General features: G+C 48.3%; 3 protein-coding genes and 1 long non-coding RNA gene across 4 annotated transcripts; 3 read left to right on the forward strand and 1 right to left on the reverse strand.

The window, feature by feature from the left end:
- The first annotated feature begins 4,300 nt into the window (after nucleotides 1-4,300).
- LOC137849946 (collagen alpha-1(VII) chain-like) lies at nucleotides 4,301-106,288 on the forward strand. Its single transcript, XM_068670132.1, has 92 exons — nucleotides 4,301-4,602; nucleotides 5,117-5,182; nucleotides 5,973-6,197; nucleotides 18,439-18,578; nucleotides 21,643-21,823; nucleotides 22,310-22,469; nucleotides 23,055-23,148; nucleotides 24,097-24,270; nucleotides 25,189-25,349; nucleotides 26,488-26,617; nucleotides 27,943-28,059; nucleotides 28,367-28,522; nucleotides 29,021-29,137; nucleotides 30,947-31,093; nucleotides 31,288-31,407; nucleotides 32,490-32,648; nucleotides 33,384-33,512; nucleotides 33,782-33,931; nucleotides 34,616-34,753; nucleotides 35,191-35,337; nucleotides 35,812-35,931; nucleotides 39,078-39,224; nucleotides 39,372-39,572; nucleotides 39,905-40,044; nucleotides 40,560-40,683; nucleotides 42,014-42,157; nucleotides 42,445-42,635; nucleotides 42,846-42,977; nucleotides 43,363-43,437; nucleotides 43,724-43,804; nucleotides 43,895-43,921; nucleotides 44,652-44,696; nucleotides 45,469-45,537; nucleotides 45,656-45,751; nucleotides 46,436-46,462; nucleotides 46,730-46,783; nucleotides 48,140-48,211; nucleotides 48,795-48,854; nucleotides 49,066-49,101; nucleotides 51,194-51,229; nucleotides 52,038-52,073; nucleotides 52,349-52,384; nucleotides 53,406-53,438; nucleotides 54,688-54,759; nucleotides 55,439-55,498; nucleotides 56,201-56,236; nucleotides 56,616-56,696; nucleotides 57,619-57,654; nucleotides 58,316-58,360; nucleotides 58,622-58,693; nucleotides 59,379-59,414; nucleotides 59,541-59,576; nucleotides 59,954-59,995; nucleotides 61,354-61,407; nucleotides 62,739-62,777; nucleotides 63,077-63,112; nucleotides 64,016-64,150; nucleotides 64,731-64,850; nucleotides 66,580-66,684; nucleotides 66,947-67,075; nucleotides 71,239-71,481; nucleotides 72,113-72,148; nucleotides 72,250-72,294; nucleotides 72,883-72,927; nucleotides 73,269-73,304; nucleotides 73,667-73,702; nucleotides 74,429-74,488; nucleotides 75,046-75,171; nucleotides 75,854-75,925; nucleotides 76,101-76,136; nucleotides 76,435-76,494; nucleotides 77,573-77,617; nucleotides 78,855-78,890; nucleotides 79,694-79,729; nucleotides 82,685-82,741; nucleotides 82,917-82,988; nucleotides 84,039-84,110; nucleotides 84,626-84,661; nucleotides 90,865-90,945; nucleotides 91,348-91,401; nucleotides 91,769-91,822; nucleotides 92,602-92,664; nucleotides 93,104-93,166; nucleotides 94,157-94,273; nucleotides 96,793-96,870; nucleotides 98,007-98,060; nucleotides 98,748-98,796; nucleotides 99,649-99,687; nucleotides 101,735-101,899; nucleotides 103,849-103,920; nucleotides 104,456-104,626; nucleotides 105,960-106,288. Exons 4-92 carry the CDS (start codon nucleotides 18,509-18,511, stop codon nucleotides 105,971-105,973), a joined length of 7,689 nt encoding a protein of 2,562 aa, XP_068526233.1. The 5' UTR covers nucleotides 4,301-4,602; nucleotides 5,117-5,182; nucleotides 5,973-6,197; nucleotides 18,439-18,508; the 3' UTR covers nucleotides 105,974-106,288.
- Nucleotides 106,289-114,368: 8,080 nt separating this feature from the next.
- On the forward strand, nucleotides 114,369-119,410 carry UCN3 (urocortin 3). Its single transcript, XM_068670133.1, has 2 exons — nucleotides 114,369-115,427; nucleotides 117,929-119,410. The coding sequence occupies exon 2, from the start codon at nucleotides 117,938-117,940 to the stop codon at nucleotides 118,415-118,417; it is 480 nt and encodes a 159-aa protein (XP_068526234.1). The 5' UTR covers nucleotides 114,369-115,427; nucleotides 117,929-117,937; the 3' UTR covers nucleotides 118,418-119,410.
- Nucleotides 119,411-127,324: 7,914 nt separating this feature from the next.
- TUBAL3 (tubulin alpha like 3) lies at nucleotides 127,325-133,601 on the reverse strand. Its single transcript, XM_068670134.1, has 4 exons — nucleotides 133,480-133,601; nucleotides 130,801-131,044; nucleotides 129,520-129,668; nucleotides 127,325-128,767 (listed from the first exon to the last, which is right to left on the reverse strand). The coding sequence occupies exons 1-4, from the start codon at nucleotides 133,480-133,482 to the stop codon at nucleotides 127,784-127,786; spliced, it is 1,380 nt and encodes a 459-aa protein (XP_068526235.1). The 5' UTR covers nucleotides 133,483-133,601; the 3' UTR covers nucleotides 127,325-127,783.
- LOC137849949 (uncharacterized) lies at nucleotides 133,313-136,574 on the forward strand. Its single transcript, XR_011092194.1, has 2 exons — nucleotides 133,313-133,721; nucleotides 135,196-136,574. It is a non-coding gene; the product is annotated as an uncharacterized lncRNA (long non-coding RNA).
- Nucleotides 136,575-140,727: the final 4,153 nt, after the last annotated feature.

The following is a 140,727-nucleotide window of genomic DNA, read 5'->3' on the forward strand; positions in this document are numbered from 1 at the left end:
ACCACAGTACCTCGCTCCTGGGTCTAAGCCCTTAATCTCCCTGGGTTTTATGAAATAGTACAACACCCAACTCCTTGATGTTATTTTGGTTCAAAAACGTAACATTTCCGTGCATTTAAAGTACGTAATATCGCAGTGCTTGCGTAGATGTGGGCAGCGTCAAGGGTAAGATTTTGGCTGGGTCTCTGCACTTTGCTGTCTGGCCAGTACTTATGGGCTTAACCACAGCTGGGTTCTTTGAAGGCTCTTCTTGGGTTTATTTCCTTTTATTTAGTAAATGGTGAAAAGGGAAAAGGCAAAATTTGAACACGTTTCTGACTAACAGCAAACGACTTGAAATAAATGGCCACACGTGACTTTCTTCTATCACAAAAGCAGGACGGGCGAAATTGCTGCTGAATTGTAAGCAAGGGGTCACCCTGCTCTGCAATTACCGTGGTCCCTAATGCACTGAATTGCAAATAATATCCGCTCCTGGAGCGTAATACTATCTGGCTCTGCGTGCCAGATGAAAATGAGCTCATAGACCAAAGCAGCCTGAGAAAACAGCTTTCAGAAGGGATGGGAAAACGGTCTTAATCTCCAGCCTGAGTGGGAAAGTAATCAGCCTCGGTTCCTTAACTCTGCGAGGAAAACCTTTGTACAACAGCAAGGGGCAAAGGTACCACTCGCAAATGGTGTTGTGTTAATGGCCTCGCTGCTGGGTGTCGCTGGGCTGCAGGAGGAGGTTTTCAGGGACTGCTTTCCCATAGGTTTCGGGATGGAGCAGCTTGCTGGGAACATGTGAAATGATAAATTTCTCTGTCCTGGACTCAAAAATGTGTTTTGAAACGGTGAATGGAAATGTATCACGTGGATAAAACTTTAGATATTTGAGTCTTCTGATTTTTAAAGGTTATTATTTTTTAACAGCAAGAGTTTTGCCCTGATTTGTCCTTCCCCTGTGACGGAGTTACCCAACCTTACCAACTGTCCTGGCAGTGACTGAGCTCCTGAAGTGCACTCCTCCTTGAAATGGGGTGAGTCTAAACCTCACTGCCAGAGTCTTGCAACATTGGTGGTTTCTGTATAACTGTCTCAAGAGCACAGATTTTCTTGAACTTCTCTTTTTTGGCACTTAATTTCCCATAGGGAACATCTTTTCTAGGAGGACTCCATTGGGTGTGTGCACCAGGTCTGAGGCCAGGACCTTTTTGTCTACAAAATGGTGCATAGAGAGCATCACTGCTGGGTTGGAAATTCAGAGCCCAACCTATTTCTGTGCTCAACTAACAGAACAAGTTCACTTTTTCATCCCTGGCAGTATTTCCTCATGGTGCCTGGTTGGACTATATCTAAATTGCTGTGCAGCTCTGCACCAGTATCCCCAGTTAGTTCTGGGACTGGTAGGAATGGAGCTTGGTGGGCAGTGATGCAGATGTGCTGCTGCAGTTCCTGGAGCCTGCAATATGAGGAGTCTGCGGGCCCAGGAAATTTGCCCTCCCATTCTGTGTGGTGTGGTGTATTTGGTATATTTTGGTATATTTATGGTTTCTTTTATTTTCCTGGACGTGCGAGTTTAGAGGATTACAGAGAGATACTGGAACAGCCCTTTGTGGTGCTTACACCGCAAAATCCCTTTTGGGTTCTAGCGGTCAAAAGAAGATCATTTGCATGATTTTTCTTTTTTTACTTTTTATTTTTAAGCTGATGGATATTACAGAAAGGGAACACTTAAAGTTGCTCGCAATACGTTCTGCATAGGGCACAGAACACGGTCACGATTTGGCAAGTAGTGGTGTCACACACCAAACGTGTCCCCTTTAACCTGTCCATCCTGGCTGCTGGCATTTTTCATCACAAAATGAGCAAATCTTAGCTTGGCAATAAATAAATGAAAGGGTAGGAAGTATCTGCAGGCAGGACCCATTGAAACCGCAGTGGTCAGAAGGATCCACTTCTTGTAATGCCATTTATACGTCTGTCCGTGTTTGTTTTGCTCTCTCTGAGCAATGCTTCATGTTTCACCCCGGTGTTTTTCATTAAGAGGCCTTGGTGTGTGTTCAAAGGAAGTTAAATATCCTCATCTTCATTCCACCCCTGGGGAAATCAAGGTGCAGCGAAACGAGACGGTCTGTGGCCGTTGCGGTCCTGCGAGAGATGGGCATGGAGAGGGACTGGCACTTTCCACCCTCTTCACACGAAAAGCCTGTCTAACCCTTCCCGATTCCCCTAGCATCTCTTGGCCCCTGCCCGTGGCTGTCAGAATCTGCGAGGGGTTGGGGGACAGGGGACAAGTGGTGCCATAATTTGACCAAGATCCGTGGAGCTGCCTCATCTGCACTACCCACATCTGCTCAGCTTAAATAATATACACATTTTTTTTCTGACCAGAATGATTTTGATTAAAAAAACATTAATTTTTACTCTCGTGAGTAGCTCCTTTGGCAGCAGGGACAAACAGGACTGGGACAAAGCAGCTGGGAGCAGTTTGAGGTAACAGCTCTCCCAGGTGCTGGTGGAAGAGGATGGGAGCTGAGATGCAGCTGGCATGGGCACTATAAAAGGGCTTTAACTCTTTTTACCAGATTTGTTAAGGGTTTTGAGTGTTTGTAGGGTAGATGTCTTCATTGCAGATGTCCTGTGCCACCCTATATCTCAGTGCAACCTCATGGTTTGGAGGTGATCCTATGAGGCTGCATCCAGAAGGGAGTAGGCTTGCTCTGTATAAGGTCAGCTTTTCTCAATTTCTATGCCCCTCTTCTTTGTTGGCTTTTCTCCTTGGAAAAAAAAAAAAAAAAGAGCTGAGGATGAGACAAGAAATAGGTTTATTTTCATCTGGATCCTTCTTAAAAAGTCTGGCTGTTCAGGAGTGCAAAGAACCATGAAAGGAGGCATCAAGTTGATGTCCCATATGTCACTGGATGCCTTCCTGTGTTCATTTCAATCAAGCCTAGCGTGCTTGACTGTCCTGGTTTTGGCTAGGGTAGAGTTAATTTTCCTCCTAGTAGCTAATACAGTGCTGTTTTGGGGATTTAGGGTGAGAATAATGTTGATAATACACCGATGGCTTAATTGTTGCAGAGCAGTCCTTACACCAAGCCAAGGAATTGGAGGTTCTTGCTCTGTCCTGCCAGCAGGCTGGTTGGGGTTGCAGCAGGAGCTGGGAGGGGACAGACCCCGGACAGCTGACCCCAAATGTCCAAAGGGGTATCCCATCCCATATGGGGTCATGCTGAGCAATTAATATGGGATGGGTACAGCTGATCTGGGTGAGACCTCATGGAGCATCTTTATTTAAACTCTTGTTTGCCTTCAGAGACCCTGTCCTCAGCTCCGTGGGTCTCCCTGCTGGGTCTTTATGGCCCCGTCACTGCTTTCCAGGCCATGGGCTAGTGAAGGAGAAGGGCATGAGAAACATGGGCTGTTTTTTTTTTTTTTTTCTGGATTTTTCTTGTGGCAGGGAGTGGCTGGGGATCAGAAAGCGCCGCTGGAGCCCTCCTGGCTTTTCTCTGATGAATTATGTGTGGGTGCCAAGATGTCTTGCTAAATATTAAGCCTGAACTTTAGAAAATGGAAAGTCTTTCCTCCCCGGAAAGGTTGGCATTAAGGCAAGTGACAACTGCACATGAATGATCCTCTTTGTTTGCTTTGCCTTTACTTTCACTCGATTGCTTTAAAATCTTGCTGACGGCTTGAGTAGCTGAGAAGCCTCTCTTGGGAACCTGCCAAATATGCTTCAGTGCAGTTTATTTTATTTTAATTTTTTTTTTTACAATTTGTGTTTGGCATGGGCTTGGTGTATTTTTCTCCCCCACTTTTTTTTTTTTTAATATATCAGATAACCAACTTCACCCTACACCCTTGCCCTTTGTTTCCTTGGGTGAAGGCTGCCAGTGATGTAAATGGGTTAATGGCCAAATGGGCCTCTTCTCAGCAGCCTGGTGTGGAGCTGGAGGTGCTGGACACCTTTGATTTCTTCTCATTGCTCGGGTTGGACCTCTCTGTGCGTTACGACATGGACATGGTGTAAATGCCTACAGAAATTCCTGAGCTTGTGCTCAGCAAATTAGGCTTTCGAATGGGAAAACTGGGCTGTCTTGGGATTATTAACACAGATAGCACTATATGTAGCACGTAGATAAATCAGGTGATGTGAGTTTGGGAGCTCCTTCATTAGCCTTGCCATGCTTGAACACAAAAGCATTTTGCAGGCTCAATTCCCAAAATGCGAGTTGAAGCTGGGGTAAGGCATGTTGTGGCTTTTCTCCTGTGTTACCTGCAGACTTGGATATCCAAAGCATTTCATTCAGTCTCTTTTCAGGTGTCATTAAATCTCTTTTTTTCAGAAATTTCATATTTTCTGGAATTTGAAAGGATAAATGAGCTGGGTTTGAGGAGGAAAATCCTGCAGCCAGGGGAGAGCTCAGTGCTTTGCATGTTGGAAGGAAGCTGCTGTGGATGCTGCGATAAGACATCGAGTGCTCTGTCACTGAGATCCCTTTAGGTCGATCCTTGTGTTTTTATTGAGCAGCAAGAAGCCAAATACGCCAGGAGAAGGTCTGATGGACCTGGTGGTCCCACAGCTTGGTGGTCTGCCATCATCCTGGGCACCTCCAAATGGTAATCAGAGTCCTGCTGGTGCCCAAACTGCCTTTGAGCTGCGTGGCACAAGCATCTCCTGATTGCCCCACTCCGGGGATGTGAATAGATTTAATTGCTGAATGTAGCTACAATTGCAATTAAGTCTATTCAGCCCGATAACGAGGCATTCAGGGATTTAGGAGCTTTATATGCTTCAATTAGATTCAGTTGTTAAGCCCAAACTTAAGCCCAGGGTGCTCCTCTGAAGTCTGCAGTCTTCAGGCAGTCCTACAGTGTTGTAATCCTGGAGAATTTGGGGTGATGCTTTGTGGCAGGAATGGGGGGAGGAAAGAAATCTGTGTAAATATGCACACGAAGCAGTTAATTCCTGGGATGTTTTGCTGGAACAGGGAAGTGTCAGCCAAAATATCACCCTGCAGGCTCAAGCTTGTGCAGGATGGGGAGAGCTGCACCGTAGCTGTCCTTACTTCTTTATCCTTACTGTACCTAAACACCTGAAAGCAGGATTTCTTTTATTCTTTCTCTCTTTGAGCTTTTTGGCCTGGTTATCTCTTGGCTGGGAGGTTTCAAGCTGCAGGAATGGATAGCACCTACCACGGTGAGACCTGTTCTCCACTGGGTCAGGAGTTTTTGGGATGCCAGGCACTGGGAAATAGCCATCGGTGTAGGGAGGAGACATGGGGATCACCTGCTTCAAGCAGCTAAATGTGGTGTGGGGTATGAGAGCCCTGCTTCTTCCTCTGAGTGTCTTCTCAGCCAAAATTTCCTATATTTGTGTGCTGTGAGCTCTGGGGATGGCTGGGAGGGGGGGGGTTCACCCTCCTGCTGGATTGCTCTGTGGTGCAGCCCCTTTGGCTTTGATGGGTGCAGGACATGGTTGAAGTCCCTCTTGGGGTAATTTCCTAGATATTCAAATCCAGGTGCTAAACACTGAAAAACCCCATTCCCTTTCCCACCCCGTGCCTCAGTTTCCCTCAGTTTTGCCTGTTAGTAGCAATGCCAACATCCTCCAGAAGAACACATCTAAGGCTGTCTTTTAGAAAACTGTGGTGTTGTGTGATGAGACCAAGTGCAATCACAGTTTTGTTTGAGCTGTCTTTTCCCACACCCCTCTGTGCTATCCCAGCACCCCTCCAGCAATGCCAGACCCCTGCACTTGAACCACAAATTAGCTTTTCACCCTGCCCTTTGCGTTTCCATCCCCTCCAGGGCTGGAAAACCCTTTGGCCGCCTACAAACAGAGACTCTCCCCCCCCTTCCCCAAGCCGGCCCCTTCCTTTTCAAACATCCCACTTATTTTATTATTATTCTGTGCCCACGAGGTAAAGATTTTTTTTTTCCCCTCCCTTTCTCCCCCTTCCTTCTCTCGCACATTCCTGCCCCGATAGCGTGCGGGGCGGCATCCCCTGCCCGGTGCTCGTCCGTCCCAGCTGCTGGCCCGGTGGAGAAGGAGCTGGAGCTGGAGGGGGGGATGCCCGCAGCAGCCCCTCCTCCTGCCTCATAACTTCTTCCAAGCGTGCGAGGAGTTTCACAGCAGCCCAGCCGACACGGTCGCCCACTTTTGGGGGCCTCTTGCCCATGGGGAGCAGCCAACGCACAGTGGCTTTGCCCAGGTAAGCGGTGCTGGCCGCCTGCAGCTGTCTGTCTGTCCTGCTGTCTCTCTGTCCTGTCTGTCTGCCCAGGTGTTGGGTTTTTGTAGGCTCAGCACGCACTCGGTTGTGTTTTTCCCACTCTTTCTGTGCTCGGGTTGCAGCTGAATGAGATGCATCGTGACAACAGGATGGGGTCAATGGGGAGGACGAGGGGGCTGCACGTTTTTCCCCCAAACTTCCTAGCATTGCATGAGCAACCCAAAGGATTGGGGTGCCTGAGATGGCCAAAACCTGTCTGTGGAGTGAATTCTGGGGTGATTTCAGGCTCCCTGTGATGGGAAGAGGCTCGGTGGCATCAGCCAGTCTCAGACACAGGGAGAGGTGGGGAAAAAGCGCTGTCATGTGCAGCACATGGTGGCTTGTTTTTTTGTTTGCTTGTTTATTTTTCTATTTTTTTGAGGCTTTCTGGGAGGAATTGGGTTCTTTTTACCTCCTTTGATATGCTCAGGGGGTCCAAGCATTGCAGTGGGCAGAATACAGCCCCTGTAAACTTCCCACCTGCGGAATAAGGAGCTATATTTTTTTCTTTTAATCTTGTTCGATTGGATTGTGTGAGGTGGATGCTGGTAAAACAGCCAGTGCTGAGAGCGAGTCCTGGATCAAAGCTGCAGCAACAACAGAGCAGACCCCTCTGGGACTAGTTATAACTCCAGACAAAATGAATATTTCAGCGGGTTATGGGAGAAACAGCAGAAAGGGTTGGTCTGAGGCCGTTCCTGGCTAGGGAAGCCAGATCCTTTCAAGGGAGACATTGCATGCTTCTGGGCTGGGTTCTGCTTTCCTACAGCTGGACCAGAGTGGGTCTGTGGAGATTTAGTGGTTGTAGGGTCCAAAAACTTGCAATGAATGCAGCAACCGCTTGGATGCAAACTGTGTGTATGCAGCTCTGTGCTGTGGGTCTGCTCCTTTCCTGACCCCGCAACAGGTCCCAATCCAGGCTTTCTAGCACCAGTGACCCAGATCCTTCAGCACCAGTCCACCGCTTCCCCCTGTAGCTGCTGAAACGATGCCTCGTGTGGAATGGCAGTGATTAACAATTTCATTTGGCTGCTATCCACTGCAGGCCCAAAATAATGTAATCTCTGCTTGCAATCAGGAATTACAAGGAAGTGATTTTTTTTTATTTTTTTTTCCCAGGGAGAGGAGAAAATTAGCCACCAGGCAGATGATTCATGGGGTGTCTGAGAAGTCTGTGTGGCTCTAACAAGGAGGTTGGGTTGTAGGATGGAGCCTGCAGAAACTGCTCTGTGTGTGCCATCCTTGGAAGGAGCGGTCCTGCCCAGGGAGGGGATGGGTGATGCTGTCTGGGCTCCCAAATCCTGCAAAGTGTCCCCTCTGTAGACCTCTTGCTCCTCTTCTCCACTACCCCAAGCAGCATCAGGTCAGGCTGTGCGTGGGGAGATGCACTGGGCTGGGAGGTGCGTGGGGTTGTTTGAAGAGCTGGCGTGTGAATATGGGGACGCATCCTCACCTGCTGGTCCTGGCTCAATCCTACAGGCATTATGAGTGTAAAATGTTTATACAGTGCAGGACTGGGGATGGTTGGGGTGATATTTCCTCTTTAGAGGCTGTTTGAATAGTGACCATGCAGGGGTTTCTTGCTGGAGCATCTCCGTCAGCTCTCCCTGGTATTAAATATTGGTGTGCTGGGGCTCTTGGCTGGAAGAGGGCTTATGCACATAAAAGCTTGTCTGCTTTTTCTAGCTATTTTCCCAAGCATGGTTTCTCATGTTTCAGCTGTTCTCAGGTCTGGGTTTGTTCCTCTGACCCTGCTTATTCTAGATAAGGGACAAAAGAAAGAGGATGAGTGCAGGAGGACATTTCCAGCTCCTTATCAGGCCATGGGGACCCTGCCACAGGCTGTGGTGTCGGCACCGTGTCCCCTTGCATAATTGCAGTGTGTGACGGTTTGCTGGGCTGAGTGATGCTTTCCTGGGGTCTTGAGGGAGCACAGACCCAGCAGTAACTCCTGTGAGAGTTGGGGGTAGCAATGAGAAACATCCAAAATGGGTTTAGCTGCATCTGCAGGAGCTTTGGTGGGAGCTTTGTGTAGCGCTCCACAGGAGTGAGTAGAGAAGGTAGGCCCAAGTCACCAGGACACCCTGGTGGCAAGGCCTAGCTCATGTCCTTGTGCCAAGGAGAAGTGCTTTTGGGAAGGTTTACATGATTCACCCATTGGCATAACCCTCAGTCACCATCACCTCGCTGACTGATTTGGTTTGCAGTCAGTCCATAAATACCAAACCTGACTAGATGGACACAGGGAGCCGGTTCTCCCTGAACCATTGACACCAGGTTATGGTGGATGTAAAATATGATTGCACCAGAGGGCAAAATTTAGAGATTAAAAAAAAAAAGGGAAGAAAATGATGAATTATGCCAGGACTGCTTGTTCAGGGAGATACTTGACTGCCACAACGCCCTTGCTTCAGTGCCTCGGTAATCCTGACAGTGTTGTGCATGAGACCTAGAAGACAAAAGTAGTTCAAATCAACATGGCCTTGCAGTCTCACCATCTCAGCAGCATGGAGATGTCATGGGAATGACATCTCCACATCACTTAATGGAAACTGAAGCTGAGACTTGTGGAGGCTCCATCCTTTTCAGAAGGGCCTGTCAGTGCAAGATGGTGGCTGGTATCTGAACCACAGTCACGCCAAGAGACCCAGGAAGGATTTAGGGCACATCCTTGTTGTGGGGGATCTTCTTTTATAGTGTGTGGGGACACCTGGTTTCATAGCACCCACTGAGGTTGGCTCCTGAATAGGGTGGTGTGGGGTTAGGCTGTAGGTCTTGGGGGTCTATATGGGGCTGCATGGGGTGAGAGTGCTTGGAAGAGGAGATTGGCAAGGCTAGGGGTCCTGAGAAGGAGATGGGCGTGTGTAATGCAGGGTGGGGGACAGGGACCTGCATGTCCCATGCACAATTCCCCCTTACACTGTTCCATTACACTCATCTGAGATCTTAATTTTGCCAAGAGCAACGCAAATCTGTTGGGGGCAATGAAACAGCCCTGGCCCCATGACAACAAGAATCAACCTGGAGAATTTATCCTACCACAAACCAAGAGACTTCCCCTTACAGAGAATGCGGGACCTGGGCTAGGATCTTTTTTTTGTGTGTGTCCCCTCTGCACTCAGTCATGCGGAGGGGCACTTCCCAGTGCCGACGGCCTCCTGGAAAGCAGCCAGGCTGAGCAACCTGAGCAATGCAGGCCTGGCTGCCGGCCAAGCAGTCAGTCAGTTGAACAATTGACTTCCTACCCTCTCCCTTTTATTTTTTAACCCTCCCTACCTGCTGATCTTGTCTGTAGCATCCGTGTGCCCGAGCTGAGGGCTAGAACAGATGGAGGTGGCAGGAAGAAGGTGAAGTCGTTTTGGTTCCATGTTTCTGGTGACACACGCAATGACTGTTTGACCATTGCTATGTGTCTGTCTTAGCTTTTTCAGTTGGATTTTTTCATTTTTTTTTTTTTTTCCCCCATTTTAAAGTAGGATTCACAGTGTGATGCTTCTCTGCTGGTGCCCACCTAGGTGCTGCTGGCAGAGGCTGGAGGAGGATCAGCAGCCCCATTGGGAGGCCACTGATTTGCTTCATGTGGTCTCCAAGCAAACCTGTCCTGTAGGGTTACCCACCCCAGATTTTTACTTCTCTCTTTGCCTGTTTTGAGGGCAAGGAGTGGCTGGAGGCAGGCAGAAAATCCTCCTTCACTGCTTGTGATGTTTACACAGGCAAAATCATCACTGCCTTCCAGACAGGGTTTCTTGGAGAGGAGGAAGGAGCATGGCTGGAGGCAATATTCACAGCCACCGTATGACAGCAGCTTTCTGCTTGGAAGGTTTTCTAGGTGTAGCTAAGATATTTTTACTGTCGTTAATGTGAAAACCTTATGTGGAGGAAAGCAGAGGGAGGGCCTAGCTTTCATTTCCTGGCTTATAAGGCATCTTTGCTTTTTTCCTTGGTGCTTCTAAGCTAAAATGCTCCGTCTGGTGGTCCGAGGTCCTGCTTGAGTAGTTTCTGCAGATGGGGGAAATGGCAAAACCAGCCCCAATGGCATGCAACTCTCCAAGTTGCCCTGTACTGGGGAAAAGATGTGACCAGCCAGTGACTTCCAGCTGCTTGTCACCTTTCCATCAACCTTGCTGCCCTGTCCCCAGTGGGCAATGGCCCAAATGGTCACTGAGGCCAATGGTCCTCAAGGAAGAGGGTGGTGAGCAATTGCATTGTGCATCACTTGTCTATACACTTTATTATTATTATTTTCTTTCCTTTCTTTCCTGTCCTAGTAAACTATCTTTATCTCAGTCTACAGGTTTTCATTTCTTTCTAATTATCTCCCCCTACATCCCAGAGAGGGAGAGGAGAGGGTGAGCGCATGGCTGTGTGGTGAGGAGCTGCCAGCTGGGTTAAACCATAACAGAGCCACACTACAACCTGGTGGATAGGGAGAGGATGGGGCAAAAAAACCTCCCCACACCCCATCTGCCACCCAGGGGAGAGCTGAAATCAGCCTTGGCCATGCTCTGACTCACCGAGATGTTAATGTCTGCTTTTATACCTGGCTGTCCCCACCGCGGTGACATTTCTTGGGGAAAACATCAGCTCTGGGGGCTGAACCTCAAGCTGGTGGGGCTGGGTGGTTGGCAGCCCTCGTGGGTCACTGCCTGGAACAAACCAGGCACGTTCAGTTGGGTGCTGAGGCAGAAAATAGGCTTCCTCCAGCTCTTTCTTCATCTTTTTATTGAGCAGTCTCATAGGATCCCCTCCCTCCTCTCCCCATCGTATGTTAAACACCGCTAGGCAGCGCAGCCCCTTTAAATCTGGAAATCAATGGTAGTTATTAAAAAAAAAAAAAATAACACCAACAAAACACTTTCTCAAAGCTCTTGCTGAGGGAGGGGAGCTGTTTACCCGTTCTGCAAGGAGCAGCAGTTTCTCGTGGTTGCTGACGCTGCTGTTTGAACAGGCTCCGTGCTGCAGCGTGGGGGTGAAAACGCTCTTTTTGATGCTTTAAAATGTTCCCATTTTGTGGCAGAATCACCTGGAGCAGGCAGGGCAGGTCCTTCAGGAGGGGAGGACAAATTGATGCATCCTGGGGAGCTGCAGCTCTGAGGACATGGTGGTTGCTGGACCTCCGAGGAGGTCTCTCAGCCAACACACAGTGTCACCGTGCCACCACTGATAGCTTCTGCCATGTGGGATGTCCCAACCTGTGCTCCTCTACCTGCTTCGTGGCTCTTCTGGCTTCCTCTGGGATGTTCATTTGGGGCATCCCCTGCCCCAGGATGGTGCTGGACCAGAATTAAAGCTTTGCTGTAATGCCTTGCGTGGTTGAATGTGGCCACCTGGGGTGTCAGGGCAGGGTTGTGATGTGGGCAAAACCTCAGCCCCTAATGGAGCTCTTAGGGGAGCCCAGCTCCCTTCCCTTCCTCTGTCCAAATTACCAGCCTTGGGCAATCTGGTGCCCATGCCCTGGGGAAGGACAGGACAGGGCTGCCCAAATGGTACAGCAATAGGGGATGCAAGAAGGGAAGCCATGGGGGCTGTGCAAAATGCTCTCCTTGGATGCACCGAGGATGCCTATTGTCCTCCTCTTGGGCCCAAACTCCATCACCACGAGGGCTGGTGAAGGTGTGAGTACAAAGACATCCTAGATATGGAGCTGAAGTTACACAAAGTGTTGTCTGAGAAGCCACATGGAAGCTCTGGGCCTGTAGGGGGGTCTGGAGACCCCATCTGCTTTGGTTTGCCCACTCAGCATCCAGCTACATTGCTGTGCCCATGGGGTTAGCTCTGTCATGGGGCAACGAGGGGTCTCCTGGCTTTAACCCACACTTGGTAGGAGACCTTTGTAGGAGAGATACATGGGATGGAGGAGAAATGTGAGATGGGGAAGTAGCTGAAATGTAGAAATGTAGCTGGGGAAGTCTTGTGCTAATTGATGAGCCATGTGCCCACTCATTTTCCAGCTACTCCATTCGTATGAGCTTGCTTTTCCCTGTGTTTCTTGTAGGGCTGCTTGTGGCTGCTGAGCTGAATCAACTGGTTTTCTAGTGGTGATTTAGCTTCCAAAGCATCACAGGTGGACAAGAATGAAAAAAATAAGACTTTCATGCACCACCTAGGAATTTCTACTGGGTACAGGACTGTTGGTTGGAGTGTTTAGCACCATGGTCTGACTTGGATGCACTACGGATGGCCCTGTTGGGATGTGCTGTCTTGTTGCTTTGATACCTATCATTGGTGCTTTCAAGAATTTAGGAAATCCCAGTTTTCCTTCCTCGTGTTACGGCCAAAACTTTATGGGAAAATGGTCCCAAAGGGGTGTGAACACCCACACAGGAGGAACGGTCTGAAATGGGTGCACTGGTCCATTCCCAGCTCATCTCAGAGAGAGGCTCTGAGCATCTTCAGCTGGAGTTAGCTCTCCTGAACCACTCAGTTAATCCTGCATGGTTTGGACTGCATAAGCGCAACCCCAGCTAAGCCTGGAGAAGGTGTCCAAGGGGTCTTCAAAACGACTGGGCTGATCCCAGCCCCAGCTTTGGGTCTTGGTGCTGTTTCGCACCACTTCTTGCAGTGGGAGCATCTCCTCCCCTCGGATCAGTCCCCAGGGAGTCCCAAAAGTTTCAGGAGGCTGCCTCCAGACACCAACAAGTCGGTGTGTTCATATTTCCTAATGGAACAGCTTGAATTTCCTATTCAAGGGGTTTAGAGAGAAATCAATTACCATAAAAATATATTAATTGCATTTAAAAAAAATAATAATAATAAGGCTGCAAACTTTTGACCCCCTGAGGCTTATTTCTCCCATGCAAGAAACAACCCATATTTAACCCGATCTCTCCTCCCCTCCAGAGCTACCTTTTTCCTGGCCAATGTCTCTGACTCCCTGCAGCAAATGGTGCCTGATCAGCGGAGAGTGGCTGCGGAAATGCCCCTGACCAGGCTTTTTCCATGTGGACATTTCAAAGCTGAAGGCAACAGCTGGCATTTCCTCTGCAGAAAATTACGAACACGTTTGCTTCCAAAGCTGACGGGCCCTCTAATTGACACCAGCTATTGCATCTTCACCCTGCCTCCTGATTTTTTTCTTGCGTTGGTTGTTTTGGATGTGTTTTTCTTGCCTTTTAGGGGCTGGCAGTAGTTCTCTCCTCTTCTGTGAGCCATTAGGATTTGCTCCCTCCTCTGTCTCCTTGCTGTTGTGTTAAGCCTCGAGCCCTTGCATTTATTTTATTTTTTTATCTTGACCCCAAAATTCAGTGGTTTGAGTCTGGCCTTTGCTTTTGGCTGGGTGCTGTCTGTCCCTTTGTCTTCCCCATCCAAATCTCCTGCAAAATTATACGTAGATGTGTGAGGATCTCAGTAACCTGTTAACTCTGATCCCATCAAAACCTGGACCTTCTTCATGCCTTTTTCCTGCTTCCACATCCCAAAATTCCTATTAATTCTCCATTCAGGCCACTCTCAATATTTGTTATGTGATTTCTTGAGAGGCTCCTGGGATCTTTCTCCTTAGGATTTTGTGATGTCCCTGATGATGCTCCAAGAGCACTCATAAGTAAATGCCCCTGCAGATTCTCTGCTGGCTAATATAGAGTTGTGCTTAGCCTTCAGAGGGAGCTGCAAAGAGGATATCCTTCCTTTACCCAGCTGGCTGTTTTCAGTATTAAAATATTTCTTGTTATCCTCTATCAGAATGGGCTGAAATTGTCAAGATTTTGCTGCATTGTGGGATCTGTTTGGTTGCGTGATGCTTGATGCAGCAGTGGGTGTAGGGACGTGATCATCTGGGAAGGCTGTGCGTGCCCAGATGCAGAGCTGTCATGTAGGTTTGTCGTCTGTATGGGACAGGGATAGCTGTTTGGGGATGGAGTTAGCCTCTGGCACCGGGGATCTGTGGATGGGAGAAGCATGGGGACCAGCTGGAGGTACAGGCAGGCACCAGCCAGATGAGACTGCAAACCCGCTGGGTCCCATCCCTTTTAGACAGACCTTGCTGAGTGGGGTTATTTATTTATCCCCAAATGCGCTCTCAAAAAATGGAAAAAGAGTTTATTACAAGCATATACACAGGAAGAATAAACGGAGAGGAACAGCCCAGCCGTTGGCACTGCTGCAAGTTTGCAAGACCTCCTTTTTTTTATCGCCCTCTTGCATCTTGCCAGGCTTCCCACAGCTCTGTCATCTGGTCCAGGTGTGGGAAAGGGAGAACCTGCTCCATCAACTTTACAGAGTTTGGAGGCAATTTGTTCAAGGAACTGTAAAACCTGGAGAAGTTGCCCCTATAAATTATTTACCAGAGGCAGTAAAAGATCAAGGAAATTGCTGGGATTCCTCGCAAAACCCTGAGGTTTATGGGGTCATTTGCCTGCCCCTACCAGGTTTCTCTAAAGTGCTCTGTAGTGGTTTAGGAGGTCTTTGACAAGGCAGATGGCAGCCAGTGTCTGCAAAGATGAGCTGAGACCTGCCAGATTGAAGTTTGCTAATATTTAATGTATAAAACAAGCGGTGAAGTGTCACCGAAGTGAACTGGTGGCTCTGAGTGACCTGAGCTGCCCTGGTGTGCTGGTTTCACCCTGAGGGGCAGCTGAGCTCCACCACAACTCCTTTTAATTCCCCTTCCTTGAAGGGGAAATATGATGGGGGAAAAAGCTCATGGGGTGAAATAAGGATAATTTAATGAATAGGAAAAGAAAAGAGGAGGGGGGGGGGGAACACAAGCAAAGGATACATGGAAGGAAAGAGATTATACTTCCCATAAATGAGCGATGTTTGGCCACACCTTGGGAAACAAGGCCTCGATATGTGTAGGGTTTTTTTGGGAGAATAGAGGTTTTCACGCCATTGGTGTGATATTGATGCTGTCCCAGCTACGAGCACAGAGCACCGAGCTACAGGGGCTGCTGTGGGGAAAGGGACTCCATCCCAGGCAGACCTGGGTTGCAAATGGCAGTCCTCCATTGGTCTCGGCCAACCCCAAATATCCCATCCCAAAAGATGGAGTGGCCTTGGCCAATGCCAAATATCCCATCCCAAAAGGTGGGGTGGCCTTGGCCAACTCCAAATATCCCATCCCAAAAGATGGAGTGGCCTTGGCCAACCCCAAATATCCCATCCCAAAAGATGGGGTGGCCTTGGCCAACGCCAAATATCACATCCCAAAAGATGAAATGGCCTCGGCCAACCCCAAATATCCCATCCCAAATGATGGAGTGCATGGTCAGAGGAAACCCAGGTGTGATCTTGGCTTGCTGGTGGGCTGTGGATGGAGGGAGCTGCAATGGAAGCTGCAGAGCATCCCTTTATGTTCATATAAATGGCCCTGTCTTGCCTACAACCTGTATTTTATTTAGGATCACAGCAAGATTTTGGAAAAAAAAAAAAAAAAAGGAAAAAAAAAAAACACAGGAAGGGGAAAAGCAAGATAGAAAACTACTAATTTTCCTTTCAACATCGGAGAATAACGCCCTTGAGTTGGGGATCATCTGTAACCTGGAGGTGCTGCAGTCATCCATCAAGGGCCCACGCTGGCGGCACAGCAGCAGGGGTTGGGTGGGTTTTCACAGCTGCAGCTCACTGCTGGAAGGCAGAGCACAGCTTTAGCTGAAATGTCAAAAGCCCGTGCAATAAAAATTTAAAAAGCTCAACGCAGTCAAAGATTTGCCACGTAGAAGTTCAACATGTATGCACAAACGCGTGTATGAATTCATGTCTGCATGTGAAATCTGTGGGATCTGGGTTGTGAAACCTTTTGCATCCTTTTCCTCACCTCTGCAATGTGATTTGAAGGCACAGCTATTCTGAACCAAAGCCTTTCTGCACCTACAGGGTGTTCGCATCTGCAGACATCAGCATTTGCTCTCTGAAGGCCCGGGGCTCGCTGTGTTTTTTCTTTGTTTCTACAAAGCCTCCTAGGATTTATTCCTTATATGATTGTTTTCCCATGGCTGGGTAAGACTATGTTAATATGCATTTCTTACTGTATTTGTTCAGTGCTGAAACATTAAACAGTATCAGGAAAAACAGCGAAGAATTGCATATCAGATGTTTGCCTGCAAAAATGTGCTTTGCCTTAGCCACCCATAGCGGCTACAGAAACTCAGAATTATTTTTTGTTGCTTTTTTTTTTTTTTTAATTATTTCCTGCATACATGTGAACTTGGACAGTTCACATGTTGAAGATTCTTCATGTTGAAGATTCAAATGTGCTTTTAGTTCATGTCTTTGCCCCTTGCTGGCTCCCCATCACTCTCAGGGCATCGTCACTGCACTACGTACCCCAGTCCCAGCTCCGTGCTGTGGCCAACGGTGCAGATCCTCTGGGTGAACCTGCTGTAGGATGATGTTGTCAGGTGCATTGTCATAACACAGGCATATTAGAGGAGTTTCCTTATTCTCCTTTAAGAATAGACCAATATTTTCTTGGAATTACAAAGTACTGGGGAGACTGGTCAGCATTTAAGCTTTTCTGATTTTTTTTTTCATGTTTTGGGCTCAGTCTATCCCAAGGACTCGAGCAGCAGGGATGTTTCCTGTACATGAATGTGAAATATTTATGAAAAACAATGGCTTTAAACTAAAAGAGGGAAGATTTAGATTAGAGGTTAGGAGGAAATTCTTCACTCAGAGGGTGGTGAGGCCCTGGCACAGGTTGCTCAGAGAATCTGTGGATGCCCCATCCCTGGAGGTGTTCAAAACGAGGTTGGACAAGACCTTGGGCAACCTGACCTAGTGGGTGCCATCCCTGCCCATGGCAGGGGGCTGGAACTGGGTGGGCTTTGAGGTCCCTTTCAACCCAAACCATCCCATGATTCTAACGGGGGAGCCTTCCCCATATAGACCAGTAAGACCATTAGGGCAGGCTTCGGTCTCAGCCATTGTGATGGACATCTGCTCTTGAAGGACCTACATTAGCTATCTCAGTGCATACTACGTGGTATTTCTGACATTATTTTAGGCACAGATATTCCCAGAATAGATTGTTGAATTTACAAACTAATATTCTTCACTTGGATTATATTTTGGGCAGAACTGTAGGGATTTGAAGGACAGGAGGAAGTGAAGAAGGGAGGAGGGAAGAAATGAAAGAAGAACTTTTGGAAGAACGTAAAAATAAAGGTCTCTGCAGGAACATTTCTGGAGGGATGTACATCTGTAATAGTATTAACACAGAGCTCAGAAATGCATTTGGAGTGCATGGGTTTGCTCATGTTCCTGGACACCCTATGGAGCAGAGGATTAAATGGGAAGGGAAAAGGGGATCCTTTGGCATTGCAAGAAGGATGCTGGAGCTGAGGGGTGATGGGGTGACCTCACCAAAGCTGATGACATGACTCTTGCAGAAGAGCTGAGGGTAAAACACAGTTTTCTTAGGTCTTAGCTCTGCACTTGTGCTGCGATACAGGAAGGAAAGGAAAAATGTGACCCTGGAAAAGAGCTAGGCTGGATGAAGTCATTGAGCTCTGAATTTCCACCCTGGAAGTGGTCCATGTCTCCCTGTGAAATCTGCTCAGTCCCAGCCAAGCAGGTGAGGCTCAGACCAGGAGAAGGAGTTTTTATTGTCCGTTTCAAGAGAATAAAACCCCTTCTGGCAACATCACTTCTGCTTCATGGAGAGAAGTCCCTGCCTTGCTGGGGGAGACTTCTGTAGCCTAATGAGCTGTCAGCAGTCATCCAGGGAGCCACTAAACCATCCGTGAGCAGTAACCAGAGCTTTCAGCCCCCTTTGGATCCATGATGATGGGCTGGATTTCCAAGAAGACCACGTGCAAGGCAGTTAATCCTAGATTTAGGGACCTGAAGGTTGGTCACAAAGCAGACTAATAAAGACTTGAGTGCGGGTGGCTGCTGTCTGCAGCAATCTCCTAGCGATGCTCGTGGGCTGATCCCGCACGATGGAGGCAGCAGATGTTTCCTTCTTCCATTGCAGCAGTAATGTTCACATTTAGGCTTAATTGAATATGGTCATTATTGCCTGAAGAAGGGTACTTTTAGGGAAAGGTGCTGGAAAACGAAGCTGAGCTCTCCCTGCAGCCAGCCTCAGCAAAGAGATGGAGGAGTGAGAGGGTTTATGGAATTTAATGCTGATTCCCCACACCAAGATGAGATTTGGGAGCTAGAGGAAAGCTTCCCTTGCCACGGCAGGCAGGTAGAGCATCCCATTCGGATGGCATACCTTAAAGCATCTTTTCTCCTGCAGATGAATGACTGCCCAGGCTGTGTGCTGACTCCAGGAACCGAGGAGCGGGTTCTTATCAAGGGAAAAGAAAATGCTGTGTGCCCAACTCCTTGCCCTAGCAGCGGCTGTGTCACATTACAGAGCCATGGCCATTCATGAAGGTATGTGGCAAGTGGGCTACCATGAGTGCAGCAGCTGGGGAGGATGCTGAGACACACTGGGGAGGGAAAGAAAAGAGGAAAAAAAAAATAAAAGCATTTTCTAAGCAGTTATTTCTCTAATGTCACATCAAGGTGAGCTGTAGTGCTGATACCTTTGACTTTTGCATTAGGTCCTTTTTTTTTGTTGTTACTTTTGAATCCTCCTGCTGCTATTTAGAGAGGCAAGGCAGTGTGAGGGCTCACCTCTTCCCTGGTTCCCCATTGCCTATGCAAGCCCACAGAGTTTTTGGGAATGAGGGGCTGGAACCAAAAAGACCCTGGAGAAAAGCCTTGTCCAGTTAAAGCATGATCCATCCCATGTCTGCGGAGCTTTGGGGTCCTGCAGGAGGGGGAGGCTCCTTGCAAGCTCCCAGGAATGCTGTGGGGCTGGCTGCGAGCCAAAGGGTCCAAATCCTTCCTCTTCGAATCCCTCTGCAGCAATAACCCCCCCAGGCTTTGGGGCTGTGAATTCACCTGGCGTAAATTCAGCAAATTCAACAAGGAGTTAATGGAGGCTTTGGCACCAGCTCCAGAATTAACTTGATTAAGTTCCTGTCCATCAATTAAGCCAATATAGTCAACTATAATGCTATTTAATTTGAAGCTGGGAACAGTGCAATAAATCAACGTTTACAGATGTCTCTGGCAAACCTGTGATTGATGAAACGTGGTAATTTTGGAGGTGCATGGAAAATTTCAAATAAAATCATATCCCCCTGTGATTAATATAGCTGTCTGTGTTGGTATTTTCTCCAGAAGGTACCCATCCAAATATGCTTAACATCACATGTTCCTAATGACAGCTTCAGGTACCTGATCCAAGCAGCGGATGCATGTGGGTTTCATTGCCCAGCCGGGCCCCTCTGGAAAAGGTGCTGAGCACCTGGCTCAGCATCTCACAGGATGGGCTCTGGTTGCCCCTTTATAGAGAAAAGGGCACCAGCCTTCCCATTTTGATCCCGTGGAGCTCCTGCAGCTCACTGTTGTCTTTTTCCTTGCTATCCCTGGGTGCAAACAAGGGCAGGAGCATTGTGCAGGGTGAGCGAGGCTCCCATGGACTAGGCACGGATGGAGGAGGCTCCTGGGGCTATGGGATGTGGAGGGGTAACAAATGGACCTTTGATACCGACAGTATTTTCAGCAGGTTTTCCAGATCAGGTCCAAAAATGCAAGTTTTCCAGGAAAAGCTGTGTGCACTGCCTTGAGCAGCTCCAAGAGGTGGGTGATTTGGGGAGAGCTGTTGGAAAGTGTTCTCCATCTCATCCAGCACTTGTTAGGATTTTCTGGTGATAATACAAGGACTGGCATTGCCTTCCCTTAAAATCCTTCTGGGGTAGCAGGGACATCAAGGTCCAAGCTAAGGCAAAGGGGTAGATCCAAGAGCAGGAGCAGCTGGGAACAGAGCTTATGGTGACCTGCTGCTAGCAGCGGAGCTGCCTCCAAGCCAGCCCTGACATCCCAGCTGAAAAGCACTTACAGAGGGTTGAGAAGGAAAGGGAGATCTCAAAAGAGCGCTCTAGAAAGGGAAATTGAAATAATTATCTCCCATTTTTGTCAGGGGAAAGTGCTTTGTGTTCACAGCTGGGTGAGTTAAACCAGAAAGAGCCAGTCATTACTTTTCCTGCAGTAAAGAATTGTTAAGTTGTAAAGAGCTCAGGATCAGGAGGCACAAAAGGAAAATGAAGAAACCAAAAACCTTGGGCAGCAAAGACCTTTGGGGAGCCATCTGTTTGCTGACAGTAAATGATCCTCTTTCCTGCTGCTTGGCCAAAGGGGATCAATCAGGGATAGGTAGCAATGAAGGAGATCACAAAACCTGCATCTTTCCAAGCCCTTTGGGGAACCTGCTCATAGGACTGGGGTAAAAGGCAGGCAAATTGAAGAGGGTGAGCTAAAGCAGCCTTTCCATCACAGCAAAAACACAAGAAACCCAGCCATCCCTGCAGCAAACCCTGAAATCTCTGCAGCAAACTGGAGCAAATGCTCCAGCCTGGTTGGGTGTGTGTTGGGTCTCCAAACCTGCACTGGAAGTCCAGAGAAACAGTGACACAAAATGAGAAAAAATGTGAAGAAGTCGAGCCCAGTCCTGGTGAACAAGCCTGAATACAAAAGTCTACCTCCAGCAGTCAGCGCAGTCAACTTTTTCGCAGCTTTACAATAATAAATCAGTATCTATCTGCAGTGGAGAGAAAAGCCAAAGAAAATACAAATTTTGAACTTCCCCTTAAGAGACTTCATTATTTTAACCAACCCTAAAAGCCATCAGATTTCTGCCCTTGAAATATATTTATCGGATTCCTAAAGAAAGTGAAATTAAATTAAAAGAGGCTGAACAGCGTAAAGGGAAATATGCCTTGATGTTCATTAAACAAATTTCCCCATACACCTGCCCCTTCGGTGCCAGCTGCCATGGATAGCTCTGGCTTGCACCGAAAGCCCTCTCCCATTGCTCCTTCTCTGCACGTGACATTTTTTCCATGCTCAGGGCTGCTGACAGCTTGGGAAGAGGAGGGTGTTGCAGATCTGAGTGCGTGGGGTGTCCATGCAAGACTGGAGGACCTGGTTCTTTTAGGACTGGAAAAGTGTGCGTGGCCCCATGTCTGAGTTGTGTGCTTCATGATGGCTCTGAGACCTTAATGAGAAGAATCCCGGGGTGGTTAATAGGGTGACAGAGCTGCCACATTGCCAATTTTCAGTTGTGCATGTTGTGGGTGTCAGCTTCTGGGCATACGAAAACCCTAGAGGTCCCCATGCTGCCAGTGTGGTCTACCACCTTGATGGACCTGGGTCCTGGTGTTTGTGCTTCAAATGGGGAACTTCACAGGGTGGAAACAGCAAAATGGGGATTTAGGGAGAAATTAGAGAATCAAGCAGCCTGTTGCTCTGAGAGACCCATGCTTACCTACTTCATTGGGCTGAAACATGGTCTCTCTCCCTTAGCTGTAGTATCTCAAGGGTTCACATGGCTCAGAGGGGTTTATCTCCTGGCTGGCTCCACGATGTGAGCTGAGCTCTCCTCCTTCAGTGTGCAGGACAGCAGAGGTGGCTGACGTTTTGTTCCTGGTGGGGCAGTCCCAGGGTGCGGAGACGGAGAGCACGCGGCTGCTCAAGGACTTTGTCAGCAGCATGGCTCGCTCCTTTGAGAACGTGGTGATGGGCAAAGGAGGCGTCCGGCTGGCAGTGGCACTCTATGGAGAGAAACCAAGGTGGGTCAATCCATCCTCTACCACCAATACATGAGTTTCAGGAGCCCTACGCCTCTAAATGGGGACCATTTTTGCTAAGCAACCATCTCCCTTCCCATCCTTCCATCTCCTCCCTTGGTCTTGCTGCTTGGTTGAACTCTTGGAAGAGCAAAGCAAGAGTTCAGCAAGAGTTCAACCTCAGCAGTGTCACCAGAGTCTAGAGGGGCTTGGCCATGGAGGACTCTTCCAGGGCAGGGAAGGTAGCATTTACTGCAGCCACAAAAAAAACTCCCTCCTGTCCAATTTTAGATACTATTTTTAAAGTAATAAAGCTCTGGGGTTCCCCTGACCACCATGATTAGGAATTCTTGACTACCTGTGAGCCTAGTGTGACCACCTAAGTGTCATCACCGTTGTTGGTCATTACCATTAAAGATGCAAACTTGCTGTGATGACAGCATTTTCTTGCCCTTTATCCCCCCATATTCCCCCATCTCTCACCCCCAGGATGAGTATTGAACTGACGGATTATGTGACCATCGAGGAAATACTGGTGGCAATTCAGGAGCTCTCCTTCAAAAGAAGCAACCTAAAAACGGGGGCTGCCCTGGCGTTTGCAGCTCATGCCATGTCTCGCCCAGCCACACTGCGAGAGGATGCAGCAAAGGTAAGCAACCTTCTGTGACAACATCCCTGGTGTAATCCTCAGCAGGGATCAGACCTCTGACTTCTCCACCTGCTGGCACGAATGGGCCAGTTGGGTTGTGGTCATCCCTTCTGCTTTTTGATGTGGAGTTGGGGAACCTCATTTAGGAGCCCATTCAGCTTCAGGTCTGTGATGGAGAGGGACAGGCACACGCAGATTTTCAAAGGGCTGGCTCAAATTATGGAGATGCTCATGTTTCTCCATGGCCTGCAGAGTGCTCTGGTCCCAGATGTCTCCAGCTAAGTACCCAAATTATTTTACCCAATTCACTTACTGCTTGAGCTACCTGAGCATGCTTAGGATGTGATTTAGACAAGGAGACAAGTCATGGCAGCATCAGTTCCTCCTACGTGCTGTTGTTAACAGTCTGCATGCACCTGATCCACTTGGGGACAGTGGCAGTGCAACCAGCATCTTATTCAAAAAGCAGGCACGTGGCAGTGTCCCTGCCTTTTGGGCATGAGTTTTGGGCCATCCTGCAGCTTCCTCTTCAAGCCCCTCATGTTGTGCTCGTTCATTCTCTGGCTCTGACTCCAACTCTTGTAGGTAGTCGTTTTGATCACGGATGGGAAATCCAGCGACTCGGTTGAAGACAAAGCCCACGTCCTGCAGGATCGGGGAGTGACGGTGTTTGCTGTAGGTATGTATGGACACAAAAAGCTACGTGGAGCATGGCACCAACTACTGTGTGTGAACCACCACACAGTTTACACACCAGGGAAGGTTCCAGATGCACAACAACACCCGCCTCTAAACACTGCGCCCATCCCTAGGCTCAGCCACCAGCAACTACTGCACGAAGGAGAAAAAAACATCTGTGCTGTGCTTGGATATTTGTTGTTGTTGTCAATCGCTGATTTATGCAGCGGAAATCTGCGGTTTTGCATCTGTCAAAACTACTTGTGAATTCAGGAGCAGCTCAATAAATAGTTCCGTAAAAGTCAAAATGTTTTGATGTGGCATTTTCAAAAATGAAATGGTTTTACTTTTGAAGGTTTCTCTTAATCGGGTTTAGAGGCTGACTTCAAGTGTCCATCAGAACAATTCCATGGGAAAGGAAAAATATCAGCCCCTTCTGCCCCCAAGTTAAATACAGCCATTTATTACAAGCCAAACCCTTCATTTCACCAAGTATTTTGGGGAGAAAAAGGAGGTGGTGGTGGTGATCCATTAGGGAGAGCAAGCAGGTGAATTTGGACCAATGCAAACTGAAAATTAAGAGTTATTTCTTTTTTCCTTTTCTGATTCAGCCACTGGAAGATGCAGCAATTTTCACACAGCCTCCCAAAGTCCCTTTGACTAATCCCAAAGCATCCCACTAGTGCCGAGTCCCCAGGGGCAATCTCTAACACGCCTCTGGAGGAAAAATTGGCTTCTTTTCCCTAATGGAAGAGGCTTCATCAGCTCCACCAATGGATTCTCCATTCCTTGTTTCAGCCTTCACTGTGGGCAACCAGACCATAAAGCCAGCATAAAGTACAAAGGGCAGCACATTGCTCCCTCTTGCTCTTCCAAGACCTTTGCCAATGCCTGACCCACCCCACTGATGTCTCTGGTGTTCTCCTTTCCCCTTCTTTTCTTTGCCTAGGAATTAAGGATGCTGACAAGCAGGAACTGAACACAATAGCTTCTGAGCCCACAGCAGAGCACATGGTTTACGTTGACGATTTCCACCTGCTCCATGGCGTGGCCCCCAAGCTCTCCCGAAGGCTCTGCTTCACTGCCTCAGAGCCACCACGGCCCATCAAGCAGACCGTGCAAGGTGCGTTGGGGTTCTCCCTTTATCCTATTTTCCATCTGCTCAAACCAGCCACTTCCAAGCCCCTGGATGTGCCAGCTATGCCATGGAGATGGACCTCCCACATCCCTTCTGGTCCCATCACAAGGGAGTTTTATGGGTTGGATGTCCCTAGAGGAGCAGCCAGCTCCTTGGAGCACCTGTTGCTTAGGGGCAGTGGTCCTGTGTATTTTGCTTGTGTCTGCATTGCCATGGTTTATCTGGTGATATGGGATCCCGATGCTCTCGCTGCCTATTTGGGCCTTGGGGCAGCAGTTCTGCCCCTCTGGATTTTCATGATGGGTCTCCCGTGGTGAATTCTGGCAGCACAGCTCAGTGTCAGAAGGAATTTCATCCTCAAAACAGATGAAAAAAGCAACCAAAGAGATGTCCAAAGAGATCTGGATCTCCCCAAAGAGATACAGGTGTTGCAGCAAACACAGAAGTGGTGGTAATGAATTTCTCCCTCTTCCATGGCACACAAACTTAAAAAGTTTAAATCGCAAGACAGAGCTTGGGAGAAGTTTATCCAAGTCCTTAGAAGGTCTTTTTTGTTTGTTTGGTTGGTTGGTTTCTCTGTGGTTCTGCATCTCTTCAGGGCTTCCTGTGATGCTTCATGGAGAGTTTGAGCTTTCTGGCAGAACCATCTCTGCTGGCAGGAAGGAGAACAGCAGAAAGGAGCTGATGCTCTCTGCGTTAAGCAGGTGTTCACAGGGCAAGTGGAGCCAGAAACAGTTTTGTTTTCCCTTTTTGTGCTGTCAAGCGATTTGTCAAAAGAAAAACTGCTTACATGGTTCTGGACTGGAAACAGAGGCTTTCTCTGCATTGGATATGGTGACTCCATCGATGAAAGGCTTGCACATCGTGGTCCAAACCAAAGACCTTTCTTTTCTCTTTTAGCAGCTGAGAAGATCGTTGGCCCTCGGGATCTGCATGTCAGTGAGCACAGCCACAGCTCGCTGCGGCTCACGTGGATGCCAGCTACAGGGAGGGTGATGGGGTACCAGGTCCACTCGCATCCCTTGTTACCTTCAGGGCAGCCAATTTTGGAGGACCAGCGGCAGGTAGAGTCACATTCCTGTCTTGCAGAGCCCCAGTTGTGGGTCTCAGTGTTCGAGATTAATCCTCTTTTGGGGTTGTTGATGGCACAGCCTGGTTTGGAGATGGCACCGTGTCCCTCAGCCACCCCAGTCACAGCCCAGAGCATTGCCATAAACTGCTGGAGCTGCTTGTTTGAAGGGAAGCTCTGTAGGGAGACCATCAGGTCTGCTGGTGTGTCAAATGGAAAGGAGGAGTGGAAGGAGAATATGACACAAACTGTTACAAGCTCCTTTAGGATCAATAAGAACAGTTTAATAGGAACTGCTCCTTTCTTTCCTTATCTCCGTTATACCACCTCTCAAATAAGTCCAGCCAGCTTCCATAATAGCAGCTCCTGTTACCCTTGCTGCCAAGTCTGTTCACCTTAGCAAGGCTTCTGCATGTTTTGGTTTGGGATTTGCCATGTCCTTGTGAGAGGGGTGATGCCACCTGTGCAACCTAAATCCAGGTCGGCTGGGTCACTGCATGGAGTGTGAAATCAGGATTGAAGGATGGAAGACATATGCCTAAGAGCTCTGATTTCTAATAAGAGAACAAACCTATGAAAGCGTAAAGTATTATTGTTAAGATTATTGGTTTTATTAATTTTTAAGATTGCATTTAACAAGAATGATCTTGACTGCTTCAGAATCTCATAAGAACACAGCAAGAACACAAAATTTAGGTCTACTTCTCTTGCCCTCAGGCTACATTGAAATCTCCCTATATGAGCTTTTCCAACCTAAGTGATTCTGTGAAAATGGTTCTAAAAGAAACTCTCTTTGTCAAAAAGTAGTTGCTTTTCTTCCATTGTCTTTGAAGTGAGTATTGGGAAACAGTTTCACCATTGTGCACGCTCTTGTTTTCATGGAGTTTCTTCTGAGCTATCCCATGAAACCCACCCTTGGCACTGTCCCGTGTCAGTGGCATGTCCCATGTGAACCCAGATATCATCTGAGGATTGCAATGTACATAAAATCCATTAGTGCATTTGAAGAGGCTCCTGCTGATGGAAGCACCTTGCTCTAGAGGAGAAGCCTTGTATTCCTAACCTGCTGTGAACACGGGGGGGTTCGACCATCACAGAGGTGTAACGATGTCCTTTGTCCCCCTGTGTGACAGATCATGGTGGATGGTGACAAACACACCGTGCTGGTTCCTGATCTGAAACCCAACACCAAATACGTCTTCACGGTGAGAGCTGTCTACACAGATGCCCTTGGGGAATCAGCAGCTGTCAAGGGGAAGACAAGTGAGTATCTCTTCTGCAGGCACCCCCACATGTCACTTGTCCATGTGGGCACAGGAAGAGAACCACCCAAAAACTGTATGTGTAAGGAGGGAGGGATGAAAGGCTAGGAGGAACATCACCTATACAATGGTATATTTGGTCCTTGGGACAATGTGCAGCATCTTGAGCGGGTGCAGAGTAACCCACACAGCTCCTGAAAGCACAGGGTGGAGCTCACACCATCTCGTTTAATAACCAGTGGGATTTGACGAATCCAGGCTGGGATTCAGTTAACGTACCTCCCATGTACCTGGGATGCAGGAAACCTTTGGAGACCATGGGTTTGGAAACACAAACACTGGGGTTCTCAAGAGAGATATATTCTAAACACCTTGTTTTGGAAGTGGGACTGTCCAAAAGGTTTGGGTTGGCACTACGTATGTGTACACACTTAGAGTTTCACTACCCACAAGGAGAACACCAAGGTGGTACGATCGTGGCTTTTAGGAAATGCGCCAAGTGGTGATCTCTGATCCCATGAAATGATCTGGACTTCCTCCAGATTGTGATTTTGGCCCAGCACTATTTTCCGGGGCTTTAAGGGATAAAGGGGCACAGTAATTCCACTTTTCTTCCTGTTTTGTGTGAAGCACCAAGTCTGCTTTGCCCAAGGCATTTTGAAAAGAATTATTCCTTTTTCCTTTCCTTTTGTTTCTTCTCCCCATCCCCACAATGTCTAAATTGCTTGTTTTCTTGAGGGAAGATCTCCGACAGGATGAATAAATAAAGAGCCTCAATGAAGTTGATTCATATGTACTTGCCATGAAGAAGATGGAATGGCTTTGTGGGTAGAAATAAAGTCATTTGATCTCTCCTGCTATTATCCCCAACATGAAGGCAGAGGTAGAAGCCATAAATCTGTCTGCCATGGCTGACTGGATCAAAATGGGCTCCTCTTTGTAAGAGCCACATCCTTGGGCTCAAGTAATGTTTGATTCCTGTGTTCTTGCTCAACCTGCCTGAAACCACTGCAGTTTTATCTGCTCACGAGGCAATGCCCTCGTGATAGATGTATGGTTTGATATTTCAAAGCTTACGAGACTATTCAAAGAGGAAGCCCCAAGGCACGTTGACAGGAGGGGTTTCAGCTCACTTTTCAAGTGGACAGGGGTGTGATAGAGGGGGAAGTTTACTTTTGAGGATATTTTTGCTACAATAGGGTGAATTGGCACTGCTTACTGTTGTGTCTCTGTCTTTGAAGACAAAAATATTTCCAAGCGTCTTTGATGTGGGGCTTTATTAAAGCCCTGTCTTATCCATGTCTGCACTATTTTTGTACCCCAAAGCACCTGTGCCTCCAGTCACTAATTTCCGGGTGATAGAAGAAGGACTTTTTAGCTTGAAGGTTGCTTGGACACCTCCCCTGGGCAAGCTGGAAGGCTACAAGATCTACATCCCCAGAGGTGAGTTCAGTTTTCTTGGCGTTTGCTTTAAAAGGAGCAGTGAGCCGAGAGCAGGAAAAGTGCCTTTTTATCCAAGGAATACTGCACCACAATGCTCCTGGCATTACTCTGGAAGGAAGCCAGGTTAGCTTCTTCCAGACATTGTGGTTCCTCTGGGATGGAAGAAGAGAGTTCTTTGAAGGACCTTCTTTGGCAGGACAAGGTGGGGATGATGCTGTGGATGCCCTGTACCCAGTTGCACGATCATATCCAGATCTTCCCTGGATGTTTTTCATACTCAGGTATCCCTTTTCTCTTTGTTTTGCAGCCAACAGACCAGGAATGACCTACGAGCAAGTTCTGCGGGGCGATGTCTCCTCCCATGTGCTGGATAACCTGCAGGAGGACAGAGAGTACAGCGTCAGCATCTACGCCGTGTACCCCCAGGGGCCAAGCCAGCCCGTGGCTGCCGTGGGGAGAACATGTAAGAGGTTTGACTCCTTGGCTGCCCCCTTCTTGCCCTGAGCATTGCTTTCAAACCCTTTGCTGTTGATAAGCACCTTATAGTTGGTGGGGACAGCAGCTACACATGCATCAAAAGAGCAGTGCTCAACACATCCTTCCTAAATCTGTTTTTGAGCCGTGCTCTTCCCCCAACACTTGCATTGATCCTTGAATACCACCATGCTGTTGGGGTGGAAAGGTGGGAGGTCTGCCAGAGGCTCACTCACCCCACACTGCAGAAAACAAGCGAGGTTGATGCCTAAGAGGTACTTGCCCTATAAAGCAGTGGCCACAGATTTGAGTGTTTTCGCCACTGCTTTTATAAGAAACCTTCAAGCTTTTAGGCAAAGCAGGAACCCTTAGAAATCCTTCTCCTGTTGACAGACAGGTTGGAGGGACAGTGATAGAAGGAAGGCAGCCACCCAAATCCTCTGCTGATCAGTAGGTGCTTTGAAAGATTTGTTCCCTGTCCTTCCAGTGAAGCTCCTGCCCGTGAAAAGCATCTTGCTGCAGAACGAGACCACTGACACGCTGCAGGCGAGGTGGAGCCCCGTCCGGGGAGCAACAGGCTACAGGCTCACCTGGACATCAGCAGGTAGAAACAAGGGAGTGGGGTGCAGGCGTTGGTGGTCAGGGAGATGGGGAGGCTGGAGCTGGATGCACTTTGTGCCAGCTAGGCAACAAGAGTCTGGAGGGACCCAGGTTCTTTGGGTCTGTTGCATCAAGACCTGAATTTGGCCTCCAGCATCCCATATCCCCCTGAGAATGCGTCCTCATTCTCAGATTTTAACGTTTGAAAACAGATCTGCACTAGCAGCTGGAGCCTCTCCCCTGCCCTGAACCCAAACATATTTTCATTGCTGGTGTGGGGGAGTAGAAGTTAAAAAATCAGGCCTGATGGCGTATTTTGGTCTTGGGAGATGGATGTCTCTGTGGTTCAAAGAGGAGATGGGCGTCGAGACACCTGGGCTCCATCACAGGCTTTGAAAAAAATAGCACTCTCTCCTCTGGCTCAGCTCCCCTGCTAATGAAATAAGGAGATATCTCCCACGGGGGGTTAGCTGGAGAACAGCTCCAAAGGTCATCAGAAGGGAAAAATCTTTATGGGAAGGATGTAACACTGCTTTTATTGCTTTGTAGTGAATGGTTCTCTGGAAAAAAAAATAATAATAATAATAAAAATTCAAGGCACATCCCAAAACTCAGCTGTTTAGCCAGTCTTTGCTTAATGTCCCAGATAGAAATGGAGTACATGTGCCTCTCCTGCCACATCTTGAGGGGAAAATGAGGGATGTCCTCAGCTGAAGGAGCAAAAGCACATCAACTCTGCTCCGGGGTTGTGGTAGCTGAGCAGCTCTTTTACTGAATACTGATTCACCCCAAATCTAGAGGTGACAAAAATCCCAAGGGACAGCCCACCCTCATGACTGTGGGGTCCTTCTCCCACGCTCCATCCCATCCCATCCCATCCCATCCCATCCCATCCCATCCCATCCCATCCCATCCCATCCCATCCCATCCGCCTGTGTGCAGGGGCACTGGGATTGCACACCTGCTGTCCGTCCCCATGCAGCCATCCCAGGTGCTGGAGGATGTGGATTTTTCTTCTCTGACAGAGAATAGATAAAAATAAATGAACGCCTGATACGGAGAGAAGGTCCATGGAATGGGGGGGAGGTGGGAAAGGGGGATGGGGCGCAGGGTGCTGGTGGAAGCAGAAGATGGGGACATGGCACCCTCCAGTGACCAAACTGTAAATGGCAGCCCCCCCCCCCCCCAAATCCCAACCTGCTGCTGCCTGCACCTCTCTGCCTCTCTAAAAAGGGGGGTCCGATCCCCAAGGGTTAGGTTTTAACTCTTTTCTGTCCGTTCCCCCCTCTGGAGTGATGCTGAGAGGTTCTGCTGAGCGTTTTCTAGTCCATGATACAAAAAATAGGATTAACATGGAGAAAATCTTTTGTGGCATCCCTTGTCTCCTGTGTCCAGCAGGGAAGGCAGGATGGCTCCAGCAGCATGTCACCCAGAGCTGGGCAGCGTGCGGACCCTCTTAAAGGACTGCTCCCAGCCCCACGTACCTCCATTTCTGTGTTTCTACCTCATTTATTTTCTTTGGCCTGCAAAGCCCTAAGCCACCTTGATCGGTTGGTGATCACTGAGGTCTGCCCAAAATGGTTGTGGGTTATTTCTGCCTGTTTATACATTATCTCCTCAACCAAGATGTGAGCTAAGCACCATCCCTACTGCCTTTGGCTTGAGGACCTCATGGACACACGTGCAGACCAGGAGGACAAAATCTTTAATCTCAGGCAACCGAGATAGTCCTTGAGTGTCTGTGTGATTGCCCACCACCCTTCCAAATTGGGGGTCCTCCTTGAGGGACCTCACCCATCGTTTCCCTTTGCAGAGGGCAGCATCCAGGATGTGAACCTCAGCAACACCTACACCTACTACATGATCCAGGGGCTGCAGCCCGGCACAGAATACACCATCACCATCAACCCCATCTTCGGAGATGTCGAGGGCCCAGTAGTAAATGCAAAAGCGACCACAGGTGGGTGCCCTGCAGCAAGGTGTGAGCAAGAGAAACAGTCCAAGAGGACATGGATGGGGTGAGGATGTGCTGGGAGCACGGAGTTGGTGCCATTTGTGGTCACCACCCTGCCTGTTTGGTGCAGAGAGCTGTCTGGGGGTCACTTAGAAGCTGTGGGGACCTTGATGCAGCTGGGCATCTCTGCTCTCTTGCAGTGGCTTCAAGCACCGTGCAGATGCTGAAAGTGAGTGAAATATCCATCAGTGGTGCTCTGGTCTCCTGGGACTCGGTTGCTGGGGCCACTGGGTACCGAGTGGCTTGGGGTCCTACACCGGGTAAGATCCTGCTCTCCTCCAGCCTGTATCACCCACACCAGCTCCTGACTAGAACTGTGAGAAACTAAAGGCAAACTAAAAACACCTTCCCCACAGACACCCTCTTCTGTGTCCTCCCCAACAAGTTGCACAGGGGAATGAGGGCTGTGGTCAGTCCCTGATGCTTCGTCCCCACCACTCCCTCATGGTCCCTCTCTGCCCCTGCTCCATGTGGGGTCCCTCCTGAACTGATGCTTCAGGGTCTTCAAGAGCTGCTCCCACACAGCTCCATCCCACGGGGTCCATCCCTCAGGAGCAAACTGCTCCAGCACGGGGCCCCCACGGGCTGCAGCTCCGTCCCGGGGCCTACTCCTGTGGGGGCTCTCCATGGGCCGCAGCCTCCTCCAGGCCACATCCACCTGCTCCACCGGGGGCTCCTCCACCCATGGGGGGGCTGCAGCGTGGAGATCTGCTCCGTGTGGGAGCCATGGGTGCAGGGGGACAGCCTGTTCCACCAGGGGCCTCTCCACAGGCCGCAGGGGAACTGCTGCTGCCTGCCTGGAGCACCTCCTGCCCTCCTCACCTTGGGGCTGCAAGGCTGGTGCTCATCCCTCTCTCCCAGCTGCTGTAATGCAGCAGGGTTTTCCCCTTCATTTTTCCCTTTCCTTTCCTCCCAAAGGCCCAACCAATGCCACTCAACTCAGCTCTGGCCAGCACCAGGTCCCTTTGGAGCTGGCTGGAGCTGGCTCTGATCTGCCATGGGGCAGCTGCTGGACTCTGCTCACAGAGAATACCCCTTCTGCCCCCCCCCAACCAAAACCTTGCCACATAAACCCAATACATCTGGTTTGATCCTTTTGGTTCCTCTTGGCTAGTTCAGTTCCTTACTAGTCATTCAAGCCCAAATTCAAATACACAACTACACAGAAGTGTGAGGAGAAATCCAAGTTCAAATACACAACCACACTCTCGTGCCCCAGCACATGCAGATGTCCTCCAGCAGCACTTCAGCTGAGACAGAGATGGACTGCTGGGGAAAACACAGCGTTCTCCAGACTCTCTAGTTTTATCCTATTCCGTTTTATTTTCCCTCTCTTGCAAAGAATTCTTTGGCAAAGACCGGCCTCGGCAGCTGTCTCTCAACAAGTCGACCACAGCCTACAGGCTCCGCAACCTGGCCCATGACACCGAGTATGTGATTTCCCTCTATGTGCTCTTTGGCTCAGTGGAAGGACCAGGCATCACAACCTCAGCCAGGACATGTGAGTATGGGCAAAGCACTCAAATAACCACTGCAGCACACAACCCTTGTGTGGCTGGTTCAACCTGGTGTATCCCTGCAAAGCTTTACACCGTGCCTCAAGCACCTCACTGCCGTCACCTATCAGGGGCACCTTGGTGGTGGTCCTTTGCCCTGCTGACCTGATGGGTGAGAGCAGGAATCCCAAAGGCTCTGGGGTTTCTGCTTGGGAGTCTTCAGATGCAAACTGGAGTCAGCATGCTCTTCAGTAGATATGTTCATGTGCCTTGGGCTTGGACAAAGCTTCAAATATGAACCACCAAATCTGCGTTCACCGAACTTTCAGGCATCCCAAAATCCATACCAATAGCCAAAGTATTCCACACTGTCAAATAGTTCATCTGGAAGAGAAGAGACCTCGATAAGCTCTGCTATAGGGAGATGCAGGGAGAGGAACATCCCAACACGGTCCTTGATGCATGGTGGACTGTGTTGGGATGCCTGCTACAGGCAGCTGCCTCCTGCCTCAAAGAACGAGAACCCCAAATGGCTGTGCTGGGAGCCCAGGTTGCTTGGACAAGAGGCAGCAGATGCAAATTCTTCACCTAAAATAGGGAAAGACGGTGATCCAGTTGGTAGCCAGAGATTGCCCCTCAATGGTGAACCATTGTATGTCCACCTCTGTTGCTGCAGCTTGAGGGGGGCAATGTGGTAATGCTGAGCACGGTGAGCACCATCTGATGTCTTCATCTTGCAGCTCCTCTTGGCTATGTCTCCAATTTCAAGGTGACATCCTACACCAACACAAGCCTGTCTTTGGCGTGGAGTGCCACAGCAGCTGCCACCAAATTCAAAGTCACGTGGAGCCCCGTGGGAGCAGGCAATGGTGAGTAGAGGCAGGGTGCACATGCATGTTCCTGGCAGAGACCCACGTTGGTGGCCATGGTGATGGAAGACCCCTTTCCAAACTTCTTATCTAGTGCCTGGGGTAGGAAAAAGATCTCATTACTACGAAACACAGCCTTGAGCCTGCACCTATGGGTGATAAATCTTTTCCTTTTTGTATTCATGCTCTCCTATTTATGAAACCAATCCCCAAAGCTGTGAAACCACAGTACAGCAAGTAATCGCTATTTCCTTTCCCTTCTTTCACAGAAAACCAGGTTGCCAAGACTCAGTACCTGGGCAGTAGGGTGTTAGCTCACCGTATCGACCACTTGCTGCCTGACACCCAGTATAAAGTCAGCATTCGGGCTGTCTTCAGCAAGACCGAGGGGCCAGAGGTGACTCTGACTCACCGCACGGGTATGTCCTGGTGGAACAGACATCCTTGTGTTGGGACATCAGGGCTGGATTCATGGTCCTGGCCCTTCACTCTTGGGCTGTTCCTTCTGACATCTGCCCTGCTTTTGGCTGGGATAGAGTTAATTTTCCTCCTAGTAGCTGGTAGGGTGCTGTGTTTGGGATTTAGGATGAGAATAATGCTGATAATATGATGGTTTAGGTGTTGCAGAGCAGTGCTTACCAAGCCAAGGACTTTCAGCTTCTCATACTGCCCTGGCAGCAAGGAGGCTGAGGGTGTAGCAGGAGCTGGGAGGGGACAGACCCAGGACAGCTGACCCTAACTGGCCAAAGAGATATCCCACAACATATGGCATTACGCTGAACAATTAATATGGGGTGGCTGGCTGGGGTGGGGGGTGTCTGTTGCTCGGGGACAAGCTGGGAATCATTTGGTGAGTGGGGAGCAATTGTGTTGTGCGTTGCTTGCCTTGTTTATTCTTTTTCTTGATTTTCTTTCTTTCCTTTCCTTTTCCTTTTTTTCTTTTTTATTAAACTGTCCTTACCTCAACTCAGAAGTTCTTGCACTTTTCAATTTTCTCTCCACCCCACTGCGGGGTGGGGGGGGACTGAGCAAACAGCTGTGTGATATTTAACTGTCTACCAGTTTAAACCCCAACAACACCTCATCCTGGTTCATTTCGGCAGCATCTCTCGCAGACTCCAACCCCATCCAGACCATCCAGGATCTGAAGATTACTGACACTGGTGTAAATAGTTTGAAGCTGTCTTGGAAGAGGCTTCCAGGGGTAACTCACTATAAGATATCCTGGGTGCCATCCAGCGGTAAGCATCCTCCTCTCTTGGATGCAGTATGAGGACAGAGCACAAAGGTCCTCAGAAAACAGGAGCTTAGCTCAGCTCAGTTCTTTTCCCACAGATGATCAGGGTGGATGGGGACTATAATGTCTGGGGACAGGCTGAAGCCCTGAAACTTGGCCATGTTTTAGTTTGCAAAGTAGATATTGGTCAGATTTAGGCATCGCTGGATTTGGAGAATCAGGGAAGCTGTGTATGTGATGCCTTTGTGACCAGATCCCTCAGCTGCCCACACCTTGGTTCCCCTGTATGCAAAATGAGCTTATAACATCCTCCCTGGTCATTTTCCATAAGATCTCTGTGCAGAAACTGCTGTAACAATAACTGTCAACAGCAAACGCCCTGCCATTTCTATGTAGTATTGTGTGGTGGTTTTTTTTTGGTGTGGCTGCAATTTTTGTTAGGTGGCTTGGAAACCTCACAGCTGGTTGAAGCAGAGACCACCTCGTTCACAATCCCCAGACTGAAGGAGGGCACCACCTACACCGTCTGCGTGTCTGCAGAGATTGGGGGCCAGGAGGGAAGCCCCACACTCCTTACAGCCAAAACCTGTGAGTATAGGGACCACCGAGGGGGTACAAGGGCAGTGCCAAGATTTCCAATGGTTATTTGCTAAAATGCCACCAATTCCCACTAGCAAAGGATCAGATCTGCCTCAGCTTTCTGGAAAACCCTTAAAGTGCTGCAGAGACTCCTTCATCTCATCAGAAACACAATAGCTAAGAGGTAAAAAGGCTCTGAAAACTGATCACAGGCTAAGGGATATTTCTAATAAGGAATATTTAAGGGATATTTACCCTGGGGCAGATATCATCAGATATTCACCAGCAGCTGGAGCTGTGGACAAGTGGAGCAGAGATGTGCTTCATGCTCATCGTTTCTATTTGGACTTTTTGCCTTTCATTTCAGTGGGGCCTGGATCAGAGTCTCCCAAAAGAGATGCATCTCTTTCATTTCAGCACAGTCAAGCTCTTGGTAGGAGCTTCTACCCTCCTTAAGTTTGAATTATTTTTCTTTTCCAACAGTGGATTTACCCAAAGTGACCGAATTCACGGTGCAGGAAGCTGCAGAAACCAGTGTTTTGCTGACTTGGGCGGCTGTTCCTGATGCATCCACATACCTATTAACGTGGCGCTTGTCCTCAGGTAACCATTTTTGGTGGGGAAAGGAAGATGGTTTGTAATTTGGAACCCTCCATCTTGAGCTGCCCCATCACCCAAGAGGATCTGAGGATGGACCATGGCCAAGTCTGGCTTACCTTGTGGTGTGTTCAGTTCAGTACTTGGTCTTAGAGCCAGCTGATGCAGCAGAAGATGCAAGGGGTGGGTAATAAAGGGGAAATTTCTTTCCAACACCAGCCTTAAATGGCTGTAGATTCCTTCTAGCATCATGACTATTATTTCCAAATGCTTCCCAGTTTGGCCAGGGTTAAATGATGCTGTTGTTTATGGCATCACTGCTGACCCCATCTGGACATGAAAAGAGAGGGTTGACTCTGCAGGTATTCCATGAACCATATCCATTAATCTCATTTTCATTTGGGTGAAAAATAGAGGGAAAAAAGAAAACTGTGTCATTGAGGAGGTTCACAAGATGATCGATGTGCCCATTGTAAAATCCTCAGAGGAAGAAAAAGGAGAAGTAAAAATTGCTTAGGGAAAAAAAAAAAAAAAAAGCCTGATTGGTATTATCATTTTCTCTTCCTCCAGAGGCCCTGCTACTCCAGCAGGAAGAGTTGCAGTGAATCAAAAAAAGGCTGCTTTTGTCATCCATAAAGCCTTAATTCTTATCATTTTAAGACCTTTACTCTATAGTAAAGAACTTTTAAATCTTTCCTAATCATTGCTCACAGTTTTTAGTGTATGGCTTGTTTTCTTTTTTCGTTGATCTGGCCTTACTGAATTTTACTGTTTTAAGGTACCAGCTATATATATTTTTTTTTTCTGTAGTGGGCTTAAACCTCTTTGGATATAGCAAGTTTCCTGTCATTGTTGCTTCAGCCACTAACTTTTTTGTTAGAGATCAGTTCATCTTCACAAGTCAATAAGGAAAACGTGTGATGCAATTCCCCTGTGCTCCCTGCAGTGCTTTTTGAGTTACCAGGTCATCAGCTTTAATTTTTCTAATTCCAAGGACGTTTTGGTATTGGCAGCTTAAGACTTGCAGCATATGTCACTCAGGATGAAGTCTCCTGTGATAACATCATTTTTTTGCTCTACATATTATAGGTAAGTGATTAGGGAACTGAACATTCAGCTCTCTAGGGTGACTTAAGTGATCTAATGCAGCTGTTCCTCTCCTGTGCCATGCTGTTAAAATATCGATCTGTAAGTATTCAAAAATCATTGGTTTCAGAGTTGTCAGGGGCTCAGAAATGGATAATACCACATCTGACAGTCCCACTGTGCCCTCACTCAATCGATCCTTCTGAAATAGGTTTATAACTATTGATTTTACATTACAATCAGATGAATCTTGCCACCGAGTTTCAATAGTACCAACAAGATCAAATTTATGCTCATAAGTAATTCCAATTTCTCTTGTTTAATTATCCAGGCTGCCAGCATGAGTGTATAAAGGCAATTAAGAATTTTGTCTTTTTTTTTTTCTTTTTCTTTTTTTTTTTTTCTCTGCCTGCCTTGATTAATTTTCTTCTCAGCAACTTGCTTTTTTGCTAAATGAATTCTCATTCATTGCCCATTTCCCTTGCTCCCTTTTCAAGCTCACTTAATGCCCTCCTCCCTACCTGCCTACCCTCACCAGCCTGCCCTGTAAAAGACTGGGTCCTCTTCTACTCAGCTGGAGGTCATCCCAGCTGTAGATCTCCTTCTCATTTTACATAAAACCAACCCCATACAGTTCAGCAGGGCTCCATCCAGAGCCAGTCTTCATGCCCCATGTGACATAAGGGACCTTGGAGAAGTTCACCTAGATCTTGCCCTCCTCTCTCTTCTTTCTAGCTTCTCTTGACTGTTCTTAGACCACCAAAGCCACTTTTTTTGCATCCACTCAATCAACATCCAGAAGCTCGTTTAATCGTCCAGTTGCTCCTTGATCCTCATATCTCTTGTCCCTTGCAAAGCATCGGTTCCACTCTTCTTAGAAAACTGTCTCCAGCAAAGACTATCTTCCTTCTCCTACGGTTGCAGACGTCTTCCTGCATGTGCTTGGCAGCCTTGTGCTGTGCATCCCATCCTGGGTACGATCCAGGTGTCTCCTGCCTCTGTCCACCAACAAAGTCTTCTGCTTGTCCAGAGCATGAACACGGTAACCAAACACTTTCTGATTGTGGAAAACATCATGTGAAACAGAGGGTTTTAGTGCTACACAGTGGCACAGAGAAAAATGAAAAGTACCTAAATTTACCTTTTTGGGGTTATTAAGCAGGGGTGAGGAGTGGGCTGCTTTAGATCCGTGTCTCAGCAGAGCTGTCAGCTTATGTTTCTCTTCAGGCAAATCTCTTCAGGCAGAATAACAAGTCATCTATGATAATTATTATCTTGAGTTGCCTACCCAAATGGAGAAGAATAGAAGATTTTCAAATTGCAAGAGGGAAAAAAATATATATATAAATATATATATATTTAAAGGAAGAAAACATCCCTTTCAAAATTTATTCTGGGGTAATGAAGAACATTCAATACAGTTGAAACAAGTTATTTACAACAATTTAATTTATTTCCCTAGAAACCAACGTTCTTTTCTTTTAAGAGAAAATGCTATTTCAGAATGAAAAGGTACAAGTTTCACTTTGAGCAATGTCAAAACTCATCATTCAGTATTTCCAAAATAACACACTTTTAAAATGTCAAAACATTGTTATGACATTTTCACAGATTTTTCCTATCACTTTGAAGCAAAACTATCTATTGTATGCAGTCAGTTTTCTCAAGTTACATTTATTTCTATTTTACAGCAAGCTTTCTATTCATAAACAAAAAGAATCCTGTTTCTATACATGCCAGCCTTTGCAAACCATAATTAATGTTCCTTCATTGGACGGTCACAGAGCTCAGTGCCTGGACCAAATGCCCTCTCTAAACATTTGCACAAACATCAGGCTTTATTCCATCCCTCTCAACTTCAGAGAGATGCAAACTACCTTATTTCAGCTGGTTTAGGGCCTGACTATTGCAGCTTGCAAATCCATTTTACCATGCCCAAAACTCATCTGCTTCTCAAGCTCCTGTTTGCCAAAGGTGATGTCAGTAGCAGATGGGATGCTCCTGACATTGGATTTTCTTGAGCTTCTCTGCCTCTCAGTTAATGCATGTTTCTTTCTTTTTTCCAGATTCTGACCTTTCCCTGGAACTGTTATCAGCAGCTTCAAGATCATACAGAGTGACGGGACTGAGCTCCAAGGAGACGTATTTGTTTTCCATAAGGCCAGTCTTTGGAAATACAGAGGGACCAGAGACAACACTCACTGCACAAACAGGTATGAAGGCAGGAAGGTTATGTAGTAGCTTTTCCTAGGTAGCTGCTATTGAGGCTAATTTCTTGTCTTCTCTACCCTTGTGGTGTTTTACACCATAACTAAGAGGGGGTTAACAAATATCTTTTCCTCTTTTGCCTCTTGCTGCAGGACCTCACACAGATTCACCTGCACTGGTCTCTCCCATGACTTCTGCAAAATTGGTTGCAATGAGATCCCCCACCTCAGCTCCTAGCAATGTGAGGACCACTCCTCTCCCACTAGCCACGGCTACAACATTAGCACCAACCCCAGACACCCTGCCAGCAACCACCACAGTGTCTGCACCGCTGACAACTCTCTCTGGGCCAAGTGAGTGTGCATCTGTGTGTGATTTGATGATGATGATGAAGGGGGTCAAACCACCAGGAATCATGGTCTTCTCTGGTGCCAGGAGCTAAAATTAGTCTTTATTTGCTAAGAAGTGAGAATGGCCAGCATTGGGGAAATGCATAAAGCATATATCATGCAATTAAGCTCCCAGCTCTATCCTTGGGGGGTGAAGGTGCTGCTTACTCTCTCAATGACACTTGGCATCACAGAAAATGCCCATACCTGGATTTGTTTTATTGTTCTCAGCACAAAGAAACATGCTGCTCTTTTAGGACCACACAGCTCACAGTGATTCTCTCTTCCTTCTGCAGTCTGTGGCAAGTTCAAAGCAGATGTTGGGTTCCTGGTGGATGAGTCCTCAAGTATTGGCCAGAGCAATTTCAACAAAGTGAAGGATTTCCTCTTCCGAATCGTTTCCTATTTCCCTAAGATTGGGCCAGAAGGGACACAGGCAAGAATCTGTTCTTCTGTTTCCTGAACGTGTTTTCCTTCCAAGTGTTTGCCTGTTGCTCACCTCTGCAATGACAGCAGTCTGCTCACTCACGTTGAGGTTCAGAGAGGATAAGAACTTTGCCTAAAGGTAATTTAGTTCAGGAGGGATGCATGCTGCCATGGGAGATGCTGCACCAGGAGATGCTCCCACCCAGCTGTGAGCTGCCAGAAGTGTATTTCCCTCTGGTTCTGTGCTCTACCTACCAGCCTGTGCAGAAATTTCTGATCCCCTAGAGAGCAGAAAATAGCACTTTGCCCATGCTTAAGCACCTGAATTGTGCCCTATGTGTCATCTGCCAGCCTGACAGATGTTTTTGTGCCTGTTTTTAGTCTGTAAGAAACTCAGCCTCATTCCACTTCTGTTGCAATGCAACTCTTTGTGTTATCAAGGAGATTTCTTGAGTGATGGCACCTTTGCTTTGTGCCTGATCCCTCCACATTTCTTCTCTCCCCTATCTCCCTTTTCTTTGCCAGGTTGCTGTCGCACAGTACAGCGAGGAGCCCAGGGCAGCCTTCCACTTCAACCAGCACCAGGATCGCAACAGCGCCTTGAAAGCCATCAAGGAGCTGCACTACACTGGAGGCAACACAAAAACAGGTTTGCAAGAGAAGCCCACATTTGGGGTAGAAAGTTATGGTCCAAAGTTCTGTAAAATCTGACAACAGACAGTTGAATTTGGTTTTATTCCCAGGGATGGCCTGTCCAACCAGCCTGGTGTCCTTTATCCATGTCCTAGTTTTGCTACTGGGTTTCTCTTCGTTTTTTTATGACCTTGCCTACACTTAAGGGAGGTTTTTATACCTGGCTTGGAGATCAAGCCCATAAACATTAGATAAGGATAGTTGATGCTGAAGCATCCTTATTACCCACTCAATGCACATTCTAATCAGTAAATGCCAATGGTTATTGCCTTGTTACCCTAACAACAAAACAATGTACCTGGTCCTATTTTTATGGAGTGTCATCACGTAAATGTCCTTTTGTTTCCCTCTGTTGTACAAATAACACGGCTCTTCATCAGCTCAGCATCTCAGAAATGCAGACAGTTGTCTTACAGAGTTAAAAACCCAAAGAGCACTTTCCACCTACTCATTCCCAGAAGGATGGTGGGGTATTCCTCCTTCCCCCAAAGTACATGAGCAGTAATCTTAAACTGAAGATAGTTTTAACTTTATCATTTTTAAGTGGCCCACCTAAATAAAGTCAACGTAAGGGGAAGCATTGAGGAACCCATATATGTTAAATGAAGGCTTGTATACCTCATCCTGGCTTAGTGGTATTGGTTAGCAACACATAAAAATTGGGCTGGTCAGAATACAAGAATTTCGACAGGACTGGTTAGAGTAAATGGGCGTGAAACAGGTCAGATTACAAATTCTTAGGTAAACTTTCTTCTGGTCCCTTGTTTGTTTTGTGGAGTTTGTGTCAATGAAGGCATTTTACTGCTCATAGGAGACTTTCTGTGCTTTTTGGAGTTTCTTAACCATTTTAGCTTGGGGGAGAGTTCTTTAGGAAACTCTCCTGGTCTTTCTAAAGAAATTTGGAAATGGGAGTTCTGTGTTTGTTGTTGTTGTTGTTGTTTGTTTTGTTTTGTTTTGTTAGTTTGTTTGTTGTTGTTTTTTTTTTTTTTCCCCTAAAATGTAGGGGAAAAAACGTTTCAAATTTCCTAAACATCTTTTTTCCTTTTTCAAAACAGAAACTGCTGAAATCAGCCTGAACCATTTCAGACAATCTGATTTACTGCTGTCTTCCCTCAAAAAGCATTAGGCCATGCTAGGGTCTACAATCTATTTATGGGACCACACAGCATAAATTTTTTCCCCCATGCATGGAAGAGACCCCACAGGTCCCCCCTGTAGACCGTGTTAGGAAACCTACAGAAGTGTTATTCTGTAGGTTTACATCTTGCCTTTCTATGTTTGCCCAGGTCGTGGTATAACCTACATGCTAAAGGAAATATTTCAGTCCTCCAGAGGGATGAGACCTGAGTTCCCTCACATGCTGGTGCTTGTGACTGATGGGCGATCCCAGGACGATGTGTTGCCACCAGCCAGAGTAGCTCATGCTTTGGGTAAGAATTGCCCTATTGTGTTTCCCTAGGGCCTTGGTTCTCCTTCATGTACAGAGGAGGCTGAATTTCCAGAGGGTTGAAGGTTACACCACTCGTGCATTTTGAGTGCATCGTTTGCTTTCTTCACTTCTTCATCCTTTCTTCTTCCTGTTCCTAGTTCGAGTGTCTTGGTTTTGCTATAACTCACACACACTGCTGTCAGTGAGTTCTCTCAGGACAAGTTAAGTGAGGGTTTGGACACTGATCTCAGACATTTCTGCTTCCACTGAGAGAGCGATGTGTTTCAGGAATCCGCATCATTGCTGTGGGTGTCTCAGGAGCCGACCCTGCTGAGCTCAACAGCATCTTGCTGCAGCAGAACCTCCAGAATGTTTTCTACGTCAGCACGTTTGATGACTTCCCCCAGATCCTCCGAGAGCTGATAGAAGTCATTTGCTCTGATCCTCAACCTTCGGGGGCCCAGTTGCCTAGTGGGGAGGTGAGCTGCTTCATCCCCTCCTCTAACTCTGGTCTTTGGAAAGGATGTGAGCTTGTCTGCAGTTATCTCCAACAGTGATATGATTATTTCAATGAAAAGGTTGGTGGTGTAAAAGCACAGTAACCTCTTGAGACATGTTGAGGTAGAATTTTTGATGTCTGGCCCCAAAACCTGGAGGATCGCTAATCTAACTTGAACTCCATGCTGCAGGTTGCAACACATGAAGCCACCAAGCAGCTGCCATTTGATGACACGGAGAGCAAGCTACACCCTCCCGCCCTATCATCAGCTCAACCATACCTCCAAAAAGGAGAGGAGGCTTGTGGTCCCTGGTGCCTGAAGGTAAGAATTCATTCAGTGATTCAGGGAAATATAATTCAGAAAAACGTCTTGCTCACTGCTCTGGACAGGTGATCAGGTTCTCCATCCCGTTCTCCAAATTTCAGTGCAAACTGAAGACATTATAAATAATATATAGAATCATAGAAACATCTAGGTTGGCAAAGACCTTCAAGATCACCACGTCCAACCATCAACCTGACCTACTGAGTGTCACCACTAACCCATGTCCCTTAGTGAGGAAATGAATCAGTCTCCTAGGTGGTCAGCCTTGCTTCTGTTGCATAAGGCAAGGGGTGTGCTAGTCAGCACTTCATGGTCAGTCTGGTTTGTGTTTGGTGGATAATGATTTTCTGATCATCTCTTCTATTTTTCTTTTCCTTTCAAGAGCTTCAGGGGCTCACCAACTCGTGGAGGCTACGACTCGTATGGATTTGTTATGAAGGGAGAGAAAGGAGAGAGGGTGAGTCCATTTTCACGAACCATCCACTTGGTTAATCAATATACAACTAAATTATTGGTAACAATGAAGAGATCTAGCAAAGAGTCATCCTCAGATCTTTTATGCTGGTGTTTTGATATATGCTGCTTCATGCTGGCTTTGAAAATCAGTCAAAAAGGAAAAGATGTATATGTGCTGGCAATGGAGGATTCCCTAAAGCAGTGCAGAAAGCTAGTGCTGCATGGAAGTGTTTGGATTTGCAGGTCTGGAGCCATAACTTGCATACTATTACTTTCTACATGTTTAGGGCCTGCCTGGGAAGGATGGCATTCCTGGGCTGCCAGGTAGGCCGGGGAGGACAGGTCCTCCTGGTCCCCCAGGGCTCATGGTATGTATTTGTTTTAACAAACTCAGTCAAAGTGGCGTTTAATGGAGCAGTCAGCATGGCTCTCAAGTCTCTCTCTCTCCTGTTTTGCAGGGACTCCCTGGCATCCAAGGTGATATCGTAAGTATATTGAATGCAGCAAATGTCATCAATGCAGCGGCACCCTAAAGCTTTGCTTTCCAAGCTTTTCAAAGGCCAGGGCCAGTAGTGCTGAACAGGACAGGTTGCCCCAAGTGGCACATTCTATTTTTCTGTCACCAGACAGCTCCAGACCAAGACAAGGAAAAGTCTGTTGGCTCCTTTTTTTTTTTTTTAAATTTATTTAGTTGTTGTTTTTTTTTTTTTTCTTTTTTCTGGGTTCTGTGTCTTCTGCCAGGACTCTCACTTCTGTCTGTGAACTGGAGTCAGCCACTCAGATTTCCTCCTGCTCAGAGATCTGGCCAATAACGCAATACAACACAGGCATATTTCTAGCCAAGTAACCCTCAGTGAATCAGACCTCTCCAGAAAAAAGGCCAAGGACTGTGAACTCTGCCTTCAGTGATATACCTGTCCTGCTGCATAATCACCAGCAGCATCATAGCTCACAGATTTCTTGTACAAAAATTGTTCATGCAACTATTCATACCATTGCTTGGAAAACACGTGTAGCCAGACGAGCCCTTGGCCCTGTGGATGACACATACATGATTTTCATCATTGTTGGGACCAAAACCCATTTCTAGGGACCTCTTCACATGTCTACTTAAAAACTGAATGAAGTTTTATAAGAGGTCAGCCTGTGACTTGAACATACCACAATGATATCTTGTGGGTGCTTTGTTTTTTAACGCTTTATTTTTAATTCCAGGGAGCTCCTGGCTACCCAGGACCAGTGGGGCCAAAAGGAGACCGGGTGAGTTTCATTCCTGGGATTCACTGGGAAAAAAAGAAAAGAAAAACAAAAAAAAGTCTTGCTCTGTTCTCTTATTTCTAAGCATTTGCACAGTGATCTGTGGTTTCATATTCATAATATATGATTATGAAGTTCTGAACTATTCATAACTAGCCCTCCTCCACCACTAGTTTTTTTTCTTAGGGGTTTGTCCTTCAGCTTTGCTAGCAGGCATTTAAAGTCTCTGTGGAGAAAACTGCTCAGTTATTATTGCAGATCCTTGGGACTTTTTTTTTTTTTTTTTTTTTTAAAGAAACAGGTAGGGTCATTCTGCATTTTGGAGAGTTTCCCCTATGAAGAAGCCTGTTTGTTCACTTTTAGGACACAGAAAAATAAGGCTTAAGACCAGTTGTAGGCACTTCCTAGGAGCAGTCCTCCTGTCCTTCCATCATCCCCAAATGCACATTTCTCCTCCTTCCTTGCTTGGACCCAAGCTGTCTGTATGGCTACACAGTACCCTGGATCAGAGAACAGATCCTACTGAAAGCCAACCCCCCTTTCTTTACCCCAGAATTAATTTCTTGCCATGACAGTGAGCAGAACTCATGGCATGACCTCGTGGTTTCTAGTACCTCTAAAAGAGTTTCTGAAACCAAGTGGTTTGGTTTTGCAGTGTAGGGAGGTGCATGCCTTGGTTTAAAATTTACTTATTGCCTCTAAATCACAAAACTGCCTGTTTTTGCCTGGACATCCCAGCACAGCTGAACATGTTTCCTCCTCTTCTTACACACAGGGCGAACCAGGCTATGTCCTGGGAGGAGTGGAGGTGATTCCTGGCCGAAACGGGCAGCCTGGCCCCCCTGTGAGTATTGTACCCCCGGTGTGCTGAGCCCTTCGGCCTCTGTGGCACTGACAGAGCAGCTATGGGAGCTGTGAGAGAGCCCACATCCCTCTCTCCCCTCTCTTTTTTGTTGTTGCAGGGACAGAAAGGACAGCCGGGGGTTCCTGGGGTAGCAGGACCTCCAGGTTTACCAGGCTTACCAGGGCCACAGGGGCCACCAGGCATCTCCATCAAGGTGAGCAAAGTTATTTGCAGCATGGTTCAGATGCTGTGCCACAGAGAGAGGGAACCTGGCATAGTCCAGGATCCCTAAATAATCCGTTCACTCAAGGGCCCTAAGAACACACATTTCTTCTCTCTGTCATGGGATTCTCTCATCAAGTTATAAAAGGACTCTCTCCAAAATGGCTTTGCCTGTCACCAGGACCCTGCTGTTCAACACAGCAGGAATCAATGATGGAGCCTGAAAAGGTTGCAGGCAACTTTCTCTGACATGGGACCAGATTCAGTGGTCACTAAGACTTTTACATCTCCAGGTCCATACGAAGGTTGTTCAGTGGCTGGAGTGAAATCCTTGGGATCACTTCTGCTGTGCACAGCTAAAATAAGACTGATGGTTGTTGCCAAATGTCCCCTTGTACTGGGGGATGTAAAAAAGTCTCAGTAGAAAACAAGAGACCTCAATTCCACTCTAGTCTGCCCTAAGAGGGGTTTTGACATCAGATTTTGTGAGTTGAGGAGTCTGAAGGATGAAAGATAACAGACACCTCTACTAAATCTCTGCTTTCCCTTGGAGGTAGGGGTTTTGGTCTCTGGGTTTGTCAGCCTGCAGGAGCTTTTGGCCATGACCTAAATTTAGAGAGGAACCCCTCTCTAAATTACCACGCTGCACTAATATTCCTTGTCACTTTTGTTTCAGGGTGAACCAGGGGATTCGGGTATCAGAGTAAGTACCTGAGACTGACTTTCACTTTACCAGGTGATGACAAGCTTTTATTATTATTATTGTCATTATTATTATTATTGTCATTATTATCATTATTATTATTATTATTATTATTATTATTATTATTATTATTATTATTATTATTATTATTATTATTATTATTTCTAAGCTGCCCAATAGGCTCTGTTTTCAATACTTACCAGATGCCCATCAACACCCAAAAGGGTTGCTGGGACAGATGGTGAGACTATCCTGTGCTTCACATAGGGCCCTCGTGGGAGAAACGGCCTCAAAGGGGACCGAGGAGGCACGGGAGAGCCGGTGAGTTGCCCACCAAAGGCCAGTGGCTGCAGAAATTTCCCTGGCCATGGTGGGAAGGGACTGTTGGCCTGGGGACACCTGCTGCCACTTGGGTGGGTGTAGAGGGACAATGTCTGCTGCCAGCTCTTATCAGCTGTCACTCTGAGATGCTTTGCTCTGCTGATGAGGGCTGGCAGATTAAGCATGGCCAGTTAAACATTTCTCACTTCGTCAGCTTCATCCTGCTGACCCATCACTCACCAATAGCCAAAAGGAAAATGTTAGAAAGTCAACAAAGTCACAAGATCACAGCCACTGGTTTTGCTAAAAGCAAGGACATGCTCATCCTCATGGCACAGAGCAAAGCAGTAGGAATTGTGTCCATCACCCTGCTTGCCATGATGACAAACCCTTGGGTATAGTCAATTGTGTTGGCAGATGATAGCAAATATTGCTTGATGAAGGTTACTCCAAAGTGGCAGTGATTGCACCTTGAATACCTCCTGATCCCATCAGCCATGGAGCAGCTGAGTGCAACCCTGCTCCTTCCAACATCCCAAATCCCACCCCTGCCCCTGTCTGAGGAGGGCAGAGGAGTCTTAGGTAGGTTCAGAGGAGGGCATGACGGTGGATCAAAAGTGTAGGACAGTAAATGAACAGAGCTGGTGGCAGATTTGAGAAAACCAAAATGAAGGTTCTTCACACAAGAAGTCCCACAAGGATATTTGCAGTATTGGAAGGGAAAAAAATAAAAGGAGTCCATGGAGGGCTACTAAGAATAATGAAACTATGTCTGGTTTCTGAAGTCCTTGCATTACAAATGATTCAAGCCTGAGAGATTACTCAGGAACTCTAAGCATATCTTGTTTTTACACCCTTCCCAAGGTGCCTATTGCTATCCATCATCCTACAGAAGTGCGTTTTTTGTAACCTTTACCCTACTGCAGAGCTATATCCCATAGACCAGACATTTCCTTATTTCAGTCTTTACCACTTCTACATCAGCAGCATTACTGGGATCACCCTCTTCCAGCAACACCGCCTTGAAGTGCCACTGCAGAAGGCACCCACTGCCAAATCAGCATGAGCACCCAGCCTCTATGTTCCCATACAACAAGCAAAAACATCTGATTTTCTTTTCCTGAGTGAGGACAATGATCCATAGCCTATTTTGGGGAGGGCAGGAAGGGGAGACATTTTGGGTATAAATAAACATCTCTGTAAATGCTCAGTTGCAAAGAAACCAATAAGCCAGACTCGTCAGGAAACACATTTCTCTGTTTATGTTTCTGCAGACTTAATAAATCTTCTCTTTAGTACAATGGGTAACAAACAGTTTGGAAGAAAAAGATTTGATGATGTCTCTTCTTTTTCCAGGGGAAACCTGGCTTGCCAGGCCCTGTAGGACTGGATGGTGTTCCTGGACTGCCTGGACCACGTGGAGAAAAGGTCATTACTCATACCAGATGCTTGCAGGATCAATCATCCCAAGGGGGAGCTGAGAATAACTGAGGCAAAGTAATATCAGGGTAGAATAACTGCAAATAGTGGAGGCATGTAGGGATTTTCCCCCATTCCCCTCCACTCCCTGCTCATATGTGTTCAAGTTCATGCACAGTGGAGGAGATGCTCCACCTCCACCCAAGCCCTTGTATTCCTCCCAGTCTTTTTGCTTCCACCCAGTAGAAGATCTCTGCAGTTCCTGCTGTCAGGAATGGTTTTTCCTCCCAAGCCCTGCATGCTTCCTGTCCCCTGGATGGGGCTGCTCCTCTGAATCCCCCATCCTGCTTCAAATATTCACTAAAAATATCCACAGACCCTCGTTTTCAATTCTCTCCTCCCAGTCGTTGTTTGCACCTAGCACTGGCTGGGCATTTATTTTAGTTAAATGGCTACAGAGCAAATTTCTCCCCTCCTCCTTTGCAGGGTGGTTAAGACCAGAGCTTGGAAGCAGGTTGCAGTGTAGGATGTATCTTGCTTTGCAGTCTAGGGGTTCAGCTCTCCTGAGCACAATGCTGTGCTTACCTTGCAGGGGATGGCTGGAACTGGCATTCCTGGCACTGCTGGCTTGAAGGGGGAAGAAGGAGAGCAGGTGGGTGGCCTTTCTGCACTGACACCTCTGCTGAAGTCCCCTTGGAGGGCTCAGTGTCTTCCAGAGTCTCCTCCAGGACCTCCCCTCTAGCTTCTCCTTGGTGGGTACAACCCATGGTTTCAAAGGAAAGGGACAAGGAAGGGAAGACTTGGGCTTTTAAAGCTTGAGGTTTCACTGTTTCATTTTCTATTTAATTTTTTTTTTTTTTTAGGGGGTGATGGGCCCTCCAGGAGTACCTGGTCCAAAGGTGGGTACTGAAACCCTGAACCTGAGTCACTGTGCTTGATACTCAGGTGCCAAGGTGCATCCAGCGTTTACCATCATCACTGGATGTAGGAACATTGATCCCTTCCTCGAAAGCAAGGAAAGGGAATAAATAATTCTTTGCATCAGCAGTCATTGACCTATGGAAGTCATTGCTGTGGGATGTTGCAGAGAGCTGGAATGGCAGCGAGAGGCACTATCTCAATAATATAATAAATGCCATTTTTTTGTGGCCAGTGAGAACCTGCAGAACTGTAACAGCCGCTGTTAAATGTGTTTTGGGAGGAACATTAAATCTCATACACCAGGGTTAATCCCAGCTCTGATGGGATGAGGAGGGATGAAGATGTGAGGAGCAGATTGTCTGACATCTGCATTTCAGGCACCTTCCTCTGAACCATCAGGAGACTTTCTCCTGAGCTGGGAGCAAAGTCTCTAAATTCAGTTTTGAGTGGTTTTTTGCATCTTCCTGAAGCATCCAGCTTCAGCTCACGCTGGAAGTTGACACTAGAGCAAGACTGCAGTCCAGCACACCAAATTTTCAGCAATTTTCAGTCAATTTTCATCTCAGGAGATCTGAATTTCCCTGGCTTAGGAAGCACAAGACATGGGCTTAGGTGGTACAAAAGCCATCTCAGCACCATCCCAGGTGGGTACAGCTCTTGGAAGAGCAACCACATAGGATTGGGTTGCACTGCTCTCTGCACATCCCCTTCTCCAGGTAACTCAGGTTATACTCTGAGCTACTGCTGATGGCCAAATGAATATGAGCCACTGATTTATTTCAGGTCTGATAAAGTCAAAAAAAAAGTCCATATTGACCCCAAGATAAAATATTGTCATACTTCTAGGAGAGGTGAAAAATAAAGGAAAAAATAATATTAATGGAAGCATTTCATTTGGCCTAAAACAAAATATTTTGCTTTCCTTTGCAGTGTTTTTTCTTTTTTTCCCCCTTTTATTTTTTTTCTCTTTAACTTCATAAAATGGAGATGGATCTTAAATCCGTGAGGCCTTTGCAAGTGGTAACAGGCAGTTTGCTGCTCATGTGTTGATCTTCACGAGAGCAAAGACCTCCTTGAACTGCACAGACCTGTGAAACGTGGGTCTGTGGCCAGGTATTTCAATGAGAAAGTGCAAATTTTGGTAGGGTGCTCACCAGTGGGGTAATTGGTGATGTTGGCCATACACTTATGACCTCTTTCTGAGATGATATCAGAGGATGCAGAAGGCAACCACTGCTGCTCTCCTTCATCCAGGGTGAACCAAGACCACCTGGGAGTGGAGAATCAATTGAGCCAAGGATGTGCCTCCAAATTAATCAAATCAGAAGGAAGTTTATCTAAATGACGATTTTAATAAATACATAAATAAATAAACTTATATGTAAATATAATTTACTTATACGTACATATAACTTACTTATATGTAAATATAAGCTCCAGACCTGCACGTTATCTGTGCAGTTAACTTCAGCTTTTCCAAGAGGCTGTCTCATCTTGAGCTCTCGAGCTCCTTGGGAGGAAACAGTCTGATCAAGCTCAGGATGGTCTATATATATACCTATAGCAATATAGCTTATGTATATTATATTATATTATATTATATTATATTATATTATATTATATTATATTATATTATATTATATTATATTATATTATATTATATAGTAAATGGTCATGATATAACTATCTAGTATATAATAACTGTATATTATAATATGCATGCAGTTTAGTATTAGACATTATATTTAAAGTATAGATAAGAATGTGCTTGATTATACAACGTCTTAATTATAAATATAAATTGTAAATAATAGAGGTATTTAAAATAATATACAATGCATAAATGCATGGACTACATATATAATTTATGATATATCCCATATGTGATAGATATATATATATATGAAAATCTTAATTTTCCTTTAATTTTTTACTTGCTTTCCCCATGGCTTTCACAACCTCCAGTGGAAGGAACATGCTCAGCACGCATACTGCAGCATGTGAGCTTTCAGGCTGATCCTGCTCTGACAGCAGAGCCTAATCTTAACAAAAGCATCTTCTGTTTTTCAGGGTAACAAAGGGCAAGGTGGTGTTAAAGGGGAAAAGGTGAGACCGGGCAGCACTGGATAGCAGAGCAGGAGGGAATCAGCCCTGGCTCCATATTCAGGCTCAGAACAGAGCAGCTGAGATATCAGGTTGGGGATCCAGGGAGGGAATTTGAGGTCCCCCCAAAGGCTTCTCGCAATCTGGATGTAGATGACCAGGCCATGTAGCTACGTGCTGTGTAACCACAGAGTTCAGGAGCTTCTTGCTGCTGAAGGAGCCTTTGTGCATGGGATAGACCTTATATCAGTGGGAAATATCCTAGGCAGTTTGCAAACAGCAAACACAACACACCAAACAACCCTTGATTGCTCTTTGCTAGTCCATCCTCTGCATCGACAGATTTATTTTATTGAGCTTGATTTCAATTTTGCTGCTTGAACAAGTGCTCCCCCAGCCGATTATAAACTCAACGATCAAAAGAGACGGTGGATTTTTTTCCTAAGAATAACTACGATAGTGAAAAGTGGAAATAGCTGTCAGTCTTTCTCGAGTCATTGGCCTGGAGTGGATATATGGGCTGTGTCCTGAGCCTCTTGTTTGACTGACCAGGCTCAGGAGGGTGCTGCAGCCCCTTTTATAGGAGAGGAGTGTGGATCCTGAGACAGGCACTGATGGCGGAAGGATGTCCAGGGCCTGGCAGTGATGGACCAGTCATTGTTACCTCGAGGTTATATGCTTTATTAGGTCCCTAAGGTGCTTCCAGCTCTGAGCAGGGTCCCAGGGCTGGATTAGACAAAGCACTGACCCGGTCTGATTGCTCCCATAATCTCAGGGCTGTCTCCTGTCTCTCTCTGCTTTTCTCTTACAGGGACTCCCAGGACCTCCAGGGCCAAAGGGAGACCAAGTAAGTCAAACAGTAAGAGGGCATTTTTGGCTAGCTCAAGGGATGGTATCCCAAATTTCCCCAGCTTGTATGGCATGTGCAGATCTTGGAGGTGCTTAGGGGGGGCTACACGGAGAAGAAGCCAGCAGGGAGTCACTTGAGCATCCCTGAAAGCTCAGAATCTCATTTCTGATTTTTCTCTTCATCTTCTGAACAGGGTTTTGAGCTGATTTAAGGAGGAGATTTATTTTTTTCATTGTCCCAGGTTGTTCATTTTGTGTCATCTTGCTTTGCAGGGGAACCCAGGATTTCCAGGTGCTCCAGCTATGGGGGTAACTATGAGTGGATTACAGCCCTTCTTGTGCCATACAGCATCACCAACAGTGGTGCCAGTAGACCAACGACCAAGAGATGCATCCCACTGAAGTGTGGGATGAACTAAGAGACTTTATCCCTGGCCCTCCAACCAGCCATGTCTTCTTCTCCCTTGCTCCATTTCTTTTTTCCTACCCCTGTGCCACAGTTGCCCACTGGCTCCTCAGAGGATCACAAGGATAAAGCCTCTCCCCTGCTCAAGCCTGTGTTCTGGACTTGTTCCCTTGTTCATGCTGCTCTGGTTCCTGCTGAAGAGACACTGCTGATGTCTCTTTTTTTGATTATTTGCCTTATTCTCAAGTGGAAACAGGTTCCTCCAGCATCCTGTTCATGTCATTCCAAATGCTAGGGCAGCTTTCAGGATAAATTTTGGCAGTGTCCACCTCTGTGCACTTCACAGCGTTTCTGCAACGGCTGTGGGAGCAGCTGGAAGTTGCACCGAGGGCTGAGACCCACCACCAGGACACACCGATGCATCCTGGAGGATGCTTGAATGAGCAAGGGTGCCCTAGATTTCCTTCTGAGCAAAACCAACAGAATTGTTTTGGAGACACAAGGTAGGAAGACAGCTCCATGGTCCCAAAATCCAATTCAGGGCTGCTCTGCAGAGTCATAGCGCAGCCTTTAACATTTATTTTTGTCCAAAGGTCAGTCCTTTGTTTTTTAAGTTGTTTGTTAGCAAAGGATACAGCAGATATCTGTCAACTACCCCTTGCTTATGAATGATCTTTGAGTCTTATCCCTGGAGCCAAAACCTACTGAGGTTGGTGGGACCCCTCCACAAGCTTCACTGGGCTTGGCATTGGTCTTGGAGCCCTTCCTCGTGTTTTATGTCCCAGTGTAGGCAATGCATTTCCTATCCTATAACAAGGCTGAGATTCTCCTGCCTTGGAAGTGGTAGCATGAATAGACTCTCCTTTGAAAGGGAGGTCCTTTCCCAAATAAGAGAGGATTTCTGTGATTTCTTTTTATCCTCAGGTTTTGGGACCACCAGGCAAGAAGGGTATGAGGGTAAGTCCACTAATTAGCACTGCTTGAAACTTAGATGAAACTTTGACTAAGAAAAGCGAGGGCTGGGCTATTTACTGCCTGAATCATATATCCCTCGTGAAGGGCTGGAGAGGAGAGGTTGGAAAATTAGCAACAGCCTTGCCCTGCTGGTATTTCTTTTGCTTTTATTAACATTTTGTACCTGTCATTCTCTTTCTAGCTCCAGTCTGTGGGGAAATTTTCTATTTCCATGTGATAGTTTTAGAAGGTAGAGTTCATGGAAGACTCATCCCACTCACAGAAGCTAATTTCCAGCCAAGGGAGGCATTGACACCAAGTCAAACAATAGCGGAGGCTGGAAGGGACTTCTGGAAGTCACCAGTCCCACCTTCTGCTCAAAATAGGGACAACTTCAAAACTGGGTCAGGTTCCCCAGGACCTTGCACTAAGCACCTCAAAGGATGGAGAGTTCTCCACCTCTTGGGACCCCACACCCAGAATTTGGCCTCCCCATGACTGGAGGAAATTAAATTTCTCATATCAGGGAGGTCTCTGAGACAGAGCTGTTCCATGATTGATGTCCATATTCTACACCTATTGTGTAGAGCAACTCACATAGCTCACTTTTACAGTCTAGTCTTCATGGTGGTACATGGCCTGGAGTACCCTTTTTTTTTTTTTTTCCTTTATTCTTTAGTTTATTGTCAATCTGCAGAGAAATTAAAGATCTCCCTTATCCTTGTAAGGAGTATTTACTGCAGGAGAAACTCCTCTGGGTTTCTGACTCCTGATCTTCATGAAATACCCTCCAGACCTTCCTCACCCCTTAAAGCGAATGAGTTCTGCCCTTTTCTCTGGGTCTGGGTGTTTGTGTTACCTCCTTTATTTGGTCTTATTCTCCAGATTGCTTCATGTGGGTTAGCAAAAATTTCTCTCTTCTTTTAGGCTAGCTGCAGTTAGGTAGTGGCCTGGGACCTTCATTTTTTGTGCTTGACACCACTATAAGAGCACACACAGCATCTTACAGTTGTGTGAAGATACATACAACATCAGCCACGTGGATGGATGGATGGATGGATGGATGGATGGATGGATGGATGGATGGATGGATGGATGGATGGATGGATGGATGGATGGATGGATGGATTTCCCAAGGGAATGGTTTTCAGAGTGGGTTGAAATTGCAGAATGCAGCTCTAGCCAAGCCACATGAACAGAGCTTGCCTTTCCTGCATGATATTACTTGCTTTGGGGTTGTCTTTCTACACAGGGAGATATTGGACCAACAGGGGCCCTGGGACCACGAGGAGACAAAGGAATACAAGGAGACAAAGGAGAGAAGGTAACGCACTTGTTCTTCTCAGCACATGCTTTGTGGATGGAAGGGATTTATTCACCACTTGCCTTCCTGTGTCAGACACTCCTGTGCTCTAAGCCCAGGGGAAACCTGTGCTCACATGGAGAAGTCAAAAGCTGCTTACAAATAAATGAGTGAGAGATGAGGAGTTACAGGTGCTTGGCTCACCTGGCTGCCTGGGGTTGGTGAAAATTCTTGGGATCTGCTCTGGCCTTTCCTGCCATCTTATTTATGAGCTTGGAATTGCTCCTGGAAGACACCGTGTCCCTGTTTGCATCCTGCTTAGCACCAAACAGGGCACTAGCAACAAAATCTCATCCGTTATAGCAGGGACAAGAAGCAGTCTGACCCTTGAGGGGCTGCAAAATAGCGGTGGGACAGAGACAGGTACCTGTGGTTATGGCACAGAATATATCATGAAGAGCCAAGTGGGCTCATGTCTCCAATCTCTAAAACCAGGACAGGGAAACTGAGGCACTTGCTGGCTTCACCAAATAGTGCTTTTTGAAAATTAGCATCTCCTAGAGGTGGCAAGCAGTGTGGTGAGGAGGCAGAGGGATGTGGCAAGATGGGGAACATGGAGCCAGAGAGGAAAAGCTCTTTGGTAATGCAGTGAGATATTCATTGGCTTTGTTTTTGTGTTTTTTGTTTGTTTTTTTTTCAGGGAAGCCCAGGTTTTGGCATTCCTGGTCAGCCCGGGCTGAAGGGAGACCCGGGGGACAGGGTAAGTGGGGCAACACACAGGGTATAAAAGAGAAAGCTAACAGACACACTGGGAGGTTCGGAGGCAATCTCTCAGTTGCTCCCACGGGGGTCTTTGCACCTGACTTTGGAAGACAATGCTCCTCCAAAATGCAGAGAGAGGATCGCTCCTAAATCTGGAGTAAAGCTCAGGAAGTCAAAGCTCAGCTGGTGATGCTGCAAGGAAGAAAGCCAAGGAATCCCCATTCCCAGTGGTTTTGTGGCCTGAGGGCAAGCCTGAGCTTTATCTTCCTGACTTTTGTGTTTAAGGCACTCCCACGTGTGTTCAGTGATGGCTAGTAAAGGTTAATGCCTTCACGTTTCCTCCTGCGAAGGTATTAATTGTCTCTTTCACTTTAATGCAGCCAAAACTTGCAAAAAATAGCATATTTGAGATCCCCACCCCTCTGTCAAAGTCATCCGTGGAATTAATGATTTCAGAAATGAGAAAAACGTGCATCTAGACAATGTCTGCTTGTAGGAGCCCCTCTTAGGATCAGATTTTTTCCCCTTCTTTGCATCATGCTAGGCTGTTTCAGCTGCTACCACCTCCTAAGGGCAGCATTGCAGCACTGAGTCACTGGGTCTGATGCTTACACCCTTTAGATAACACAGAGGACCCTCATCTGAAATTTTTCTACCTCTGTCATTCTCGCCGTGTGACTAACGGTCTGTATTTCTGCAGGGAAATGTAGGTTTGTCTGGGAAACCGGGTCAAAAGGTGAGTATTTGATGCAGTGACTGCAGCATGTAAAGCACCATCTCCTGTGACTGATGTCTGACACCCAAAGCAGCTTGAGTCAGTGTGGTTTTATCTTTGCCATGGGGCTAGTGTCAAAATTTCGGGAGTGTTCAGAAGCTGAAAGGTCTGAACAGGTCCTGCTCTGCTGGAGTCTCCAGGTGACATGCAGAGCCCTGCACAGAGAAATGTTGAAAAAATGCAGGAAGTGGGACTCAAAACTCCTGCCAAACCTGTCTTGTAGGAAGCAATTGTATGGCCATAATGCCCGGCATGCTCCTTGAACCTGCCCCATAATATCTTAAATGTGAGGACTACGAAATACAGAAGAGAAGCATAACAAATGTCTTATTTTCTTTAGGGGGAAATAGGTCTGAAGGGAGAGAAAGGTGAACCAGGAGTACCTGGGAAACCAGGCGAGACCGGACTAAGAGGTAAAGATGTAAGTAGAAGCTCACAATCCAGGCAGACGGTCGTGCTGAACCCCTTTAATCCACTGCTCAGTGCCAAGCTCTCAACCCCACGTTACACCCTTGCAGCAGAAAGTAGGAACAGGTGATGAGATGGGACCAGTCTGAAGCAAATATCTTATATGGGGCTGGATGGGAAACAACAGTGGTCAACAACACGAGTCCAGGCCTCTAATGAGCCATGCTGGCTTGCTGTTTGAGGGATCCACCTTCCTCCTTGCTCTGTCCTTTCACAGCAAACAAGAACATAGACCCTATTGGGGTGAGCTTTGGGTTATGTTTTGGGGTGAGGTCTCTTCACGCATGGTCAGGGTGGTGCAAGTGCCTGGCACCACGGTGTTTATGTTACACGGTATGGATGCAGCATCTTTTTTTACCTCTTATTCAACATTGTGCTTTTTTGTTGTTTTTTTGTTTTGTTTTGTTTTGTTTTTTTGTCTGGTTTGGGTTTTGCAATTGAGCCTGTCTGCCATGCAGGAACCCTCACGGTGTGCAGTCACACCAGCCCTGAAGGGCTTGCTGTGGTTTTTAGGGTACAGCAGCTCCCTCTTATAACCAAGGTGGCCTTTCCCAAGAGCTTCACAGCTCGCTGGCTTCAGATAAACCTCTCCTACAAGCAGTTTTCAGACTTTTCTTCAGTTCCAAGGGCTGAGATGACCCCTGAGCATCAGGTGGAATAGGATCACCAAGAGAAGGCTTAAATAAAAATAAAAAATAAAAAAAAAATTAAAAAAGCTGTATTTCTGATCCCAAAGCACTGCACAATCCCCCTGACTTCAGAGTCATGGTGATTTCAGAATCAGACCAAGAGCTCTTATCCTGAGCAGGAAATTAGAGTAAAACAACTTGCTGCAAGACAAAATGTAACCTGGCATTTTTATCATTGTGTTTTAGGGAGAGCCAGGGAAGAAAGGCACCTCTGGGACAAAGGTAACATAAATTTTTACTGCCCTCAGACAAGGCATTGCATGAGTTAGTTAAAAAGAATCTGCAAAACTAATGCCTTTGTTTAGAAGCTGACCCCTGCTCGGTTTATTTCCTGTTGCCTTGTCCTTGGGTTAGATGAGACTATGAAGAACCCTCTCCATATTTCCCATGACTTTTGTTTCTTTTATTTCAGCTTTGGTTTCATCTTCCAAAGCTAAAGGCTGAAAAACAAAGGCCAAAAAAGAATCAATGTGTGTTTTCTTTGGGAGATAGACTTTTATGCTGTGCAGCAGAAACCAGGTTGTGACAAATCATAGTAGGGTTTGGTGGAAATAACCCAGTTTCCCCCATAAGTATGAAGAATAGGTTGTTTTCATCATCAATCCCATTTATTCCAGCTCTAAAGCTGCTCTGAAACATCACCACTAGTAAACAGCTGATATTTCACATCACCCGAAGCCTGCCTTTGTACCAACTTTCCAAGTATTAAGCAATGCCCAAGAGGTGCCCTTACCTTCTTTTAGGACCACTGGGATAGCAGTTGACTTGTTTCTCCCCCTTTAAATTGTTTCCTTTAGGTGTAAATGGAGTAAAATTAGTATCACCAAGGCAGGTTCAATGCAACCGAAGAAGGTATTTTAAAGCTCCTACTCCTCTCTTTTAGGGAGAAGCTGGTGCCCCTGGAGAACCAGGAGAAAGAGGAATGAGGGTAATAATTGAAATTATAATGATTTTCTGCCCAGGTGAGTTTTCTGCTCTGCTACCACCTGGGCCCCCTGCTCTGTCCAGGAGGAAAGGAGTTCCTCCTCCATCCCAGCAAGAATCCTCACTTACAAGTTTCCAAGTGCGACTATTTATTCCCTGGGTGAAAAATCCTGGGGGGAAGCATTTTACTTGTTTGCTTTACGTTCTGAAGTTCCTTGGCAGGCTCTATTTCTGACTGATTGCTTCTCTGAATCCTTTCTTGTAGGGCCCACTTGGACTCCCGGGACGACCTGGAGAGCAGGGCATAAAAGGCGACACAGGCCAACCTGGAAAGGACGTAAGGAATGCCCAAAGCAGCAGCTGAGAGAGGAAGGACTTGGGATAGTGCACTGCCAGTCAAAGACAGAACTGTATTTTTTCTGCCTTATGGTTTGCAAGGCACAGAAAGCTCCCTCCCTTTCTCCTGGGGAGGGATTTCCTCTTCAAAAGGAGGATTAGGGCTCTTTCTCCCTTCTTGTTTGACTAGCTGGAGCATGAGTTAAATAGCAGGACTGTGCACCAGGGGGTGCTGAGCATGCAAACCTTCCCCAGCCCCATGCTGCTGGAAACAAAACGCTCAGCCCTGTCTCAGTCTGGTGAGGAGGGAAGGGAAAGGATGCGCTTGTGTTCTGTCTGATCTCCCTCTAATAGCTTAAGAAAACACTGGCTGGCATAAGCTACATTTGTCAGAGGGACAGAGGTCTCAAAGGCAAGGCATTTCTACAAATTTTGGTAAAATGAGCATCTGGCTGGGGGAGAGAAAATCCCTAACGAGCCTACCCACTGGAGAAGAGGTAATAACCTCACCCCTTATTAAATATCAGAGATCCCCTCTACAGGAGTGATGTTGAATTCCAGATTTCATTAGCTCCATTGCTCTAGGAAGGGCTTGTTAGTCTACTAGATGCTGAGCTAGCAAAAAGATGCTGAGCCCCCCTCCTCTTCCATGGCTTCTTCTCATCCTGCCTCTCTCCCTCTCCTAGGGAATCACTGGAGAGAAGGGAGACAAGGGCGATTCTGTAGGTTTGCACGTTCCCATTTATAACCTTGCATGAAAGAGTCTGTTTGGAGGCTGAAATGCTGAATTGCACCACTTACTTTTTTTTTTTTGGGGGGGGGGTTATGGGGATGTTGTATCTCCCTAGGGTAAGCCTGGTCTGCCCGGGACTCCTGGAAGCATTGTGAGTAACATCTTCTTCTACTGACTTCCACATTTGATCAGGAAAGGGATATGTCGAGATTTATCATGAATCCTGGGTGCCACAGGGGACACACTGCCAGAAATTATTGCTTTCAGCAGCGTGTGCTGTACAGAGGATTTCCCTCCTAGCCTTATCAAAGCAGCACCCTGAATCTCTGACCTGTGAGCGCAAAGATGCTACACTGGTATCCCGTTGGTTTGAGCCCAGACATAACAGGATCACGTTGCTGGTTAATTTCAGAGAAAGCTGCTGGCTCGGGACCCATGGGTGGGGGCTACCTGGGACAAAAGGCACGTGGAGGTGAGAGCTCACATCAAAGACATCTTCCTTCACTGCGTTTCTTCCATTTTTTGTAGGTGTCTTCTCTGGAAAACACCATCACCCTGAAAGGTGAAAAGGTAAGGTCTCCTTCTTGCTGAAGAAACTTTGCCTTGAAGATGAATATGTGATTATTTTAGATATGCCATATATTCTGTAATTTCTTTACTTTTATAAGTCCAAGTCTGCAAACACAGTCTGAAACTTGCAGGTTCCTTAAGCAAATTCTTGCTGTTCCCACCTCCAGCAGCAAAGCTACTCCAAACTCCATGTATCGCTGTTGATGATGCTGGCGCAAGGTGAAATACAATTCTTCCCAGTCTTCTTGTGTTTTCAGGGAAAACAAGAGAGAATATTTCAGCCCAGAAATTGGGAGGATATAATAAGACACAGAGATATCAGGGATAGGATGCAGCAAAGCCGGAGTCATTCCATCCTATCACCAGCCCTCTGAAAAAGATCACTGAAAATATCACCCAGCCCCTCATGACTTGGTGCCAATCTGCCTAAATTCTATCTGGGGAATGCCCAAATAGTGATCAAGAGCAAAGCATCTCCTTTCCCCCTCCTGCCCTGCTTATTTATGGTCTGTTTAGCAGGCAAATGACAAAGCTGCCTGCAAACCATAATGCCATGTGCAGCCCCAGTGCAGGAACAGAGGTGGGGTCATGGAGCAATTTGAGTAATCAAAAAGCCCAATACGATGAAAAATGTATTTAATGCATTTAAATCCCTCCGTTTAATGAAGTTTGTGAGATGGTCATTTATTTTATGCACCATGCAGCTGGGGTCAGGAGAGGAGAGGAGGCAGCCAGGGGGGAGGCAGGGCAGCCACAGCATTGATTTCTGCCAAATTTCGATGTCTGCCAAATTTCACTGAGAGGAAAGGCTTGTTCAGAGAGAGGCAGAGCGTTTACCTAGATGGCTGCTCTGTGGGCAGGTCTGGGCTTTCCAGTTCACCCACAGGACTCGGTTACAGGCAAACACTAGGAGAACAAGAGCCACAGGCAGTATCACCGTGGGTCTGTCCCCTCCCCAAACCCTACGTGAGATATCCAGGTTTTGCTTCATTGGCCAAGCTGTGATGGCAAAGAAATCCAGGTGAATTTTAGTTTGTGAGGAGGAGTAACACTATTATTAGCCCAAGTAGATATGAGGGGAAAAGAATAAACAGAAAAGCTCTTAGGGATGCAAAGTTGTCTTAAGGATCTGGGTAGCATACTTCAAGTGAAGAGCAGAGTTGCTCCAAGTTTACCTTAATTACGTGAATTAATAAGGTAGTTTCAACAAAAGTCTGGTTGGTTCATGCAGAAAAGACAGGGATGTTGTTAGGATGAGGCCAGCACAGGCCAGTAGGTGGGAAATGCCATAAAGCACAATGAAACCACTGTGAATTTTAGAGGGGCCGAAGAACTAACACGTTCCTGCTGGCTTGCAGGGGGATCGCGGGAAGGATGGTTTGAAAGGTGAAAGAGGACCTCCAGGCCCAAAGGTAGGTGCTCGAATGCGTGGAGGCATCTTTGTGTTGGGCTGGCTGGAGGGGAAGAGAACCCATCTCAGATCTCTTCTTACCCCAAAAACATTGGGTTTTTCAAAGCACGCATCATGAGCTGGGCTCGTAAGCTTGTGGTCATCGTGATGTAAGCCCTACAACCCAATTTCGTAAATATATGACATGTAGGAAGGAAGGTGCTGTTCAGGAGCTGGACGGGATACATTTCTAAAATGCTTGGGGTATTTGCTTTCTTTCCTCCCCTCCTGCAACTTGAAGATCACATCAGAAAGGAATGGAAAGAGAAAATGCTTCTGCTACAACACGCATCTAGAGATCTTTAGAGGTGGGACCAACTGCTCCACTAACAAAGAGGAAAATGGTGAAGAAAGCATCATCAGTGGGTGCAGGTAGATGTCCTGAGGTACCCAGTTTATCCAGCACATCCCCACGATGTGGCTCCTTTGCCCCAGCACACCTTGGCATGGAGATACAGCACCACTGGGGCCTTCCTGACGCCCTTCATTCCACCGGAATCTGTCAGTGCAGAAACCAGATTTCAGTGAAATGAAGCCCGTCAGAGAGGCAGATCAGCCCCTGGTCCCATCAGATGCTCCTTGCCCTACCACTGGACTTTCCAAGCTATTGCAACTCCTCCAGCATTTCATCCGTGGCACTGGCTCATGATCTCTCACCTTGAGACCCACGTCATGTTGGTCAAGGAGAGACAGAAATCCCATCCCTGGGACTTAAACCCATCAGAAATATTTGACCCAGACTGTGTGTGGTGGTGTGGAGGGCCACCAGGACCACAGCCACCCCTAGAAGGGACCATGGTCCCTGAGAGCACCTTGACCACCCCCTGCCTTGCTGCCACACGACTTCCAGCCATGGCACTGGCAGCACTGGTGGCATTGAGGGGCCACCTGCACTTTGGTTTTTATGTCTTGTGCATGGCTGAAGAGTGGAGAAGGAGTAGATTCGGTCTGTGGCAAGGAGGATTGCCTTCAGAGCAACGGGTCACCCTCTCATTGCATTTGTACATGCCAAGTGGAAATGTGGGAGCTTGTTAAATATTTTTATTTTTTCAAAAAAAAAACACCTCTTTGGTGATGCTCAAGTCAAACTCTGGTCCAGCCTGACCCTAAAAACACAGCCATTACCTGCATCTGATGGAGGAGCAAAGGAGCCCATGCAGCAGGGTGGGATTCAAACCCCTCTGAGAGCCAACAGAGCTTTGTATGGGGTCACGGAGCTGGATGGTGGCAGACTTCTGCCCATTCTTGATGCTCGTTGCTATAACTTAATTAATTGTTGTTATTTGTTTGAAGGGAGAGCCCGGTCCACCAGGAAAAGGAGTGGAAATGAAGGTAATGACAATAAAAATTATGGAGTGTATTAATGTTGGCAACACCTCCCTCTCTACCCGGGTTTGGGGTGGCAGAGGGGACCCCAAGCATGCCCCCAGGCTTAGCCATCACCACCCGTGCAGCCAGCTTCCCAGGTTGGAAAGGGGAGGAAAAATATCATCATGTTCAGCCCTTTGGGAAATGCCATTTTCTCCTCTCCCTGCTGTGTTTCCCAGGGCACTGGTGTCAGGCTGGGGGCATTTCTTCTGCTCTTTGGGGCTGGGCTTTAGTCATGTCCTTATCCTTCTTTCTTCTGGCAGGATCTGGAGAGATTTTTTGAAGAAAATGGTATTAAGGTAGGTAACACCTTGACCTTCCTTTTGACAAAGTGATTGCAATTAAGCTTTTCCATCTATCCACTCTGGTCTTCTGGAGCTGATGTGTATGAGGCATCCACAATTTCTCTGGGCAATGCCAAATCCCCATTCAGAGCTTGGTGCTGCCGCCTGGGTTGGTTTGTGGAGTGTCCTGCAGCAGCGCTGGGTCTGCACAGACAGGAAGAGGAGACCCCCAGGTTCCTCTGGGTGCTTTGGCCATGTTGGTTTTTACATCTCGTTTAGTGCAAAAGCCAGTTTGGGTTGCCCCTTCGCTGATAGCACAAATAATTGCGACTTATCACAGCAATACAGCCATGCTAGGTCGGTGGCCTCCCTTTCCAGTCTCAAGGTAGCCACCAAGCTCAGGGATTGTGATGAACCTCGGCTATAAGTATCTACTAATTAGGCCTTTATTGTTGAGCTCATTGCCCTCAGCTCCTTTTTGTGAGCTCCGGAGATGTGACCAAGGGAGGTGAGGAACTGACTTATTTAATCGGGTGTAGGGGATCTTATTTACAGTGGGGAGAGCCCCTGCATAAGCACCATCAATCAGATCCTAGATGCCCAAACCTTAAGCACCTATATTTAAATCAACTGTTGGCTGTCAGAGCCAGATCATAGAATCACAAAATCATTAAGGTTGGAAAAGCCCTCCAAGATCATCTGGTCCAACCATCCCCCTACCACCAATGTCACCCACTAAACCATGTCCCTAAGCACCACGTCCAACCTTTCCTTGAGTACCAATGCCTAACTAATGCCCTCTGAGCTGACTGGAAACGCATCAGCAATCTTTTTGGGGTGGCTTTTCTTGGACTGTTGTGTCTTGGGGATGGGAGGGTGACAGCAGGCCATTGCCTGAATGGTCCGTGCTGTTGGCAGCTGGCATTGCTGAAGGATCTCTCCAACGTGCTGCTACGGGATGGGCTGGATGGGCTGATTCAGCAGTTGGGCAGCTCCAGAACAAGCAAAGCCTCCAGGAGAAAGCAGACACTTGCACAGACTGCTAAGCATGGTGTGAGTATTCATCATCCTCAGGGGGGACCTAGAAGGAAATGAATCAGTGAAGGCTTCAGGGTCACCTCTGTCATCAAGCAGGTTACGGTGACTTGCAGCCAGTTTAATCTGGAAGGGGCTGGGGGCTCTCGCCAGGATTTTGGAACTATGGGTTAAGCTGTTGAGATTGCAAAGCACCTGGTTTTCAGGGAAATGAAAGAATCAGCTCCTGATATTTGGTGGTGGTAGCTAGAAGCCATCATCTGAAGCTGTCAGCTTCCTCGTGCCCTGAGGGGCTGGGCATTGCTGGACTGATGGGGATCAAAGCAGAAGAAAGAATAAGAAAAGACCAAAAGGGTGGCCTCAAAAGTGAGAGGGATCCCAGAGACACAGAATTAATTGGGAAAGAAGGCCTGGAAATGACAAGCAGGGCCTGGCTGCCTGCTCACTCCACCCTGGCACAGGAAGGCCAGCAGGTGGGACAGAGCATGCCAGGGTGGTGGGCAGAAATAAGCCATCAGGACCCATCTTTTTGCATGTGTGGTTCCTGGGAGCTCAAGTTTGACCTGGCCACAGCAAACCACTTTTTTTGAGGTTGCAGGATTCGCTGAAGTTTGATACTTCTCGTGATGCCCTGGCCAGCAGCGAGGTGACAGAAGAAGCACAGAGCCTGGCAGCGGAGCCTCCGTTTGGGGTGCTGGTGCCTGAAGGACCCCCTAAGGTGACAAAAACAGCAGAGCTGATGAAATGGAGTCACATAGATCTGTACGTTTGTCCACCCAGTCTGCTGCAGCAGTAATAGAGCTCGCACATCTGATGTGTGCCAGATGCCTGGGAGCTCCCAGCCCATGCTCCAGCGATGATCCTCCTGCTGATTCCTCATCCTCCCTTGTAGAGGCTGTAATTTAGGTGTGTCTCCTACCCCAGCAGGGATGGATCCGATCCTGCTCTCAGACTGGGCTGAGATTGCCCAAGGAACAGTTCCTGCCATGACTCCACAGCCCTCATTTGCTTGAGTAACCAGGCTAATTGCTAGAGATAATCTAGTCACCTACATCCTCTGCAATTTCAAGTAACAGATTGTGGTTGTGGGAATTACAAATTTTAGTGATAAGACTTTATCTCTATCCTGGACCCGAGTTCCTGTGTGTTACAGCACACCTCCAGGAATAAATTCAGAAGGCTGTATCCAGGCCACCTCTCATAGCTGTTGATTGAGTCCTGGCTCTTAATTTGCCCACACTAGACAGTCCTGATAAGAGAGAGCCCAGGAAACAGTAACAGCAGCCGAGGTGAGGCTTTTTAATCCTCTTTTACAACAGTCAAGAAGTGACTCACTCTCCACAAACCCTTGTTGATCACTGGTAGGAAATGTTGTCTGTATCTGGAGCACAAGAGATGTGGGAGCATTTGGAGCCAGCTCTGATGATTTTATCTTCTTCTGTGGTTGGTTCAGCGATGACCTAGTTGCTCAGGCTTAGGCTGGGACAGGCTCATCCCCCTCTGTCCAGGCTCTTCCTGTGATCTTGGGTGAGATATCTTACTTTTCCAGATTGTTGCAACCTGGATGACCGTCTTTTAGGGTCTTGAGGGGAATGAAGTGCTCACCAGTAAATGTGTTTGCACCAGAGAGCTCAAGAGACTGAAAATAGACATGTGCCAGCAAGCCTGGAGCCAGCAACATTGGGATTTGGGGTATGGAGACACCAAAGCTGGCTCTGTTGGGTTTATTAGGGACAGCATCTGGAAATTGGTCACACCATGTGCTAGATGGCCTTTGTAAGATAGGGTGTGCTACGTAGTCTGTGCTGAAAGAAGCCACAGGACTTTGTGGTGTACTCGGTGATATGCCAGAGATGTGCTCCAAGAGACACAGACTTTCAGATACCAGCATGGACCTACAAAAATAACTGAGTTTTGCTCATCTTTGTGGGTCAGGGCGCTCCACAAATGTTGTCACTGTCTCTGCCACCATGAATGGGGGTTTGGAGTATGCTTATATGGCCTGGGCCACTTAGCCAGGGCAGGGTGGGAAGGGGCTGCTCACCTCCTGGTGAGAGCCTTGGTTTGGGATCCAGGTGAGAAGAGGCAAAATATTTGCCCTGAGCTCACTTATATTGTTGTGGGAGCACCATTCCTCCTCTCTGATCCCCTAAATCTGTCTGAAAGGGTTGGGGACCCTCTCTTCTCACCTGAACCACCCTGTTTAGGATGGACTTCAATGAAAAAGCAGGAAGCAAAGGGGGCTCCCTTTTTGGGCATGCCCCAGCCCAAAGTCATTAGCACTTCCCAAGTAAGGTGCAAGAGACATCATGGTAACTTGGCTCTCCAGCCTTGTCCTGCTGTCTGTGAGCACGTTATTGAACAATTGGTGTGTTGCTGATAAAAGCAGTGTGTTGTGGATGAGGTCTTGGCTTGGAAAAAGAAGTAACTGCTTTTGTTCTCCCCAGGGTCCATCTGCTGGTGAGTACCAGCCCCTGGGGAACACTCCTGAGTCCTTGGAGGAGAGAAGGAAGGAGAGAGACCCGAAAGGGACAAACACTTCTCTCAGCAGTGTATGTAAATGCCTGTTCAGTGACTTTTAATTACATTCCTATTTGTGCTGATTTAATAGGCGCAATGGGATTACATTTTGAAGAGCTTGAGTGGACAAACCCTTGTGATTCTGTGCATTCAGCCTCTATTTTGCTGCAGTGAAAAGCTAATTTAGGGAGAGGATAAGGAGTTCTGCATGAATCGGTTTCAGAGTTTCGAAAAGTCTTTGCTTTCCAACTTCCACTCTGGTAATCAGTAAGATTTGTGTTGTCAATCATCCAGCATCCCCTGCAGAGTTTGCCTGTGCCCCCCACACACCCCAAAGATGATCTGCAAGGAAACCAATCCACGGAGCTTCTCGAATCCTTGGAGGAGAGGGCAGAAGGACAACCACAAGAGGACACCAGCCATGTATGTATTCCTCAGCAGCTCTGGGTGCTAGACCAGTGTGGAGACAAGCAATAGACTGGAAGGGACTGGAATGCTCATCTCTCACACAATGCTTTGAGATCCCCAGGGGAGACAACTGCTTGGACATAGGACCTTGGCAGGAGGCTGATGGCTTCATGGCTGATGACCTTGTCCTCTGTATATGGGCAGGGAAATGGGACCACCCCCCACCCAGAGCCCTTGGCAAATTTTTTTTGGTGGTTAATTACCCACTTTGATGAAAAAAAGGCCAATTTCAACAAGAGTGAACCGTAATTTACCAAGCCTTCGTGGGGCAGCTGAGCCAAGGTGCCTATCCCAGAGGAAACATGGTGTAGGGCGACCCACTTTAACTCTTCCTCCAAGGTCTGCAAGACATTCACCTCTTAGAAACCTCAGGAGATGAGTTATTGCTCCTCAGCTGAGGGGCGGTAGCACAGAAAGAGGTTCCTTCCATAGCCAGGAGGTGCAGCAGCCTTCCAAGTGCACATTCACGTGCCCTCTAAGTCACACCACAGCATTTGCAGCAAAGCCAGAGGGCACATCCAGGCTGGCAGCAGCAGTGTCACAGCTCAGAGGATGGGCACTAACTTGGGGTGCTGCTGCAGTGTGGTTGTCTGAGCCCTAACATCCCAACTCCCTCTTTATTTCTGCCCTCCTGGGCATGTATTTTCTTCAGTGAGCCCTAACATGCTCAATGACTTGGACCAAAGCCAGCACCCTTCATTCTTCACAGCATTTTAACCCTAAAAGCAAGGTCGAGCTTGGCTGGGGGACCCTTCCCCAGCACCATGAATGGAGTGGCACCAGCCCCGGTGATGGAGAGGGGGCAAATGCACTCACCCAGTGCTGCTTCTGCACTTTTCCACCCGATGTTTTCCTGTGTGATGGAATGAAGGCTATTTCTGAAACTGCTTGGAGGCAGGATGCCCACAACCTGAGTGGAAAAATCCCTTGGCTATTTGCTTTCAGCCACAAGCACAGCTTCTGCTAGGAGCAGCATCAGCAAGGATATTTCTAGGAACAGCGATGGGGGAGGTAGCCCAAAGCGGGGAGACCCTGTCAGGAGGAAATCTCGCTCTGATTTGAGGCTGCTGGAAACTTGCCTCTGCTCCATCCCTTCAGCTGTCTCCTGCCTTGCAAATTGTCACGGCGCTGACTCACGAAGCTGGAGCAATCACCGTGGCAGCAGCCACGAGAGGGCTCCCGGCACAAGCACACGCACACGAGCGCTCACACACGCGTGTCTGTGTGCAAGCTGCAGCCCTGCAGACTGTGCAATGAGCATCCCTCAGCTGCTATCACAGGGCAGGGATTTAGGAGCTCGCAGAGCCTGTTTCCAGCCCACATCCCACTTTTTGTATTGCTTCTCTTCCTGGATGCGCCGTTTCCCTTTGCTCTCCATGGTTTAAGCTGGAGAGAGATTTGGAAAAGCAGAGGACGGACACCAAACCCCTCACTTCTCACTCGATTGGGTGTAGGACCACAGCTGAGGTAGGAGCTTTGTGATGCCCCGCTCTTAAAAGCAGGTAGAGCTCAGTCCCTAGGGACCTACGCCCTGGAACTGGGGCATCCCAAATCTGTACTTCCATTCAAAGCTGTGGACTTCAGCTCTGCTCCTCGTGGTTTCACACATGCCCCCTTCATGGAGCGGTTTAATAAATCAGATCCATCACAGGCACAGCATTTTCCTCCTTGATGAAAAGGGAGTGACCCCTCTTTGTCTGGTTTCAGGGAACTCAATGCATCCATGTGCCCAAACGCCGTGGCTTTTAGGAAATAAGAGGAGTTTGAGGCAGACAAAGAAAAGTTTTACTGTCCTCAGCAATCAGGGGCATAATCATTTTTTTAATCCCTGCATCCCAAGGATGAAAAGCAGTCTTTGCATCCCATTTGAGATTCCACTTCCATTTTTTTAAAGCCAATGGGAGGTGAAGAGCAGAGCCACAAAACTGCAGGCTCATTTATCACCAGAGACATAAGATCAGGTGTTTTTTTTAGCCAAAAGTTCACACTTTGGGTTTATAGGGATGATCTCCTGCCCCATTTTTCCCCTCCATCCTCTGGAGGAGGAATAAGCATGGGTGGAAGGCAGGGAGCCAGGAGCAGCCCCTCTCCCCCCAGCACGGATCCCTGTGCGCATCGCAGGGTGATGCAAAGAGAGCGAAATGGAGCCGCTTGTTTCCCCGTCAGCAGCAGCTGTAATCACGAATTTTACCTGTTAAAAGGTTCATGGGGCCCTGGAGAAAAGCATTCTGTAATAGCCCAAGAGCTTCATCTCAGAGGTGCAATTTCTGGCTGGCAGGAGTTAATGGGGGAAGCAAATTAACTGGCATAAAGAGGCAGGATGAGCCCCGGTACATGTGCCCATGCCAGAAGCAGTGCCCAGTCGCTCTTTCCATGGATGAGCCACTTCTTTGGCACTATGGGACTGGTCTGGTTAATTCCTGCCCCCTCCATCTCCCAGCCTCCCTGCAGTTCAACTTACTCATTTTCGGGATTAATTCAGATAAATGGTGCTGACTGTCTCCATGTGGATAAACCCAAAGTCACTTAATTTTTTGTACCTGATATCTTCATTCTTTGCTGTCTCTGTCTTTCCTGTTCCTGTTTCTTTGCAGGATATTTTCTTCCTCCCCCTTTTATTTTAATTTCTCTCTTTCCTGTCCTAATTGTGTCTGTTCTTTTCCTCCTCCTTTTCTCCTTCGTCTCTTTCTATTTTTTATTTTTTTTATTTTTTTACACTGCCACCTGCCATCAGCAAATCACTGCTTCAGAAAGCAGCAGCCTCTCCACTTTTCCGTGAGGTGCCTTATTGCTGGCATCTCAGAGCTGGAAACTGCTAAAATTGCGGAGGAATAGCAGAAAGGAGGAGAGTTATTACCCCCAGCAATTTCCCACCACCCCTGGAAATGGCAGCTTTATGAGATCGCCTGCACACGGGTCGCCATCCGAACCTCGGCGAGGTCTTGGCAACCCACGGGCTTGCCTCGCCTTTTCCTTCTGACGCTCTTCGCACGTCTGCAGAATGAAGGTGGACCCGTGCGAAACAGCAGCGGCATTTTACACGTGCTCTGCATGCAGATCAGCCACGACCCAGTGCAGGATGGACAAAAGCCACCCAAGATGGGCACTCGTGAGCAATCTGTGCCAGCGCATCATCGACGGGTCTTTAATTCCTCCTCCTCGCTCCTCGCTACGTTGCAGTAAAGAATTTCAATTTTAATTGGTCCAAAATATATTTTCCTTACGTATTTTGGTGAGTCAGAAACTTCCTGGGCTTATTAGCCAGTTAGAGAAACTATCATCCAGCTACTTGAATCCAACAAAACAAGGCTAGCAGCCCTGCAAACTTCCCAACATAATGTCCAGGGCTGGACTCACCAGCACTTCTTACAAGTCCTTTGTCCAGGATTTACTTTTCCTTAACTTTAGCCATCTAAAAGTTTCAAAATACACTTCTAGATTAAATCGTGAGATCAATCCCTGAGTCTGAAAATAATAATAACGTGGAAATAGTGCTAAGTATCTGCACCCCATCCTGATTTTCTTCTCTCCTTCCCATGCTCCTGGCAGGGCTCAGGGCTGAGGTTTGGGTGCAAGGAGGTTCCCAGCCTTCTTTTGTTGTTCTTTTTTCATTGCTTTCTGCCTTCATATAAAAATATTTACCAAAGCTGATCTGCAGTGCCTCCATCATGTAGCTCGGGGAATAATTGCTGTACACTGAGATATCCAGCAGCTAGGAATATTATAATTTTTACAACAGCAAGCAGATAATTTGTTGTTGCTAACATGGAAAATTACAATCAGTTTATGATTTGGGCCAGTAACTATTTGTACAAGCTTTACTGTGTGTGTCTCAAATATGTACCGGCCAAAACCATGAGCATTGCAAACATCAGCAAGAGACAGATGACCGAGGAGAGTGATCAGGCATCAGCGGTTGTATTATTGCAGTCAGATATATCGGGTACAATAAATGCACAGCAGCTGTGTTACCCAGGCATGGGTGCTGCAGGGAAGCATTTAGAGCTCAGAGTTGCAAGATTTTAGGTATTCCTCTGAAATAACGATAAGTTAATTGCATGGTCCTGAATGAATAATGGCATGGGGTGCTCAGCAGGGTGATGTTTCCTTTCCTGCAGGAAAAGATGAATTCGGATGATGGTTCTGCATTCCCAAGGCACATGAGGGCCAGGAGATCAGCCCAGCAGGACAGACACCTGGTAAAGACCCTATTTCATCGTGGTGGCTTTGGGCTGGCCATTGCATACAAGCAGAGCCACCGGCGTGATCCCCAAGGGAGCAGTGACCCTTCCTTGTTGACTCTGTCACAGGTGCATCCCCCCGGTGCTCCAGGAGCTCCGAAATCCCCATCTGGATCTGCGGTGAGTGAGTGAGACAACCTGATATAAAGTTGTCCTCAAACACATGGACACGAGGGAAACCCTACTTGCCCCTTCTCACCGTGCAAAATCATGATGAATCATGATCAATCTGGGTGGGGGGGTGAAAGTTTGGTGATAAATATTAATAAATAAAGCAAGAAACAGCTGCAGGTGTGGCTGTCTTGCTTGGCAGAGCAGAGTGTTCTCGTATTTGGCAAGGGAAACGTGATGCTCACAACACGGAAGTGGTGAAAATCAAACTTAATCAATGAGGGAACGTAATTACCTGGATCATGGAGAAAGAAGCATGAGGCAGGAGTATTTTGTGTCCTGAGAGAATAGGAGATACTGATATGTGTGTGTAAATGTGAAAATACTTGAGTGCATTTATAAATATGTATAAGACATATGTCTCTGACATACCTGCACAATTACATCTCCAAATTTAACATAATAAGCCAGAAATGGAAAGTGCAAAGAGTTGATTTTACAAGATTTAAGTGAGCAAGACCTGTCTCCAGGAGTTAAGGGTGAAAAATTCTGAGTCCTCGAGCCTCCTTTCCCATGGCTCAAGGGGTGAAACATTTCTCCACCTCCTCTCACACTTTTCTCTTTTCTTCCTCAATTCAAGACATACCCAGGCCCTCAGCACCCGAGGAGAATTAAGGTACAGCGTGAAGCCCCAGGGCTCCTCTCACCCCATCTGTGCATGGTGAGAATGTGGCAAAATCCCAACTCCGTGTTGTACCTGCAATCATTTTCTTACAGAAGGAGGAAACGGGCCAGCCAGATCCACCCTTGTGTTGCCAAAAGGTCAGTGCTTTTGGTTCAGCTTTTAATGCAGATACCCAGTGGTGTTGGGGTGAGTTGGGATCCCAGAGCATCTCCCAGGGCAGTCTCATTTAGAGGCTAAGAAATCACAGATGAAAATTGGCCAGGCTGGTGGGTTCAAGAGGTGGTAACCAATAGTTTTGGCCACTGGTGATGAGTAAGGGACCCGTGCTAGAACCTTCCACAGCTGTTTCAGGCATGTTTTTGGTGTTTTGTGCCTCCTCAGTATTTTTCTCCTCTGTGAACTTCTCTGGTCTCCTTCAAACATGGTATCCTGGGACAGGGAAACCCTCAGCTACCGCTCATCTCTGGCCCCAATTCCACAATTTATCATCTCTCTGTGCATTTCCACAGTGCAGGATAGGAGGGATGGGTTCAGGGACAGTCCTGATCTGGTTAGGATCTGGTTGGGGTAGCCTTGGTCCACCAGCAAGCGGTGGAAAGGAGGTGGCCCTCCACTGCGGTTTGCCGAAAGGCGATGCAGAAACGAGGGCAACATTCACATAGACCAAAGAGGGAAGGAGAAATTCCTCATGCTTGCAATTGAAGAGTCTGTCTGTTGTTTTCCAGGGAGAAATGGGAGCTCCAGGAGCCCGTGGAGACAAAGGAGAAAAGGTAGCAATAGTGCTTTTGTGGTCTGAGTCTCTGAGATTTGGAGAAGGAAGCTGGGGACACACTGGTGGAGAGGACGTTCAGGGTCCATGGGAGGCTGTGCTGATGTAAATCGGGATTGCTGCAGTCCCACCCTTATCCCTTGATCTGTCTGAGTGCTTCTGCTCCCTCCCAGCAATGCTAACACACGTCTGCCATGCCTCAAGGGGAAGGCAGAAAATTCAGGGAGGTTCCTGACGTTTGTTCTGCTGGACTGAACCAGGTGACAGACAAGCGAAAGCCAGCCCTGGCACAAGGACAGGGATGGAAGAAGGGCTGGAAGATATTTGTTTTTTGTCTTACAGGGGCAGCCTGGAGAGATGGGGGAGCCTGGAGAAAAGGTGAGCTGCGGAGTCGGGATCAGCAGCTGGAGCAGGACAGTGATACCAGCTAGGTAGCCCAAATCCAGCACTGGGGATTGCCACGGGGAAGCCAAAACCGTGTCCCCTGTTCAGACCCCATCACCTGCTGGGTCAACTCAGTACCCCAACTCCTCCAGTACCCCATCTCCTTCGCTTTGGCCCCGTGTTGGGGCATTTGGCTGTTCCCTGGCCACATGGACATTCCCCACCTCCTCTGGGGACATCAGAGGCATCTCTGTTTTGGGCACAACTGGAAACCTTCACTCTTGCTTGGGTGGCACTGAGGTTGTACTTCATTCCTCCTCTCCCACAGCCTTGGTAACTCTCTTTTCATTTCTCAGGGCACCAAAGGAGACAGAGGGGAAAATGGTCAAAAGGTAAAGAACAGCATTGATACCACGGTCAGGGGTGCCTCTACTGATACCAGGAGACCTTGTGTCCTCCATGACTGCTCCCCCTCGTGATATCTTACCTCCCATCTCAGGGAGAGGTGTCCAGGTGACCTCCTGAGATGTGGGCTCAGCCCTGGGAGACACGGCTGCTGTCTGTTGGCTTGGCAGGGAGTCCTGGTGGCTGCTCTAGGCAGGGCACACATCTTAGACTAATGCCAGAAGGTACGAGTCTCACCCAGAATCTTCTGACACCATCTGCAATATTATTCCTGCAATTCATCTCCCTCTTTTCTAAAGCTCAGAATCACTGAAGGTTGAGGCTTGGAGGCACCTCTGGGTCCTTCTGGTCCCATCCCTGCTCCAGCAAGGCTACCCCAAGCTGGTGTCCAGGTGTTTTTTGATGCTCTCCAAGGAGGAGACTCCACAACCTCTGGGTACCTGTGCCAGGGTTCCAGCACCCGCCCAGCCCCGAAATGCTTCTGGTGGGCAGAGGGAACCTCCTGGGCTCCAGTTCTTGCCCTGTTTGAGCTCTTTAAAAGTTCTCAGCAACTTTATCTCTCCAGATAAGGCTTCCCATCATCTAGAGGAGATGTGATGGTCAGTTGGGGCCCTTTAGACTGGCTGTCCAGGGAGCAGCATGAAGCAAGTTCTTGATGGACCCAGAGTGGAAGGAGTGGTCTTGCTTTTTTCTCGACCTTCTTCTCTTCACAGGGAGAACCAGGAATTGGATTCAGAGGTCCTGTTGGTCAGGCTGGTCCCCCAGGATTTAAGGTAAACCTGTCTTCTCCTCTAGATATGATGTCATTTGTTTTTCTGTGTGTTTTACTCTCTGGAGTCCTGTGCTGACCTTTCCATTGCTGGGTGAGAAGCACAGGGGTGGCTGGGATGGCAAAGATAAGGCACTGAGGCCAATCCTAACTTGGAAAGGCAAGAAAAACTGTATGTGGGTTTGGGACAGAGGGAGAGCTTTGTGTCCTCGAAGGGACCAGTTCAGAACAGGTGAGCTCCAGAGGATAAATATGGCTATGAAAAAATCCAGGGAATTGTGGTCTCAGCAGAGGCATGTTTCTGCAGTCCCTTGGGACACTGAAGGCATTTGGGGTTTGAGTTTACTGCACAGCTCTGTGGGTGTAAAGGTAAGTGTTCCCCATTCTAGCAAGCCCTTCTCCAGCCCTAGGACTTCTCTGATGGGTCTGAGCTGGAAGAGATGCCCCTTTTTCTACATACCAGTCATGGGAATTCAATGAAACACCCCAGGCTTTCTCCAGGACCTTTGGAATTCCATCAGTCCCACCTAAGATCTAAATTCCTTGTGATTCCCTCAACAGGGTGAGCCAGGGGCCCCAGGACCTCCAGGAGCTCAGGGCATCCAGGGCATTCGAGGCAACACTGGCACTCCTGGGACACAGGGGGACAGAGGGGCTCCAGGCCTGCCCGGGACACCAGGACAGAAGGCAGGTGGTGTGTGGTGAAGGGACTGGGCATGTGGTGTTGGACACAAGGTGAGAACAAGCGTGGTCTTCCTTAGATTGCATCAGGTGTCCACTTCAGGTCTCCTGAGCCTACACAGAGTCTGTGAAGGGAAACAGAGATAAAGGCTGGTTGTGAAAGGAGTGGTAACAGCATTGATGAGATAAACTGATGTGGTTGGGGAAAAAAAATAATAAATAAATGAATGAATTAATAAATAAACAGGTAGGGTTTGGGCCAGGAGGATGTTCTTCAAGTTCAAAACAAAAGCAATGGAGCTCCAAGATAGGTGGGGACCCATTATTCTCTACTGAAACTTAATGATGCGACCTGATGAGGTGATCAGGAAGAAAAGGAGTGGTTTGGGGTTTGATGTTAGCAAGAGGGTTCGGGGTCATTGGAACATGGGGACAGAAGGAGCAATGATTGTCACTGCAAGGACAAGGAGGCTTAGTGGGAGGTGGGATGGGGGACAGAAACGTGTTTAAACTCAGGGTCTCTCCTCAACAGCAAAGAGGCTCCCATTGGGAGCATCCCAATGACTATTCCTCCTGCTTGCTGTGGTGCACAAAACTTTAGGGACACTGGTTTCGGCTTTCAGGCTGGCTTAAGGGGAAGCAGGGCCTTTCCCTTAGGGTGTTCTCCTTAAAGGATTTTATTTTCAAGGGTGAGCGTGGGAAGAGAGGCCGGAATGGATTTGCTGGACCTGTAGGACCATCGGGATCCCCAGGAAAGGAGGTGACTTTTATACCTCAACCCTTTGTCTTCTGAGCAATGCAGGGTTGGCTGGGGAGGTGGTTGAGGCCCTGGTACCTGGCATGGGTGTGTTTTCACCCTTTTAGTGGGCCAGGAGAACATCAAGGACATGAAAAAACAAAGTCTTCCCTCCTACTTTGTTTTCCTCATCCTACAGGGGATTCCTGGGACACCCGGACCCAAAGGCAACAAGGTGAGTGCCAATCTGCCAGGCAGGTCACAAGTAGCTGAGATCCTGGGGTAACAATGGGACATCCACTGCCATCCCCTGGCTCCTTATCCCTGAGCCCTTCCAGGTGCTTTTCCCTCTTTTGCCCTCACGCCCTTCTTCCCCATGTTTGCCAGAGCATCCTCCAGAGAGAGCAGCAGAAAGTCAATGGAAGTGTCTCCTGACTCTTTCTGTGGCTTTTAAATCAGTGTCAAGCCTACCAAAAATCATCCCATGCGGTGTCCTTGCTCCAAGCAAGACCTTTTTTGGTTTTGTTCTGCAGGGAGAAGTTGGGGTTGGAGCTGCTGGACCAAGAGGTCCTCGTGGGCTATCTGGCCCTAAGGTAGGTCAATAATATCATCTCAGTGAGGAGCCAGCTCATTTTGCATGCTTTGGGGATGCTACCTGCAAGCTCGTTCCTTCAGAAATCCACATCCAGCTTTTTTACCCTCATTTCCCTCTTCCAGTCCCCCTGGCAGAGGGAAAGCAGCCCCTGTCATCCTCGGGACAGCAATGCTCGCTTTTCCTCACTTCGCTGAGAAGTTTTTGGTCCCCTTCTGGCAAAGACCCCAGGGAGACCCTCTGGAGTTGTAATCAGAGGCCATGTTTCAATTTGCTGCGTCTGTGGCTGTTCTGCGAATAAACTGATTTTATGCTGCAATCCATTTAGACAAACTCCCCATCTGCTAGCAGAACGGTTCAATGAGGCCCCTGAGACAAAACACTTAATGAGAATGTCAACAGCTGTGAAAGGTCTGGGGTAAGCCTCGCTCAAGCTTTATTATCTGTAGGAAATGATGAAATAATGTTTCTGCTCTTCTGACTCCAGCATATATCTGGAGTGAATCACAGAATCTGAAATTACATTGGCTACATGGAAGAGGGAAAAATTTGGCCTCACAGGATGGTGCCTAAATCTAGGCATCTTAAAGACAGGTAAATCTTGGGGGATCTACCTAGGGAGGTCACAAAAACACTTCACAGACCCAACAGCACACCTATTCCTGGTAGTAAGGTTGAAAAAGAAATCAGTGGCATGCTTGAGGAGAGGCTCAGAAGAAGCACTTGAAAACTACAGCTAGGTGTGAAGATAAGGCTCACGTTGGTCTCCAAAGGGAAGAGTTACTGCTGAGCAGCTGGCTGGTGGTATCTTCCTTCTGAAAGTCAGTGGTGTGGGTTCCAGGTGAATTCCTTTGCTGGGGTGAGGCCTATTGAAATCATAGGAGCATTGAACCATAGGAGCATTGAGGCACCTAATCCACAAGGCCATACAAGTGGACAAGGCAGGAGGACTCTCTAGAGGATCTAGGCTTCTGAACATTCAATTCCTGTTGTCCCCTGAGGGGTGGTTTGCAGAATTGGGACTGTATATGTTGCATTTGTCTGCTGGTGGCCATCACTACCCCTCTTCTTCCTCACAGGGTGGTAAGGGCGCTGTGGGAGTCCGTGGCCCCGTTGGCATGATGGTGAGTGTTAACATAACATGCAAGACTGATTACCATGGATTACAGTGGCCCAGGGCCCACAGATAATGAAGAAAAAAATGTAAATGGTTTGATGGTCTTAGTGGGAAATAGAGACTTGGGGAACCTGAACTCCTGGGTTGTGTTGGGATGCATGAGCGTAAATCCCGCAGGCAGCTGTGAGACACAAGCTGCCGTGCCAAGCGTAATCACTTTAGGCTCCTGTCCATTTGGCTGACTCATCTACAAGCTTCTGAAGCCCTCCTAAAATATCTCCACCTCTCGTTTCTTCTTCGTCAGGTCTGCTCGCCTGCATGAGTTTCAGGGCCTTGTTCTGTTTTAAATTCCCTTTCCGCTGATAGGGGTGAGTCAGGAGAGATGCAGATCACAACTGCTGCTTCGACAAACAACTTTTTATTTATTAAGCTGTTGTCTCGAATGGAATGAAGCTCTTGTTATGAGCAGAATAGGCCTTTATGAAGCTCCTCAGAAGGCCAAGGGTGACTGCAGCACCACATTGCACCCTTGGTCTCATCCCTGAAGGGCTTGTTCTTGGCCAGGCTGTCCCTTAACCATGAGGGCTTGCAGGAGGATGTAGCCCAGTGGTCAGGGCAGCAGCACAGGGCACAAGGGGCTGGCAAAAATCAGGTTTTGTGCCTTTGGGAAATATCTGTGTTCCATCTCCTCCCAGTCCATCCTGTCCCTGCCCACCCCTGTGATGAGCTGTCTGTACTGCAGGGCGAAGTGGCCACCTCTAGATGTATTTGTACGAGGTCATGGATCACAAAAAGGGGTTATACCTGGGCTGACCCCCCAGGAGAAGCCCTCTGGCAGCAACCCTACACTCTCTGAGAGGCTGGGGCTTCATCTCATTAGCATTAAGCATACAGAAGTCTCAGTGTGAGGCTTGAAAAATTAGGCAAATTGGCCAACCTGGTTTAATTTATATACCTCCCAGGAGATCCTGAGTTGTAGCCCTGACCCTGTGCTGGGCAGAAATCTATGGCTAATTTTTTTCTTTCCACCAGTGTGACTCAATTTTGCTGTTTCTCACTTCTCAAATTGCTCTCAGGGGGAAGGAAAGGAGAGCTTGGGCTCCTGCACCCACCCCACCATCAGCTCCTCCACGCTGGAGCCTCTCCTTGGAGGCAGCCCTTCAAGTGGAGGCTGATCTTTTACTCTTTCCTAACACCTTCCCCGTCTGGTATTTCTCTTTACATCTTGTTTTATGTTCTTGCAGGGTTTAAAAGGCCTCCCGGGCATGAAAGGCGAAAGAGTAAGCAACAGTCACCTTACTTATGCAGTTCCTGAGGAGGAAGGCACCGTTGTGGGGAGTCTTTATCATGGAAAACTTGGGAGGGGGGAGAGACAATTTGCTCAGTGTGCACAAGCGTGAAGTGACATCTGCAGCCCCCAATAAGGACTGGGCTGAGATGGGGCCTAGGTGCTTGCTTTCTTTCTGCAGGCCCATTTTTTTGGTTGGTTGGTTGTTTTTTGGGGGGCGGTGGAAGGAAATTGGAGAGTTTGGACACCAAGGGACTCCTGGTGTACTCCGTTTGATCCCCAAATGTGCAGGGCTAGGCTGGGGAGCAGCTTTCCTGCCCTGAAAAGCTGAAAAGTGCAGTACTGAGAAGAGCAAATCATTCAGTACAACATGCAAGTTTTGAGGGGGAAATGTGGGAAATCCTACATTATGTAGGATGTCTTCCTACCCTAGATATAGCGTGGGCACATTTCTGGAGGTGTTATGTCCTGCTGGGAGGTGAAAATCCAGGGACAGCTCCACACCATGGATGTGCTGAGCATGGAGTCAGCCAAACCACTCCAGTCCTGGATCTTTTTCTTTTTTTTTTTTTTTTTTTTTTTTTTTGTTTATCATTGCAATAAATTCTGGTGGTGCGCAATCTCTTGCGGTAAGCTAATCATTTGGCCGAGTGCCCAGAGGAACTGGCTCCCAGCTATGATAGATGTCAGTGTCTTGACGTGCAAATTGGTGGACTGAGCAGCACAAGAAGAGTGAGTAAAAAGGGAATCACTCATTGTCTTTTTTTTTTTTTTTCTTTTCTTTCCTGTTTTCAGGGTGATCGGGGACTTCTGGGACCCAAGGGAGAAAGAGTAAGGACATTCCAGTTTGTGGCTGTCTGGGGCAGATGGGGTAAAAGGCTGCTAGGATTTTATGGTTACCTGCAAGCAGATGGACGTTTATTTTAGTGAGTCAGTGAACAGACAAGGTAGAGACGTAAATGATAAGAAATACTGATGTGTGCTTTCAAATATCTGGAGGTCTTAGTGATGTTACAGGATTTGTAGGGTTACATATGGGGGAGCGTAGCCCAGCTTGCATGGGGTGCTGAGCAAGGATCCCAGCTGATGGTGTTCAAAGACTTCACATCAAAGGGGACTTTAAATCCTACCTTCAGTCCTCAGTGGGAACTGAGTAGTAAGCACCACGTGCCTGGATGAGGATCCCTTTGCCAAGGAAATTTGCAGAAATTGAGCCCACCAGTGTCTCAGAGCTATACAATGTGGGGAACCGCTCCCTGGTGAGACCTTTTAAATTTTAAATTTAAAAAATAAAATAAAATCAGAGCTTAAACGGGACCTGTGGACATTTCTGGTACAACCCCCGCACAAAGCAGGGCCAGCTGCAAAAGCAGATCGCACTGTTCATGTCCTCGTGTGCTCTTCCCTGTGCCTCTGCTCTGATGTTTGGCTTTTTCACCCCAGGGAAAGAAGTTTTTTCTTCTGTCTGATGGGTGGAACAACTGGTCCCTTCACTGTGCACCTCCAAGAAAACTTGAGGTTTATCCTCTCTGCATTTTACACCCATGCAATGGAAGACAATGCTTAGATGTCCCCCTCTTTTGTGGGGTTCTCCAGTGGGTTCAATCCATTTTGTTAGCGTCTTCCTTGCCCTGTACACAATGCTCCAGGTGGGGCTTGCACCATAGTTTTAATAGGATCCTACAAAAGTCATAACCAAAAACAGCAGAAAAAAAAAAAGTCACTTCAGCAACTCTTTTCTGGGGCACAAAAATGCTTCCTGTGCTCTAAGGGAGGAAGAAAATTTCCACTGATTTTGGTGAACCAGCTCGCCCCAAAGCGTGCTGCAATCTTAAGCCTGAGTTGGCTCATAGCAGGTAATGCGAAAATAACACCCAGAGTGGTTCTGGAAAGTGCACAGAAAATGCTGAACTTCTGCCCAGTGTTTTGTTAACTTCCTTCCTGGATGAAATGGCTTGTTAGAAAATGAGTTTTAGAAAACCTACATGATGATTCTGCCTTTGAGTCATGCAGTATTAAATGATTATGGCCGATTTGTCTCTGAGGAGGCTACTTTCAAAAGGGACTCGCTCCAGAGACAAATCAATTCTTAATCTGCTTCGTGAGGAGGCCCCAAAACACCTCCCAAGATGAAGGAATGCGTAATCTGTTTTTCCAAAGAATACCTTAATAAAATATAAGGAGGAGTGTGAGATAAAGCTGGAAGGGAGAGAGAGTTGGTTTGGGTTTGTTCTACATGATTGCAGCTCAATTTTCTTTCTAACTCTCTCTTCATCAATACAGGACTATCTGTGCAGATCTCAGGGCCAGTACCATATATTGGATTAAACTACAGCATGCTTATGCTCCTTTTTGTCTGCAAAATTGATCAAGTCCATCCCCATCCGCATTATAGATGCTATGGAGAAAGAAAGCAGGAGGGTATATTAAGATAGAACTGGATCAGGGTCCCGCAGTGATGGTGATGGTTGTATAAAGATTGCAAAAGGCTGAAAAATATTATCAAATCTGGGGGAATATTAATTCATGCATGTTTGTTAAGACCCTAGCATCAATGCAGTCTCCCTGAACGGGGATATTTGCGATACTGAAGCGAGCTGGTGTAAATGGAAGCCTTTTAAAGAGGGCTATAATTGCCACAAAGGACTAGTAAGGAGAATTACCAGCCTGCAAGGGGTTAATTTATCTTTCAGGGGAATAAAAATGAATAAATGGGTTCTGTATGCTGCTAACAGCAATGGTGAAATATTAACAGGCTGCACTGAGCATCCAAACCAGATGTAAAAGTCTTCCAAAGGCGAAAATTGCTCCTTTCTGCCTCTGTCCTGCCCATGGTAAAAGGGAATCACCTTCCCTACTGGGTCTGCCCTGACTCCAGTGCCAAAACCCACACCTGCTGCACCTCCACGCATCCTCCTTGCTGCTGCACACTGGAGGCAGGTGCATGCCGGCAGGTCGCGGTGCCCCGGTTTGAAGAATCGATGTTGTTGAGGGTGTGGAGGTTATCCCATTACCCTGAAACCAGCCTTTAGCTGGGTTAGGATGAAACAGAGGTATTACCCTGTGACACGCAGCCTGCACAGCTACGGAAGGCTGTGAAAGACTTGGGTAAAGAAAATTTGTCCTAATCCCAAAGACCAAAATGAAAAAGCTTCTTAGGTAGCCTGCCATCTCCTCACGCTTGTCCATATGCCCAGGGGCTCGGGTTGTGCCCAGAGGGAATTTTTCCAGCCAGGTTTTCCCTGAAGCTATTCGGAAGGTGGCTTCAACCCTCCTCCCTCCAAACTATGGGTGGCATCTCCTCCTTGGAGACACAACTGCTGATGAATATACTTGGCTCAGACATGTCCGTGGGGTTACTGCAGCCCTGTAGACACCAGGGTGGAACCTGGGGTGGCTGACCCTCAAAAACTGCCTCAGAAGGATGTCCTAAGTCCCACTCACCTTCCTGAGCTCCATCTCTGTGCCCATAAAGGAGGGCACCCTGAGCATTTGGCCAGGTCCTGCTCCTGGGAGGAGATGCAAACCTTGCCATCCTAAGTGACACGCAGGGATGAAGGAGCCAAGCCACCTCATCGGGGGTGAATTTGTCCCATCACGGATGGTCTCAGGTCAGGAATTGAACCTCAGGGTCCCATCTTCCCGTGCACAGCTCCACCTCCAGCCTTGACATCCAGACAAATGGTTCCCAACATTTTCTGGAGCAAGAGGTCACTGGCAAAACTCTTGGCTGTGAATTCAGGAATCACTGGGCATCTACATCTCTTCCATGTCTCCTTTCCCTAGGGTGATCCCATGACTGGTTTTGGACCCCAGGGCTATAAAGGCAGTAAAGGAGATCCCGTAAGTTTGACTCTCATCGTCTTTTTAAGCTATCCCTTCCCCAGCGTTGGTGACATCCACATAGGAAACAGCTTGGGACAATCACTGCAAACCAGCACTTTGGTCCAGAGCCACTGGCTGAGGGCTGCATCCTTCTAGGAGAGAGGCACAACTAAATTGCTGTCTTGTCCTTCAGGGTGAACAGGGTCTGCCAGGTTTTGATGGAGACAAAGGCGAGAAGGGAGAGGATGGACCTATAGGAGAAAAGGTAAGAGCATCCCAATGTGATTGATCTGTACAAAAAAAAAAAAAAAAAAAAGGCACTGGCTGTGTGTGGAGGGGGCTATATGCAGATACTGTCTCTGCACCCTCCCTTCCCACATTCCTGATGGGAAACAAGGTGCAAGGACACATTTGCCCAGCTCTTCCCACAGATAGGGCAAGGATGCAGCTGGGCTGGTGCTTGGGGTTGTGATACTCATCCCGTTTGCCAGGTGTGGAGTCTTGTAGTTGTGGGACCATGTGAAGCTGGTGTTTGCAGTGGAAAACCACTTTGGGAGAAGTGTTTATTCAATTGCTGCAGCACTGAAGGTCCCCGTATCTCCTTCTCCCTCCAAGAGTTAGCCGTGCTCCTTCCTGCAAACCCTGCAGCTTCTGGGGCAGTTTTAAGGCTCAGCCAGCTCCTCTGTTCCTGTCCAGAGCTGCTCCTCATGCAGGGCTGTCCCCCAGGGGGTGGCACAGCCAGCCACCCACCCCTCTGTCTGTCTTTGCTCTTTGAGAGCCCCCCGTGGTGGTCTCAGGTCTCAGCCCATCACTCTGCTGGGAGGAATCGCGCAACTCTCCCACTCTCAAACTGAGTCATGGATTAAATCTCCATATGCTAATCATCCCTATTTTGATATCATGTTAATGGGTTTTGCTCCAGAAGCCTGACCCAGGACAGGGACTCAGCTGGATAAATATAAGTGTCTACAACAGCAGCATCCCTGTCTGAGCTCCTGTTACTTCCCATGGGGATCTGCATAACTCCACAGGGCGGATTCAGGATGGGAATCACCTGAGCCAGTGTGGGCATCTCCTTTGTGAAAGGGCAGATGATATCCTGGCACTGGTTAGGTCCCCAGTAACAGTAAAAGAAACCCATGGAGATGCTCCCGTGGGTGGTACCTGTTGAAATCCCCCTCACAATATCTGTCAGACTGCTCCCTAGTAAGAAAATAATACATAAACATTTCCTAAAGTCACAGCACCTTTGGTCTGAATACCTGAGATACTCTGGAGCCCCAGGGTAGTATCTCAAAGGTAGTATCAATTGTAGGGACTCAAAGGTGAAGCTGGCTCCAAGGGAGTCATGGGGCTTTTTGGAACAAGAGGACCAGTGGGACAGAAGGTGAGTACAGCGAGCACCTACAATAAGGTATCCTCTGCAAGAGGTGTAAATTCATGCATGAACTGATTTATAAAATCCTTTCACAGTTTCCTCACAATAAAATTCTGTGCTCCCTCTTCAAAATTACTGCGTGAAATGTTATGGGGTTACCAGAGTTGTGCTCTGCCAGGAGAGCCCTAAAGCTTCTTCCCATTTTATAAAGCACCATCTTTCCTGGCGTCTTTCCCGGGTTATGACAGTCAGTAATGATTTTGCTGAAATGTCAGTATTTACATGCCAGGTATGAATTCCTGCCTAAGCTCCAGAATCAAAATGGAGATGTAGGGCTCCCTTCAGCTGCCCACCCAGGATGTTTAAAGGATCTTACATCCCAGCTGCTGCTGCAGAGGGTCCCTGACCCCTAAAGGTTCCTCCTGTCTCCTCCTCCACAGCTGTAGGAATATCCTACAGCAATCCCCATTCCCAGATTGTGTGCATCTCTTTCTCACAGTCACTCATCACTGCTTTCCTTGCAGGGGGAGCCAGGAGCACGAGGTCTGCCAGGCTCTGCAGTGAGTTGGAGCATGTTTCTCTGCCTTTGGGATGCTTAAGCATGGAGTGGGGTTGGCAACACTCCTCCCCACCCCATGGCTCGCATATGGGTCACTGGGGAGGTGAGGGGATGGCCGCTCAGTGTTGCTCCACAAAGCTCAGCTTCAAAGAGGCTTTGCTGGAAAACCAGCCATGGGCAGGGGGGGCAACACCAAAGGTAAGTTTTAATAGGAAGTTGCATTTTTTTGCATCTGGAGACACGTGAAATGTGCATTTAATTATTATTTGTAATGCCTTTAGTACTTCAGGGAGCATTGCCAGACACAAACAGGCAATTTTTCATGTTCAGGTGGTGATGAATTGTGACCATAGGTTGTGTATCACATGAGAAATGTATAAATCCTTGAAAGACTTGGCTACAAGTGGCTATTCCCAGTGCTTAGTGGGCACTGCTGCTGGCCAGAGGGAAAACAGTTACGCAGGAGGACCTGGAATGGACCTGATTCCTGCAAACTGCAACTGGGGAAAAAAAAATAATAATAATAATGATAATGATAATGATAATGATAATAAAGTAATTTTGATTTCTCTGCAATGTTTTACTTGCTTTACAACTTTGCCATTTCATCTGAAGGAAACCCCAACTGAAAAAATAAGGGTCTCCAAAGTTGTTCAAAGTGAAAAAAAAAGTCACCACTGATTTGTTTTCATTGGGGAAAAGAAGGAATAGGACAGTAGGAAACACCAAAAGGCAACTAGGCATGGAAATATGAGCGTGTTCAGTTGTTTCATTGCAATAAGAAATATTAGTATTTTCTTAACCTATTCCACTATTATGTCTCCTTGTGCATGAGCAGGTGGTTCTCAGCAACAGCCTGTTGCTGTAAAGGCTCCATGGCTGCTCAGCGCTGCCTGATGGTTACTGGTCATGGATGTATGGGTATTTAAGAGTCCATAATCCAAACTGGTAATTGCTCACTGAGGAAAAGGCCCTCATTCAAATTAGAATTTCAGTTCCTGCTTTGGTAGTGCAAGTGGGAGAACAAGGATGGGTTTTGAGCAGCAAAGGAAGCTCAACTGGACTCCAGTAGGAACTGACCAGCAGCCATCCAGTGATGGCTGGGAGGTGTGCTGTTTTCTACTGGTACCCACAGGGGTTGTTGCATAATATAATTAACTACCAGAAATTGCTATCTTGACAATCAGTATTTGAGGAAAGCTACGTAATCCTTCTTTAGAAAATATCTGAGGATTTTGCTGGTACAGGGAACACTATGCTGTGCTTGGGGCTAGAATGAGATAACAAAGCTTGGTTTTCGTTTTTCATTAAATTTCTAAAATTGCAACTCTCACATCAAAGCTGGGGCCTTGACAGAGGAGCCTTGATATACAACAGCTTGGATGAAATTCATCTGACCTCCGGTTAGATGTCTGCCATGTTCGCTTTCCAAATCTGAGCAGGGTGGACTCAGAGTGTTTTATAGACTGCTGTAGGGTACTCTTGCAGTGTGATTCACATCATCTATTTCAGACACCTGTGATGGGACATGACATCCTGACGTGACTTGTTCTCCACAAAACCAGGCTGATGGTGTCTCACTTTATCTTCACAATGCTCACAGATACTTTGATTGTTTGCTCCTGAGTTACTCTGGAGTGGGAGGTTAGGCTGCCTCATCGATCGTTCCTCAAGTCCTCTTTTCTCCTTCTCTTGAAGACAGATACTACTTGGTCCAGTCTGCCTGTACCCCCTCATTCCTATGCAAAACCTCCAAGGTAATGCCTAGCAGTTCTCTTTTTCCTTCAGCCCCCCCTAATTCCATCTGTCCTTTCTACAAATTTCCACCAACTCATTGCAAAAAACTTGCTTTCTGTCCTGCTGAATTCCCTCCCAGTTGATATCTGGGAAGACAAAAGTTCCAGCGCCGCCACAAATCACTCTGAATAATTTAACCAGCTTGTACAAAGTCTCATCCATTTACTCTTTTGATTTGATCTGCAGGAGTTCCCAACCAAGTGACAGTGTTCATGTCTTCTCCCTGTAATCATTGCCTAGAGAATTTCAGTGGACCTAGATGAGTTTATAACTGGATCTCAAGGCAAATGAGTGTATTCTTCATATTCAAGACACCTCCTTCTTTTTCCTCTTTTCTAAAAGCACTGTGCTCTTTTACATTGATATTCCTGCCATACTTCATTCTTTAATATTAATACTTCAGCCTGTATTACATATATTAAGTTGTAGTCTTGATTATGTATTAAGACTTCCAGCTCCTCTTCTTTATGTCCCAGATGTAATTCATGCATTAAAATACCAGCAGATTAACCCATTATTCTCCTTAAATCTCTGTTTTGAATATCCCTTGCCATTACTCCCTATTTTGGGTTTCCAGGATCTGCGGTTATGAGTGTTCCTGGGTCTTCTCCATCGTGGTGAGCAGTTTTCTTCATTCGGTGTACAAATAGGGTCCCTGAGTTCTTCATGTCCTCTTGTGAGCTGGGCTCTATAGTTGGCCAGCAGCCTGTGGATGCTTGCCCTATAACTGAGGAAGCCAGGCCCCATGTGGTAACACCACCCACACAGCCATGTGCGTGTTCCCAGAGTCCCTCTAAAACTTGACTGGAGGGTGGGAGACCCACCAGATCCTTGGGTCTTCTGCTTTTGCTCCCACACCCATTTCTGATGTGCTTTATTCCTCAGTGCTCTGCAGGGCCTGAAAATGAAGCGACAACCAAGGCCCCTTGGCCCAGGCTGTGGTAGGTGTGGTAATACAGCACAAACTTGACTTTACCAGATTAATTAAAAGCCCTAGAGCTCTTGATACAGTCATTGAAGAGCTATTCAGGGTACCAATGTGAGGGTCCCACCTCACTACACCAGCTGCATGAGGACTTAGGTGAACCCTATGGCAGCACAGCTCTAAGGCCTGCTGAGCAGTGGGGCCACCTCAAGCAAGAGGTGAGGAAAGGTTGGGTGTAGACCTCTGTCCTGTGCTGGACAAGAGGTGCCCTGGCCACTTGTAGCATAAAGAGCCATCTTCTGAGTTGTTTTTGGCCCAGGAGGGTGCCCCGAGCACTTCTGATGAGTCCAAGGTGGCCAAGGAGAAGCCAGCCAGACCTTCCAGCCACAGGTGGAAATCTCTGCCCAGAAACCTTGGAGGCTTTGTGGGATGCATTACCTCAGAATTAATGCTTGTTACAGCCATGAGGACAAGCTGCTGCTTCCACACCAAGACAGGACAGGTATTTTGGGGGGCAGAAGGCTCTGGAGTGAAGCAAATAATTGCGGGCAGGATCGTCTAGGCACAGGACGCAGCAGGGAAGGGATAAAAACACAGCTGAAACTCTCAGGTTGAGACTCCCAGCTACTTCAGATGTATCATCCCATCAAATATTGAGCGCCGAAGCTCAGGAGGTGGGAAACCTTTTAGCAGAGGTAGCAGCCTACGCCATGGTTTGGAAATGCATTAGCCCTTTGATGTCTCTTCCCTGCTGCTTCCAACAGATTGCTCCTTTCGGGGTGCGATGTGTTTCTGCAGATGGATTTCATGCTTGCCCAGGGTGACCCAGCTAATTCCCCAGCTCCTCATCTGAGTGGAGACAATGAGCCTGGTGACGATACAGGCTCTTCCCTGGCTCCAGCCCAAATCTTCGCAGGAATTTGTGCCTGGAAGCAGAGATCCTCGGCTGCTCAAAGGCATCTTTGCGTCACGGCCAGCGCTCGGGACTTATGACTAAGCCTCTGCGTTGCTGTGCCTTCATGGTACCTGGTGTCTTTGCGGTTAAATGAAGCCTGTTCCAGCAACACTTTAATAACAGAACCAAACAGCAGAAGCCATTTCCAGTATTCCACCATTAATTGCCTTTAAACTGCCATTTTACTAGCTTTTGTTGCCCAGCCTTTATTTGCCTGGCAATACACAGAGTGTAAATCTGAGGGAACAAATTTCCATTTGGCTTCTTTCCCTTGGCCACTGCCTGAACATTTTTCCTCTTCATCTTGTTTTTAAATCCTCTTCTTTCTTGACCCTTTCAGCCATCATTTTCTTTCCCTGGGTGTAGACGGCCTTGAAAAGCATCGTCTCTCTGACCCAAACCTCTGAAGGGAGATTAGACCCACTGGCATGCCCAAACCTGACTAAAAAAAAAAGCCTTCTAGCATGTATGATGAAGTCTGTTCAGCCTGTCACAGATAGAGCAACTACAATGAGACAAGATTGAGGTCAAAAACATATTCACTAGATAAGTAGGCATGCCTGAGACCAGCAATTTTTCTGCCTACCAGTACGTATCATGAGCTTAGCTCTTCCTGAATCCACCTGAGCTCCTTTCAGGCCCAGAGCCGTCACAAGAAGCATCCCACAGGTTAAAACTAACAAAAGAAATGAGAGTTGGACATGGGCAGATGCGGGAAACACAAGAAAAGACAGAAAGGTCTCTCTTTGACACAGGAGCCCCTCTGGACAAATAAATCCAGGTGCTGAGAGGACTATTAGAGCTAATTGGGAAATCACTAACTAGTGTCAGGTTCCTGCAGGCTCAGGCAGTGCTCAGGAATAAGCTTTAGCCCATCCTCTCGGGCACAGGTGTATAAATCCCTGGCCAGATGGGTCTGTACCTAGTTCAAAGCAATCTGAAAAATGCCAGGCACTTGAAGGTATCCTGGGCTCTTGAGATTTAACCATTGAACCAAAAGGTTTATTGCCCTCCAAACAAGCAATCTGTCCTAGTAAACAGAAATTCCAGTTAGCTGTGTTTTTTTATGGCCCATTTATTTCCTCAGCCAGAACTTCATATTGATTGTGTCAATAGATAGTAACTGGTAAATAAAGATCATGCGTGAGATGTTCGTGCCTGATCGTGCAGGCAGGGCTTGAGGAGCATGGACTTTACCTCCTCTAGACGTGACCAGCAGAGCCGTGGAGGAGCACGTGGCCTGCTCTCAAATACTCCTTTTACTCCAAAAGATAAAAGGTGCCCAGGCTTGGTGAGGGATTTGAGGAAGCACTCCCCAGAGAGGAGCTGAATTTTAATAACTGGGGATGAAGAGGTGATGGGTCTTGCAGGCTGACCTGGTGGTAAGGGCAGCACCGTCCCACCCACGTATCTCTGGGATGTTTGCTTGTCATCGTGATCACTGAGTTGTCCATTAGCCACTGAGAGGATGAGTAATGGGAGAGGTGATGATGTAGCTGTTTGACATACAGATCTGGTGGCTGTTTTTTTTCCCTTTTTTTTTTTTTTTAATAAACGTGCTTCCTTTCAATAACTTACTGTAAATTAATTCCAAGGAGATAATGTAACCAAGCAGACAATAATAACTTGTTCATCTCCTGATCTGCTTAAGCAGCCAACTCACTCTCCTCCAAGAGAGATGAGCCCTGTGCAATCAGTGTCTCTCAAGTGGGGCCAAATCCAATTTCACCTCACACCCAGGTTCTGAAAACTGCAGTCAAAAGCAGCCAGATTAGATAAATGGACTAGCAGAATTGGCAGCCTTGGGAAAAAAAAAAAAAAAAAAAAAGAAAGAAAAAAAAAGCATTTTTAGTAACTTTTTTTAGTAACTTTCAGTTTGCTGTTGGAACAATGAGACCCCAGAGAAAGATGCCCTAATGCTGGATGGTGTTGATATCCCATGCTGAGCTAAGCAGCAAAGTGGTTCAAGGACCTCCAAGGTGTAGTGCTATGGTGGAGCACCTCTGTCCCTCATAGCCCACACGTTTGGGCTGGATGAGGCTCTCTTTTCTGGCTCCAAACTCTCCAGGTGGGAGATCTTCTCCAAACTGCAACTGTGATCAGCCCCGTGCTCAGAGCTGCTCTCACCAAACAGGGCAGTCATTCACCAAACTGAATTTCACTGCTGAATTTCTGCTCTGCTCCACTGGTTGGGGCTGAAACTGAGCTGCTGACCCAGTGCCCAGGACTGTGGGCATCCCATGAAGGAACTCACACAGCGTGATGCTGCCTGCTTATACCCCTACCTCTATTTTCAACTTCAGCCATCACCACCTCAGTTTTCTTTCTTCACACGTGTGGCTTGCAGGTTTGTGAAAAATGGGTGCTAAACCCCAGCCTTGTGTCTCAGTGCTGGTTTTAGGGTGGCTCCTGATCTCTGACCATGTCCGTGTGCCACCTGGGCTCTTACTATTGAGTTTCTATCCTGATGATTCTCCTCAGCCACTGCCTTGCTAACACAGAAATTCATTTTTCTCCTGTTCGGCAGGGTGCAGCAGGCCTCGATGGGAGGAACGGAAACAAGGGAGCCAAAGGTGACAGAGGTCTGCAGGGACAGAAGGGGAAAGCAGTGAGTAGCAGGAAAGGATGCGGTTCATTTGGAAGGCAAAAAGAGGCTCCGTGGCTTTCTCACACCCATATAAGAAAGAAGTTTTCTTCACTGAGGGTGGTGAGGTACTGGAACAGGTTGCCCAGGGAAATTGTGTGTGCCCCATTATTGGAAACGTTCAAAGTCAGATTAGCTTTGAGTGACCTGATCTAGTGAAAGGGAGTTGGACTAGGTGATCTTTAAAGGTCCCTTCCAACCCAAACTATTCTGTGGTTTTATGATTCCATGAACTGCAATTTTTTTAGGAGCCCCCAGTGGTTAAAAGGACAATATAAATGCAACTGATGCTATCATCAGAGCTGCATTCTTAGCCTGTCAGGCTACGTATGATATACTTTTTTGTTTTGTTTTGTTTTCATGTAGGGAGAGAAAGGTGATCCTGGGATTGCTGGTGACATTGGGCGGAAAGGAACAAAGGTAGGAGATGGGTAAGACCCAGTTGAAATCTCCGTTCATGGAAATAACTCAAAAGCTGTGTGGATACGATCTTGGACAACCATCTCTAGGTGATCCTAGAGCAGGGTCCAGCAGAGTGGTTGGACCAGATGGCCTTCAGAAGTCCTTCCAACCTCAACCACTCTGTCATTCTGTGAAATAAACATTGGGACAAACAGAGAAAAGAACTCAGACTCCAGGCTGGAGTGGGGCTGATAGGGAAGGATGCTGTGGGTAAGGGAAGCTCTTGCAGCACTACACTGGGACTAATCCTGTGCACGTGCAACGTTCATCCTGTCTGCCTTCCCCTTGATTTAACATCATTGCCCATGATCTGCTTTCTTTCCAGGGCTTACATGGGCTCCCAGGACGCACTGGCACACCAGGAGTCAAGGGCACCAAGGTGAGCTCAGCCCAGCTTTCCCTTCTGCTCTGGATGCCCCATTTCCAGGAGTGTTTCCCACTCATCCCCAGGGTAACATCATGCTTGAAGAAGCCACCCTAACTCAGGCAGAAGACCCTCTCTGCAGGCTGCAGCACAGAGAGATGTGGGCACAATCTGGGGATTGTCAGAATTGATCCCCAATTTTGGACAATCTGGGGTTAAAAAAAAAAAAAAGAAAACAGACCCTTCCTCACGAACCCCTACCCAAATCCTCTCCTGGTCTGTGGCTTAGCAACTGCCTGGGCTCGATTCACAATTACTGCCAGGCACATCGCTCTGATTGTCAGCACTGCTGGTCCTTCCTCTATAAACAGGGATAATGGCCCTTAATGGTCTTTTTATGAAGGGTTTTGAAAAGCTTGATAAGAAGCAAGGGAGCGCTTGATATCTGAGCCAATGGGCTATGTTGTTATTATTGTTGTTATTGTTGTTATTGTTGTCCTTCATCTGCCTTGGCCTGTTGGGTAAATTAAGTCCTACTCAGTGAATTGCCCACCTACTTTTATGTGGGTGGGCTTAAAGTCAGGGCAGCCTAAAGTCTATATTGGTCTGAAGTAGGAATTTACATTAGTCTGAAGTAGGAATTTAGCCATATTTAGACTTTCTGTTACCAGGAATGTCATCATGTCCATGCCCTCCACAGCACCACTTACCCACCTTGCATTTTGAAGCTAGTTTTCCACATATTTTAGACACTGTATGTACTTACAGCCCATTCACTGCTTTTGCATCCACAGGGGGAAATTGGCAGTCCTGGAAAACCAGGAATCCCAGGATCAGATGGGCCATCTGGACCAAAGGTGGATATTTAAATTGCACATCTTCCTTCCAAAAGGAAGTTTCCTAAAAGCTTTGCAGATGATGGGAATTTCACCTTGGCAATGTATTTATTTCCATGGGAAACAAACAGGGCTATTCTGAATCTGTTCCTACAAGCCAGCATCTATCTGGTTGGAGATGCTTGGACATCTCAGAGGTGGGAACCTCTTCTCTTGCCTCTGCAAAACAGCCAAATTCATCCACCCAGCCCTGAAGCTCCTCAAGCAATATTGCACATGCCAAGCACTGGGGCTTTTTAATGAGATTTCTTTAAGTCACCTTGAGTACAACACAGCCTGAGACACCCTGATGGGTTGCACTCAGTAAATAACATTGTAATCTGAAGAAAAACAGGTTTGTTCAACAAATGCAACCATGCTAAATCTGCATTGGCCATGATTTTGTCTTGGCTTCCAACAGGGCGAACAGGGAGCATCAGGTGACGATGGTGCCATGGGGATTCCTGGGGAGAAAGGAGAAAAGGTTAGTGCTCGCCACACTGCATCGAGCTGCCATTTTTTAAAGAATAAAACCCACATCCATCAGGTCGAGTTAATAAAATTATACACTTTATGCATCATAGGTACCCTTTCCAGAGGGCAAATGTCAACTGTCTGGAGCATTGAGGCTGGGACTGCAGGTGGAAAGGGCAGGAGAAGGAGGTCTCCTTAAATTCACCCTCTGCTAATGCATGAAACATCAAGGCTTATTGCACTTTCCAGCCCCTTCTTGCATTCAGCTCCACCATTTGGTCCCAAAGTTTTTTGCTTTTATTGACAACTGTTGTGGTCCCCACCCCTGATGGTCACCTGTGTCAAATACTGTGAGCCCTTCTCTTGCCAAGCAACACCCCTGGCTCAGTGAGTTTCTGAGCTGCAAATGGTTGGAGGCTGGGAGATCAAGATATGGATGAGAAGCAGAAGGAAATGAGAGAGAAAATTTTGTGTCCAGAGGAGCTGGACAGGCTCTTATTTTTGCCTACGTCAGAAATCCACCTTTAGCTGGGTCTTGCAAGCATCTTGCAGGCATCTCCTCCTGTTGTGTTTTAACGGGAGACTTTTCTGTTCACCACAGCTCCAGGAGAAAGCCCAATGGTGCAGATAAGTAGGAAACTTACAGGCCACTCTTTTTCCTCCTCAGCTATCATTGGCCTTTCTGGGGCCACAGACTAAAGGACTCGGCTTATATGTGCAAGGGGAATTGGGCTTTAGAAGTTTTGGGGTATCATCCTGGAGATGTCCATGTCACCAAGCAGGGAGGTTCCTCTGGAAGAGAAATGGTAGAGAGCAAAACAAAATTATCTCAACCATCCTACTGATGCTCTTCCTATGTGAATAGACAAAAGAGAGTGTCCAGGGTCTCCCTTTATTGCCAATGTCCATGGAAGTATCTGGGAAACACTTGATTGGCCCATCTCTAAAATCACCTGTGCTTGATAAAAGCTCTGAACCGCTCTCTCTTGCTGATTCTCAGGGGGCCAAGGGAGTTCCTGGCTTGGGAGGCTTCAAAGGACAAATGGGGTGGCCTGGAAAGACTGGAGCTGCAGGACCAGATGGACCTCAAGGGCCCCAAGGCAAACCAGGGCCACAGGTGAGCAAAAAGTGTCATTATCATGCTGTGAACCCTAATGAGATCTGGTGTGAGGATGGCTTGAATGATAAACTCTAATATGCTGGCTTCCAGGAGATCTAATTTTATCCTTACCATTGTAGCTATATCATACATCTATTGATAAAGAAAAATCCTCTCCTCCTGCTCCCGTTCAGCCAGGTCTGGATCTCCCACGTGGGCAAACACCACCATGGTCCCTCTAGAAAACCCTATACCAGAGCTGGTGGGGCTGCCCTAGCAAGGATTCACCCACAGACACCCTCCTCCAAGAGCAGGATGCTCTGGACATCATGGATTTACCTTCTGTGGGAAGCTCTGGTAGAAGTCTCATCCCCAGCTGCCCTCCAGATCATTGCACCTCACATCCTCATATGACATAGCACCCCCAGAAGTGTCCCCCCTGTGCCACCATGTGTACATACATGCCCCCCTCTCACCCAGATTTCGGAGGGGTCTTGGTCAACTTTCTTTATCTTGCGATGCATTTATCACCAGAGATATTTTCTTTCCTTTCCTCTCTCCTTTTCCTATCTGCAGCATAAGTGGTGACCTCTGAATGAAGAAAGGAAGGCTGATAATTTCACGTTAGCAGGGCATCGAGTGCACCCCTCCTGTTGCTAATTATCTAGGGAGCAGGATGCCAAAGTTTCGGAAGGAGCTGGTGGCTTTCAAACCCCATTTGTGGCCTACGCTTAATAGGTGTCTTTGCATGCAAGACATGCTGGGCACCTTTTGAAATGTAACAAAAAGACTTGGAAATGAGACATGCTAATACTGTTTATAAGCAGGAACATGCTGCCCCCAGATTCTATGGTAATGAAGAGTGTCTTGCTGCTGCCAACACAATGCAGAGGGACGACACTAGAGATTAATGTTAATCACCCACCCTTAGACAGCATCCATTAAGTAACGAAGAACTTTTCGACTGAAAGAGTACTGGAAATGAAAATACTCTTCTCAGTTGTGCTGGTGGGACTGGCTGAGTTTCAGGCTTGCACAGGAGAATACATAAATGAACATGAAAGAGATGAGAACAAAAGAAAAGCTGAAGTTGGGCAACTACCTGAAAGACCAACTGCATCCCACCAGACATCTCAGGGACAGCCCTGTTTTAACTCCTGCAAGGCTGGCAGATATTTGGCAGACATTAATTGATTGATGTATCCTTATAAAAATAAGCTTAAGGACTTAATGCACATGTGCGTGTGTATTTATATGTAGATATTGTGTGTATGCACATCCATGTGTTGTCTGTGAAACACTCGAGTTTGCTGCCAGATGGGAACTAGATTGTGCTGCTGTTTGGAAATGAGGAAAGGAGGCAGAAACCCTGGCAGGGTTTTCCTCTGTTATGCCCTGATGAATTTTTTCAGCCAAATAAAGCATCTCTGATGGTCAGTGAGTGGCCTTTGCCAAGAGCACATTTAAAGGATGTAGAATGTAGCTGCTGTGTAGCTGCATCTGACTTTACAGGTCTGTGCTGGTAAAGATACAGCAGTGGGAATTGCTCTTGCTGTCAAGGATGGAATTTGGAACAGTTCAGACCCAGTTTGGTGTGAACTTTCAAATAAATCTAGACCTCATTAGATCAGCTCTCCTGGGCCCAACCAAAGGTCTCCCTTCCCTAGAAAGCCTTGCAGGGCTTCAGAGTCAGGTGGTGTAAAGGCATTTATATAGGTTTTGTTGATTATTAAACTAATTTTCACCCTACACAGAGAAAGAGCAACGCGTTTTGGGAAAGTCTGTACCCACAGGGTGGGCAAGGTGTAGGACCCCCTCTCTGAAACACTAAAACAGGGACTAGATCCAGCCTCAGACCATAGCCGCAGCATTCTTCTTCTTTTCCTTGCTCCCCAGGCTCTACCTGGCAATGAAAAATGCATCAAAATAATCATACAAGGGTGGAAGTAGCCAAAAGTACAAGCTCCCCTCATGTATGTTTAAAAGGCAGGAAGTTTTTATGTTAGCACTTACAAGTGGTGAATGCTCAGAGAGCCATGTGAGAGATAATAAATGGCTTTTGTCTGGACACTGATTAAAGAGGGACTGTGAGATGCCGCTTCCTACACCCACACTGCTACTTGTCTTTTCCCTAAATTAAAAGAGAAAGTCCCTGGGTTTGAACCGCAGCGAGGCCACCCCCGTTTCTGATGTGGGAGGGCGTTATCTCAGACTGGAAGCCCTTCTCCTCCCGCTGAGGCTCCCTTTCTTAAATTAGTGCCGAGACAGAGAGCTGGAGAGAGAAAACTGCCTTCTGCCCCACAGCACCCGTGCTTTCTGCAGGGTGGGACCATTGGAAGCTCCTTGTGGTTGCCCATATGGGCTCTGACCACTCACATTTGCTCCATTTGGAGAGCATCTGAGATCCAGAGAGCTCTGAGTACATTCTCCTACCCATGCCCAAGTTGGGTTTTAGGGGAAAAACCCCAAGCTGTGGAGCATGGGATCTCCAGAGGTTGCTCAGGCATCACTAAGCGAACTCTCCTCATCCTCTCCAGGGCCCACGAGGAAGAAGAGGGAGACCTCCGCTCTGCCTCAGAGGGCCCCCAGGCATGGATGGGCAAAAAGGAGAAGTGGTCAGTATGGGGGTGATCCTGCTGTCCTGCTGAGACCCCACCACCACCCTGCAGCAGGGCTCTGCATTAGGGCTGGGTGAACTCTGTCTGCCCTAGGTGGGGTTTCTTGGCCCTCCAAATTTTGCAACAGCAAGAGCACAAAAAGCTTCTTTGGGAAAACTTTGGGCCAGCACATCCTCAGCTGTGCTTGGTAGACCAGGAGACCAATTGGTAGACCAGTACTCAGTGCAGTACTTCAGTACAGAGGGGTAATGCTCAGCCTTCCATTGCTCATCAGATAATATAATCGAGAGCTTAATTTCAAGATACTGACCTGCAACCCATGTCCCAGATCAGTCCCTACATGCTTCGGGCCCTACCAACACCAACTCACAAGATTTTTGCATCAGGAGGTGGCATTGCTTTACCTCCCTGTGTCAGTGGAGGGTAATGTGATTTCTCCCCAAACTCCAGCACCTGTAAGCAAGGTAGGGAATGAAAAAAAATGACCATCAATGTTTTAATTTAGGTCACTTTTCCCATGTTCCTTTTCCTTTGATATTTTTAAGTATATGCAATCAACAAATCCAGTTCTCACCAGCTATGAGCAGAAAAAAATTTCTTTTCAGAAAGCCCTGTTGGCAAAACCCAGCATCTCCCCAGTGCTGGGATTGCAAACCTTGCTTCCATCTTCTGCGTGGTCTGGTCGGGGTTCCCAGAGGTTCCCTGGAGGCCAGATCCTCTCCACATCTCCACCTCAGCCTTTGTGGTCCCTTACATATTCCAAAGAAACCTGCCTTAAACCTGGTAACATCCTTAGAGCCCTGCTGCCTTGCGCATATATAAGTTAGAGCAGTCACACAGCTCTTCAAACTCAGTGGAAAAGCAAAAAAAAAAACAGCCCAAAAAAAACTGTGAGCCTGCACCCAGCCCTCTGAGACACACTTTTGTTCTTGTTTCCCCGCACACGGATGAGACCGTTCCTTCCAGCTTAGCCAGCTACCCACTGATATCCCTTAAATTTATGGGAAAACATGTGAGCATTTTTCTCCATCTCCATTTCTAGAGCATCCTCTCCTTTCTAAGGTGCACTTATTCTTGGAGCATTTAATGGTCAATCTACTGAGCTTTTGTAATGACTTAAGTGTTTTTAACAGGGTGAAAATGGGCCGGCTGGCCAGAAGGGAGAAAAGGGAGATCCTGGTCTTTCTGTGAGTACTTTAGTCCAAGATGACATCCTATTACACAGGCCTGAATAGAGAAAATAGGACAAACTGCCCCTAAGAGGTGTAGAGAAGGAGGGAAATGGTGAGAAACAAATTCATGCAGAGAATATCCAGGAAATGAGAGTGTTGGCCATTACCCAGAGACATCAGATAGGCACGAGCTGGGGCAAAAGCAATGCTGGGCAGTCCAATGCCAAGTCCAAGCAATGATCCGGAGTTTGGGGCACAAAATTTGTCACCCCTACAAGGTGGAGAGCCCATCTCTGTTGGTCAAGCCTGCAGTGTGATTTCAGCAGATCTGTGATGCAGATGGGCTGACAAAGCTTCTCAAAGGACATCTGAGGGACCTTGACTCCAGGGACAGTGCCAAAAAGGTGCTGGTACTGACTGGAAAGCCAGCCTGGGCTTGAGGTGTCCCACAGTCCTCATGGCTGGAGATGTCTGTTCCTCTGGGCAAGAAAGAAACCATCGCTAGGGGAATCATTTTCCTGATAAGCCACAAAACTTGAACCAAGGTCCCTACGACACCAACATCTTGGCCAAAACGAAGTGGAGGTGGCCAGAGACCACCTCTGCTGGGGCAAGGGGAGTCTGGCTGGGATATAAAGCAGAGGGAGATGGAGCTTGGGTAGAAAATCTCCTCTAACCTCTGCTTTTCCCCCCGGGGCACAGGAGGAAGAGGTGAAGGAGGTGGTCAGGAGCGAGATGAGAGGCAGATGCGGTAAGTCGGCTGGTGAGCTGCACTTGGGGCCATGGCTCTGACATCTGCCGGCGGCTAAATTGGAGCAATTTGAGCACCAGCACATGCTCGCCCGGCAGAGCAAATATCACCCCATTAGCAGCCAGCGGAGACGTGTCACCTCGCCAAGCTCGGAGACGAGCACGGGTTTCTGGGCCCTGGGGTTTCTGTCGTGGCCCTGACCTCCTACTCAAACTCTTAATATTTTTTTCTTTCAAACCTTCTGTCTTTCCATTTTTTCCCCTGTGGTTTTATCAGTAAAGGTTTTCTCACTGGTCACCTGCATTTCCCTGCTGATCGGTGAAAGACACTGGGTCACGAGGGGAAGTTTGGAGCCACGTTTTGCCAAATAACAACCTTTTAATTCCCGTCTACTTCGTGGTGCTTCTTGACACACAGACCTCTCTTCTGCAGCAGTGAATAGCTGCCAAGCAGGGCCATGGCAATAACAAAAAAAATGTGGAAAAAACACATTTGGAGTTGGTTTTACCCTGTAATCCCCACATCAAGAGGGTTTTAGGGTTTTGTGGTCTTGCTTTCCTTGCTCAGCTTCCTGAGCACCACTCATGTCCCTCTCCCTGGAGCCTTCCTGTGGCCAAAGAAGGTTTGGGTTTGCCCCCTTGCACTTGTCAAGATGATTAAGCTAGACTAGTGCTTGTTTCTGTCTAGAGATGATAGGAGGTATTTGAACACGTTTCAGGGGTAAAAAATGGAAAATAATCCATGAAAGCATGTGCTACCTGTAAAAATAATTATTTTATTGGAAGAAAAAACTGCATTTCCATAGGGAAGGAATAAATAGAGAATAAACTTTGTCCTGTCTTGTGTTTACAGATTGTGGAGGTGAGTTGGGAAGGATGCTCGTGGAAAGGGGTAAGGCTACTAATACAGAAATGCAAGTGAATATATAATATATAAAAAATATATATATTTCTAGTATAGAAATATCTAATATTTCTAATATAGAAATGCATGTGAATGTGCATTGGAGTAAAAAGGGTGTTTTCCCTACCCCAAACAGTCTGAAACTATGAGTGAAAAGATGTTGTTAAGAAAGAGTGTTTTTTTCTGAGATTCAGCATGGAAAATGACCCTGGATCACTGAATGCTTTTAGACCCTGGCTCCTAGAGGGACTTTTTTTGAGGGAAAGATGAAAAAAACAAGGTTAAGAGGGACACCAAGAAGTCTCCTGTTTCCACTCTGCACTGCAAGACAGAATCAAAGCTATTCTTGACAAATATTTCCAACACCCAGATGTAAAAGCTACAGCCACAGGAACTCCCTTCCATACCCATGAAACAGATCCTGTTATTCCACCATCCCAAACCCTTAACACAATAAGCTTTGGTGCCTGCATTGTGGGTGTCTATGTGCCATTTAAGCTCCCACTTTAGGGACCTAATGGTTATGGTCCATGGAATATGGAGGGCAAATCTGCTGGTACGAAGGTAGACCCATTTGGTCAAGGATTCAACCTCTCTTTTTTTTTTTTAGTCTTTGTAGACTAAAGACATTGTTTTATAGTATATAAAAGCAAAGCATTTCACAAAGCTGAGACTTTCTAAAGAGAGAAATAGGTCAAGAAGCAAATAGCTGGGATACTTGGCAGCATCCTTGCTCTGGACATGAGGAGCCAGCACAATCACAGACACACAGCGTAGCTGGGAACTCCCTTGGCATGGGACATTCCTAATTACACCAGACACAATATAGCTTTTTCTGGGCTTTGTTTCCCCTCCTGCTCTGTATTTAGAAAACAAATCTGTCAGGGTAGAGAGCATCTCTCCCTGGTGTCTTTCCATGGCCCCGTACCTGGGATCCTGCCCTTGCACCGGCCTCCACTTGCTCCTGCAATGCTCATAAATCACAACAAATGAATCCTGCACAGTGAATGTTCTCGGATACAGAAGAATTCATGCTCCTATAAAAGACAGCCTTTGCTGACATGTTTTGCATTCATGACTCAGGTTCTACCCAAGGGATTTGCCTGTTATCCAGCTGGTCAGTCCTTCAGCCAGGAGCACTTGGTCCTCTCTCCATCTCTCCTGTTCAGAGCATCATTTAGACGTAGCACTACATTCACAAAGGAAAGCAAAGCTGCATCAAAACCACAGTGGACATACCACAGAATATTAACCTGGGATGGATTTGAGGTCCAAATCTCTTCAAAACAGGTTTCTGGATTTGCACAGCCACGTTCAACCAGATCTGCCATCCTGTAACCTCAAACACTGTACATACATACAGCCAAAACTCCTAAAATATCATACATAAAGCCAAAACTCATAAAATATCTGCCTCCATAATGTGCCTGCTAGCCCAGTCCTGGTCAAAATCCCACCTGTCCCACATGGCACCAGGTGTCAAACAGACCCAATCTAAAAGATGATGGAGCCACAGCTCCACAGGCATCCAGAAAATACAGATGAGGATGCAATATTTAACTTTTTTTTTTTTTTCTTTAGCTGGTCTTATCTGAGAAGACTGCAATGCCCAACACTTCAGTGGATCCACCCCAAAGAGTTTTATACAGGGGGCTTTGATCACAGCTCCATCCCAAGCATCACTGCAAATGTGTCCATGCAGTGCCCGTGGTGATCCCAAGGAGTCCCACCACACTGGCTGGGAACTGCTTCCTTTAAAACCAGCTTTTAGTCTGGATAAATTTAGTATATCCCCCTGCCTTTGTTGACAAGACAATAGACAGCATGATCTGCCCCTAAGTACCAGCCTTTCTCAAAAGTATGTGTGATTTGGGAATGATCTCCTACCTTGACCACATGCCCATGGTCTGGAGATTATGGCCAACAGAACATGGCATTGTGTTGAACTACAACAATTTTTCCAAGCACGGGGGGCTTAGCTGTAAAACCATCATGCCATATTTCATCCTCACTGACCCAGCAATTAAATCCACAGGCATGGAGGCAGCTGAAATCAGCAGGCGGCTCCCAGGGTATTTTGAGGGACAGGAACACCCCGGAAGGGATGGTGAAAGCCAGGAAGAAATGCTCAACAAAACCCAGAGCATGACCACGTTGGCAACATTGTCGGAGCCCTTCATGGACCCTTCACTCATTGCAGGTAAGTGCAGCTGCCTGGATGCACGCTGTCGGTCTTCTCTACCACAGAAATAATGCTTTCACCTCTCTTAGAGCACACCATGAACCCTGTGCTAAATCTCTATCATGGACAGTGGGCAGAAAGGAGGCAGGAAAGGGATTTCCAACAAGGGCTCCTACACAAAATCCCATGTTCTGGACAGGGCTGAGTTGTGGTTCAAAGCCAAGATGATCCAATGCTCCTACAAAGGGCAGCAGATGAGGGAAAAGTGGCCCCAGTGATGATTGCCACTTTTGAAAGGACACATTCCTAAATTCTGGAAGGAGGCAGCCAAGGTTTTGGGGCTGATTTTGTCCCACTCACGTTCTTACAACTTCTAGTAAAGCTTCCTACCAGCCAGAAATTACATCTCTGAGACCAAACACTTCAGCTATTACGGACTATTTCTGTCCAGGGCCTCGTGAACCATTTAATGGGTAAAACTTCTGATTACAGCTAATGCGAAAACAACCAGCTCGATTTGTCTCTCTTTGTGTTGCCCAAGAGAGGGGGGGAGACAGAACAGCCAAGGTCCTGCTTTGCAGATGCACATACATGACCTGCCCATACATGAACACCAGTAGGCCTATGACATCTCCTCATCTACCTGTGCACCAAGCTAGTGGGATTGGCCACATTTTTAGGAATTATCAGTCTCCCCAATAGGATCTGAAGCAGTGCTGGGCAGTTGAGGTGCAGCTACTATTTGGGGAGGATGAACAAGCTGATGGGGTTGTTCCCCAGGAGGCTCCAGGACCATGCTGGGATTCACTGGGACGGTGTCCTGGTGGAGAAGCTCAGGAGATGAGTCTGATGGACATGGGGAAATCCATTAGTGCTTGGCTGAGAATGGCCAGCTCTTCAGGAAGAGGATAGGACGGGGCAGTTTTAGCTGCATTTCCGATCACCCAACCTTTCTTCTGATCGTGAACCATGGAGTGAGTCCCTGGGGGACTTCTTGGTCCAGCCAGCTCACCAGCTGACCAGCCAACATATCAGTGGGCCGATCAGCTCTGCTACTTTGGAAAATGTTAAAAAATAAATAAAATAAAAATCGCATTGCACTTTTTTAACGTGCAAAACCCCCGATGTTATATAATTTCAAACCTCAAAACAAGTGGTAGCCTGTAGAGGCCGGTGACTGCAGTGTAGGTATGTTCACCTTTATTACATTATGGCACTTTCCCTGAGCTTTGGGATGCGTTTTAAGTCAAACCCATTGACAATGACCCCAACTTTTCACCCATATAATCTGCTCAGGACCAAACAAACCCTTCCAAATCCAGCTAAGCCTGAAGCCAGCCTCCAACCATTGCCGCCTTCCTCCTGCCCATCCCTCAAACTCTCACCTAGCCTCTGCATGGCACTGCGAAGACGTCATCCATCTGGGTTTAAACTCACTTTATACCAAGGCAGCATTCGGGATCTGGGCGGTTTCAGATCGATGGAGCGTACCACGCGTTATCGAATCACAGCTGCCGCCGTCGCCAGCCGACAATCCCATTAAAGCCCGGGTCTGAGGCAGGAGGGCTCATAAATCGCTCGGCTAAGTGATGAGTGCGGATAGGCGCTCGAAATGTTAACAGGATTCTGCAGTCGGAGGGTTATTACCGCCAGATTACAATCGCTCCTGGCTTTTCAAAGCTCCCAGATTTACAAAACTCCGGCCTGACATTTATCTCCCGCAAACAACCTCAAATACTTCCATTTTCTCTGACTAACACCCAACCTTTTTGACTGAGTTGTTTAACACCATTAAGAATTTTATTGCCGCCGGTTCCTCCCCCCGCCTCGCCAATCGCTCCGTGACATTTATTAAGAGAACTTGTTAGCCGTTGGAAAGCCATGTAAGGCTCCGGTGATCAATATTTAAATGATGGCTAATTTGTTTGCGTGCCCTCATTACGTGTAATTTCCATTTGCTTCCCCAGCAGCTTCCAGCGTGCGGCAGATAACGGGGCCCTCTCTGCACAAGCGCCGAGAAGCCCACAGTCAATTACCAGGTGAAATACGCTGAATTAAGTGACATTTAGGGAAGTCAGCTCCCTAAATGCTTTCTGGCCTTGAGATCAAGGGGATGTGGGGCTGAAAGTGTTACACGTTCCAGCACACAGCAGCTCCAATCTCAGATTTGAGCTCGCCTTAAGGCAGCTGCATTTGTCTCCACCCCAAAAAAACACGGTGAGATTCCCCTGTGCAACGTCCCCTAATACAACCATCACTACAAAGACCCCCACCCCAAGAAACGGGGGTTCATTGCCCCCATGCAAAGCTCAGAGACCTCCTGGATGGGCAGCCAGTGCTCTGGAGCAACAGGGAGCTTTGTGCCCATCCCACTATTGGAAACCCACTGCCAAATGCCCACCGCTGGTCCTTGCTGCCCCCTTTCCTCCTCCAGCCCCATTTTTTGGGGTGAGAACCCAACCAAAGGGCATGGGCAGCTCTTGCACCAGCCCCACACATTTGCCCAAGGTGGAACCAGGGTGGCTTTTGCCCACCCGGGTCCCACACCTGAGTGGTGTTGGGGTCTCCCTGCAGCCCCCTGCCTGCAGCCGATGGACGAGGGCTCCTGCCGGCACTACGCCCTGCGCTGGTATTTCCACCCCGCGACAAATTCCTGCCGACCCTTCATCTTCGGGGGGTGCCGAGGGAATGGAAACCGCTTCGAAAGCAAGTGGGAATGCGAGCGGCGCTGCAAAACCTCAGCAGGTGAGGCTGCCCCTGGCTCTCCTATCCTCCTCTTCCTCAGGAGGAAGCAGGAAAACCCATCTGTGATCCATCCAGGTGCCTCTCTGGCCTCTCCAGCCACCAAGGACTTGGGGCTGAGTTTGAAGCTGGTGGAGCTGCCTTGGTCTAGCCCAGCTTGTGAGCAGTCCCGAACATCCCTGTGTGTGTTTCATGTCTCACCAAGGGTTCAATGGGCAAAACTCACTCCTGGAATACCAGTTGGGCTGCTGTTATGTGATGTAGGCTTTGGAGGGTTGGTTTTCCTGGTTCTTCCTACTCTCCAGGCACATGGCAGTGTGCCACAGGGGAAATGGGCTGCTGCTGGCCCTGGCAGTAATGCAAACACCACTACTGCCGAGCAGGGCACGAGCTGAAACACTTTCCTAGAAAGACATCCCTCTGTCAGCCTTTTCTCTGCGTGGAAGAAACCCCTCTGGGCAGCAGGAGAAATGCATTAGCTCTCCACAATAAATTAAAAAAAATACTGGTGAGGTTTACCTGCTCTGTCTTCAAAGGCATTTTATGAAGACAAGGAAATTAAAGGTGGGGATATACACGTTCAGGTCCCTTTTGGAGTTTTTAGGTGGCCCGTATTTGGTTGATTTTTAGACTGGCATCTGCTATACTTAAAAGCAAGACCATTGCACAGGGTGTTATCATCCGGTTGAAACCTCCTGATAAGAAAGGGGTTTTGCACAGCCTGAGCTTCCCACTCTCTTTGCCCCTCACACAAGGGTTGGCATAGCTCCTCGGGGAGCCCATCCTCATTTCTTGACCATGAGGACAGCCAAGGTAGACCAGTTGGCCCATTTCACCCAGTCACCATCCACGTTTGGTGGCCTGCCCCTTGCTGTTTCCTACACGAGGGGCAGCCACTCTCAGGGCTCTAAATCCAGTCCCAGCAGCACTGGGTAAGAAGTAAACCTCTTTCTGGACAATGTGGAAGGTCCAGGCCATGAGTGTTAGGCCACAGGGTGGGCTTCCCAAAGCAGCTTCAGGTATCTCCAGAGCCACACCTGCACTCCCTCTGTGGGGACAAGCAGCTGCTGTGGAGTGGGATTCATCCAAAATTAGCCCAGGTCCCTGTGTCCTCCACATGCCCACTTCTTGCTGGCCCTAAAGAGTGTCCAGAGCTGGCCCCTATCGGGATAGTTGCTTTATGAGTACCTGACATGTCATGATATGACCAGGCAGAGACAATCCCATGACGTTAGGGCCTCCTGAGCCAATCCAGATGTGGGAGGCCCAAGAAGAAGCCCAAATTACAGCCAACCTTCAACATCCCCTTTATTTCCTCTTTCCTTTCAAAAACCAGACCGAGGGAGGTGATCGGCTGCAATCCACGCCTAAATCAAAGGGAAACAGAGCTGTGAGAAGAGCCTCCAGAACATCTTGGAGACTGGACAAGCAAGACAACCCATTTAACATGAAGAAGCAACAGAGGTTGGGAAAAAAAAAAAAAAATAAAAACTAATTATGAGCAGGAAACAAAGCGATATGAGGAGAGCAAAGCACCTGATTGCTCCGGAAAGCTTTGTCTGGAGGCTCATGACTGCACCGCTCTACTCAGAAAACTGCCGTGCAAAACCAGACAACGCCCACCCCCGAGTTTATTTTTGTAAAATAAAAGTGTGTTAATGCTGCTGTGTATCATCCGAGCTGATAATTCACGCGGAACCAGTAACCCTTTAAGAAAAGCAGATGGGAAGCTGGGGGTTTCCACTGCCCCGTGTCGTGGGCAGGCTGAGCCCCATCCTGGTGGCAGAAAATATTTCAGCTTAGCCCTGACCTCCTCAGGGCCTTTAGTGAGTCCCAAATTGTATGACAAGAAAAATAATAATTTTTAAAAATTGGAATTTAAAACAGGCCTGGCTTCTACCTGCAAAATGCCAGCCCCAAGACTTCAAGGTGTGTGGAGGTCCATTAGGTGGGAGGGTAAAGCTTGGGGGTTGGTGGCCACATGGACCCAGCTGAGATCAAAAACATCTCCAAGTGCACTCATGGGACAGCATGCCAGCCCCTGGAAAGGTCACAGCAGCTCAAACAACACAAATTTTCCTGCAAGGTCCTCAAATATTCAGAATTTGCCAGGAAAACAGCAGAAGTGAAAGGTTCTGCCTTCCTCACAGGTGAGAAAATTGCTGCCGTGTTGCAACCAGGCAGGAAATGTGGGGTCTGAATATGATGTCTCTCATCACATCGTGTCTGCAGAGGTTTTGCTGGGAATTGATTTTCTTCCCCCAAACAGCCTTGGTGGGAACGTTGTGGTTAGGTGAGGGTTTGTGGTGGAGCAGGGCTGGAGGCGATGGCTAGGAAATTATCAGTGGGTTTTATTAAAAGTTTGGATGCACATTTTGGTAAGATTGAGATCAGGTTTTCCTGGCTGAGCAGGGTTGGCTCATTGCTACCCTGTACAGGCAGTATGGTGTACAGGCAGAAGTACAGGCAGGAGCAGGATTCATTCCCTCTAAATGAAAAGATAAAAATTTAAATTTAAAAAAAAAAAAAAAAGGATATTGGTAAATGTTGGAAATGATACAGGTGCCATTTTCAGCCTCTCCTCTCAAAAGGATGTTTTGCATCAAAATGTACTTTGGCAAGCAAAAACACGCAGGTGCTGCATCACAGCAAAAAAAAAAATACTCCCTGAGAAAAGAAAAAATATTCCTGGCTGAGCAGAACACTGGCTGCAGGTTCACCCCACCCAAAAAAAAAATAATAATAATTTTTAAAAGGCCTTTGTGTGCTTCCAGGTGAGGCCATGGCATCGAGAAACAAGAATTTCTCATCGAGAATGAGCCCTAACAGAGTGCATGACCCCAGGTTAATCCATGATCCTGGTGTGAAATTCTCTATTTAGGAGGGACTTTGCCAGGGGGATCAAGTTGTTGGGCTCTCATACTTTTCAGAGCTCTAAAAGAGCTGGGGGAAAGAGATTCAGCCATAGGAAGGGCTGGGGATGCATCTCCAGAAAGGTTCACCCACGTCGACCCGAGCTGGGACATCTCTGGATGCAACCTCCCCATGCCCCAAATGAGCCTTCCTGATGTAAATCAGTCTGTGGCTGGACTGGTGCAAAAATATCCATATGGGCCCATGGGGACCCACTGTAAACACAGTTAAAATGAACATTTTAACAGGTTCTCATTCCTGCCTCTTCCTACTGAGCCCACACATGGCTGCACCATCTCTGGGATGTGTCCTCATCCTAGCCTCCTTTGGGTCCCTGCCTCCTTTGGGTCCCTGCCTCCTTTTGGTCCCTAAATCCTCCCAGGACATCTCCTCTGCCCCCTGCCCTCCCAATGTGGGGTTTCCACCAGGAGCTTCTCTCCAGTTCAAGGTGCCCTCTGAGGGACTACCACCACCAGACAGCTCACTAATATCTCCAGGTGGCATTTATTTCCCAAAAACAAGAGCAGGAAGCCTTCCTCCATCCCATGGCTGCTCCCTCAGAGACCCCAGCCCCACATTTCCTCATCCACCTCCAGCTCTCAATTTTACCAGGGCTTTAGAGAAGAGGATGGTGCATTTCTGCGGGCCAGGGAGGCACTCAGCAGGCATGTTAAGTTGACATAAAGTCTGAAGAGACAACAAGCTATAGGAATTGCCTGAAGATAATTTTTATGGCTGTGAATCAGCAGCACGGTGAGGTTTGGAGGCAGCTAGAGGTGAGCAAATGGACCTGGAAGCATGGCCCATGGGCCTGGGACCCACCTGAGAACATGAGGAATTTTTCTTCTGGCCTCATTATTCCCAGGACACTGAAGGAATGGGCCAGCACACTCAATTTTCCTTTTAAGCCCACTGCCATCACTTTAAATAGGGCTTCACCTCCCCACGTGTGGAATTCCTTGGCAGCTTTGGGCTCCAAGCTTGGCCCAAAGGAGTGTCCCAAAGCCAAATTTGGGGAGCAGATTTGGCCACCTGGTTTCGTGGTTAAGCCGTAGCTGAAGGAGAGGGGCAGAACCTCTGTGGTGTGATTTGGCTCAGGACCCTTCACCATAAACCATGCCCACAAGGGCAGCCAAATCAGCAGCTCACGGGGGAGCTGGGGGACTTAATTCAGGGTTGCAAAGCACTTGGAAGACTTCTCGAGTGGGAAGCAGCACTGCAGGCGAGCGTATAGGATCAAGCTGTTCAGTCCTCTGCTGGGTGTATAAAACGCAGCTTGAATTTCCCATCAGAGCTCTGGGAGCTTGGGCATAATGGGAAATTGATAACTCGATTTTTTTTTAATACGTCTAACCTTAAACGTTCGTTATTGATTTGCCATCTGAACCGCTTTGGCAGGGCCAAAATATTACCGGAACGCATCCTCGGTGTTTCCTTGGAAATGTCACGTCACTCTAATTGAGTTTCTTGAAATGATTTGATTGCAGGGTAGGGGAGACTTTTAGGGCCGAGCGGTTTGCTGGGAGCCGGCTGCTTTCCAGGTGCAGGGAGCTGGGGCTGCTCCAAGCGGGGCGAAGCCAGAAGATTCCTGAACATCACAGGTTGGAGAAAAGCCATAAAAAAAAAAAAAAAAAAAAAAAGCGAGGAGCGTGGCTACAAGCCCCAGGCATAGGAAGAGAGGCACAGGCTGGGGCTCTAACGCACTTAAAACCAGCTTCAAAAATCCTTAGTTTTGCAAAGAGGAGGGGGACTTCAGGGCGTGGGTGACCCCAAAACCCCATTCACATGGATGCTATGGAGCTGAGCATGTGGGACTGTATATATGGCTGTGTACCTATAGCTGAAGCATGCTCAGCCCCTTATATTTGGGATTTCAGTGCTGCCTTGCACATCTGGCCAGCGGAGCCTTGCGAGGAGGTGAGGGAAGGAGAAACTTGCCCAAGCGCGGCATCCGATGTCAGCGGGTAGTTCCTAGGCAACCCTGACAAAAGAAAATGGATGGCGAGAGATGAAGAGGCTGGGCCGGAGTAATTGAGTAATTCGATAACGATCCGGCCCCTGAAATGGCCGCGAGCCCCGAGCATCATCCAGCCTCCTCTGGCTGTGCCGGCAGATTGGAGCGGACAGGCTGACGGGGAGGGAGCTGACAGAAGTCCTCGTCTTCACTCCTGCCAGAGTCAAAAGCAACAGAAAAGTTCATCGCCGTGTCACCCATCTGAATTGCATCCGCCTAGGTAAATTAATTACCTGGTATTTTTAGAGCAGGAGTAATTTAGGTGCTGGAGATGCTGGGGAGGCAAACGGACGTGGAGCTGATGCAGGGCTGGACCCGAGCTCTGGCAGGACACGTCTTGCAAAAGCACCCAGATTGGCTCATTTTGGGAGCAAGAGCAATTACTGCATTGTTATTTTGGTCTACAGAACCACTGCTGGTAAAAGTGAGGAGGCTGCTGGTGAGCACCATCCCCTGCCCACGGCAAGGGTGGGATTGCAGCCTGATGGCTGTGGCATCCTGGAAAAAGAGGGGAAATGGTAAAGAAGCCCCCAAATCCTTTGGTGCTGGGCATCCCCTGCTGAGATGGGGTGAGCAGGAGCAAAGACTGGGATGGATTCACCCCCCAGCATCATTGCTGGGTGGGTTAGGAGCAAAACCAAGGAGAAATTCTCCCCATCCAGGATCCTGCAAGAGCTGTGTCGGTCTGTCCTGCCCCATTTCACCCCAAACCAACCCAAGAAGTCCCTTTTGACCCATAAAGTTTGGGTCACCCAACTCCTGCCTGAGGCATCCCCTACCCAGCTCCCTGAGCCCCACCACCAAGTCCCCTGAGATGTGTCCCACCCTGCCCCTAACGCCACCCCAAGCACCCCAACCACGTGGCTCATGAAGCCAAGGGGCCACCCCTTGGCCATGATCCTTGCAGCAAAGAAATGCTGCAGGAGCAATATAACCCAGTCGTGGAGAAGCAACCATCATATTTCTTGCATTTTTCTTGATTTTTGGGTGTTTCCTCCCAATGGGAGGTGTGGTGTCCATGTAGCTGCAGGCACACACCCTGCACATGGTGCAAGTGCCTCCTTGGAGAAGGGGTAGGAGGTGTGATAGGGACAGCAAACAAAAACGTTGCTACAAACACATGGGGAAGACAATTTGGAGGATTTAAGAGAATTTTTTCTTCTCCAGTGCTATATTTTTTCCCTCTTTTAGAGGGAAAGCATCAAGAACCAAGCTTTATTTCATGCCCAAAGAGCTGACAGAGGTGAAGTCTGGCAGTTTTTGAGAAGGTGGCTTGGTCAGTGACAATTTGACCCCTGCAAAATGAACAACCTCATCATTCCCTACCCCCTCCTGTCTCTCTACCAAGGTCCCAGCCCAAAGCCACGAGGCTTTCCAAGCCACCAGCACCTTCTCCCCAGCCCCTTTGCAGACAAATGCAAGGACTTGCTGCTGCTGAGCTGCCAGCAAGAGTGAAACCACCCCTAAAATTTTGTCATGGGGCAGAGAAGCCCATCAAAAATGAATTTTGGGAGAGAGGAAGAGCTGTTTGCTACAGGGTTATGGTGAGATGGAGAATGGGCAGTCCTGAATTTCCAGCCTGCACAGCCCTGAAAATGCACATCGTGTATTAAAAGTTATTAAAGACGGGTCAAAACAACACAGAAAATTCCTTTTTGCCCATCTACGGACCTGCAGTGCCTCCATGTCCAACTTTTCTCTGCAGCCGTGGTGATGGAGATATTAAAAAGGACCACACATGGCATTGCCTTCTCCTCCCTGAGCCTGCCAAAAGTTTCGTGTTGGTATTTGGGGTGTGCTTTTCGCTTTCAAGGCTTCTGGTCTGCCACGACCACGAGATGCTGGGTCTTATTTTTCCCAGTAGTGGAACGGTTGTGGCGATGAAATTTTAATAAGATCTTCTTCAGCTGCCCACATTTAGGCTTAAATGATGATTCAGAGAAGGAAATTGAGCTCGGCAACTGCAAGAGAGGCTGCGGAGAGGTGGGAAGGTGTCCTGCTCCTGGAGAGACAGACGCACAAGGGGTACCAGTGAGGATGCTCGTGACAAAGCCTGCATTTTTTACAAGTTTGGTAATTTGGGGAGAAACTTTGGGGAGTTTGGGTCATACTCCCCTCTGCTTCAAATGAGCTCCTGAGAGTGTCCTTTCTCCAGGGTCAAGGGTTATTTTTATGCCGCGATATTTTTAATTTTTACAGCAAAATCTATGCTTTGAGCTCTGCAAAAAAAAAGCAAAGAGCAAAGCAGGGATCAGCAAGCTGTGGTAGCCAGCCGGGGACAGCGAAAACAGGGTTTAAAGCAGACCGATAGAGATGTACCAGACAGTTTGACTTCTTTCATCTTTTTTGTTTTTCTTTAGTGCTGTTTTCTCTTTCCTATTTTCCCCTAATAAAATCACCGTGAAGACTCCATGTCTGGCATGCAGATTTGCCTCCTGCAGGACACTGTCCTGCACCGACCCTACCGAAGAGCGAAGCATTTTATGGGTAAATAGCTACAGAAATACACCCCATCATCTGCTGATGGCACAGGAGATGGAGAAAGGTTTCCTTTCCTGGCTCCAGTGGTGATCTGCAGGATGATGGGAAATGCATTTGCCCTCATGCTCCAGCTTCCTTCTTGGAAAAGAAAAAGAAAGAAAAAGTAAAAAGAAAAAAGAAAAAAAGAAAAAAAAAAGAAAAAGGAAAAAGGAAAAGGAAAAGGAAAAGAAAAAAGGGAAAGGGAAAGGAAGAGAAGAAGGGGAAGGGGAAAGAGGGGAAGGGAAGGGAAGGGAAGGGAAGGGAAGGGAAGGGAAGGGAAGGGAAGGGAAGGGAAGGGAAGGGAAGGGAAGGGAAGGGAAGGGAAGGGAAGGGAAGGGAAGGGAAGGGAAGGGAAGGGAAGGGAAGGGAAGGGAAGGGAAGGGAAGGGAAGGGAAGGGAAGGGAAGGGAAGGGAAGGGAAGGGAAGGGAAGGGAAGGGAAGGGAAGGGAAGGGAAGGGAAGGGAAGGGAAGGGAAGGGAAGGGAAGGGAAGGGAAGGGAAGGGAAGTCCTTCCCTGCTTTTTGGTCTGGTCTTGCGTCCTGTTTCCCCGAGACCTTTGGGATCCGCCACCACCATATCTCCCCAAACAAGGATAGATTCAACCCCAAGTGTGTGAAGGTGAACCCATGCTTGCAAAGCTGCCAAATACTGAGAAACACCCCCTCAGGGGTTTAATATTACTCCTTTCCCTGTCCTATATTCCCTTCCCTGGGTACCTGAACGATGGGTTCCCAGCTTCTGGCAATAGCAGAGTTTCAGTTTTGACCTGAAGACCTGAAATTGCCGGAGGTGATCAGGGCCATGAGGTCCTCATGTCATTGGGTTGCTCCAGGATTTGGTTCCTGGGGTGCCTGTTTTGCCCTGCCTTCAGTCCCAGGGGATGCCAGACCCAAACCCCATGCCAGGAGCAATGCTGCCCTAATGATCCCCAAACAGGTGAGAACTGAGCCCAAAATGCCACCCAAGACATTTCCAGGGGATCCCCCGGCCTTTTAAAGATCTCCTCTACCTCAAAGAGACTTGGGATGGTGACATCTCCCTCTGATAGGAAGAGGGACACCCATTTTTGAGTGCCCCCACCCCTTTCATAAAGCACCCATTGGCCAGGTCGGCACCCAGAGCCCCCATCCCAGATGCACCTACAAGCTCAGCCCCTTTCTTTCACCCCCAGCCCCATAAGATTGGGGGAAAAAATGTGGGGAGGTTGTCCCTAACCCACTCTGAAGCATGTAGGGCTGCCAGTGGTGTGAGGCCAAGAGGGTCTAAGGGTCTCCTGAGCTTTTTGAGGAACCACAGCCGATATCTGAAGCCCCCAGGGAGTGAGAAGATGCAGAACACATCTCTCCAAGGAGGCACGAGGAGATAGAAATGTTGGCGAAGCTCTCACCATTCACCCCAAGCACCCACAGGAGTTGAGTTGGAGCCTCAAGGTGGCATTGCATTCATTTTAAGTGGTTTTAGGTAACTTCTTCCAAGCTTCAGGGATGTGGCACCACCTGGTCCACCAATGCTCGTTAAGACACCAGCTGCTGCTGCTGACTCAAGCCCTTCTCGCCCCACCAAGGATCAGGAAAGGCAGGACACGACCCGAGCAAGCCGAAGGTTGCTGAGAATCAGCACTCGCCTATCTGCAACGAGAGCAAAGGGAAATCATTTTTAATGGAGCTCCACCGCCAGGGACCCTTCGGAAATAGCTCTATCCATCACCGCTTCCTCGCCACGCACGGTGAGCTGAAGGGTTTCGGCAGCTTTGGGGACCTGGAAGCCCTTCGAGGAAGCTCATCTTGCTGCAATAAATGATCCTGCAAGAGTTTGTTGGAGCTAGAGGAGCGAGGACTGCAAGCCGTGGCTTCCCTCGCTCTTGCTGGGAAGGAGCAGGGTGGTGGTTCCCTCCGACGGTGTTTCCCATCCAAGTTTTTGCGTGGAGATCTGCAGGCAGGTTTGGTGACCAAAGGCTCCATGGATTTGCCTTCCAGGTCTCGTTGAAAGAGGGGAAACGGAGATGTCCGTCCAGGAGATGGAAGCTTCAAGAGAAAATGAAAAAAAAGTGAGTTGCTGGGGAGATGGGACTGAAGTATCTCAGCCAACAGCTGGAGGTGGTCAAGGGGAAAATGTTCTACCAGGGATTGAAGCCAACGGGGAGCTCCCACCCTCACCAGTCACTGTGATGGGCAGCAACCTCAAGGGCTGGATGAGAAGCTGGGAGATGCTCATCCAAGAAGATCACGGCTCCATTTCTCCAAAAAGCACCCGTGAGCACTGCTGTGGTCCAGGAGTGAGAACGTCTCCCCATCGTCACTCCGAGCCCACCCAGAGGCACTTCTGGCTGCCACAACTTTTGTGGGGGGTCTTAGAGGGTTTTCCTCACGTTTGGTGGGATTTGTACCTTCCCTGATCCACCAGGAGCCCCCAGCCCAGCCTTGGGAGGATCCTGCACCAGGAACCTGACTTTTTGGGGTGCCCCAGCCCAGGACCATGTGGAGAAACCCCATTTCCAGCAGGGAGATCTCCATCCCCATCCTATTTGCCGCACAAACCCATTTCTGCTCACAAACCAGCACCGTGAGGCATTGCAGGAGACCTCACTGACCTCACCAGGACTGGAGCAATACTGGGACCACGGACTGTTGTTTTTTTTGGTTTTTTTTTTTTTGGCTGCTGCCTTGGGGCAATCGGAGTTAATTCTGCTGGACCTCAGTGGGTCTGGGGAGCTTGAAGGGCTGTGGATGGGGCTTTAGGGCACTACACTGGGGCAAAACCCTGCCGAGGTGGTGCACCAGCCCCACGCATCAAAGAGAAGCCCAAATTATTGGGATAATGCTGCTCATCAACGCTGAAAACCCAGACAGGCTTCCTTAGGGGCCACAAAAACCTTCTGCATTTAAAATACCCTTGCAGGGAGTGCTCAGCTACCTGGAGGAGCGGGGGAAACGTGTCTGCGTGATCCTGCAAAGTCCCAGCGCTGACGACAGCCCCGTTTTCGGGTGACTCTCAGCGGGTCGTCAGGTTCAGAGGTCTTTTTTGCCCCCCTTTTTCCTCTTTCTGAATGGGGAGAGGCACCGCCGGCCCCGTGACGTTGCCAGCTCCCTCTGATTTCATTTTAATGAAATCATGCCCAAACGAAGGCTCCACGTCTGGAGTTACGACTCAAACCCCGTGATCACTCATTTTTATATATACACAAGGGAGGGGAAAAGCGTTTCCATAGAGAGAAAAAATATCACAGCCCTCTTAATAACAATAAAAGAAAAGCGAGGGTGCAGAAGTTCAGGGGAAGGCGCCTGATGCCTCTCTCCTCGGAGTGAGACAGCCGAGCGAGCAGCAGCCCCTTCCCATCCCGAGCACCGAGGACTGCCAGGTGAGTGCCTGGATTTCATTTATTCACCAGCAGCCGGCTTCATTTGCACAAACTTTAAATATTTCAGTGCTTTCCTTGGGAGATCAGGTTCCACGTTTCTCTGCGAGGAAGAAAAGAAAAGAGAGCAGGGTAGGGAAAAGCAGTTCAAAATCCTGTCAGAGGCTCCCCACCACCAGTGAAATGTCTTTTGGGTTATTATAACAATTTTTGGAGGTAGATCAGGCAGGGGAAGGGTTTGGAAATCTGGAAGCGGGGATGCAAATCGCTGCTGGTGTTAAAGGGGCGAGGGGAGAGGAGGGCACAGCCCCGTCCACGTCGGGTCAGCCTGGATTTCGGAGCCCTGGGAATCAGCATCATCAGGAGGCATTCGTTAGGGAAGCAAAAGCGGCATCAGACAGAAAGTTTTTAAAGTCTTACAGGTCTCATCCGCTCTATTATTTTATTCTAGACTTACTTTTTGATGGGAAAAAAAAAAAAAAAAAAAATCAGCTTAATGCTCCTCTGCTGCCGAGGAGCAAATAGCTTTGTCCCCAGTTTGCCAGAGCTGCCCTGCTGGAGTGATTTACTTTTTTTTCCGAAGCCAAGAGCCAGAGCTGTCCTGCCGGGGCTGCCGGCTCCATCTCACCGTAATGCCTGGAAATCTCCCACGGGCATCCCGGCAATTTCCACCCTCCGGCAGCAGCAGATTTAACTCCGAATTCCTCAACCCTGCCGCAGGCAGATTTTCTTCTTTTCCTGCTTTTTTTTGGGAGTTTAGGGGGATCCTCTTCCAGATTTCTCTGGAAGCAATCCAAAAAACTTTCTGGCAGGGGAGCAAAACCCCTGTGAAAAATTATATTTTATATTTTAAAAATTAGCTCTTGCTGCCTGGGCGCTGAATTTCCTTGCCACTTTGCCTCGCTTTTTGTCCTGCTTTTCCTCTCGCTCAGCCGAGGTTCCCAAAGAGTTTTGCTGAGCAGCAAATGCCCGTGGAGCCAAACCGTGGGTACTGAAACCCGTTTCAGTATCGGTGGGAGGCAAGGTAGCGGGGAGAGGCTGCTCGGAGAGGGCAGTGGCTTCGCGAGCCAGCTCAGCTCAGCTCTCAGAGCCATCCCCGCTTTTCGGATGGCAGCCTGGGGACACGCACGGTCCCCCAAAGAGCAGGGGCTGCAGGCAGGAGTGAGGAAGGATGGAGATTTCTAAATTCATGCCTTGATCCCCCCACATCCCACTAGCAGGGACCACAAGGAGTTCGCTGGGGTGGCTGCATCATATGGGGCTGAAGCAAATCTGCAAAGAGGGGCGTTTTGGGGTGGAAGATGCTTGTCCTATTAAGCTTTTTCAAGCAAACTCTAAATTTAAAGATTTAAATTTCATATTTGGGGCTGAAGGAAGGAGAGCTTCAGGCTCCAGGTCTCCGTCACAGGGGTGTTGTGTGCCCGGGATTAGTTTTGTTCCCCCATCCTACAGCGGCATTTTTGCCAGCATTGCCTGGGTCGTTTCCCATCCTTTTCCTGTCTGGACACAGGGCAGAGTTAAGGGGACAAATCTGCCCCAAACTCCCCCAGAGAGGGGCAACGAGGGCAGAGTTAAGGGTACAAACCAGCCCTGATCTCCAAAAGGACAGCAAATTAGAGGCTGAAACTCGGTGACAGGGGAGCACGTCCAAGGTGACAGCTCCTGGGGATAAAAGGGTGATCGGATTTTGGGGGACACCCACCCTAGAAGGACCCAAGCGAGGTCCCCGTACCCAAGGGGACTTGTCCAACCTGGACAGGGCTTGTCGTGCGGTGAGCTTGCCACAAGATGGGGCCAGAAGATTGGGAATGGCATCCCACCTCCAGTCCTCGGTGGGGACACCTGTCTGTCCCCTATAAAAGCAAAGACCCCTCGGAAAATCCCTTATGGACTTTTAGGAGGTCCTGCTGAGCAGATGGGTGGGTGTATGGGGAGATGGGTTGCTTCCCAGAGAGGCAGGACTTGGAAACAGGGAGGTTTTGCACAGCGTGGGGGTTATCCTAAGATAATCAACCTCCTCGGGACACCAAAATGACTGTATTTTGGGTAGAGAGGAGCTGAAAGGAAAACTCAGCTTTATAGCAGCTGGTAGCACACATGGTGGAGGCATTAGCAAGGTGGAGAGGGCTTCACAGGGACTGCAACGGGATTTCCCCAGGCAAGGAGATGCCCACAAGAGAAACAAGCTCTCCTACAACAGGCAGTTGACAAAGAGAAAAAAAAAAAAGACAAATCCTCCCCTCCACAGAGCATTCAGCCTTGCAAAGCACCTGGGACATCAAACCTCACATCCACCCCAAAAATAAACAAGGGTTTGGGGGTTGCACCTTGGAGGAGGAGGCCCTGAAGCAGCTCGTTCCCCGTTGCCCTAAGCATTAGCTGGGATTTTGGGTGGGATCCAGGAGGATGGGACGTGGGAGGATGGGGGGATGATGGTGCTGGGACCCCCCCCGGGGAAGTTTATGTCCATCTCTGCCCTCCCCTCGGTCTCTCCAACCGGGCAGGCCACCGCCATGCCCCACGCCAAGCTGCTGCTCCTCCTCGCCCTCCTCTGCGCCAGCGAGACCAGCCGGGCCCTCCGCCTCTACAACGCCGCCTCCATCTTCAGCTGCCTCAACGCCGCCCTCGCCGAGGCCCAGAAGAGCCTCCCGGAGGAAAACGCCGTCTTGGACAAGCGTGGCTACGACTATCACCCCTCAGAGGAGGCCTCCAAGGAGGAGGAGGAGGAGGAGGAGGAAGGAGAGGGAGAGGAAGACAGAGGGAAAAGGACATTCCCGGGGGAAGGCCATTACAAATACAGCTCCCAGGCGCAGGTGAAGGGGAAGACGTACCAGAACCGGGCCAAGAGCGACCGCCGCACCAAGGTCACCCTCTCCCTCGACGTCCCCACCAACATCATGAACATCCTCTTCAACATCGCCAAGGCCAAGAACTTGAGGGCGAAGGCGGCGGCCAACGCGCACCTCATGGCCCAAATCGGGCGGCGAAAGTGACCCCCGAGGGGCCGGGGGGACTCGGAGCAGGGCTGGGAGCACGGGGCCACCACCCGGCCCCCGGCCTGCCGGCCAGAGGGGACTGAAAGCCGTGTACGATAGCAGTGTTGTATATTTTTGACCCATAGAGCTACGTAAATTTCATATCTCTTCTTCCTCCTTCTCTCCTTCCCGATCTCCCTCCCCAATTCCTCCTCCTGGACATTTCCACACCTGGGGAAGAGGCTGGTGTCCGCAGCAGGGCAAGGGGACGTGTCACCGTGGGAAGGTCCCGATTAAAGCTACAATCTCTTGAGTTTCCAACGCGTTGTTGTCCCGTCACCTCCCCCAGATGCTCATTCAGGGCTTTTCCAAAACCTCCAGCTCCATCTCGCCTGTCTCAGCCCCTACATTTTCCCAAGTCCCCCAACACACAACCCCATACACAATCATTGCTACACTGGGAAGGGAAAAGTTAAGGGGATCCCAGTTTGTCCTGCTGGACAAAATTTTAAGGTCTAGATTTTAAGGTCGGCCTGCAACCACCCATTTCCCCACCAAAACCTTCAGCCAGGAGGCCATCACCCCCATCCATGTGGTCCTTCAGGGAACATCCCTAGGATGTGGGGTGGCTTTGCCTCTTCTCCCCAGTTGTTCGAGGTGAGTTTGGAGCCCAAAAGTTGCAGGTTCCTCCCCAGTCACTTCAGACCCATCCTTGGGTCTGTCCGTGTTGTCCATCCCCACCACTCTGCCTTTCCAGGTACTTGAAGTTCCCCTTCACAACCCTGCCAGAGCTCACCCCGCTCCCCTTCATCCACCCTCCATCGAGTCCCAGCTCACTCAGCGCCCACCCCTTCACCTTAAACTTCCCCCAAATCCCCTCCTCTCTTCACCTCCCAGCCCACCTCCAAGATGAAACTCCATCTCCTGTCCTCCATCCCAGTATGTAGAGGGAAATTTGGGAGATGGAGAGAAATTTGGCCCTCCTTCCCCAGGAGATATTTGTCAACAGCAGAAAATTAAAAAAAAAAAAAAAAGCAAAAATTAAATAAATAAACCAGATCCTCCAGCATCTCCCCCTCGTACACACATCTCCAGCAGGCAACACACCAACATGATAACAGCATCTCTGTGCCATGACCACCTCCTCCCTCCACCCTGGGGCTGAGGACGGACCAGTGAGGTCTTTCCTCATTGCAATTTCCTCTAGCCTTGAACTATATGGCCCTTTATATACATTTATATACAGCTTTATATATTTTACGACCCGAAAACCTACATGTCCATCCCCTACCAGTACACTGAGCTCTTGTTCAGCAGTGCACACTTGTTGTCCTCGTTTTACACCTGGGGAAACTGAGGCACGCGTGCCCACGTGCATCTGGCCAGGCAGAGCAGGGCAGAGCAAGGTCAGACCTGGCCAGACACCCGTCCAGATGTGCTCTTGTCCCTTTCTGGGTTTGGCCAGAGGTGTCCCAAGCTGTCTGGACGCAGCCTTTCCAATGCATCAGGCTGTCTACAGGAGCCTTTGCTCAGGGTTAAGTCATTGCTCTGGGTGGATTTCCCCTCTGCTTCCCAGTGAGCTCCAGTAAAGCACTGGCCCAGGCTGGGAAGAGGCTTTTCCCTACCCCCAGCTCCCATGGGGTCGGGGTCCAAATGGCTATGATGTTCCCAAAGGGATGGGACACACTGGCCAGCAGCAACTTAGATGAGGGGAACATCCCCAAGTTACTGTCTGGAAATCCTAACATCCCATCCCTAGGGCTCACATTGTCTCTTTCTCCTGCTTCCCATTAATGAATTAATTAACACTGAAACCACACCATGGGAGCGGGTGGACCCAAAGTGTTTGCACACATCTGAAAAAGTGTTTGCCTGCACATCTGAAGCTGGAATGGGGTAGTGATGGAGAAAGCAGAGGTCCTCTGTCCCCAGCTGCATCCCCCTGGGGGATTCTCACCCGTACCCGGCGCTGTCGTGGACAAACCTTTCCAAAATTAATCCTCCTTCCTGCTCGGAGGGGACAGGACACAGGCAGAGGTCAGAGGAGCCAGATTTGCTTAGGAAGCAGGACTGAAGTCTCCACCAGCCACCACCTGGGGCTGGGAGCGTGGGGATCCAAAGCTTAGGAAGGGCAGCCTTGCAGTTTGGGTGAGATGTGAAAAGTTTGGTGAAAGCCAGGTGAGGATTTGCTCTTTCCTGCCACTTCGTGCAGGGATGAAACCCAAAATTAGGTATTGCACTGGAAAGGGTGGGCTTCCCTGAGCAAAGTGTGGGTGCACGGCTGCTGTGGGTTCACTCAGACCAACAAATCCTTCTGCTTCCACCGCCGGGTCCCTTCCAGCCTCTCCATAATCCTCACCCAAGCATCCAGCTCTCCCCTGGCCTCCAGGAGCTCCCCATCCCTCTTTCTCTTCTTCCACGTGCCAATGCTCACATGCCAACCCACATCAGGCCAAACCAGAGGTGTTGCAGGGATTTTGGCAACTCTCCGAGGACAGCAGGTCCTGACCACCCTCCTGGGATCAGGGAGGCCCCATGCCCATCTGGCTGAGGAAGGAATTTAAGCAGTGCAACTCAACAGGCATTGAGGATTTGGGCCAAAAATATTCTCCTGCTGAGTGGGACGGTGTCTGTGTTCACGTCCATGGGGTTTTGGTTAGAAAAAATGAGATGATTTCAAGCAGTGACCATGGGAAGAATTGTCCCAAGGCACTTGGGGACGTGGTGAACCCAAGAAGGTGGTGGGACAGGGGGAGACCCAACCATGCCCGGTGGATCGGAGCCAGTCCCCGTGTCTGGGCTCTAGCTCACATTTTAAAACATGTGTTTCTGGGACATCCGTGTCAGTGAGTTTCTTGCTTCGGTGTGTGCTGTATAGAAAATAAAACCGTTGTCCATTTGCAGTGTGGTGGTCTCATTGCTGCCTCCCCAGCGTGGTGCTGAGCCATGTACCATCTCCACGGCTCTTTCGGGTCCTCCAGGACATCCATCAGCCCCACGTCACAGCCTCAGCATCTCTGGGGATTTATTTTTTTGCCATGTAACAACTGCTACCCCTATTTTAGTAGGGGAAACTGAGGCACACAGCAGTCCTATCTTGCAACATACTCCCCTCTGGCATCAGGACCTAGTCCCATAGGGGTTCTGGGAGAGCTCCAGGCCCTACACCATGGATGTTTTGGGATCAAGATGTGGGATGCTGCAAAATCCAGGCACAGCCAACGGAGCCACGTTGCTTTTGTGGCTCTGGAGCTGCCCTGGAGCTGGGAGAGCCCGGATTTCTCATGGTACCAGCGCTGGAGAAGCCACCCCAGCCCTGGGACATTGCCTTGAGGCAGGAGCCCCAGCCTGCAACTCCTCTCCACCCCCAGGCGATCCAGGAGATGCAACGTTTCCATTCAGAGAATTGGGGTGGAGGATAGGAAGCACATTTCCAGGCCTGGAAATTGCAAAGAAATTCATAAAAATTAACATCTTTTTTTTCTTTTTTTTTTTTTCATTAAATTAACCAACTCAGATTAACCCAGATGCTCCCCCCAAACAAACATTTGAACGTCTTCTAAGTTTGCAGAAATTGCAAAAAGACAAGAAAGAGCAAAAATAAAATAAAATAAAATAAAATAAAATAAAATAAAATAAAATAAAATAAAATAAAATAAAATAAAATAAAATAAAATAAAATAAAATAAACAAGAAGGTGCAAAAAGACGAGAAAAACCTCCCAGGAAAAGCTAAATGAGGATTTAAAAGGCTAAAGAAAGTTCGGGCTCCCCAGGTGTGAGTCCTTCAAAGCTCCTCATTGCCCCACACCGCAGTCCCAAAGGATGTGGGGGGGGTGGCTGGTAAGGGACCAAGCTGGGTGTCCCTTTGGTGGTGCTGGGACAGGTCTGGAGCAGGGGGTGATGTTCTGGGCTTGGGGGAGATGGGTTCAGCACCCCTGTGCTGGTTTTGGTGTGGGGGTTTTTAAGGCTGGGGATGTGCTGAGGCTCCAACCCCATGTCCTGCCCAGGTCCCAGCTAAAAGCACATGGGCAGGCTGTGGGAAAGCTTCAGGTAAGCTTACTTAAATATCTTCTTAAATATCTTCTTAAATATCTTCTTAAATATCTTCAATATCTTCTTAAATATCTTACTTAAATATCTTAAATATCTTCTTAAATACCTTACTTAAATATCTTCTGGCTCAGAGCTTCTCCAGTTGGATATATTTTCCTTTTCTAACCCTCTGTAGATATCTACTACAGTCTCTTTGTACCCAAAAGCTTGACTTTTTTTTTTTTTAATAGTCTCCTGTGTCAAGGAGTTCAACAGTTCCCTACACGCTACGTGAGGGCTTCTTTCTTCGGCTCAAGCTGTGAGCAGTTGCTTCATGGGGCAATTTCTTGGCCTTGCCTAGAGAAGGTGAACAATCAGTCTGGGCTCCTTGATCTTTGGATCCCCTCCAGCCAGCAGATCCTGCGTGGCTGCCTCTCATCTAAAAGGAGATGAACTGCTCTGCATGTCAACATGTGGAGCTCGCCAGAAAGGGGCCTCTCCTGGCAGGGGTCTTCTACAGCCACCCAACTGGATGGCGAGGCCAGCCTCTACCTCCAGAGGTCCCTTCCAACATCCCCCTCTCTGTGAACGGAGGGATGTGTTTGCACCAAGGCTGGTTGAGCTGGATCATGCCCTCCTCCTCAAACTGGGAGCACTGGGTGAAGCAGCTGGGAAGGCCGCGGTGCCTTGCCTTCTGCCCCGAGGCAGGGTGAAGGGGAACCACGAGCAGCTCGACTCCACAGCCGTGGTGTGCTGCAGATCCAGCAGCTCTGCTCTGCGTCCTCCTCCCCTCTTGGGAACGGGGCTGTTGTGCAACGTAATGACAGCCCTGGGATGCATGGGGACCTACCGCAAGGCCCTAATCTCTGCATCTCATCTGCCCTGGTGGGAGGTTGCAACATCTCTCTGAAGGGCTAACGCGTAGTTCTTGCTAGCCCAGTATCTCTCGGGTGCCTGCTGTGGAGAAAACGTCCTGGCTGCCACCAAGCTGGGATAATGTTCTTCTTATATGTAGATTGTGGGTCATAAGTTCCATAAAAACACCCAGAAAATTAAGTTTTTGCCTTATTCCTCAGTGTATACTCATGACCTCCTCTTCTCTCCCATCCTCATGCCAAGGATTTCTATCCACATTGGCCAGGCTGGCATCCAGATGGGCAATTCCTGCTGGGAGCTGTATTGCCTGGAGCACGGGATCCAGCCAGGTGGCATCATCTCCTCCAAGGCATCCTCAGGGCAAGCAGACTCTTCCTTTGGGACCTTCTTCAGCGAGACAGGCTCAGGAAAACACGTGCCCAGGGCAATATTTGTTGACTTGGAGCCTACTGTCATTGGTAAGTGGTGGAAGGTCCCCAACCCTCCTACTGGGGGGAGTGGGAGGGTGTCACCACCTCTGATCCGGCATGCACTGTTGGCCATCTAACCTCCTGGTGAGCCTACCAGCTTTCATATTCAGACTAGTTTAGATGTGGGTTCATAATCTGGTGGACAACGCTCATGACAATCATGAGGTTATCAACTTGATCTCAACTTCTTCGAGATTAGATCAGGGCTGGGTGGGACCTACCGCATGCTCTTCCACCTGGAGCAGCTCTTCAGCAGCAAAGAAGATGCTGCCAACAACTATGCTCGGGGCCACTACACCATTGGGAAGGAGATCATCGACCCTGACATTGATAGGGCTCATAAAATGGTAACAATATGAATGGTCTTCTGCATTAGCCCTCTGTTCTTGCCTTGGCTGTCAAGAGAGGCAATGTTTTTTTTGCCTAAGAAATACGAAGATATGCTTGATTTAGGTAGAACTTCTTAGTGGCCATCAAGCTCTTCCTCATCTTCTTGAGTGCTTAGTCAAGATATTAGGAGTCTCTGTCTGTCCCCAAATGTCACTCAGACCAGGCTCCAATCTCTACCAAAAAATAAAAAAAAAATAATAATTTAAAAGAATTGTCTGTGTTTAACAGACTTCCACTGTTAGAAGTGGAAGGTGTGTAAGCAGTAGTAAAAACCTGGCCTTAAACTTGATACTGAATGTGGTACCTGGCTGCCCTGGAGAAGGATTACGAGGAGGTTGGAAGGGACTCAGCAGATGGAGAAGAGGATGATGAATAAGCTCTGTGAGGAAGCAGCTTGGATTGTGAGTAGGTTTTGGATTTTTTTTTGTCCTGCAATTCCTTCCAGAGAATGGAGTTGAGGACTGGGTCTGAGATTTTTTTTTTTTAAGTTACGGGTTGGCTAAAAGCAACCTTTTGGTCAAGGTTTGTGTACGCACAAATTTGGCTGAATAAATGGTGACCAGTAGAAACATCTCCTGTCTTGGTGTGCCACCATGGTGAGATGGGAGGTTTTTTTTTCTGCCTTGGCCCCTGCCCTCTTTCTCAGGAGGCTTTCAGACCTGGTGATGCTGGGCTGTGTCCTGCAGCCTGGGGCAGGTGACAGCAGGGCACGAGCCACCTCCCCTGCAGGGGAACTGCTGGGCTAGGATGAACACTGGGATGGTGATCCCACTCACTGTCTGCCTGGGGCTTTTCCCCATCCAAAACATTGCTGGCTCTGGACTTCGCAGCTTGCAGCCCTCTCCGAGGCAGCGGGATCAGCTTTCTCCAGCCCCCCACCACCACGCAGAGCCCTGCTAAAGCAATCCACGTCTGGCTGCCAGGGCTGGGCTTGCCTGCGAGTCTCATTTTGAGTCTGGAGATGAGAATTCGAATGCTCCAGCTGTCTGCCGGCCCCTCCAAATGCATCTGACCCATGTCCTAGCTCATGCTCAGCACCAAAGCGAGAAGCTGTGTCCCCAGTTAGACTTCTTTCCTCTTCTGCTGGGTGAGGGTTGCCCCCCAGGCACAACAGCATCATCCCTGTGGACAGGTAATGGGTTGGAAAAATGGATTTTAAATTGGTTTCTGCAGATCCCTGGACCGGGACAGGTTATTACTCCACCGGGGAGCCTCCTCCCAGTAAGTGATCCAAGAAAAGGAGCTGGCTGGGATGCAGCGGGGAAGCTGGATCTGCACTCAGGCTGTAATTGAAGGGCTGACAGGGTTGGCTCTGGGTTGCACTGGAGGAAAGTTTAAACAACCTGAGGTGGGGGGGGGAGGAGTTGTTATTAGAAGCTGTCTCCACTTGCCATTACTCAGCTGGGCTCCGAGGGGTGGCAATCTCCCAAGGACAACACGGGGGGGGGAGCTCCCAGGGGTTGTCTCACCTCCAGCCGCCCTCTGCCTGGGGGAAGCGAGGTTGTTTGGGCTGGCAGGGTTGGGAAGGAGCTCTCCTGGAGCTCCTGGGCCTCCAGATGTGGTTTTGTGTGCTGGTTAATGCCACCCTGCTGCAAAGGGTGTGCCTAGACCCCGAAGTGATGCTCAAACCCATCACAGCACAAAAAGGGGAGAAAGCAGAAGGATGTACAGGCAAGCAGCAGGTGCAATGCCAGCTCTGTCTTCCCCGCGTGGGTATTTGGCTGGGAGTGATGGTAGCTTGCTTATTTTTGGAGCCTTGTCTTCTGCTCAGCTCAGATATCCTGGTGGAGGGGTCATGGTTTGGGGTTTGTGGTCAGCACACAGCTGCAGGGAGGAGAAGCAGCAGCTGAACCAAGCCTGGTGGCCTGAGACCATCGTTTTTATGGCTGTGGAGGAGCTTAACCTGTAAGGATGTGTTGAACCCTCTTCGTGGGACAAGGAGTGATGGTTTTAAGCTAAAAGAGGGGAGACGTAGATCAGATGCTAGAAATAAATTCCTCACTCAGAGGGTGGTGCTGCAAGTAGAGAAAATAAAGCTGAAGCCACACAACGAAGGGTGAAACACTCTTGGAAGAAGGTCTGGAGGCTTACTGAGAAGACAAAGCATCACCTATGACCATCAAGGCAATGATGTTGCTTCCCCAAAAGTCATGGCATCACTCCCCCCATAAAGAAAATCCTTCCTGGCCCTCCCTCCCTGCATTTGTGGGAAGGGCCCGAGCAGGGCTGTGCTGACGGATGTGCCCAAGTCATTAATTGCAGTAATAAATAACCTCTTCAATTACATCAGCTCTGGTGCTGTGCTAATTGCTTTCCAAGCTGCGGGAGTGCAGCTGTGCTCCTCTGGGCTGGTTCACAGCTCCAGGCAGGAGCAATGCTCACCCAGATGAACTTTTGGGGGAATTGAACCAGCAACTTGCAGCCCTGGCTGCCTGCAGGGAGTGGAGCCACCAGCCTTGAGACCATGCCTGTAAACTTCACAGCGTGTTTACCTGGGGGCATGGAGCCAGAAGTCATCTTTGACCTTTTCAGAAGGTGTCTTTGACCTTTTTGCTCCCAGCTTTGAAATGAAGGATGGATGTGGGGCTATGGTATGCAACAAACATGAACTCTCATGCAACAGCCATGAACAAACTCAATTCAGCATAGAGCAACAGGATTATAAACACTCCCTCTTCATATCTTATCGGGGGAGCCTCGGTGCTTTTCCTCCTGAGTCACCCCAGCACCTGCCCCTGGCTCCTCAGGGCAGACTCCAAGCCCAGGCACGTGGGGCTGGTTTCACACTCCAGAAATTGGGACTCCTTCAGGCCCCCAGGAAGCTTTGCCAGAGCTGGGGAGGTGGCAGAAACCCACCCAAATGGTGCTCTCCCCACTGTGGGACTGGTCAAACTGGGGGTTGAGTGCCTGCTCCCAGCCCCAGCTCCTCCAGGCTGCTCTTGGAGGTGACAGGAGCAGCATCCAGCTCCTGGCAGGCAAGTTCTGGCAGGATGTAGGACATTTCCCACACAGCAGCAATTACAGTCAATAATACTCAGAGTTAACCTACCCAGAGCATCCCCTTACTGGCATTCACCGTTTCCCCAAAGGCACCATCCACACACAGGAGGGACCTCCACATACGTACAACAACCCAATTAAATCCAGAGAGCTCAGAGGGAAAAAAAAAAAGTCTTTATTCAAATACAAAAGACAGTTGCATAGAAGTGTACTGGTACATTTCTCGTTAAAAAGGTGCTTCTGCAGTAAAAGCCAGAGCAAGAGTTTGCCATCTCAACCAAAGCAGGCAGCTTGCAACATTCCCCTGGGCTAAAAAAAAAAAAAAACAGGATCCTCTGCCCAGGCAGGATGTGTCCCCAGCACTGAGCCAGGCACCTATTCAGCTTCACTCATCGATAAACAGCCGTGTGATAAAGCTCGAGACACCCATGCTACAGAAGTGCGCTAGGAGCACGTAGACTAGGCAAGCAGAAAAGGCATAATACTTCAAACAGTAGCGGCGAGGTTCAGGACAATCCTTTGGCACCTCCAGGCACTCAAGACCAGTTTAGCCTGATGACAAGAGTTTGTATTTCATCCGAGGTTTGGCTTCATTAAGAAGAGGCAGGAGTTTGTTAGTACTCATCCTCATCAGCCTCGTCCTCTTCTCCATCTGCTGAGTCCCTTCCAACCTCCTCGTAATCCTTCTCCAGGGCAGCCAGGTCCTCCCTGGCCTCCGAAAACTCCCCTTCCTCCATGCCCTCGCCCACGTACCAGTGCACGAAGGCACGCTTGGCGTACATCAGGTCAAACTTGTGGTCCAGGCGGGCCCAGGCCTCGGCGATGGCCGTGGTGTTGCTCAGCATGCAGACGGCGCGCTGCACTTTGGCCAGGTCCCCCCCGGGCACCACCGTGGGCGGCTGGTAGTTGATACCCACCTTGAAACCAGTCGGGCACCAGTCCACAAACTGGATCGACCGGCGGGTCTTAATGGCCGCGATGGCCGCATTCACGTCCTTGGGCACCACGTCGCCCCGGTACAGCAGGCAGCACGCCATGTACTTGCCACGGCGCGGGTCGCACTTCACCATCTGGTTGGAGAACTCAAAGCAAGCGTTGGTGATCTCCGGCACCGACAGCTGCTCGTGGTAAGCTTTCTCCGCCGAGATGATGGGCGCGTAGGTGGTGAGCGGGAAGTGTATCCGCGGGTAAGGCACCAGGTTGGTCTGGAATTCAATCAGGTCAACGTTCAAGGCGCCGTTAAACCTCAAGGAAGCGGTGACGGAGGAGACGATCTGCCCGATGAGCCTGTTGAGGTTGGTGTAGGTGGGCCGCTCGATGTCCAGGTTGCGGTTGCAGATGTCGTAGATGGCCTCGTTGTCCACCATGAAGGAGCAGTCCGAGTGCTCCAGGGTGGTGTGGGTGGTGAGGATGGAGTTGTAGGGCTCCACCACCGCTGTGGAGACCTGCGGGGCCGGGTACACGGAAAACTCCAGCTTGGACTTCTTGCTGTACTCCACGGAGAGCCGCTCCATGAGGAGGGAGGTGAACCCCGAGCCCGTGCCTCCCCCAAAGCTGTGGAAGACCAGGAACCCTTGGAGGCCGCTGCACTGGTCAGCCTGCAGTGGAATAATGTATTTTTACCTCTCTTAAGGACTATCCCAAATGGCATAGCAATAAATTCTGCTTGAAGCACTTACTGACCAGAAAAGAAGTAGCTAAACGAAACCAAACTCCACCCTGAGTACATCCAACCCCTAGAGTAGATCCATTCCTATCACCCTACTAAGAATCTTTAAGTAGACATGTGTTAATCAACTTCAGGATCTCCATGGAGCTATCATAGGCAGTTCCATATCAGATGGAAACTGAGGAACTTGTCCAGAGTTATCAACCAAATGCACATCTCAATACCTGAGGGTAGACAGGAGGTAGCACATGGGTCCTGGACCCTTAGGAGACATCTCAAAAGCACCTCAACTTCATACAGCCATGTACAGCATTACGAACTTGCCTTGCTCTTATCAAGCATGGAGTTTGGTCTTGCCAGCCCATTGCAGTTTGCCCGTTTGGAATTAATCTCTGCAGTTGCACAACGGGAACGTGGCCTCCTTGAGGTCAAAAGTCCTTCTCTTCCCCTTCTTACATCTAGCGTTGCCTCATTCCCCTTCCAACCCCCTATACACATATGATATGTAGTAACGTTGGCTTTATGTGAAGATATACAGGATCTGATGGCCCACTTGCAGCAGCAGCCACTTTTGAGCTCAGATAATATTTTCTCCTTCAAAGATTATTACCCCAAAACCCAAAGCTTAATCATGTAGTCCCCAGTGTGCTACTTTAAGGGAAAGACCACCTTTTCCCTTACCATTTTGCGAATCCTGCTGAGCACAGTGTCTATGATCTCCTTCCCGATGGTGTAGTGACCGCGGGCATAGTTGTTGGCAGCATCCTCCTTGCCACTGATGAGCTGCTCCGGGTGGAAGAGCCCATGGTAGGTCCCAGTCCGGATCTCATCTACAAAAAGAGGGGCAGTCATGGAGAGCAGCACACAGTTACAGGTCATGGATATTGGTGTGGCAGAGTAAAACAGGTAATAAATCCCCCTAGGAGCCCACGTGAGGTGAGATACTGTAGTTACCACGTGCAGTTTGTGCTCCTTCTTGTCGCAGGTGGCTGGAAGCACAACCTCCATCGCCTGCCCTACAGCACACCAAAGAGGAAACAAGGTGCCTCCAGTGCTGACTTTTCCACTGGATCCATCCCAACCAGCTAACAAAGACAGGATTAGGAGCAATTTCTCTAGGCTCAGAGCTTGAGACACCTCCAGGGGTTATTTAGACCCAACTCAAGCTCAATGTTGGATATTTCATTTTCATTTGTTTCATGTTCTATTGACTTGCTCGCTCAGATAACAATTTAATGCCTTGCCTAGGTACCTAAAAATTAAATGAAACCAAACTGAAGTCTACGTTTCTTCCATTAATTTAAATAAGTCACAGATCTGAGATGGTAAGACAGGAACACATTCACCCCCAGGAGAGGCCTAGGAGGCAGGAGCAGGTTGGATGCACAACCTACGTGGATGCAGGTGATGGGGAGCCATTTCCACCAGGTTCTTGAGGAAAAGAACTTGAATAGGAAGGTATTGCAAATCAAATTAAAACATCAAATTGAGTTTAACCCCCAGAGATCACTAATGGAGCTGGGGATGGAAAGGGAAGTAGCAAATTTGCAGCAGCAAGACGTACGGCTCCCACAGAACCATGAAATTTGTAGCACCAAGCAACTTGTAGCACCCACAGAAGCTTCAGAGGGAAGCTGAAGCTTATCCAGATGTGCCACAAGTCTTAGGATGTGGTAATTCACCCTGCGGTACATGACCAAGGTTGATAAACCCATGCCTCTTCACACCTGTGAGGATCCTGCTGAAGACAGCAGGCCTCTTAAGAAGAGGGATGAGCTGAGGTTATTTGGGATAACGGGGCTGTCCTTCTCAGGTCCATTTGGAAAGGCAGCCTTCAGCCAGGTTCTGGAGACATTTTACCAGAGGAGAGAGTGGGAGCTACTGGGCAATGACCCAGACCCCAGTAAGAAGGGCAAGAAGTCCCGATGACGATGCCACAACACCCTCCTCTCCCACTATTACCAATAACGGTGGGCTCCAGGTCTATGAACACCGCCCGGGGCACGTGTTTCCCAGATGCTGTCTCACAGAAGAAGGTCTCAAAAGACGAATCCACTTGTTCGGCCTCCGGCTCCGTGGGTTTGGCCACCTTGGGGCCGGGGATGGTCCCGTCGGCCTGGATGCCGTGCTCGAGGCAGTAGAGCTCCCAGCAAGCGTTGCCCATCTGCACGCCCGCCTGCCCGATGTGGATGGAGATGCACTCCCTCTGCAAGGAGGGGGGAAGAAATGTCTCGTTAAGGCGATTTTTAGACATCCTGTGGCTTAATTTGAAGCCCCTTTGGCTCTCGGTGGGGCTGATGAGGGAAGCAGGCGGCTTCCGCCCACCGCTGGGAGTTGGAGCGAGGATCAAACCATGACCCCACAGAGCTAGGAAGGGTTTGCCCGGCCTGAGGCAGGGGGAAGGAAGGAAGGAAGGAGGTGATGGGCTTCGTGCTGAGGCAGGACGCAGCTGAGCACCGCCGCTGGCTCCTTCTGGCTCAGCGCTCACCTGGTCCCACCATGGAGCCAGGTGGCCGCCGATCCCCTTGGGGTAAGGACATGGGGACAACAACTTCAGGCTCCAAAACATCTCAACGCCAAGCAGGGAGAAGCCAAAAGCTGGGAGTCACACCAGGAAATAAATGTGGGGGACAGCAGCAGTTGCCCAGGGCCAGAATAAGGGCAGGCCAACACCGGGGAGAGGCTCAGAGTCCCCATTTACGCAGGTCACCCTCCAGGGGCCTCCCAAAAATCCTCCAGGGGAGGTGTCGGAGGTACCAGCACCTCCTGGAGACTCTCTGGGGACTTGTGATGGTTGCATGCTTCCCTCGGTAATTGGCACCTCGGCTGCTTCCACCTCCCCGAGATCAAAGTGCTGCAGTGCCAGCTCACGGCCCAGCTCCCCAGGGGATCCCATTAAAGGGTGCTGGTGATCCCAGACGGCTATGGTGAGCTCCTGGTGATGATGGAGAGGATATTCTGAGTGTGTACACCCCTAGATGTGACCACCCAGCCAGAAGGACCTTGTCCCTTGAAGGGACAATCCTCAAAGCCACACCAGAGGGTCCTGAGCACCAACAGCTCTCAGCCATGAGAAGCCATCAAGACTCAACGCAACCTCTCCCCTCTTTGCCAAGAGGTTTCTCAGCACTCAAGCCAAGCCCAGCAGCCACCACGTGCCCAGACCATCTGCCACAAAGCCGGACACCAACTGTCCAAGCATCCCTCGGCCACCGCAGAGGGACAGCGAGCCCTCCACCCGCAGCTGGTGGAGCACAGCTGAACCCCACCACAGGCAAGTCCTCCTCCCTCCCTCTCCGAGCTGATATTTGCAGTATTTGGGAAATGCTGCCTGCCACTCGCCCATCCCTCCCAGCAAGATGGTTGCAATAGCTCCTCGCCAAGCTTTGCAGGGGTCAGCGGCACAGCCCCGGCGGGGGCACGGGCCGGGACAGCTGCTCCGCTCCCCATCCTCTCCCAGTTTGCTGGTCCCAGCACCTGCTGCAGGGGGGCACTGCCATTTTCAGCCCAGAGAAGAGAAAAAAAAAAAAGAGTGGCCTGCTAGAAGGAAGAAAGCATAGATCACATTCTACAGCTTTTTTTTTTTAAAAACCCTCCCCATATATGCTGGAAGAGCTTTTTTTTTCCTTGCATTAACTGCATTTTGCAGACTCTGCCCATAGGCAGCCTATTGTTGTCCAGCTGATTTTCCCATTGGAAATCCCATGGAAATGTTTAACTGTTTTATAACCGGGACAGGCTCTCGAAGTCACGGGATAAAAGGAAAAGTTCAAAAGCCGGCTCGCTGGGAGTTCCTTTGAAGTTTCCTTCCACTTGCAACATGCAAAAGGACACCACCAGATTTTCCAACAAGTCGCTCTTTTGCATGCACGGGAGGGTGACAGTTGGGTTATTCACAAAAAGTTTCATCCCGAGCAGGCAGGGCTGCAAGTTTTTTAGTAGCCGAATCAATCCCCTTCCAGTTTCACAGCTGCAAACTCTTTAGAGCAAAGATTGGATTAAAAAAAAAATAAATTGTAACCATGAACCTAGGAGGAAGGGAGACTTTATTCATTTAATATCTAATCCCAAGGGTTTGTAGCAGACAAAGGCAACATGGCAGCTCACTCCTAAGGAAGAAAAAAAAAAAAAAAACCCTAAAGGTCTCTACAAGTTGCACTAGATCCCTGGGGCAGGGTGAGAGTTGGAGTGTTAAACTCGGGAAAGGGGCCAGCAGTGCCAAACTCCAGGCTTTGCTTTGCCCCACAGTTGCATTTCAAGATATGCTGGTTCCCCCCCTCCAAAAAAAAAAAAAAGGAAAAAAAAAAGAAAAAAGAAAAAAAAAATCCAACTTGCATTAAAGAGCCAGGCACTTTGCAGCCCTACAGACCCCATCTCAGGAGCTGGGAATTCGGAGGGGGGGGAAAAAAGCAGCAAGAAGCCACTCAGCTGTTCTGCAAGCAAGTCCCTGACTTTTCCCTTATAAGGAGCAAACTTTGAATCAATAAGCCATAAGCTAATCAGCAATTAAATAAAGCTGCTTGGAATTAACATCCCCAAGAGACAGGAGAGCAAAGAGAGCAAGCTAAAGCTGTTCAGCCTGGAAAATCCACAGCCTAGACTTTAGGTTTAGGCTAAGACGAATATAAGGCATGCTCTTACCATGATGAGATTGGAGCCTCGCTAAGATCTAAGCAAAACAGCTGCTGCCCCTGCCTCTCCCTGCAACTTTATAGCCCAGGAAGGCTTGACTCCACCTGAATATAAAGAAGCTTTCTGCTAGCTTAAAGGAGCAGAGCTCCTTTTTCCCCCGTGCATCCCCAGAAATAGCAAGGGAGAAAAGGGTCTCGTGGAGCCTGGCTGGTGCAAATTTGGGGATTGAACAGCCTGGGGTACAGGGTAAGGTGAGATTTTTTTTTTCCTTTTCCTTTTTCTTTTCTTTTTTCTTTCCCCAAACAGCCTCAATTTGGGGAGAAAATAAATAATAATAATAATGCATAACAAATAATAAATAAATAAAATATAAAATAATAATAATAATAATAATAATAATAATAATAATAATAATAATAATAATAAAAGTAGATGCCAACGTTGGGCTAAAAACAAGGAAACTGGGGAAGTTCGGGTACCCCCGTATAATCCACTTTATCCAGAAGAAACAATCTTCCCCTTACTATTATCCAGAGTATTGCCATTGATAACGTGCTATGTTGTCTATTTTTATTTCCTATTTCTTTGGTCCATATCTCAGTGACCTCCGTGGGAATCTGCTGATTTTTGCACCTCCGTGGCAAAAATTTATTTTTCATTGGAAAATTTGAAAAAAATTTTCAATGGAAAAAATTCTTTTACATTTGCCCCGCTGACAGCTGACATAGGGACTCCGAGCCAGCTCTGGCCCCATCCAGAGGCAGGTCCCCTATTAGGGTAGGCACATCTTTAGGGCTTTAGGTCTGCCCTGATGGCTTGGTGGGCCCTGTGTCTACATGAAATCACCCAAGCAGGGAATTTTCCCTCTGTTCAGCATCTGTGAGACCCCCTCTTCTTGCTGGGTCCAGTTTGGGCTCCCCAGTATGAGACAGGCAGTGGTATACTGGAGGAAACCCAGTGGAGGCTGCCGGGTTTTGGGGACAAGACATGGAAGGGATGGGTAAGCGTGGGGCTTGTTCATCCTCAAGAACCTTTTAACTCACCACAAAAGTGGTCAGATGTTGGAACAGGAACCTAAATATGGGGGCTCTTCATCCCTGAACGTATTCAGAAGTCGCCTGCACCCATCCTGATCTAAGTTGACTCCAAGATGCTTTCAGGAAGCAAAATTAAACCTACATGCTCCAACCCAACCTCAGGAGCATCACCAGCCACTGGGTGACTTTCTTCGGCGAGTCTTTATTCCCTAATTGTACTCTCAACACAATATATGGGCTCAGCCAGGCCTGAAGCGTGGCAGAATTCATCCCCCAGCTCTGCCAAAAATTGGGCACGAGGCTGCTGGTGGGCAGAGAGATGAGATGGGATGAGATGAGCTGCCCGAGGAGGCATCTAGGGACCAGCTTTCCTCCCCAAATGTGCTGAGCCCAACCTCTGCGGGAGCATCGCCCTGTCCCTGCTCCGGGCTATGCCACGGGTTTAGGGAAGCCGAGCAGGTTGGACACACTTGTTTTGGAAGTGGGGGGAATTCAGGGCTAATTGGGTCAGGCAGGCTTCTTTTGTTAGGCACAGCCTCGTGTAAACACATTCGGCGGCGGCGTGGCCTCCAAAGCTCCGCTGGGAATCCAGGTGGCCTCCGAGGATAGGGAAGGTTTTCATCCCTCCGAGAACCTCCCCAAACGTGCACGCCGAGCCTGATGGTCAGACGAGATCTTTTCTTTCCAGGAGACCTCTGTTTCCCAAGGAGAATGGTGAAAATGGGGAACTCTGGAAGTTTTGAGTGTGAAATCTTCATTTGTTGGCTGTCACCCGAGCTCCGCGTGACTCCGGGTCAAAATTTGGGGTGGCTGATTTCTTCTCTCTTGGGAAACAGATTTCTTCTCTCTTGGGAAACGGTAGGTGGTGACACGGTGACAGAGACAACCTGCCTGTGATTTCGGCTCCGGGACGTATTTAGAACAGCATCGAGGAGAGGGACAGGGAGCAACCCCCCAGAGGACCCACTGCGGCAGCTCCCAGCCTTTTTATAGCCAGACCTCACAGCTGCTGCCTCCTTTTTCCCACTCCAGCATCCTAAATATTGCCTCCTGGCTCTGCCTGGTCCTCCTGTTGCCGTCCCCACCACGCACCAGCTGCTCTTAGCCTCCACGGGGCAAATCCGTCCCCAAAACTCGCCGAATGAGTGTCCTCGGGCGGAGGGGAGAGCTGGTTTGCGACCACGCTCCGGGCAAGCACTTGGATCATCAGGCTGCTGGGGAAGAGAAAACCCTGCTATCAAAAGGGTTTGACCCTGGGAAGAGAAAATATTTAATTTCAGCCAATATTAATTGTTGGTGTTGCTCTAATAGGAAAAAGTGGGGGAAAAAAGCTCTAATTTTGCTTCATGCTGAGCCAAATGCAGGTTTTTTGGGGTGTTTTTGGTTAATTAACTAAACTGAAAAAAACAGTGATTTACGTAGCTCCCAAATCCACCATTTTAGGAGTAATCTGCTCCCGTCTTTAATTGCTCGCCCAGTTAAATTCGCTCCCTCTTTCACACGTGAATTTCCCTAGCATCAGCTTTCAGCCACTGGCTCTCCTCCTGCCTTTTTCTGGGGAGCGAAGGCGGCCAACTTTCCACCCCCTCGTCCCCCCTGAAGGCATTTGTTGTCTTTTCAAGTGAATCTCGTGCTGGCTGAATATGCAGAACGACAATCCTAAAGATCTCCATCCTCTGCGTTAACCTGAACCACCGGATCCCGTTCCCCAGCAGGTCTCCATCTGTCCCCGTTGTCCTCCAGGGACGTAAAACCCCAACCAACATTAATGGGAACATCCCAGAGCCCTGGACAAACCTGGTCTCATCCCCTATTTTAGGCTTGCTGAGGCTGCTGCTCAAGTGCTGCTCCTGACGTTGATTGTCCTTTATCACCACTCAGGGAGGCCCCAGCCCCAGCTCCGGCATCTGTTACTGATAACCAGAGATGATTTATCCAGGCGCTAGCCCGGCTATCTCCAGCGTATGCCTGCGTGTGCTTCTGTCCATGCAGAGTTTGTTTTTTATCCTGATGCTTCCCCATTTTGTGTGCCCGAAGGATACAAGGAGGGATGACTCCACTTGGTTAGGACAAATCCACTTCCGTGGTTTCCTACCCCTCCTTCCTTGGCTCCTGCAAACACCTCATTGCAATGCAAGATAAGTGCAGCAATTTGGGATCCGATATACTCAATAAATACATAAATAAATAAATAATCAGTTAATCTTATCCCAAAAATAAATGATCAATACACCCCTGTCAACAGAAGCATTCAGCATCAGTAGGAACTCGCAGCATCCTCCGCCGCAATGCAAAAAGTTTCCAGCAAAAAGTGGTTAAAACCGAAAGCCTCCGTCGCGAGGCTATCAGGTTGGGATGTTTTGACATTCCAGCTTCTCCCCTCCCCTCTCCCCTCGCTCTCCTTTCCAAATAAAACCCTGGCAGCCCCGTCCCCGCGCTGCGAGGCGGCTCAATTGGAGTGGAACCGCATATTTCGGCAGCGCGCCCTTCCAGCAGAATTCCCCCATCCAGGCTCTGCCTCGAAGCCCTTCCCGTAACCGAGGGTGGAGAAAGCACCTTCTCTGGATCTGTGTCTGCACAGCTGTGCTTCTACTCTGCCTCCCCGAAAGCAGATAGCAACCAGCTGCGGGGCAGGGGCTTCGTCGTGGTGGGGTTCAGCTGTAGCAAGAGCCCACGAGGGTGTATTTTTATTCATTCTCCAGTTGCAAAGGGTTGTTTCTACTCTTCTTCCTTTAATTAGCTTCGAAGTAACAAGGTAAATGCTTTAAGGAAAAGCTTTCTGCTCAAGTAACTCGGAGAGAGATGGATTTTTATTCTTGAATGGGTTTCAGAGTGGCTGTGATGTGTCAGGCAAAGGTCTGCCTCCCGGTGCCCTGCTCCCAGCCATGGCCGTGAGCAGCTGCTTGGAGAAGGGTAAAGGGCAGGGGAAATGGATATAACATCCCCTGAAGTCTCTCCGCTGATATTTTATTCAGCTCGGGGACTTTCTGAACGGCGTGTGGTTTCCACACGCTCCGTAGCACTCGATGAGTTTCCCTGCCACGAGTTTGTCTCGTGCCCTTGAACGTTGGCCAACCTTAGCGTCAGCTCCCGGGCACTTTTCCTTTCAATTTGTTCAGCAGGTCTCCCAGTGACCGGCCTCCTGCACTTCCCTCTCCGTCCAGCTGAAGCCATCCCAGCCCTCGAGCACGTGTGTCTGTGTGCACATTCCTCGCAGAAAGGCAAGTGGCAGAGCTGTGTCTTTTCCTCTGCCAGCGATGTGACTTTATCTAGCTCTGCGACAGATCCCAACAGCTCTCTGCTCCCTTTATAGCTGATCCTACTTCCAGTATTGCAATTTTTAGTTTTAAAACAAAAGAAACTGAGCCAGCCCCTCTCCATCATTCCCTGCTCCCCAGGAAACTGCCCCATGCTGCATTTCAGCGTGGATTTAAATCTTTATTGACCCACTTCTGTGTGAGGCGCCTTTATTTCCCACCCCTCTGCATATGGGAAGCATCGAGAGCAAAGCTGGGGTAAAAAAAAATCCTTGCCAATCTCACCAGCAGTCTAAAAACTCCCCCTTAGTGCTTCCCTTCGTGTTTGATTTCGGAGGTACCAACGCTGCCGTCGGTGGAGCTGAAAGCTGAAGCTTTGCAGCAAGCGTTTGGGAAGAATTGCGTTTCAGTGCAGATGTTTAATTGGTATTATTGGGATTAATTTGAAGATTCAGTGTGCAGAGATCTGTTCCGTGCTGGAAAAGATGGGCAGACGCATTTGACTGTCCAGGATGTTCTTGGCAGCGTGGGATGTTCTCGTTTCTGCACGTTATCCTTCTAGAAAAAGGATAGGGAGCTGCTGAAAATAAAATCACAGCAGCATCAAAAGGACATCGTGAAGCTGCAGCTAGGGACCTGTTCCCCTGCTGTGCTCAGCTGTGCGGAGAAGTTTTGGGCAAGAGCCCTTCCCATGTCACAAAGCTCACCCATGACTGACGTTTCGGATTGCTTGCAGCTCGCGGGGTTTTTTCTACTGGCCCTAAAGCTCTGAGAAGGATAAATGCTGTCATTGAGCCTATGTAAACAAGGAGTTTGAAGATGTAAGAACAAAACTCTTCTTCCTTCATCTGCCGAGAGATGGAACGCGTTGGAAAAACACACGCGAGGGCTGCGCTGTTATTAAAACTTGCCTTTTTTTTTTACCTTGCTCAGCTCTTGGGCTGAGACAAAACCCAAACGAGGCCCAACCATAATGCCTGGAGAAGGTGCAAGGAGGGAGGACAGCAGAGCAGAGCACCGTGGATTATCCAAACTCATTTGCTTAATTTTCTCCTAAAAGGAATGAATTCTGCGTGGTGCACAGCAGTTGGGAAATGCATCACTGGAGGCTCACAGCAGCAGCTCGGCCAGCTAGGATCTCTCTTAAGCCTCGCTGAAGAGCTCTGAAACCTTCCACAAGTTGCCTGTGTCCCTTGGCGGAGTTCCCGTTGTGACCGTGAACCCCAAATATTACCTAGCTTAATGCTCACTGACTACCTGGAATGCGAGGGCAATTTTCATGGCGTTTCATGGTGTTATTTTCTAGGTTTTTCAAGAAAATAGATTTTTTTTTTGTATTATTTTTTTTAACGGCTCTGAATACTGATGGTGACACACACCCTAATCATGTGCAATTTATGGCCGAAGGTTTTATGGCACCATAAACGTCTAAGCTGCCTCGGATCCTCCAGATGACTACTTTCAAAGTAGTGTAAGTGCTTCGACGAGCAACGTTGCCAAGTGCATAAAATTCGGCAGCACAACTCGACGCTTTGAATCCTGAAAGAGATCGGTGTCAATGAAGCGTGCTTTAATCTTCGCCTAATTAAGTCGGCTTGTTTAAGAACCACAAGTCCTTAATGCATGTGTTACTAATTCCCTCTCTAATCCAAAAAAAAAAAAAAAGAAAAAAAAGAAAAAGAAATCTTTCCAAAAGGGCACAGTCCTAACAAGACAGACTCTCCATTTAGGTCAGCGGAGTCTCCACTCCTCCTTGCTGAGAGCTGGGGAGAGAAAACCTTGCAGGCTGAAGCCCTCCTTTGAGCAAAATCTTTTCTGGCCAAGAAGACGAGAAGCAAAAGCTCAAATCTCAGATTTCTCCTGGAGCACCACCAGCTCCTGGAAACGCAGTGAAACCCTTTTGTAACCCCTGGCAGCACTCACTAGCAGGTGGATGCTGCAGCATCAGTGGGACTCTCAGCACTCAGACCCCACGGATATCGTGTGGGCACAATCTTCAGCCCTAATTTGTCGTTGACAAGCACTGATTTAATCGTTGGTGGAGTAAACTGCCTCAGACACCACCAGGGACTTGGCCATAAAGTCAGGACGCTCCTGACAGGCAGGAGAGAGACTGGTTGTACCAAGCAGTGTTGGGCTTAATGCCTGCCTTTGAGATAATATTGTTATATACCACACTAAATCCACTTACACTTATTAAAATACCAAGCTCTAATGAGCGCATAAATGCACAAGGAGCAGTTATCAGGGCTATGCAGCTGCTAAGTTTCACACATAAGGCAGGGGAAGGAGGCATTGGGTGAGGCCAATGAAGACTCGTGTTCACGTGTTGATTATTAGCAGGTTAACGAACCCTTCCTGCCCTGTGCTTGCCCTCAGAGCTGCCTGGGATGAGAAGCTGCATTCCCTTGGGCATGATGTCTCCAGTCTGGTAGGCATCAGCAGAGCAAGGGAGGAATGTGTGAGAGGCAGATTTCAGCATTAGGAAGGGTTTTCTTCTTCTCCATCCCCATAATGAAGCAAATGAACAAAGTCCTGAGTCCTTCAGCAGTGACAGAGGACAGGAGGAGCAGCTGACCAGCCCCCGAGCCCACAGACACTGGAGAGATACAAAAAAAAAAAAGAGTGGAAATCTAATAATAAGGATTTCAAGAGGCATGAAGAGGATCTCCCGGCTGGATTGGCTTCTTAGCTCTCCTACAGTTTTGCACTAGGAGTCCTGTGGCCCACGAGAGGTTCTTCAGCTCTTCTGAGCTGTGTCCCATGCTTTGAGGTTCCCCTTTGTCCTGCACTGGTAGCAGATCCCGTGACTATTCTGGATGTAAAGATTTAAATAAAATAAATAAATAAAGGTAACAGGGACTTTTATTTTCAGTCTGCTTCTCCTTGCTCTGTTCTCCTCTTTCCACCACCACCTGCCTTCTTTTTATAACATGGTCTCCAGTGAACAGACAAAATCCAGA

Source organism: Anas acuta, chromosome 1 (assembly GCF_963932015.1).
Source record: "Anas acuta chromosome 1, bAnaAcu1.1, whole genome shotgun sequence".
Lineage (NCBI taxonomy): Eukaryota > Metazoa > Chordata > Aves > Anseriformes > Anatidae > Anas > Anas acuta.

Excerpts from the sequence above, each read along its gene's own strand:
- LOC137849946 (XM_068670132.1), top strand. The coding sequence starts at position 18,509 with ATGCTGTGTGCCCAACTCCTTGCCCTAGCAGCGGCTGTGTCACATTAC. Across the intron at positions 31,094-31,287 it reads AAATGCAAAAGCGACCACAG|TGGCTTCAAGCACCGTGCAG; the intron begins GTGGGTGCCCTG and ends GCTCTCTTGCAG. Across the intron at positions 35,932-39,077 it reads AACGTGGCGCTTGTCCTCAG|ATTCTGACCTTTCCCTGGAA; the intron begins GTAACCATTTTT and ends TCTTTTTTCCAG.
- UCN3 (XM_068670133.1), top strand. The coding sequence starts at position 117,938 with ATGCCCCACGCCAAGCTGCTGCTCCTCCTCGCCCTCCTCTGCGCCAGC.
- TUBAL3 (XM_068670134.1), bottom strand. Across the intron at positions 129,669-130,800 it reads CCTGGAGCCCACCGTTATTG|ATGAGATCCGGACTGGGACC; the intron begins GTAATAGTGGGA and ends CTCTTTTTGTAG. Across the intron at positions 128,768-129,519 it reads TCAGCAGGATTCGCAAAATG|GCTGACCAGTGCAGCGGCCT; the intron begins GTAAGGGAAAAG and ends ATTCCACTGCAG.